The 144,179-nt window shown below is 34.1% G+C and overlaps 1 protein-coding gene across 2 annotated transcripts; it reads left to right on the top strand.

The window, feature by feature from the left end:
- Positions 1–24,255: 24,255 nt before the first annotated feature.
- On the top strand, positions 24,256–102,114 carry LOC149575517 (Rho GTPase activation protein (RhoGAP) with PH domain-containing protein). Of its 2 annotated transcripts, none has more exons than XM_089815275.1 (23): positions 24,256–25,102; positions 25,415–25,483; positions 27,632–27,668; positions 32,987–33,063; positions 43,829–43,899; positions 44,023–44,101; positions 44,257–44,401; positions 44,771–44,890; positions 46,358–46,435; positions 46,647–46,702; positions 46,889–46,958; positions 56,813–56,900; positions 67,965–68,208; positions 69,504–69,731; positions 72,495–72,827; positions 72,944–72,993; positions 78,954–79,014; positions 79,157–79,240; positions 80,242–80,355; positions 80,444–80,610; positions 90,912–90,981; positions 91,633–91,842; positions 101,493–102,114. In XM_089815275.1, the coding sequence occupies exons 1-23, from the start codon at positions 25,082–25,084 to the stop codon at positions 101,685–101,687; spliced, it is 2,667 nt and encodes an 888-aa protein (XP_089671401.1). In that variant the 5' UTR covers positions 24,256–25,081; the 3' UTR covers positions 101,688–102,114. The 2 variants fall into 2 exon arrangements, with proteins under 2 accessions (XP_089671401.1, XP_089671402.1); XM_089815276.1 differs by having other exon boundaries at positions 24,307–25,102; positions 25,196–25,483.
- Positions 102,115–144,179: the final 42,065 nt, after the last annotated feature.

The raw sequence follows: 144,179 nt of genomic DNA, 5'->3' as shown, positions 1-144,179 counted from the left end.
GGAGAGAGAGAGAGTAGAGAGGGAGAGAGAGAACGAGAGAGAGAGAGATAGTAGGTGGTGGGAGAGGGAGTGGGAGAGGAGGAGAGAGAGGGATGGGAGTGCGTGTGAGCGATCTTGAGAGTAAGGGATGGGAGAGGGGAGAGAGAGAGGGGGATGGGAGTGTGTATCTGCAAAAGAGAGAGTTTAGGGGATGGGAGAGGGGAGAGAGAGAGTAGCCCGAGAGAGAGAGAGAGTAGCAGATGGGAGAGAGGGGCAGATGGGAGTGTGTGTAAGAGAGAGTAGGGGATGGGGGAGAGTGTGAGAGAGAGAGTAGGGGATGGGAGAGAGTGTGAGAGAGTAGGGAGAGGGAGATAGAGAGAGGGGGATAGGAGTGCATGTGACAAATCTAGAGAGTAGGGGATGGGAGAGAAGAGAGAGGGGGGATGGGAGTGTGTGTGTGTGTCTATGAAAGAGAGAGAGTAGGGGATGGGAGAGAGTGTGAGAGTGTGAGAGAGAGTAGGGGGTGGCAAAGAGAGAGTACGAGATGGGAGAGACAGAGTGAAAGGATGGGAAAGAGTGTGAGAGAGAGTAGGAGGTGGCAGAGAGAGAGAGAGTACGAGATGAGAGAGACAGAGTGAAAGGATGAGAGAGAGTGTGAGAGAGAGTTGGGGATGGGAGAGAGTGTGAGAGAGAGTTGGGGATTGGAGAGAGAGAGAGTAAGAGTAGGGGATGGGAGAGAGAGAGATAGTAGGTGGTGGGAGAGGGGAGAGAGAGAGAGAGAGAGAGAGCAGCCCAAGAGAGGAGAGAGAGAGAGAGAGAGAGAGAGAGAGAGAGAGAGAGTAGCGGATGGGAGAGAGGGGCAGATGGGAGTGTGTGTAAGAGAGAGTAGGGGATGGGAGAGAGTGTGAGAGAGAGTAGGAGGTGGTAGAGAGAGAGAATGGGATGGGAGAGAGAGAGAGAGAGAGAGAGAGAGAGAGAGAGAGAGAGAGTAGGGGATGGGAGAGAGTGTGTGAGAGAGAGTAGGGGATGGGAGAGAGAGAGTAGAGAGTAGGGGATGGGAGAGGAGAGAGAGAGGGGGATGGGAGTGTGTATCTATAAAAGAGAGAGTTTAGGGGATGGGAGAGAGAGAGAGTAGCAGATGTGAGAGTGTGAGAGAGAGTAGGGAGATGGGGGAGAGAGAGAGAGAGAGTAAGAAGTGGGAGAGGGAGGATGGGAGTGTGTGTTAGAGATCTAAAGAGTAGGGGATGGGAGAGGAGAGAGGGTGAGAGAGATAAAGAGAGTAGGCGGTGGGAGAGGGAGAGTGAGAGAGAGTAAAGGATGGGAGAGGGGAGAGAGAGAGAGTGTATGGGATGGGAGAGGGGAGAGAGAGTAGGAAGAGAGAGAGAGTAGGGGGAGAGAGAGAGAGAGTAGGGAGGGTGGAGAGTGATGTGTTCTCACATAGTGCGTATGCGCTATAGTGCGTACGCGCTATAGCGTGTACGCACTATGTGAAATCACCTAAAAACGGTCAAAAAGCAACTTTGGGGCCCGTTTCATTCATTCTCTGCTTTTGTTCTGTTTTGCACTCTGTTATCCCGACAAAAATTGCGGGTTTCAACACAGCAAACACTCTTTCAAGGTGGCAAACACTATTTCAAGCTAACAAACACTATTTCAAGGTGGCAAACACTTTTGGAAGCTAGCAAACACCAAATTCAATCATTGGATACACGATTTGAAGACTTTTTGAATATTCCTTGTATAGAAAAGGTTAGTGCAATCTATTTTAAATATTGTTTGTTGATATATAGATACAAATTTGATTATAATTTGACATGTTGTTTAATATATAGTGAATTCATTGAAATTTGTATGTTTCAATGAAATGTTATTTCGAAATGGTTAGAAATTTGACAAGTCATTTTATATATATATTGTGTATTCATTCAAATAATTATAATTTTTATATGTATTTGAATAATTTGTAATTTACACATTTTAAGTAATTCAAATGTTTGAATAATTTGACATGTAGAAATCATCATCATGCCAAGGAAGAAACCAAAAAATCAAACAAATGAAGATAGGGAGAGAGATTTGGCAATTAAAAGAGATAAAATGAAATTACTACGTGAGCAAAGAAAATTGCAAAGCAATAATGAAGAATTGACTTTCGAAGAGGATCAAGAACCACCGGTACCAAGAAACAAAGAGGAAGAATTGGAAAGACAAAGAGAACGAATGAGACTGTTACGCTCAAGAAGACAATTGAATTGTGAAGCTACACCATCTTCTAATGTTGGAGTCATATCGTCCGCTACACCATCTTCCAATGTTGAAGTCATATCATCTTCTCATGAGACACCGATTTGTAGATCCGACGATATACACACTCCATCATGTCATGTTGAAGGCACAACATCAACACATCAAGTAGGTGATATTCCATCTTTTACATCTTATTGCCAAGGCACATCATCTTCGGTTCAAGGTACGCAATACACTCAAGCTTATGTTGATGTTCAAAATGTTGAGAGAATTGAAGAGATTATAACACCTTCTAGAATTCGTTTTAGAAGACCAAAATATTTGATTGATATTGATAGTAACATTTTGAAATCAATGCTTGACAAGATTAGCAAGCGTACTTGTCAAAGAAAAGTTAATCGTATGTGGAGATTTTTTTTGATGAATTAAATATTACAGGTCAATGCCAATTATTTGTTGAAATGATGAGGAATTTAAAATTTAGGCCTATCATGAAGATTCTTGGGCTAAGAACGATGGATGATTCAAATGAAAAAAAAATTGTAAAGAATCTAATGAATGCTTATGACAAAGTGGGTTCTAAATCACACACCAAAGATAGTAATATCGCAAGACGAGTACTTACATCGACAATAGTAAGTAGCCAAATGAAGAAAGCTCGACTCGTGAGAAAGACAAGCAAAACATTAAAAATTGGTAGAGGTACTCTAAGGAGAGCCATGCTAAGGCGTGAGAGATTGGAAGATCCAACAAAAAATGAGTTATGGACATTTAGCAGTAGACTATCGCGAAAGGATAAAGAAATTAGTGAAGCCTTGAAATCATTGATTGAAGATTTTTGGAAAAATAACACACGTGTTTCCCCTAATCAAAGATATGTTGTAAGAAGGAGGATTGGTAGCCAAAATCGCGAGCCACATGCGAAACATTTTTTGGACACAACTCAGACACAATTTTTTGCAAAATTTATTGGTATGTATCCTCAAATTCGAATAAGTCAAAGATTTTTTGAGATGGGTAAACCTTTTTATGTGAAGATAAATCACACACGCACAACTTGTTGTTGTAGGATACATATTGAATTTTTTAACCATTTTGATGTTTTAAGGCATATATGCATAATTTTGCATTCTCAGTTTGTTTTGCAGGATTGTGACATAAATGAGCCACCAAGATCTTCAAGGGAATTCATATCCAACATTTTATGTGAAATAAGGGACAACTAACAATTTTACAAGACATCATGCTTGGATGGTACGTGCTTATTTTGTGGTTCTTTGCAACTTTTATCAACTTGTCAACATATGGATAGTACACATGCAATTGGAAATGAAATAGTAGATTACGAAAAATTTAAGACAATGACATATGCTCTAAAAGATGGGAAACATGGTAAAAGATGTGATTTAGTCATTGAAAAGATTCAAGTGTATGAGTTCATGAAGATTTTTCGTGAAAACATTATTTACGAGTATGCAAGGCATACCCATAGAGCTCGATGGCTGGATTTGCAATTCAAGTTGTGCAAGGATACCTTTCCGCAGGATACCATTGTTTCGGTTGTAGATTTTGCAAAGAACTACACACTACAACCACAAAATGAGGTGCAAGAAAAGTATTATACTTCTCAACAGGTTTCCATATTTGTTCACATAACATTCATGCATTCACCTACAAGTACAGAGGATGACAGGAAGATTTTGAGGGAGTACCATTTTTACATCACCGATGATCGATCACATTCTACGGAGTTCGTATATGGTTGTTTTCAACTATTTTATAGAGATTTGGCTAACAGGGGCATCACATATCGTCAGCACATTATTTGGTTAGACAATTGTGCATCTCAATTCAAGAATGCACGGATGTTCTATTGGTTGAGCAGGATGCACAAGTTGTGTAAAATTCAATACATGTGGAATTTCACAGAGGTTGGTCATGGAAAGGGAGAGCACGATGGTGCAAGCGCATGCATCAAAAGAGCCTTAGCTTGTGAAGAACTAAATTACGAAGATGGAGCAATATTGACAGATGCAAAATCCATCGTCCAGTGGTGTAACGCTACAATGGGTCCAGGTAAGGAAGGTGAGTCTACGGTTCGTAGATTTTTTTGGTTGATAGATAATACTAACATTGCACCATATCAGGATTGTTGCACACTAATAGGATCTAGTGAGTTGCACTCTTTTAGAAGCTCTGATGCAGGTTCATGGAGTATTCACACACGAAAAATGGCATGCTATTGTCCATCATGTGCAGAGGAAAATTAGGATGACTGTGAGTCGACTGAATGGGTGGACAAATGGGATATACAGGTTTTGGACCCAATTGACACCTATCGTTCCCCACAAGCGTTGGAAATGGTACAGATGGAATCGTCTATTGACTTTGACCGCTTGTCTGATCTAGTGCAACCTGGTAATATATATATATTTATATATCTTTGTAATTTCAATATGTAACTTTATAACTTTTACGCAAGTATTTTATGAATTAATGACCACATTTTGTACATTTGTCATTGCAGGCCATGTTTTTGCTGTTATTGCACCTGAAGACAATGAAGAAGGGACAGATTATTATTTGTGTCATTGTGTTCAAGCCAAACAAAAATTGGATCACTCGGTTATAGATGGTGAAGGTTTAGAGTACCATGTCAGTGTGGGGGTTGTAACCGGCACATGGCTTAGACGATATTCTATGAAGAACCCTAACTTGTGGTTATTCGAGAATTGGCAAACAAAGAGGAAGATTCTTCATTATTCAAATCTTGTTGTCGCATCAAATGTCAACTTGATAAAATATGGTGGAAAACCACATAATAAGAATCTTTGGAAAGTTCGCGAGTCAGACCACGAGGCAATACTTGAGACATTAAAATGTCGAGCAGATCCAGTTGGCTCATTAGATTGAATACAGAGAGAGGGAGAGAGAGAAAGAGTGATCAACTGGATCCAAATACATTGTTGCAACCTCTTCCCCAAGACTGTCCACATGACTAAGGTGGACCGTATTGTTATGATGCGTAAGTGATGAGATTTAGTTTAAATCATAGATTTTATGTTTTGATTCGTTTAGAATCTAGATTTTATGTTTTGATGTCTCCAATTTTTTTAAAGCTAGAACAATATTTTTCATATTTTCTTATTGTGACGATTTTTTTCTTTCATTGCATGTTCTCTTGGATGACAGGAGGGAGAGAAGAAAAATAAGTAGATTTCCAAACAGCCAGCCACCCTTCTTCATGTAATTTATTCATTTAAGGTAAAAGTCTCATTTCCTTTGTTTGGCTTTGGTATTTGGTTATTTAAAGTCATTATTCTAGTTGGACCTTCGTATGTTTGAATTTGGGATTGTTTAGTGTCTATTTGTTATGATTATACTGAATTATTAATTCTATGATGTTTCTATTATTTAATTATTTAAAATAAATTAAAACTTTTTGTATAAAATTATTATTTTTTATTTCTATCTATTTGTTATGATTATTTCTATTATTTAAAATAAATTAATTCTATAATATCTCTATGATGAACTATTTATATTTCTAAACTTTACATATTTTAAATTAGATATCTCTCGACTTAATTTACCAAAAAAATTAATTAAAATTTTAGGTATGCTAGTAGTACACCATGACCAACAATCAAACTATTATAACAATACAAATACATTTAAATAGTAATGTAAGAATGGTTTAGTTCACATAAAAAATAAGTCTATTTTAGATATTCTAAATACATCACAAAACTTTATCGCTTCAAAAAAATTGGAATTTCTCCCATCTACTTGAGTTCCCATCAATTGTCCATAAAACTGGGAAAGGGAATAGGTGTTATGCTCCCAATCCCAACATCCTCCTATCCACTACTAGGAGATGTGTGTAATGTAGGATTCAGCTCCATCAACTTAGTCATTTTTTTCACTAGTTGATTGGGACTCTCACCATTTGTTGCCAACTATGGTGACAATGCTTGGGGTTACACTTATTAAGTAAGAATATTTCCTAATCTAGGGATTAGAGCATTGAACATATCAGAATGTGATTTATGCTATGGGAGAAGAGGTATGTTGGGCATACTAATTGATTCTAGGGCTAGTGCAATTACATCTCCTTCCACTAGTGTTGTAAATATAATTTCTATAGTTGTTGAAGGTGCACCTCCAATATTTGGTCTATATCTCTTTCAAACATTTAGATTATCCTCTCTTTCTTTCCTCTTCTATTCCTTTAGTGCAACCTTCTCCGCAACTCATTTTCCCCTCTCTATAGCATCTAAGATCTCATTTCTTGCAATCTTTTCCTCTCTCCCATCTTTCCTATCCCTGATCTTCTCCTTCATGTAAAGTGCATTAGCCTCAAATAACTTCTTAGTCTCTCTTGTTCCTTAGAATTTTGTATCCTTTTCTTTGGTAGCTATAGGAATCTATTGGGTAAACCACTATGTTGTTTTCTGTCTAGTGGCATGTAACGTATACAATCAACATCTCCATCATAGTCATTTTGGGCTTGGGTATCAAAAAATTGTTAACTATTTATTTCATCATGGTTGCCACCATTTCCAAAGCATTAGATGACGTCCTTGGGTTCAACATGTGGTGGGGATGGAATTAAAAGGGAAACATTTTCATCCCCACAAGTATTTGGTTACCCAAGGTTTGTGACAACCTCCTACAACCAATCTGGTTGTGAATCTTGCATTAGCAAGCTTAATATAATATCAATGTTTGTTGTATGCTCAAGGTTTTATCTCCTATAATAGTCCACTGGCTGGTTCAGGTTTTCTGGTTGGGTATTTTTAGGTGCAATTGTACCTAGTCCCTTCATATTTTGTCCATAACTCCTCAACAAAGTGTTAATTGGTTCATCTAATAAGCCATTGATTTTTAGGAAGGATTCAATAGTGATTTCCTCCCCCTCACTTTACAACTCATCAATATTTGCATCATCTACAGTAGTTGTTTCTTCTGATCCACTACTTTGAAAGGGCTTGGAGAGGTTTTGAAAGTCATTTTCAATATTTGCACTTACTACTAGGACAATTTCTAGTTTTAACGGTCAAACTCCCAAACCATACAAAGGACCCCCCACTATTTTTGCATTTTTAAACACTCTTTTTGGAGACCTACAATAACCTCTCTCACTTTTTGGAGATCACACTCCATTTTCATTTTACGACGCCATCTCGGGTGATGCTGAAACTTGCAATGTTGGCTAGTACAAAGTTGCCAACTGCCAAATCTCTCTCACCTTTCCTCGTGGGATTGAACTGTCTGCTCCATTAGCTTTGCATGGCCGGGTAAACCCTATCCCCAACCTTGTCCTATCCCCTTCAGTGCTCGAACGTTCTCAAGCACGCCAATCTAGAATGTCCCCAAGGGTCACTAAATGCCATAGGGTTGCGATCTTTGACGGGGCATATCTCGGAGCTCGTGCGAGGTATGGATGCGATTCTAGTTCCTACAGGACCATGTTGCAGAGACCTACAATAATGTCTCTCACTTTTTGGAGATCACACTCCATTTTTGTTTTACAATGCCATCTTAGGTGATGCTGAAACTTGCAGTGTGGGCCAGTACAAAGTTGCCAACTGCCAAATCTCTCTCACCTTTCGTCGTGGGATCAAACTGTCTGCTCTATTAGCTCTAGGTGGCCGGGTAAACCCTATCCCCAACCTCATCCTATCCCCTTTAGTGCTCAAACATTCTCAGGCACGCCAATCCGGAATGTCCCCAAGGGTCACTAAATGCCATAGGGCTACGATCTTTGATGGGGCATATCTCGGAGCTCGTGCAAGGTATGGCTGCGATCTTTGATGGGGCATATCTCAGAGATCGTGCAAGGTATGGATGCGATTCCAGATCCTATAGGACCGTGTTGCAGAGACCTACAATAACCTCTCTCACTTTTTGGATATCACATTTTGTTTTCATTTTACAATGCCATCTCGGGTGATGTTGAAACTTGTAGTGTTGGCCAGTACAAAGTTGCCAACTGCCAAATCTCTCTCATTTTTCGTCGTGGGATCAAACTGTCCGCTCCATTAGCTTCGGGTGGCCGGGTAAACCCTATCTCCAACCTTTTCTTGTCCCCTTCAATGCTTGAACGTTCTCAGGCATGCCGAACCCGAATGTCCCTAAGGGTCACTAAATGCCACAGGGTTGCGATCTTTGACGGGGCATATCTCAAAGCTCGTGCAAGATATGGATGAGATTCCAATTCCTACAGGACCGTGTTGTAGAGACCTACAATAACCTCTCTCACTTTTTGGAGATCACATTCCTTTTTCATTCTACAATGCCATCTCAGGTGATGCTGAAACTTGTAGTGTTGGCTAGTACAAAGTTGCCAACTGCCAAATCTCTCTCATCTTTCATCGTGGGATCAAACTATCTGCTCCATTAGCTCTGGGTGGCCGGGTAAACCCTATCCCCAACCTCTTCCTATCCCCTTCAGTGCTCGAACGTTCTCAGGCACGCTGAACCAAAATGTCCCTAAGGGTCACTAAATGCCATAGGGCTGCGATCTTTGATGGGGCATATCTCGGAGCTCGTGCGAGGTATGGATGCGATTCCAGTTCCTATAGGACCATGTTGCAAAGACCTACAATAAACTCTCTCTCTTTTTGGAGATCACATTCCGTTTTCATTTTACAACGCCATCTTGGGTGATGCTGAAACTTGTAGTGTTGGCCAGTACAAAGTTGCCAACTGCCAAATCTCTCTCATCTTTCGTCATGGGATCAAACTGTCTGCTCCATTAGCTCCGGGTGGATGGGTAAACCCTATCCCCAACCTTGTCTTATCCCCTTCAGTGCTCAAACGTTCTCAGGCACGCTGAACTAGAATGTCCCTAAGGGTCACTAAATGCCACAGGGCTACGATCTTTGACGGGGCATATCTTGGAGCTCGTGCAAGATATGGATGAGATTCCAATTCCTACAGGACTGTGTTGCAGAGACCTACAATAACCTCTCTCACTTTTTAGAGATCACATTCTATTTTCATTCTACAATGCCATCTCAGGTGATGCTGAAACTTATAGTGTTGGCCAGTACAAAGTTGCCAACTGCCAAATCTCTCTCATCTTTCATCGTGGGATCAAACTGTCTGCTCCATTAGCTCCGAGTGGTCGGGTAAACCCTATCCCCAACCTCTTCCTGTCCCCTTCATTGCTCAAACGTTCTCAGGCACGCTGAACCAGAATGTCCCTAAGGGTCACTAAATGCCACAGGGCTGCGATCTTTGACAGGGCATATCTATGGGCTGTCAATACTTCAACTATACTTTAAGTCAATGATTATCAATATGTGAAAAAATGGAACTCGTTGTATTTTGAAGTACTGAGAAGATGGCCTTGCCCTTCCCCAAGAGTTTCAGAAATGGGAGACATTAGGTAAGAGAGTGAAAATGTTACTATTGCTTCAACGCACATGACGCAATTGGAAATGCAAATTTTGATGGTAATCATTTTGTGATAAGGGAGAGTAGGGATGATCATTGTTACTATATGTTTAGTAGTGGAATTTTGTTTTCTCTTGAATTTGGTGGTGGGGGATCAGTGGTAAGTCTCCTTGGATATTCCTTCTTATGATGTTAGTGACAAGTGTTGCTCTTTGAAAACACTTGTACAATCTTTTTTAAATTATTAGATAAAAATAGAGAATTGTAAGTATTGAACATGATTAGCCTTTAGTTCGTAGAAGATCTTTATTTCCCCATCAATGCATTTAGAAAGTTAAGTTTTAAGAAGATCATAAATAGAAAAAATTAGAGATGCAATTTAAACATTTATATTGATTGGAAACACGTGACTCTTGAGTTTCCTCTAACTTTTAAAGAACGTTCCTTAGCTAGCAGACCTAATTCCACATTCCATAAGACTGTCATTGCGCTAAAGATTTAGGAAACCAACTACTCTAAGATAAAGCTTCCCGATCAATAACAATCTAGCCTATTGAGGTACATAATACTTCTCAATTAAACTTGTGTTAATTCAGTATTAATTTTGTAATTAACTACAATTTCAGTATCTGTGTACAGGGGGTGACTGAGAAAACTATTTGAGGTCCAATTTGAAAATATATTTGTAAGGATCTTGACCAAGGTTCACAACTTCGATGATTAATACATTCATTCAGGCCAGAACCTCACTACAAAAAAATAATATATAAAAAAGGTAGTGAATAACGTCATGTCTAGACCCAAATCAACCAATGAAAGTCAAATTAGCATAATGTGGAACAACAATATATGCATTGAGTGGGTTGTCATAAAAAAGCTTCATAATAAAATTCATGTCTAGAATTAAAAGACCTTAAAGAACATTTATGCTTGTAACACAAATGGCCATTCAAAACTGAATATGATTACAATATGTGAAATAGCATTACAAGAACTTGTAATGCTCTTGTGAACATCGTGTTAATTCTTGTAAGAATCCCTAAGATGCTTGTTATACTCAAAATTTTGTTGAAATTGAATTAATTTTTATCTTGTCGGTTAATTAGCTTAGGGTGATATATGCTTCTTGGATGGAATAATGAGTTCGTGATTAACTCTGTATTAAGATTCATAGCATCTTCTAGTTATTTGCAAAGGAAATTTATAAATTACTTGCTAATGTCATATGGCTTGCTTGAGAAAGATGTTTGTGTTCTTATTGATGGGTACTAATGACTATCCACATTTAGTTCTTCAATATCCTATTTGACAAGCTTTCCATAGACATTTCTTTGCCATACTAAGTATTTTTGAAAACATATTTGAGTAGAAGGACTACAGTAGATACTACATGATGTTTTAACAAATAAAGTAATGGATTAAAGACTATTATTTCCAAGGTATTATGTCATAGTATTTTAATTGTAATGATCTTAGACTAATGATATTCTTGAAGGTAACTTCGACATACAACAAGAAAGACAACCTACAGCCAAGGCTATATTGTGCCTACAACCAAAGCCATAAATGCTCACAGCCAAAGCCACTAGTGCACATAGCCAAAGCCATGGATGCTTATAGCCAAAGTTACAAGTGTTCGTAGCCAAATCCATGAGTAAATGAAGTCGATGATCACAATTGTTTACAACTATTCACCAAAACAACTTCTTTGCAGTTTTTGAGAAATACTAATAAAGCAAAAAAGAACATCTACTAGTTGGTAGACATAATGGCAACTCTCTAGCAATTGAATTTAATTTCATACATGCACATATCTAATTTAATGTCATACACGAACATATCTAATTTAACGTCATACATGAACAAACATATAATATAAAATGATAACCAATAATGTCATATACATTAACAAACACATAATATATTATGATAACCAATAATGTCGTATATGAACAAACATATCATATATTAACCAATAATGTCATACATCTAATATGTCATACATCAAATATGTCATACATCAAATATAGAATGTCATATGTACATCAAATGTGTATCGAATATGTCTCTCAGATGCCTATATATATACATGGGGAAGGAAACAAGTCTCTCTATATATGTATCAAATATCTCAACTACATCTTTTCCTTCCCACGAGGGGAAGGAAACAAGTCTCTCAACGTCCTCTACCGTCGTGTGGAGGGAGACAGTGGAGATGACGGGCCCTCCTGACACGCTCACTTGACCTCTTGTTGAGGCTCTTCTCCAGGTCCAACTGATACAAAGAAAGTAGATATGAATCAATATTTATTATACATTGAAATCAAATATATGTATTCACAAAATCAATTATTTTCTTACCACCAACAAATAGTCACTCTGTAAGTCCACCTCAAATGCTCGTGGACGATCAAGCGTGACAAGACCCTACAACAATTCAATAAATATAATCACTTATAAATAACATTAGAAATTTTGAGATTAACTATTATAAACAACAACTAAAACGAAGAAAATTCTTTCATACCTCCGTCAGTGGCTGTGAGCTAGCCACAGCTGCGGCCACTCCACTATCAACAAACTATCGCAGATGAGGAGGTGTGTCCGACATCATGAGCTGCATGTCATACAATACACGTTATATCTAACATGAAACATGGAATAAATATAATCAAATGAATTAAATTAACATGAAACAACTGTACCTATGTGAAGCTCGTATGATGTCTCTGCTCTGCGTCTGTGGTAAAGGTTGAGGCTCTTGTGGAGAACTGATGCACATGCATATTTTTTTTGGTCAATCCTTAATATGATTGCGTAATAAATATATGTATTAATTAAAATGATTAAATTGATACATACCTCAGGACTCATCGAAGGGACAAAAAATGGGCCTGGAGGATCGCTGCTAGGCCCAGGAACACTTTGACCCTAAATTTTGAACAATGTCAATAAATCCTAATTAATTAATCATTCACTATACGTATGAAATGTGATAAAATTACTAATTTACCTGTGTGTCAATGCCAAATGTTTCATTCAGGAACTGATCGATGACAAGCCCATCATCTGCACCATCTCCGACATGAGTGCCAAATGTGCATAAGGATCCGCATGAAGTGCACATGTGACTACGACGTATAGAAGGCTCCCCCTCAACTAATGGGCTTGTGGAATGGATGAGGGTCTGCGTCAAAGCATTAATGGTCCCTAGAGTGCTGGCCTCTACATGTTCCTTCACAACTGAAAGAATAATCACATGCTCGCGCTGTGGATGGACCACGGCTGCCCTAACTACATTAGGGTCATGACGTGCTCCTGGCCTCTCAAATGATGACCCCCCACCTCTACCTTGGGAGTCTAACATATCAAAATAATTGGGGATCTCCCCAAGGACAAACTCACAATATAATTTCTTCAAAAAATACATGGGGACCTCGTGATTGTTGCAAGGAGGGGCATCAAAAACCATCCACCATCTATCCCAAAAATTATTTCTAATAGCATCATGTATGCACCAATGGATGGGGAATCATTTAGTACCCTCTCTAACAGTATTTTGCTCACCGAGTTTTCTAAATAATGCACATATACTACCTTTTGGTATTTCCTTTTTTCTAACATCTTCATATGATAATTTATTTGCATAAAATCTTTTTTGTACATCCCTCTTAGCCTGCCAAATATCTAACTGACCACTAACTGAGGCTATCTAAGTGTTAATGGATTCGAGGGATGATGCCAATTGAGCCCTCATTGGATTGGTTTGTCCGGATTCTTTCAACCGAGCAATGATTCCTTCTAATTCAGTTTTGCCTCTCTCTATTTCATTTCTTATATTTTCTTGTGTGTCTGGTGGAGGTCTTGCAATTGGTTCAGGTTGTGGAATTTGTTCTTCTTCTTGAGGAGGGTTTTGGTTTTGGGGTTCTTGAGGGTTTTGATGTTCTTGTGGATTTTCTGGTTGATTATGAACATTTCCTGATAAAAAAATCAATTGAAATTCAAATAAATAAACAAATCTAAATGAAATTTGTAAAAACCCTACAAAAGAATATAAAAAACTTACAAAACAATATGAAAAATATATCAAACAATGCAAAGTTAGGTTTATATCACTTACGGCGTCGTCGTGGGTACGCTTGTGGTCTTGGATTTCGTCGACGAGGAGGCATTTTGGCAAATGGTGGTGCAAATGTTGAGTCTTCAACTCGCGTGCGCGCTACTCGCTGTAGGAGTAGAACAAAATGCTGATGAAAATGATGGGCTGCGGGTTTGCAGCCCATCATTTATACTTTTTATTTTTTTAAAGCGCGCACACGCTATAGTGCGTACGCGCTTTTTAAAATTTAAAAAAAAAATTGCTTGTCACCTTTTTGGCACCACAACTCGATGCGTATGCCCATATACATATAAATATATATGTGTGTGTGTGTGTGTGTGTGTGTGTGTGTACATATATATATATATATATATATATATATATATATATATATATATATATATATATATATATATATATATATGTACATATATATATATATATATATATATATATATGTACATATATATATATATATATATATATATATATATATATATATATATATATATATGTACATACATATATATATGTATATGTACATTAATAGCAAAGGTGATTATTCTGAAATAAAATGAATTTATAAAAGGGTAGTAGAAATTTTTAATTAAATCCAATTCACAATTGTAAAATCTATTTATCTAAACTTTGCCACCACCCTTATTTCATGATTTTTATAATAAAAATATAAAGGCATTCATATGAAATTCTATAAATGTAATTTATTAAAAGTGAGTCAACAACTTACCTTTCTCAAATTATAAAATTAATTTACCTACTTATAATATATTAAATCAAATTAGTTAAAAATAATAATGTACTTATCTACTTATAACACATTAACCAAGTTTATAACCACATTAAAAATAATAAAATAATCTAATTCATCTATTATTTATATAATACTATAGTATTAAGTATAATAGTCTATTCTTCCTACATATAATAAAATGTATATGTTATTAACTATAATTATATAATAAATATTGTTGAGCTATTAATTATAACTATATATTACATATTTATTTTATTAACTATAGTTATAACGACAAGTACACATCACTATGTGGCACTTGCTGTACTTCGCATAGGGCTCTCCATATCGAATTTTCCTTCGCTACAAACATACAAAAGAACTTAATCTTATTTACATATTACACATTATTCTTTATTCAATCAAAAATATAAATAATCAAGATTAGTTTGATTTAAATATATGAATAAAACATATAATACTATATTGCTTTCATCAACTATTTTAATTTTCTTGTTAAGATTAACTATTTTTTATCGTGTATTTTTATTATAAAAAAATTATAAAGAGAATTACATATCATTTTGGAAATCACATATTCCCCCTAAAATCTTACATTTTAAATGGCAGCTCCTTCTCGAATAAAAATCATACACACACACACACACACACAGATAGACTTCCTGTTAAAAATCATGTTGGTGATGCTGAACTTTGTACTATTTGCAGGGTTCCTGAAAATTTAAGGCATATATTCTTTACTTGTCAATTTGCTAGGATTATATGGAAGTTTTTTGGAATTTCTATAGTTGATCATGTTCCTATTTTAGATACCATTCTTTGCAACTTATTTGGTCTTAAAAAGGATGCTAATTTTTTCTGGAACATTCTATCCTCTCACATTCTTTGGTTTATTTGGAAATGTAGAAATGAGGACAAATTTCAAGATATTGGTAGATCCCTTACTTTTTTTCATTTGAAACTCATCCGTTTTAAGATTGTCTTGCAGATTTGTTGCATTATGAAGCTCGAGATGGACAAGCTAAAAAGATTCCTCCATGATGGGCTCGCTATGATATTCATTTATGAGATGAAGCATGGGATGGAATTGGCCAGCATTCTTGATAACTAGACTGCTTTTGGAAAAGCTCTTAAGGACCTGCTCAAGGAAATACATGAGAACAGAGGCCCCTTTTCTGATGAACGTGACTTCTTTGCTCACACTCTCGAGCGAAAGAAAGTCGTGTGGATGGAAGGAGAGCTGGGATGGACAACTTGGTTCGATGATCATGATGATGTTTTGGAATAGCTTTTCTATCTCCTCTTTTTGTAATCTCGCTAGAACTGCTACTTAATGTGTTAGTTGGCTATTTCTAGCTAATTGTTGGACTTTGATCTGGGTGGTTGAGGCTTGCCTCCTCCCCTCTTTTGATACTGTACCTCTTTTTTGTCCTCTCAATTTTTAATTTAAAAAATAAAATTGATTGATCTAAAATTAGAGACTAAATTTAAACATCTTGTCTGGGTTTTCAAAATATAAAACTTGATCATTTCAATTATTTTTTATAAATTTACTCTTAAATATGTGTAATAACTCTTCAACAGTATAAGATTTTATTTCTATTACAATTTGCTATAAAGACAAGACACACTAGGTGGCACTTGTTAAAATACTATTACCATTTTATTAATTATATATATTATATATCAAAATGCAATTTTTTATATAACTCATATATTTATTTATTTTATCGGTAAATGACCAAAGCATTTTAATTATATTTTATTGATAGTAAAAAATATACATTTTGTTTTAGCTCTGTTCAAACAGGCACTGGTAGGAAAGAACAAAGAAAGAAAACATCCGGTCTAGCCGAGGACAAAGTCCAATATTTTATATATTTTAAAAAGGGGCATGCACCAGCTAGTTAAATTGCAACTCTGTAGACTTCAAACATAATACATAGTTCTGTCACTGTAATATTTTAGTATAGTGATAGATTACATTTGCAATTTTAGGAGAAATTCCAATATTTGAAGATGATCTGGTATAGGAACGCAATTTTTCTTCCAATAATGTATCACTAGTACACATATGCTTTGTTTCATCACAAACAAAGTCCACATAAAACAAGATACTACCTTCTATATAAACCTTAATCTATTGATAATGGGTTAGAAAGAAATATTAAGAAACATGGTTATTTATAAAAGAATCTAATAAACTAATTAGAAAACTAGAGGTGCTAAAGCAGGATTAGTAACCACAACAGTGAGAAAAGATAAGATAAATATCTAATACATAGCCAAGGAAAAGGGAACCAGTCCCATAATACCATTGATGGAGTAAATGGTTTCGATGGATGATGCAGATGCTCGTTCAATTTTTTGACTTCTGATTGGTGGTTTGGTTTGGGCTAGGCGGTTTGCGATTTTGAGTTTCCTAGATCGATATTGTATTGTGGTTCTATTCTCGTAATTTCTAAAAGCTAAGCATTCTTAGATAGTGAGAAGGTTGTCCATTAGGGATTACCCCCAGCATGATAGATCAAAGTGTTAGAGCCATCTACTCCTTTGTTGGCTAGGTTGTCCGTAGTGGAATTACCTTCTCTATTTATATGATTAATAGTGACATTTTCAAGTCTAGAGATGAGATCTAAACCTTGGTTAAGAAGGCTAGTCAACTTCCAATTAGGGGTGAATCGACTTCATAAGGCATTAATAATGATAGCCAAGTCACCTTCAATGGCGACATTTTGGAATTTTAGTTGGGAGCAAAGCCATAGGCCCTCAAGTAAAACTTTAAGTTCATCCATGTTGTTGGTTGTTGGTTCAATTTTCATTGATCTTTCTACTAGAATCCTTCCTTTACTATCTCTAATGCAACAACCAACTCCTATTGAGCCAGGGTTACCTCTCGAGGCTCCATCAAAATTAAGTTTAACCTATCCAGTATCTAGGGGGGACCGCACACAAATTTTCTATAATGACAAACTATAAATCCCTCCTATTCCATTAAATGGAGGGATCCTAAGCCCAATCCACTTATTTCAAATAGATCTATCCCAAAGGGCCATAACATCATTCGTATGAGTTAATTTACTATTTAAAGTCTCAATAATCAAAGTTTCAATTTTAAGGATAGCTTTCTCTGTTAGCATATCTATATTCTTAAAGATGCATTTGTTTCTTTCCTTTCACAATTCCCATATTATGATAGACGAAGCAATGATCCATAATCCTCTGAACAAATTCTTGTAATGGAATTTGGGCCATGACATGAAGTGTTTTAGGATAGATTCATGCAAAACCATGGATAAATTCATTTTCTTGTAAAACCAGGTCCATATCTTATGGGAAAAATTACAATGAAGGAGTAGGTGGTTGGGATCTTCTTCCACCTGTTTACACAACATAAATCTTGTTGGCCCTTCATAGCCCAGCTTTATAAATCCATTTGCAGCAAGGATCTTGTTTTGTATCACTAGCTAGGAAAAGGTTCTTGCTTTTGGAAGACATAATGAGTTCCAACAAAGGTCAATTGGAAGGGATTTGAGTGTGTTAGACCTAAGATTGGCTAAATACTTATAACCTTCTTTAGACTTGTATTCTCTTATTTGGGAGCTAGTCCAAACAAGTTTGTCCTTAGTAGAAGAGACTGTGAATGATCTTGCTGATAGTGAGGCTCTAAGGATGGATAGTTCACTATTTGGAATGTTGTATCTATCCAGGTTTTTCCATTTCAATCCTCTACTCTTGGATGGATCCTCTTCCCACTAATCGACTAAAAAGATCCCTAGTTTGTTTGAAAGAATTATTTGAGCTTGAGAAAAAATTCCTGTTTTATTTAGGGGTGGGAATTCTTCCTAGGAATCTGTCCAAAATCTAACACTTTTGCCATTTGCTACTTGCCAAGATACTCTGTTGAAAATGATGTGTCGGCATTTTAACATAAAATTCCAAACTATCAACCCTTGAGGGGGGACTTGGTTCTAAGCATACTAAGAGGGTCATCTGAATCTAAATATTTTTTAGAGAGGGCATGTACCCAAGACAATTTAGCATTGCGGATCATCCTCCATATCAGCTTTGCCCCTAAAGCCAAGGCTTGGAGTTTTATATTTTGGATTCCAAAGCCACCTTCCTCCCTGGCTTGACAAATTTTGTTCGAAGCCATAAGGTTAAATTTTCTCTTATTATCAGTGCCTTGCTAGAAAAAATCTGTAAAGGTTTTATTCGAGGCATTTTCTATATAGGCAGTAGGATTATATAGTGATAATTGGTAGATAGGTATACTAGATAGGGCTGATTTGAGCATTGTTGTTCTTCCTGCCAGGGATAGCCATGTTCCTTTCCAGGATTGAATTTTCTTTCTGATTTTGTTTACTAGGGGATCCCATAATCTGGCTTGCTTAGAAGATTCATTTAGTTGGAAACCTAGGTATTTACAAGGAAAGGATCTTATTGAAATGTTAAGAATGGATCTGATTTTATATTATAATGCTACCTCGATGTTGAAAAAGAAAATTTTGGATTTTGCCCTATTAATTTCTTGTCTTGAGGCCAGGGAATAATCAATAAGTGTTGACTTTGTAATTTAAGCTTCTATTTCTTTTGCTTCTCCATAGATAAGGGTATCATCTACAGATTATTGATGAGTTTCAGGTTTGATATTATTCACAATCTTAAGCCCTTTGAGGGAAGACTCCACTCTTTTTTGTGTGAGAGATCTACCTAGTGCCTCTGAAAGTAGGATAAAAAGAAACAGGGATATAGGATCACCTTGTCTAATGCCTCTTGAAGGAGAGAAGAATCCTTCAGGTGAGCAGTTAATAACGATTGAGAATTTAGGTGTAGAAATACAGTTATAAATTAAATTAATCCAAGCTTTTGTAAATCTAAAGGCTTGAAGGCTTTTACATAAAAATCTCCAATTGACTTTATCATAGGCCTTGTTGATATCAAGTTTGATAAGCATCCCCAGGTACTTGCTAAGCTTTAATGAGTGAATTGTTTCTTGAGCTATTACCATACCATCATAAATTGATCTACCTTTGATGAATCCAGATTGCTCCTTGCTTATGAGTCTAGGGAGGATAGTTTGGAGCCTTGAAGCTAATCTTTTAACAAACAACTTGTAGAGTGTATTGCAGAGGGCAATAAGTCAAAAATCCCCAAAATTGTTGCAATGATCTGATTTTGGGATGAGTACTAAGAAGGTGTTATTAATTTCTTTGAGTAAATTACTAGAATTCCTCATACTTTCTAAAGCCTCAGTAATTTCCTCTCCTGTGAAATGCCAACATTTCTGATAAAAGAATGTCAGAAAACCATCAGGTCCTAGGGCATTGTCAGGGTTCATCTGAAAAAGGACTTTAGCTACTTCTTCCTTTGTAAATTTGTTCATTAGAAATTTGTTTTCCTCATCATTGATTATCTTGGGGAGAACTGCTAAAAAATTGGACTTATCCAAAATTGATGATTCATCACTAAGAATGGATTTAAAGTAATCCAGGGCTTCTTTCGATATTTCTTCTTTATTCTCTAAGCATTGTCCATCCTTTGAATTGATTTTAGTAATATAGTTAATTGATCTCTTAATTTTAGTACAATTGTGAAAGAATTTGGTGTTCTTATCCCCTTCTCTAAGCCAATCCTCTCTTGATTTTTTTTTCTAGTAAACTTCCTCCTTTGCTACGATATCTTCTAATTTTAATCTAAGGTTTTTTTCCTGGGTATAAGTTTCTTCATTCATCCCCTTTCTCATTACTATTTGGTTGACTCTATCTAAAGCTTCCTTAATACCCCTTTTGGTATCAAGGATATTTCCAAAATGGGTTTTGTTCCATTGAATCGAGTTTGCTTTAATTATTTTAAGTTTTTGGACAACTTTGAACATTTTTTAGCCTTCAATTTTGGCATTGTTCCACCAAAGTGCTAGTTGTTCCATAAGGTGGTTATCTTTGAACCACATTTTCTCTACTCTAAAAGGGACTCTTTTAGCTTTCGCTTCCCCTTCCATTTTTAAGAAAATGGGAAAGTGATATGATCTAGAATAAGGGATGGTCTTCGTAGTTAGTTTGGATATACTAGTGGGGAGATTACCACTGTAAAAAAATTGATCTAGTCGTTCAAAATTAGGTCACTTCCTTGTCTCTTATTGGACCAAGTGAATGCATTGTCTTTTGATGGGATTTCAGTTAGTGCATTAGATTGAATCCAGTGGTTCAAGTTAGTTATAGTCTATGATAATTTCCATAACCCTCATAATTTCTCTTTTAGGGATGTTATAGCATTAAAGTCTCCTCCTAAAATGGAGAAAGTCTTGTCTTGTTGAATATGCATGCTTATATCCTTGATTTTATTTTTATTTTTCTGAGTTTTCATTTGGTCTATAGAGATTGATAAGTCTAAAGGAGAGAGAGTTGTTCTAATCTACTACTTTCAAGCTAAGTCGATACTTTTCAACCCTTAAGGTTTCTACTTAGAAATGTCTTGGGTTCCAGATAATGATCAATCCACCAAAAGCCCCTTTGGAAGGGACTCCAATTAGTTTCCTCTAGCCCATTGTTGTTCTAAGCTTATCTAGTTCTAGGTTACCTAATTTAGTTTCTTGAATAAAAGAAAAATCTGGATGAAATTTATTAATACAATTTTTAAAAAGTTGTTGCTTGCTAGGGGCATTTAGGCCCCTAACATTCCAGGAAAGGATCTTCATACTTCTCTAGGAAGGATCTTCCCCTTCCTAGTGTTGAGAATGTCAGTTAGCTTTGTTTGCCTTTTTGTTGTGACAGCTTTGTTTCATAGTTCCTGTTGAGATTTCCTCCCTCTCTTTTTGTAATTCTGTGTGACTTGTGGGACTTCAAAGGCTGGTTCTAACTATTACATGCCCCCAATATCCAAATCCATCTCAAAAGCTTCAACATCTCTCTTAAGGTCTTCAAAAGCATAGTTCTCTCCCCCCTGTTCAAGAAGTTTTTTTAACCAACTCTTCTTTGTATTCATCTAAGCCTCATCCAATTCTTCACAGAATGCATCATTGAGGTCTGTTGTAAATTGATCTAGGTAGTCGATCTGATCTCTTTTCTCTTCTAATATCTCCTTAACCTATAGACTGCCCTTCTTTATCTATTCATACTTCTTTAGGTCATTAGTAATTTCCTGCTCAGTTATTTTTGGTCAGGTGTTTGCCAGAATTTCAACAGTCTTTTCCCTCTAGTGATTATTCTTGAATTGGTCTCAAATGTTCTTGTTTCTTCTTGGTCCTTAATCATACTGTCCTCAAGCCTTTCCACTGTCATTGATGGAGCTATTGTTGAAAAGAGGCACTCATTCTCCATTTCTTCAATGGTGGCTCCATTTGTTATTTACCCTTCCTGCTTGTCGACACTTGGCGTTTGAGTATTTCTCTTCTGACTCTTCTTTTTCTTGTTACATTTTCTTGGTTGACTACTTCTTTTGGGATCCTTATCACTCTTCTTGTCTGGAGTGCATTGTTGAGCTAATATTTAATTTGATCAATAGTATCATTTATTTTCAGTACAATCTCTGCCTCTAGAGATTTAATGTGTGCCAAGCTCTTTGTTATCTTAGATATCTCTGCTGATATATCATTCTTATCTACTCTCAGGAGTGAAACTTATTGCTCCAGATGCTTCATAAGTTTTGAATCTTCTTTGTGCCTCTCCCAAGCCATTTGGTTAACTTCATCTAGGTTCATAATCATTGGCTCCTTGTTTTCCTCTTTTTGATTGTTCTGCAGAATGGGTTCTATAACTTTTTCATATTCTAGTGCATCCTTGATAATGATTGAACTAAGAACTTTTGTAATTTCCTTTGTAGGGTTCTCTGTAGGTCTCCTATGGGGTGGAATATATGCTCCTTCTGTTGTCTCTGGATATTGTTTTGCCATATTTGTATCCAAATCATCTTCTTTGAAATCTGAGGTGTTGATTGCCTCTTTTTGTTTATCTTTGAGGATCTCAATGTTATCAATTGAACCTTTGTAGAGTGAGTAATTGATCCTATATATGGATATATTAGAAATGATTTTGAAAAATTTTTGGCCATAGAATTTTGGTTTTAGACACACCAATAGTTTAATTGAATTTGTATTAACATCATGGGCTTCATATCCCCATAAGTCACCAAGAGCTTCCCCAATTTTGATGAATAAATTTATATCAATAAGCTTTGCTGGGGTATTTTTGAATGTGATCTAGACTAGAAACTTGCAGGGGGTCAATGAATCTGCATTGCACTTTTGGGAACCACTTTATAAAATTCAAGCTACACCCTTTATGAAAACAGAGGGATTTTTTAGTAGAGACCTACTATATTTTGCATCCTTGCTCTCTAGATAAAGTAGATTATTTGAGAGAGGTTATACTTACTTGTTTGCTGAAGAGGGACTTTAGTTTCTTCAATAAATTCATGTTATCAAATTTAGGGCCTGTCCAAGAAGTGTAAACCCCTTTTTGCTCACAATAAGCTCACAACCGTTCACTTATCTTGTTGCTAAATATGACCGTTGGTGCTTTGACTGTGTCATTTTGTCTTTGAGAGCCCTGGTTACTTTAATTTTGTCTAGGAAAACTTCCAAATTGGAAACTAGGTTTTGATAATGCTTCTAAACTTGGATGTGGCACTTGGCAGGGAATTATGTTAATAGGGTTGGAAAGGATATATTGGGAAGATTTAGGGCACACATCCTTGCCTTTTTTTGACTGTGTTTGATGACATTGCATCTCTCCAAGGGTCTTGTCTTTATTTTAAAAATATTTTCCTTGAGGATTGAGACCTAGAGGTATGTTATTTGCATCATAAATTATATCAAGCTTTAGGTTGTTGGTAGCCTTACTAATTTTCGGTTGTTTTTTCGACGATAGAGAGATCCCCCTTGCATATTTATTTTGAGCATATCGTGTTTTGTTGAAGAAAATCTCCTGTCTGTGGATTATCTCCTCGGAGGTGCTTTCCATGGGCCTCGCTCTAGTTCTTTGTGGGGGTTTCTGCTCTTTCTTCCTTCTTGTTACAAGCTCTTAATTCTTGCCATCTTGTTTAAAACTTCCTATGTTTGTAATGTGCTGGGCAATTGCTGTTTCTTTCATTTCATGCGCCTGAAGGAATGATTCGAAATTGTTCTATGATTCACCTCCTTGTAACACTTCAAACTGATTTATGGTCTGCAAGGGAAGGAGACCTAATTGCTTGCCCTTGGTGGGGATGCTTGGCATTGATTGTTTGGCAAGAAATTTTGTCCGGGCCTTTAAATGTTCGATGTTTAAATTTTTTGGTCTTTTTCATTTTGTCTAATTTTTTGCGTTATTCGCATTTCCTTCCATTTTTCGCTTGCTATATAATTCATATATATATTTAAATAATATTTAACAATTAATAATAAATCTTTAACTTTATATTAAAAGTATTCAAACATAAGAATATACCTCCTAGTAAAAATCTTAAAATCTTAAAATTTAATTAAACTTTTAATTTCATATTAAAAAACTAAACATAATTTTATTATAAAAATAAAAATATAAAAAATTAAATATATATTTATATTTGAAAATATTCAAAACAATGAATATCAGTTTATCTTCCAAAATGAACTGTCAATACATTGATATAATAGAAACCTGACAAACCACTCTCCTAGTATATATTTAAAAACAACAATATATTTAATGTTTGGAAATATTCAAAACAATAAATATCATTTTATTCTATATAATGAACTGTCATATATATTGTTACGAAAACCCGACAATCCATATTTTAGCAAACATATATTTAAAAAATCATGGGTTACAACAGAAAATTCGACAAAGATGAGAGACCATTAAATTCCAAATCACACGCCAGAGTAGATCAATTTCCAATGGCGGATGAATCTGCTTGGAGAATTTGAAGTTTCTTGAGCTGTGTGGAAACAACAGAAAAAGCAAAGATGTGTGAAGAAGAAAGGGACGGAATAACTGCAAATTTGTCTAAGTTGGTAATGGAAAACCTTTGAAAAGGAAGGAGTAGAGGATTTCAATGCAGGTCCAAATCGATTCCACCATTGATCCACCGTAAATTTCTTGAGGAAGGAGTAGAGGAGAATTCAAGTGCAAATCGAGTCCACCTTTGATCCAGAATAAGATTCCCGAGAGGAAGGAGTAGAGGAGAATGCAAGTCCACCATTGATCCACAGTAAGATTCCCGAGGAAGCTTGCCAACAAGCCTTTTCCAACAAGACATGGACGTCATGTGCCGCGGCCCCACCAACTAAAAACACAGAACTTTATTTCGCATTCGTAATAAATTCTTAAAATTTCGCGCAGATCTTGGTTTCACGGAGAGCCGCAGTGTTTTGTTTTTGTTTTACACCCTGCTGGCTCGGTCATCGATGAAATACTCAATACGGATTAGGGCGTGTAGTACATACGTATGGTGAGGGCTTGCTTTTAACCAGAGCTGTTTGGTTTTAACTCAACGGGGTAACAAAAATAGCACTTTCGCCAACTCGACTTTGACGCTGGGGTTGACCTGCGGACGTGGCGGACAAATTGTTTACTATTTCCATCTCTGCAATCACCGGGAGACATTCTCGTATAATGACCCAGGCAGTTAAGCAGGTACTTGTATTTAAGAACACCCAAAGAAAAAATCATTTTTCGTTTTTATATTTTTATCAGTTTGGATGAGTAGTAACTTGCTGCGCACCCAAGCTGTTGGAAACCCTACCTGTAAGAGTTTGGCAGTAAAAATCTTGCTCTGCACGTCCAACCCGATCTAAGGATCCAGAGGGGTGTAATGCATTTGCTGGATACGTAGTTGTAATGGTGGTGTGTTTGCGGGATGGGGGGATTCAAACCGGAGACGTGTTTGAGGGCGGGGTTTTTGAAGAAGCGGAGGATTTGAATGTGGATGATTACGTGTGCTTGTAGGCGGAGGGAGATACAATGTCTGCGCCGGTTACGCCTTATGACCGTCCGCGCAACAGGGTTTCGAATACGGTAAGGATAAAATAAATTTAATCGAGGTATTTGATTTTTGAATTTTTTTCCTGGCTTGTTACATTCATGGATAAATTTTTGGCGTGATAGTTTTTAGTAATGGATGTAGTGAAATGTAGTAGCTGATTAATTGGCGATTTGGCTATGTTAGTAAATTTGGGTGTGGTTTCGGGATGTTTTCTTTTTGCTTTTTGTTAAATTGTATGCATTTTGAATTTGGGCACGATGAAATGTAGTAGTCTATCAATTGGAGATTTGGTCAAATTAGATAATGTGGACGCTTCAGAAGATTGTTTTTCTTTTTATGATGTTTGTTTATTTAACTTTTAAAACCGTATGCATTTCGAATTTATGGGCAACGAACCATTCTAGTCTATCGAATAGCTGGTTAAATTAATAACTTCGACTAGGTTTTAGAGACCTCTTTATTTTTAGTTGTTTGATTATTTACTGAATACCTTACAAATCCGGAACACTGAAATGCTGTAATTCATCATTTGGAGATTTTTCTACATTACCTAGATTAATTGGGTTTCGGAGTCTGTGCCTCTAAATTTGTTTGTTTGTCTGTTTATATATTTTATTGCAGGCAATGCGAATTGTAGGCCAATGAAACGAGCTGTTTAATAATTGAGGCTTGTTGAAATTAGTGAAGTTAGATGGGGCTTTAGAGTTACTAAACGTTTTTCGTTTGTTTGATTGTTAATTGATTTATGAATCGTATGCACTGTGATTTCAAGGACGTGAAATGTATTAGTTTACCAGTTGGTGATTTGGTCGAATTGATTTATTTTTCCTTTTTTTAAGCAGTTTACTGTATGCATTGTAAATTTACGATGCTGCAATTTAGTAATTTAACAATAGATGATTTTGTTAAATTAATTATTGTAGGAGGGGTTTTTATATGTTCTGAAATTTTTGCATAATATAAATTTTATTGCTGTTTTTATCTGTGCATTGTGGGGACGGGGATATCGTAACATAGTAAAATGTGAATTGTGTTTAGTGAATTCTGATGGGATTTTGGAGAGTTCTTTATTTTTTTCGTTTGATAATCTTTTTTTTTAATGTATGCACTGCAAATTCGAGGATGCTTTTGTAGTAGTTAATCAATTGGTGATTTGGTTGAATCTAGATAGAGTTTCAGAGCTCTTAAATGTCTTGGTTTGAATTTCTGAAGTATTTTTGACTCTGCACTGTGCAATTTTGGGGATATTGAAATGTAGATGATAATAAATTGATAATCTATTTAATAAAATGCATTTAGACACATTTTAAAAGGGCTCTAAATTTTTTAATATTTTTTTTCTAGTTTATTATTTTAGTGTGTTCATTGCGTCATTTGCGGACTCTCAAAGCTACTAAGTTTCCAGTTGGTGATTTGGTTAAATTATTGAATTTCAAACCATGTTGTGGGCTTTGTTTGTTTGTAAAATTTGAGCATGTGAACATTTTATTGCTGTTACAATGTGTGCATTTTGATTTGATGAATCAAATTACACGCCTTTAAAAAAGTATTGAATTCGAGTTTATTAAAAATAGTTTTTTGTATCTTTACAGATGCTTTTTTTTCATATTCCATCTGTATCCTATATATATATGGAGAGAAATTTAGATGCTAGTTTTTTTTAACAGATTGTCTTTACTGCAAGATGAGTTATTGCTACTCATCTGATGCTTTTCTTCAACTATTAGGCTGTGAATAGGGATAAATTTCACAAGATAAAATGCAGTATTTTTGTATTGAGCTTCTGTAAGTTGAATATAAGAAAGCTCAGACTGTATTGGGTAATCTTGCTACTGTGTTGCATTGAAAATTGAAAGCTTTTGCCTTTAACTGAATAAAATTATATGTATGCAACCGTTTTCCTGTGCTCAATGGTTTCATTTGACAAGATCAACTGTGTTCTTTTGTCAAATAATTCAGCAACTAAAACTGGGCTGTAGTGTCAGATGTGTGGATCAATGTGTTAATGCTATTGTAGATGGTGAAAATGGTTGGATATCTTTTTGAATAAATATTTTTGCAATAAGCTGAAGTCTGTATTATATGGATTTTTGACTTATGTTTAATTCTTTTTCCCTGAATAGGTGGCAATGATTTAGTTGAATCTGAGTTATTTAAGCATTATGTTGTCTTGAATGCAGGTTTATAAGAGTGGACCACTTTTTATATCATCCAAAGGTATGCTGTCACTTCCATAGTTGTGTTAACATCCCTATATTATTTTTAGCAAAATGCTTCAATAGCTCGGAAACAAATAAAAATAAATTTAATACAACTGGGTTTCATTGGAGAAGACTTCTTATAGAGGAGCTAACCTAAATATTTTTTACATGAAAAGCTCTGTTGTCAATTCCACAGTTCAGTTTTGGTTTCTCAGTTCCTTAAATTTTTTTAGTAACTGGGAAACAAACAAAAATAAATGTAGCATCGATCACTTTCAATTTGGAACTACTGCTTATATAGGAGCTAAGCTAAATATATTTTTCCATACAGATCACCTGAAACTAGTAGAATAAAGAGCTGTTATTTTTTTATTGAATAGTTTCTCCTCTTTTTCAGATATTTATGATTGACGCATCATGCCTAAGAGTAACAAGAGGCTGGAGTGAAGCCATATTGTTTAACTTGAATTTCTTCAGCAATCTTAAAGCTAAAGATAAAATTTGAAATTTCCCTATGTAAAGGATGGTGTGCATCAATATTTCTCTCCAAAGAAATATGTTTCATTGGAATGATACACATACATGTAATAAGCTTGACAACATAGTTTAAAGACATGATATTTCTGGGGTACATTAGTGTAATAGTAGAGACCTTCAACTTTTCTTTCCCAATTTGAATACAGTTTACATGATTACCGGCAATAAATAAATCATCCACATAAAGAACAAGATAGAAACAATGCCATCAACCTTTAAAACAAAAATAGTTTGCATCAACAATTTCAAAATGCTTGAAATACAACTTCAATAGATGCTTGATGATTTTCTTTTCCGTACCAGGCTTGTTTTAAACTATATAATGATTTTACAAGCTTGCTACTTGGTATTCTTTACTATTGACTGCATAGCTTTCCAGCTGTTTCATACACATCAATTCTTTCCCTTGAGATCACCATTCAAAATAGATGCTTGATAATTTTCCATACCAGGCTTGTTTTAAACTATATAATGATTTTACAAGCTTGCTACTTGGTATTCTTTACTATTGACTGCATAGCTTTCCAGCTGTTTCATACACATTAATTCTTTCCCTTGAGATTACCATTCAATAATGTAGTTTTGACATCCATTTGACAAACTTTCCACCCATTTTGTGTTGCAAGGGCTAACAAAGCACAAATGCTAGTCCATTTCACTGTAGGTGCAAAAGTTCACCTAGTATATGCCCTCTTTTTGAGCCTAAGTTTTGTAACAATTAGGGCTTTATGTTTGCCAAGTGAACCGTTTGTTTTATATCTGTCTCTAAAGATCCACTTGCAACCAACAGGTTTACAACCAAGTGGCGGCTCAACCAATTTCCATGTGCCATTTTTCAAAAGCGCAATAACTCATTTTGCATATCTTGCCTCCATGCTGCAATATCCTTAGGCTTCCTTATAGGAAGCTGGTTTGTAGGCCAAAATGGTAATGAGCTCATCAATAGACTTAAAGTTACCTTCAATATTGAGTTGAGCTTGTTGCCTTGCTTTGTAAGAACTTCTTGTTCCTGTTTTACCTATTTCATCGGGTCTTAAATCTTTCAAAATTTGCTGGACTTGTTTGGCTTACTAGCGGAAAGACTCTGGTTGGACCAAAGGTGCTTCCATTTTTTGACTAGAAGCTTCATTATTGGCTAATTGTTATGAAATTTCAGACTTATCAAAAGTGCAAAGATCATTATGAGAGGGGGCTTCTTCTTACAAATCTAGAGTTGGAGCATCTTGAGTTGGGACAGCTTGGAATATAGATTGAACATGGAAATCCATTAAAGGAGATTTAAATGAGTTGGCTTTTCTCCAAAGTGAAAAAGCTCTTAAGGATTTTTCAGCCAACAAGAAAAATTGGCAAATCTATCAAGTTGTTTTAATTGACAGTCAACATTTGCTTCATTTTTGTAAGACTCAATAAATACATCACTTGCAATAAAGCATTTCATTGAAAGTTTATCACACAACCTATTGGCTTTTGAAGATTCAGAATATCCAAGGAAAATGCACTTATGACTTTGATGATGCAACTTTTATTTTTTCCTTGGAAATCAAAGCATAACAAGAGGAGCCAAATATCTGAAGATGGCAAATAGCTGAAGGATAACCAAACCAAATTTCATATGGAGTGGCTTGGTGAAGAGCATGTGATGGGGATCTATTGCAAAAATTAACTGTCGTTCTGGCTGCTTCTGCCTAAAAATGTAACTTGATGCCTTCGAAATATTACATTGCTCAAGCCATAGTCATGATATTTTTCTTTATTCTTTTTACACCACCGTTTTGTTGAGGAGTACTTGGAATAGTGAGCTTTTTCTAGAATTCCATTTTGGTGAGGAAAGTGCTAAAAATCAGAGAAGTTATTCTCCAATTTTGTCTCTTTGAAGAGTACCAATTTGAGATTGTGGTTGATTTTCAATTATAACATGAAACATTTTAAAAGTTTTGAAAGCTTCCAATTTTTTGTGCAAAATATAAATCGAAATCATGCTGCTGTAATTATCAATGAACAAAATGAAATGCTTATATCCTCCAGCAGAAGTCACTGGTATAGGCCCACATAAATCAAAACGAATAGGCTGCAATTTTCTGCGTGTTCACCAATGATGGAAAGAACGCTCTGCTGTTTTGCTAGAGTACAAGCTTCACACTTTGAAAGTTTATTAGGCAAAATGGAAAAACCTGCAACATCATTTTTTTGCATGATATGAATGCATATCATAATTAATATGCCCAAATCTTGCATGCCATAAAAGACTAGGAGATAAATTATGAAGTTTTGTACAATATGCAAAACTTCTAGAAAGGGTTGAAGTGCCATAAAGTTTTAATAATTTGTCATGTTCAGAACCAATTAATGCAACTTGATTATAATTTTTTCCCTAACAACTTGTCAATCTTCAAACAAAATATAGCGGCCTTGTTGTCAAACTAATGCTAATGACAACAAACTATGTTGCAATTGAGGAAAGTATAATACATCTTGAAGTAAAATATGTAGAAGACTATTCAATTTTAGTTGAATGGTTCCTTTTCCAGCAGGCTTGAGGTTTGATTTATCTGCCAAATAAATTGTACAACAAACCTTCATAAAGTGCTTCAAAATAATGCTGAAATGTCATATGTTGTGTTGCTCCAGAATTTAAGACCCAAGCATCATACGATGAAGAAATAAATGAATTATAATAGGCAAAATAGGAAACAAAAGTACTTATTCATCATTATCACTTCCACAAGCAAATTGGGCTGGTCCTCAAAATTTATCCTCAGAATGAAGAATTTTTTTCTATGTTATACCATAAGAATTTGTGTTCATGTTAAGATACAAATGTTGCCTATCATTTTAATTGTCAAATTTGGGGTGGTTTTCACCATGTGCATCTCCTCTCCCTCTGTTTGTCCATTGGTCTCTAACTTTTCCTTGTCACTATGACCACCTCTAGAAGAGCTCTTATTTGGAGGTGCCTTTTTGACGAGTAAGACAAACGTTTTACCAATAATCAAATTTTCTTCCACAAGCTTTTTCAGGTTCTGCTAACTTTTCAACCAATCAATAAAAAATGATGGTCTTGAATTGATTGCTTGGAGAGGCTCTAAATAAGTGGAATGTGTTGGAATGAGTACCCTTATGAGGGCTGTGAGATATATATACCAACTTTCCTGTCGGCAGCATCAACATCTTGATTTAAGGCTCTAATTTCAGAAGCCAAACTCATCAATTCTCCATTCTTCAAATAGAGAATAAATAACTTCAACTGTAACTGAACGAATTCTAGTTCAGAGTGATAATCATACAGATCTCTCACATTATGAAGGCCTTACCAAGCAAATTTGCATCCCTGTGTGTGTCTTAACACATCATCATTGACAGACAGCTCTTATCCAGGCAGAGGATTTTTTGAATTTTGTATTGCCATATTTCTTTCTCATTAACAGCAGTTGGTGCTGTAGGTTGGATAATCTCCATGACAAATATCACACCATAGGTCATTGAAAATGAGTGTACTTTCTATTTTCTGTGCCATTCTGTTCAAGTAAATTTTTGAGTTAATGTTTCGCCAGAAACTGCGTTGTCAATTATAAAAACTGTACACAGTTTGCAGATTCAAAATTACTGCTCAATCTCTCTTATTTAAATTTATAATAAAAAAGCAAGATGAATTGTTTTTATGACAAAATTAAATTGATATCCCCTGAATCATTTTTTGCCTTGTCTTCCTAACATGTCTCAGACTGCTTTTGTGAAGGGATCCAACATCTTCAGAAGCTTCATAGAATTGAACCTGTGCTCTAATAACATAGAATTGAACCTGTGCTCTAATAACACTGCCAGGCCAGGATCATTGATTGAATAGAAAATGGCAAAAGCAAACTGTGTATTGCATTATTTGATTACACAAAAGAAGAATATTTGTATTATTTGCTTTCAGAGGGACTCATCCCAGATTCACATGTTATAATATATTGGCTACTCATCCTCTGATGCTCGTGGTGATATGAATCAGACTGCTACCATGTGTGATATATAGGTTTCATTATAAATAAGTGTTGGCTGTGTCCTGACAGCCAGATGGCATACAAGATCTGTATATTTATCTTAAGTTGATTGCAATAAGTCTGTTATTACTTGTTTGAGGGGAACTTTGGAGTTGGGTACTGCTTACTCTCTACTTTCTACAGATGGAAGTTCCTTATGCAAGTTGGTTTAGATAAGGAAGATAATTCTTGGTGTCAACTTTACTCAGCTAGCACAGAGCAAGGAACATAAAGTTTGGTCCAACGAGACGGTGGCACCTTGATCTGATGTTGGCACTTCTACTGACAGTGTTGGCTGATGGGGGTTGTTAACATATTAATCGTTATCGTGGCCTCCTTTTATTTGAGAATGCCTCCTACTTTATGTTTTGGCCAGGCAAATGCTTGTCTTCTTTTTGGCCCTTCTGAATAAAATGGAACAATTGTTTTCTGGAACTCCATTTGAGTTCTCACATAAGAATGTTACTGAATTTTAAAAGTAGAAAGGTGTCTCCTGTCGCTAATCAATTATACCTGTTAACAAGTGCTTTCAGTCAGGAAATGTCTTATGATTGGAATCTTGCACGTGTATTCATTGTAGGAACTTTGCATTTTACAATGCAATTGTATTGCTTTGATTTGTTTTTGAAATTTCATTTGAATTTCGTTTGTTTTGATGTAATAAGTATAAATGTTGCTTTTACCAAGGCTCCTTGATCACAATCTGATATCTGTTATTTGTCAAGAATGTGATTGATAGGAACATTAACCAAGTTAACTTTTATATATGCAGGATTAGGCTGGAAATCGTGGAAAAAGCGGTGGTTTATTCTTACACGAACGTCTTTGGTCTTTTTTAAGAATGACCCCGTAAGTTGAAAGGAAAGGTTTTTAGTTGAATTGTTAAGGAATACTTTTGTTCACTGTTTTATAATTTCTAAAGTCAAAACGAATATTTCGTCTATTCTTTAATAGATGATTTATATAGGGTGACTGCCATCTAGAAACAATCTTTTTGTCATGTTTAGAAGTCCTTATTATGGTTAGAGAGGGAAAATAAACATGTAGATCTTTTTAATGTGTGAAGTAAAAGTCAAATTCAATGAGAGGAGGATTCTTATGCTGTCTTGGAAGGCCTGGATACAGTGTAAGATGTGTTTTTCAGTTTATCAATGAGATCATCTGTCATTAAATATTCAGGTTACCAAATCAGACTGTCACCTGCTTTTTATTAATGGTCACAACTTTGTTTGAGTCTTTATTAGATTGATATCATTGCTCATTAAATCTAACCATTTTTCTAACCAACCAGATGAGGATGACTTTAGTAGGAATGTCTCATTCTGCAAAACCATGAAATCTATTTTGTGGTGCATTCTATATCAGCACAAGATCAAGTGAAATATAACACCTTTGGTTATCATGAGAGGCAGTGGCCTGACAAGATAGCAAATATATAATTTTTTGTTTTTTCTGTAGGGTAAGTTGCTTTCATGTGCAGCATGAACAGCCAACGCCTTCAGGCGAGCTATGGCTAATAAGTCAAAATGTTGAAACTCATGAAAGGATTTCTACTAGAACTTAAGCAATCTGATTTTTGTTAGTTGACACTTCCAGAAAATTTTCTAGCAGTCACAGAGAAATGTAATCAGAATTAGAAGTCTTTTGATGCCTCTACATTAAACTGCCACTGGAAACCAGTCTGTTTCCCATTGCTTCTGGCAAGTTGCAATCAATCCACAAATAAATTTATGGATAGTAATCTTAGATAAGATGGAAGGGACATCTAAGGGAATCTAACCACTGCAGAAGACCTTACGAGCTAGAAGTAAGTAATCCCAATGGGAAGACAATGGAGCACAATTTTCTGAGATATACAGGGCAACATTTACTTGCATTTTGCAGAGCTACTTAAAATGACTTACAGATGAAATTCCCAAATGAGATGTGCTGAACCCTTATTAGGATGGGTAACAATGTAAGAATTAGTGTCTCTGGCAAGCAGCAGCAAGTATATTTAAGAAATGTGCATGTGGGTCCATGTGGTATGTGGAGACAATGAAAGAGCTTTTGCTTAGTTGATCTGGCATTCAATGTTCGCTGTATAATTAATATGACTCACACCTAGCTTGTTCAAATCTTTAAGATTTTAACTTCTAGGCTTTATTCTCTTGGTACTATGATACTCAAATGTCAGTTCAATGACTCTTAAAGTACTTCATTTAATGTTATAAATGTTGGTCATCAAAGTCCTAATTGCTGGTATGATTAGGCAGGTTCGTGGTGTTGTCCCCTCCTTTTGTAGAGAGTATTATGTCATCTGTGAGATTGGAATTGGGATTTCCTTATGTCTAGACAATGCAACCTCTTGGATGCTCTTCATAAATCAGTATTTTGTATTTTAATTTGTTGGTGATTCGCCTAACAAGAAAGCCTAGTTGCCCGGCATTGAACTTGAAGCCCAGGTCCATTTTTTGAATATTCTGTATGATGGTCTGGAATGGTTTGTCTTAAATTTTTTTAAAGGATTCCATAAAGCCTATTCAAATTTTAATTGACAAAGTAGTGGGCAACTAATCACTTGTCTTTCCCATCGAAGATTTTTTTTGATAAGGTTGGCTATGAACTTCTCTCTTATAGTATCTCACCTAAAAGTATTAACACCTAAAAGTAGTACAGTGTTTGGAAAATATTCGCAAGTATGCTTATGGCAATGCATCTGGAACCAGTAAATTGGGCATCTTTAAAAGGGTGACTTCTGTGAGAGCAAATCTCTATTGTAAAGACTCCAAAAGGAGAGATTTATGAGGTCTAGCCAATGTGGGATAAATCTACCCACTTGATGCAAACAAGTTGCATTTTTGTAACTTCATGTGATGTCTCTGTCATGATCTGCACCGCACCTATGCTCTTGCACAGGGTTTCCGGTTTTCCTTTCTAATGGTCATTGTAGTGTTTCTAATATGTGTCATTATCGTCTTGACATGTTTAGAGTTTATTTAACCTGGGTTCATCCTGCATGTGAGATAGATTCATTTACCATTATGCTTCTGATTTCAGTTCCATGAGTTCCCTCCAGTTAGAACTTCTCATTGCCTTCTCATGTTATTTTTACATGTACCTTAAAATTTTATTGACATATTTTGTATGTTTGTGGACATTAATAGACTCTCTGTTTCTGTCGTATGAGGTTTTGGGGCTGTCTAGACGTGTGCCTGGGATATGGGCATTTGTTAAATATTAGGGGGTTTCAAGGGAACGTGTTAAAATTACATTTTTTATTGTTGTTGCAGTAGTGACTGAACATAAAGGAATAATTAATTGATCATGGAAGAATAATAGTACCCTGTAGCATCATACAATGTAATAGTAAATACATAACATTTTTTTGTCAAAAAATTAATTATTTGACATAACTGATTTTCCAAAAAAAGAATAGAAGTGAGGACTAATATCATTCAACAATGGGAAGTATTAGAAGCTCGTGTCACTTAATATCAGTCAATCAATTCTATGTTAGTTTTAATCAATACCCTTCTCCACACCCCATTTTTAAATGTGAATTTAAAATTAATTTTCTTTCATTCCATTTTTTAATTGGGTTTTAGGACTTTTTAATTGGCACAATTTATATTTTCCTTCTATGAATTGTGTAATGGTTATTAACTTATTTGATATGTTCTACTTGTGTTTAGAAGAATGCTGCACACAAAACTGGAATATTATATATCTTTTTTCTTGGTATCTCTAACTATTGTTGTCTATTAGTGTCAAACACTTAGTCATTTACAAGGCAAAGTCAAACGGTCATCATTGCGACCGAGCTATATAGGCTGAGTCATATACATAAGTATGTACGTGCCGAGCTCTATAGGAGCCGAGTAAGTGTATGGTCACTGAGTATTTTCTATACAAGCCGAGCTTAACATCGACCGAGCATTTCAAAGCATACAAGTGTCGAGTTACATAGTATGTGCCAAGCACAATACAAACCGAGTAACAGTAATGTTGAGTATCATAAAACAATAAAGACCGAGCAATGCAAAGTTTACATAAAAGTCAAGAATGATATAGATTTTGAGCTAAATCGTTTTCGAGCCGACATGGAAGGAACATTTAATATGTACAGAAGTTGTTAAAGAGTGTTTTACGCGTTAATAACGTAGATCACAGATCCCTATGTTTTGTGATCAATGATTCATATGAAGAGGTTAATTATGGAAGCATCTAGAAAACTCTTTATGAAATTCTTTAAATATAGATCTTAACCTAGTTCGTGTGTGTGATGTGGCGATGAGATGAAAAGAGAAGAGTGTGCATGCGAACAAGAAGAAATATGCAAATGATGGAGTGAAAGATCGAGATCTAATCAAAAGTCAGTGAAAGTGTTCCGATTATCTCTTAACAGAGCAAGTGACCTATTTAGAGCGATGAAGGGGAAAGAAAAGTATCATCAAATCAGAGGAGAGGATCAGTTAGCAAGTAGAAGACTTGAAATCAGCTTACAGAGCATACTGAGAGTCAGGTACTGAATCAGTTTTAACCAACTTGAATCAGGGTAAATCTCTTAATGGAGTGGTCAAAACAGATCTTTGTAAATCTCCTAATAGAGTCCTTACTTTATTGTAAGTGTTAAATCCTCTGACAAGGTGAGACCTAGCAGTCTCAAACGCTTTTAACAATGCAGTTCCCTCACAACGTAGATCATATATTGTGATCAAATATTGTAACCCTAGTTGGTTAACTTTATTACTACAATAGTTACAATTTGTGGTGTCATCCCCAACCCAGTTTTACCTTCACCTTGGAGGGTTTTTGGGTAACAAATATTGTGTTATATGTTTATTTTCATGCATGTGATAGATTAGATTTACATGTTACAACAAGTTTATTATTACAAGTTTTACATGCACAAGTTAACTGAGGAATGTGAATGAATTGGTGAAAAGTGCTTAAATTTCTGATTCACCACCCCTCCCTCTCAGTATCTTGTTATCATGTATATACTTCCATCAATCAACAATTGGTATCAGAGCATTGATTCTCTTAGAGAAGCTTATTCTCTTGGAGATTAGATCTTGGAGATGGAAGCTTTTAAACTGGACAAGGTTATTGACAATCAAGTGATTGACATCCAACTCATACTGCAGAAACTTGAGAAAGCAAGACAAGATTTGAAGAAATCCTTAAAAAGAAGAAAGGAATTGGCTATCGTGGATAAATAATTTTCCTATGAAGAAGTTGATAATGAAGGACTATTTGAATCAATCAATCCAAATGACAAGGTATCCGCAGATCTACTTGAAAAGAACAAACTCTCGAATGAAGAAATAAGAGGATTGAAAGAGAACATGAAATCTAATTAGTAAGATTATGTGAAGTGACTGAACAAAAAAAGAAAGTTGAAGAAGACAGGACCATGGCTGAAGAAGACAAAAGGGTAATGGCTACCAGATTTGAAGAAAGGATATCAGATGTGTGGAAGCTCACAAACACTCAACTGGACATGATGAATCAAGTGATGCTTGCAAATTAGGAATTAGATCATAAGGATGTGGAAATTGCAAATCTCAAATCACAGAAGGACATACTGAAGAATGAATTGAAAACTGAGAAAGAATCTATGGAGAGATTCAACAAACCAAAAGAAGCAATGAAATACAATGAAGAACCCATGAAGTCATCTAGTGAAGAATGAATTGAAAATTGAGAAGGAATCTATAGAGAGATTCAACAAACCAAAAGAAGCAATGAAGTACTTTGAAGAACTCATGAAGTCATCTAGTAGCATTGATGGATCAGGACATTCATACATTGAGCAAAGAGAATCATCCAGGAATGGAAAGCTAAGGAATGCAAAGTCAAAGGACAAACCAACATGCTTTCACTATTGAAAACTTGTTTATACTACAAACATTTGTCAAAGCAAACATGGTATGCAAAATCCTGAACCTAAGTTTACTGGTTATTGTTTTTACCGCAAGAAACAAGAACACCAAATACATGAATGTAGGTCAAGAATGAGGAATGCATCTACTACACCTAGATTTGAAGGATATTGCTATAATTGTCAAAGGTATGGGTATAGAGCATATGAATGCAGAGCTTAGAGAAAACCTTATTGGACAAAGCAAAGGCAAAATTATGCACGTAACAATGAATGTTCCAAATGTCACAAGTTTGGACATATAAGCAAGAATTACAGGATTCAAGTGCATTCAACAGATCAAGCAAAAGACAAAGGTAAAGACAAAGTAGACATTGGGCAAATAAAGGAGATGAATAAAAAATGGAAGAAGAAAGTAGCAGATTGAAATATTGGAGTGAATTGAGAAAAGGTCACCTAATCCAATAGAGAAGGTGATCATGTTATTTCAAACAAAGCAAGAAAGGTATGTATGGAACTATATATTTAATCGATATATGATACATTAGTTCCTTACATAAAATGTGCCAAAGTTCATATTTGCATATATAAAGATGCATAAGAACAGGATGCCGAACCCCAATTTATGTTGACCAAGCAATTCAGAAGTGAAATGGTAGAGACTAAGACCAAATGAAATGGTAGAGACCGAGTGATATGGAAGAGACTGAGCTGTAAAGTAAAGACCTAATTCAAAAACACCAAAGTCGACCAAGACAGCTGGCTTCCACCTACCTAAGGACACAACATTAATGGAGACCCTAAATCGATCAAAAGAAGGTATATATTGAATTTTGAAGACATTATCTTATATCTTGCATACAAATTTCAAGAGTACAAAGAAATTTGGTGATTTGAGCAACTATCAAAAGATTTCAAGAGCGATTTGGATGTGAAGCTTGAATGAGTGGAGATCTGAATTGTGCTGAGTAATCCAAAAGATAAAGAAGAAACTTCAAACCCTAATAAAGAACATGGCAGCTTCATCTGCCGTTGGAATGAGCCAAGTGGTTGGTAAAATTCAACTGGTGAAGAGTGACACTTGTCCTCCACCAAAGTTTCGTGCTATTCCAGAAATTGCAATAAAAAGAGATTCAATTGGTGTGCAATCCTCGATACCGCCCAAAGTTATTATGATCAATGATGTAAGGAGCCGTTATGTGTAGATTGGAGAAGGAGACTATGAGATCAGAGAAGCATATGAGAAGTTATGTAATGAAGGAATCTTGAAGGATGAATTTAAATTTGTTGAAAGGAAAGGGTTTAACTCGTGCCTAGAGTTTCCAAGAAATTTCAAGATTGAATGGATTAAATTTTTTTTGAGCAGAATCCATGATATGAAGTACTGGTTACAGAGTGGACCCATGGAGATCACAAAGAAATTGATTCACAGAGTTACAGGCTATCCCACCCTAGATAAGAAGAAAACTATGCGATGCTTGAGTTGAGAGGAAATTGAGGCAAACGCAGGTGCCGAGTGGAATGGACGAGGTCTATTCATTACAAACATTTCTGATCCACCAATCGAATTTGCTAAGGGTTACTGCTCACAAATTTTACCAGTGATCCAGATTGAACAGTGTGCTGTGTGTGGCAGTGGATCAAGCATGGAAAATAGTGATGAAAATCATGAATATGATCTTGCCAAGTTGCAAAGACTGCACTAGCAAAGAATCTGTCATCTATTAGAAAAGCAAAGAATTCAATGTGTAAGTTTGGATCCCTCATTGTATGTATTTTCTTTTATATCAAAAAATATATTCTTGGTGTTGGTGATGTTGGTTGGGAACAAAACAAACTAGTGACTAGACAGATAAGCGGATACATTACTCAATTAGGAGCAAATTTTGAGAATGTCATGGATGCTTACTTTGAGGAATTCAAGCAAAGAATGAAGATGAGGATGAGGATACTTGAAGAATTGGTCACAAGGTATTACAATGACATGTTTTCTTATAGATTCAAACAATACAATTGTGTAGGCAGTAAAGCTGAGGAAGGCTTGGTTACAAAGTTTTGATTATGAAATCGATAGTGGTTTAGCAAGTGCAAACATTGTTGCACTATTGAAAGAAGAAATAAACACTGAGGCTGAACTTTTGGAAGATATGAGGAAGCTAAGGCTAGAATAACTGTAAGTATCAAGATTTCTTCTAAGGAGAAGAAAAGGAAAAGAATGATTGAAGACCTAGAAGCAAATTTGGGCACGCTAGGCAAGGGAAAGGAAGCATTGCAGATAACACAAGGTCTTGGAGGATGAAGAAAAAGGCAGTGGTGATGAGAGGAGGAAGAAGAAGAAGGTGACAAGGGTAAAGCCAGAGTTGTTGTCACTCCACTGAGTAAGAAGGCTCAAGGAACTAAGAAGAAGCCAGTAGTGACACCCCTCTGCCCACCACCATCTAAGCCAAGAACTAGGGCAACTGGTAGTGCCGAGCAGATTGCAAAACAAAGAGTAGTGGAGACTACAGAGCCTAGTGCCCCTAAACCTAAGAGAAGGAGATTGGTTAGAGGACCACCTATAAGGGAAACCAAGTCCATAGAAGAGGTATGTGCAGATCTTAGAAGATCTATAGGATTATCTAGCTTTAGATTTGTAAAATATGATACACTGGATCATACTGACAGAACCAAAGTTGAGGAGGCTATGATAGACATGATTGCAAATCAGAATCTAGCTCCTAGTGAAATTGAGAAAAAGATATCTAAGGACTTATATGCGAGACTAGAAAGAAGATGGCAACAGGTAGAGGAAGAAGAGAAAAAGCTAAGAACTAAAACTTCAGTCAGAGTTATGCCATCTGTCCCAGGATCAACAGGAAACATTTTTGGCAAAGCACAAGAGCAGATTTGTTCCTAAGTATAGAATGTTTTTGATTTTATAGAATCAAATTGAAGCTGTAGCACAACAGGATGAATTGCTTTGGAAAAGCATTTTGGGCTATCAACCAAGGAAGTAGAGACAATGAAAGGAATTGAAATTGTGACCATTGAAGATGACCACAATAGTGGAGAAAGTTCAGGTGTGCCAAGTCTTCAAGGTAGCATGTCACCAATGTATGCTGACATCCTTGACACTTCGGAGGTCGAGCAATCAAGGCTCACAGGTATAGAGGCATAAACTGAGGTGAAAGATACAATTATAGTTAGTCAGATGGTTTCAAGACCTCATATTGAGGAAAAAGTTGAGCTGAATCAAGTGCGACCATTGTTGTCTCGAGCACCGATGTACAAACACGACCGAGTGGTGAAGCTCCCTCACAAACTCCCAAAGCAGTGCCGAGCAACAACACTCCTTTGCCAAGTAAAAGAGGAAAGGCAATAAAGGACACTTCACTAGATATTGGAGTTAGTCTGGATGAAATAATTGAGATGCCATGATTGGATTTGGCAAATATCACCTTGGAACAAACAATTTTGTTACAAGAGATTTTGGCGAAAAAGAAATTGCATTAAGAGTTAAGGAGAGAGCATAAACAAAAGTAGATACTTTATGATGTGAAAAACATTTTTGTTGATGCTTTTGATATTCAAAATTTTGATGAAGCCCCAATTATTACCCAGCTTGTATATATTGTTGAACAAGTGAATGCTAGTAATATGGAATCAAATGAAAAGTTGATGGATTGGTCATCCAGAAGATTCAAGAATAAGGTTGTGGATAAAGTGTCCATAACCATTGCCGAGTAGAAAGTGCAATTGCAAGAGTGTGTACAAGTTATACAAGAACTTATATAGAAATTACAACATTTTGTCAGATGTGCCAAGATTCACAAATGACATTCAGGCACAAGTACACTAGATTCAAGCTGAGATAAAGAGATCCAACAACATTATTTCATAGTCAACAAGATCTAGTATTGATCATTACAATAATTTATTGAATGCTCAAGGCACATTTGTAACGATGTAAATATGACAAAGTGTTTTTTTTCCACTAATGTCAAAGGGGGAGATTGTTGGTATCTCTAACTATTGCTGCCTATTAGTGTCAAACACTTAGTCATTTACAAGGCAAAGTCAAATGGTCATCACTGCGACCGAGCTACTCTATATAAGCCGAGTCATATACATAAGCATGTATGTACTGGGCTCTATATGAGCCGAGTAAGTGTATGGTCGCCAAGTATTTTCTATACAAGCTGAGCTTAACATCGACCGAGCATTTCAAAGCATACAAGTGCTGAGTTATAGAGTACGTGCCAAACACAATACAAACCGAGTAACATTAATGCCGAGTATTAGAAAACAGTAAAGGCCGAGCAATGCAGAGTTTACATAAAAGTCAGGAATGGTACAAATTTTGAGGTAAATTGTTTTTGAGCTGACATGGAAGGAACATTTAATATGTGTAGAGGTTTTTATAGAGAGTTTTACGTGTTTATGATGTGGATCATAGATCTCTATGTTTTGTGATCAACGATTCAGATGAAGAGGCTAATTATGGAAGCATCTAGAAAACTCTTTATGAAACTGTTTAAATAGAGAATATCTTAACCTAGATCGTGTGTGTGATGTGGCGAAGAGATGAAAGGAGCAGAGTGTGCATGTGAACAAGGAGAAATATGCGAATGATGAAGTGAAAGATTGAGATCAGATCAGAAGTCGGTGAAAGTGTTCCAGTTGTCTCTTAATAGAGCAAGTGACCTATTTAGAGCAATGAAGGGGAAAGAAAAGTATCATTAGATCAAAGGAGAGGATCAGTTAGCAAGGAGAAGACACAAAATCAGCTTACAGAGCATACAAGTCAAGTACTGAATCAGTTTTAACCAACTTGTATCAGGGTAAATCTCTTAACAGATCTTTGTAAATCTCCTAATAGAGATCTTACTTTATTGTAAGTGTTAAATCCTCTAATAAGGTTAGACCTAGCAGTCTCAAATGCTTTTATCAGGGCAGACCCCTCACAGGGTAGATTATATATTATGATCAAACATTGTAACCCTAGCAGGTTAACTTTATTACTGCAGTAATGAATATTTGTGGGTGTCATCCCCACCCCAGTTTTACCTTCACCTTGGAGGGTTTATGGGTAACAAATATTGTGTTATGTGTTCATTTTCATGCAAGTGATAGATCAGATTTACATGTTACAGCAAGTTTATTATTACAAGTTTTACATGCACAAGTTGCCCTGTTTTGCAGAACTGGCACAATAGGTGGGGGGCGGGGGTAGTGGCCCTCTGCATTGAAGAGCCTTGGACCTCTTGCTTCAGTAGAGGCAAAGCTAGTAGATCCTTTACTATCTATATGTATTTAGGCACTTAAAATTCTGATTCACCCCCTCCTTGTATCTTGTTATCTTGTTTATACTTCCATTAATCAACACTTTTTGACCATTGTGGGGGTCTCTGTTGTCAATGCAGATGCTTCCAATGATATAGGGAATGCGTCTTCCTGAAATGGTGATGTAAAAAATCAATCTAGAGCCCATGTTATAGAAAACATATGATAGATGGCAGGATATGCCTATCCCTGAAATGCCTATCCATTCTTCCTTGCTTAGTTCAAGACATTAATACTTATTTGGTGTAATCATATATGTTGAGAATTCCAGTCCAAATTAAGATCATCAAGCACTTTCCCATTTGTTTTCAGTTTAGGTGCAATATAGCTTTCTTATTTAATGGCTGGCTGTGCCAAATGTTTGTGATATATTTGAATTAATAACTGACAGTTTTGTGGTCTGTTTCCATTTTGTACATTGTTCAGAGTGCTCTTCCTCAGAAAGGTGGAGAAGTCAATTTAACTCTGGGGGGGATTGACCTTAATAACTCAGGAAGGTAGAATACCAGCCAATTGTTGTTTTGATAATATCTTGCAGTGTATCTTCTATTTTAATTTTGTTCATAATTTTATATTTTAAAGAAATTGTTTGTCCATGTTTGTGTGCATAAAACTTGCAGTGTGATTGTTCGAGAAGATAAGAAGTTATTGACTGTACTTTTTCCAGATGGACGTGATGGGCGAGCCTTCACACTCAAGGTTTTTTGTTTGGGTCCCCTGTTTATTACCAGGGGTTAATTTGAACTTTAGATATAATGGCCCTATTGATACTATAATTCATCATGCTTTTAGGTTGTGTTAACATTTTACTTTAGACTCATTGAAAGATGCATTTCTTGTTCATAACCATTCAGGCAGAGACTTTAGAGGATTTGTTTGAATGGAAGACAGCACTAGAACAGGCTTTAGCTCAGGCGCCCAATGCAGCCCTTGTTATGGGGCAGAATGCTATATTTCGAAATGACTCAGCTGATGCAACAGAAGGATCTGGAGAACATTGTAAGTTATTGGGACAGCTTTTAAGTTTAGAAATTCTTAAGCTTCAGCTTTTGTTCTGTCTAGTGTGTCTAAAATAAAATATAATTGTAGAAGAGGCCTGCCATCTTTTTGTGTTGTATATAATTTGATTTAACATAGTAAGCTGCCACATTTTTCTGCAGTAACTCAAAATTAAACAGATGTGTTGTTCTGCATTCCCAAGGACATTCTATATGTAATTTAACAGTTCTTATTAGTTTTAATTATTTCAGGATTAAAATATCATGCCTCCATCTTTGCTATTCCTACATATCTATTGACTTGATTTTCACCGATTAAAGAAAGTGGTGATAGAGTCAACCCTTTTCATTGTTTTTTTGTTCTCTGCAGGGAGGGACAGGCGGCCTGTGAAGTCTTTAGTTGTGGGCAGGCCAATTCTTCTTGCATTGGAGGATATCGATGGAAGTCCTTCTTTCTTGGAGAAAGCTTTATGCTTCATTGAGCAATATGGTAAAATGTTTCAACTGTTCTATGTTTCTTTTTTTAATATATGCGAAGTTGTGTCGTCATTGTTGCAGCATTTTGTATACACTAGTATACAATCAGTCATTTGAAAGGGAATTTAGTAGTTTAAGATGTCAGCTTTTGATTTCAAATATTTTAGCTGTTGGTATTTTTAACAAACATTACTTGAATTCTGTTATGGCAAATTTTCTGTAATGTCATGGTATTATCAATTATGAATTCTCCCTCTTACCCAGTTATTTCAATATTAATGACGCACATTTAGTTGTAAAACATATTCTTGTACTATTTCTAAACTTGTATTTCAAATTTCTTGCTTGTGCCATTGGAGTCAGATTTAATGTTCTATAAATGTTTATTTCTTTTTTTGTCTATTATTTTTGGTAAGGTTTACAAATATGTCTCAAATGAGAAATTGACGTACACAGTGTGACAAAACAGAAGCTTACTTGAACAGCAATTTGCAAACACCATCAAAATGGATTTCAGGATCACAGAAACAAGATTAAAAACTTGTAGTAGCTAACCAGGGGCAAAAGTTCTACATCAAAATCAATAGAACATATAGAAAAAGCATATTAAGGAACATATCTATACGAAAATGTACCATTAAATCTTCAAAATTGAGAACACTATTTATCTGTTTTGATACATGTCTTGACATAAGTTTTCAGTTTATATTTAGAAGTATTAATGAAGAAACAGCTTCTCTTTGTATTTGTTGAAGTGACAGTGTGGTGTGATATACTTTTGTTCTTTAGTTGTCATTTTCTACATTATGTTCACTAATTCTGGTTGGAATTTGACATTGGCTTTGATGTATAATTGATTTTCTGCTGAAAAGTTGTATTTTCTAATTTTAAGGTTTTGTTTAGAGGTTCTGTGTTAGAAATGAAGAATAAAATGATATGTCAATATGCTTATATCTTTATATGTAAAAGCTCTTGGACAGGGGACCATATTTAATGACTACAATGTTCGAATTTCATGATGGAAATGATAAGAACGTTTCTGAGGAGTACTCTCTCTTTTTTATTGGCCAAAAATGGTTTCTGAATGATAATATGAGAAGTAAATCCATATTCATATATTAATATTTACAATTCATTTGACATGATGAGTGTAGTTAGTAGGGTGTCTAAACTAACTTTAATAGGAAAATCATAAGAATGTTCCATCTGAAGATTCTTTGTTTCACTGAGAAAGATTGATGATTGTTAATAAATTTATTTCTAGAAGAGTATTTTTTACATCTTATACGTTTTAGCTTGAAATGACAGTATTTCCATCTATTGGGTTAATTGTGGATCAACCATTGGAAAATTATCATATTATTTTGTCAATAAAACTTATATTTGGTTTTTTATTTTTGTTTATTTTGTTAAATGCAACTACTCATTGTTGTATGCAACTGATACTAGTGCTGAAACTGCCCTTTCACCTTTTTAACAGGAGTTAAAGTAGAAGGTATTTTGCGTCAGTCTGCAGATGTTGATGAGGTGGATCATCGGGTCCATGAATATGAGCAAGGTAGGTCTGTCAAATGCTCCTGTACCGTTTTTAACACTTTATGATACACTAACTACTATATCAAAATTAATATTTGTAATCACTAGTTGCATGTAATAAGTTACTATTGGGATATATTTATACGTGACTTGCTCTTATATTCATATTTTCCTTTTCTCTTTACAAATCTGTTTACCAATTTAGTCACTAAATGACAATGACACCATTTCAGGAAAGAATGAATTCTCACCAGAAGAAGATGCTCATGTTGTGGGTGATTGCATCAAGGTGGCTAATTTTTTGTTAAATTTTTTGGGTGGCTCTTTGTAAGATAGTTCCGCATCATCATTTATAGCATGATCTGTTATTAACTTATTATTGGAATATTATATTTTTGTTTCAGCTGGTGGGTTAGTTTATTTATTTTTTACTCATAATAATGGATTACATTTATTTCTCTCACCATTTTCACAGCATGTGCTGAGGGAGCTACCATCATCACCAGTACCAGCCCCATGCTGTACTGCACTACTTGAAGCACATAGTAAGGCTATGCTAGATATATCTTGCCATAATTTTTCCATATTTGAATCTTTATTAGTTTATAATGAAAACAATGTCAAATGATTTTCTACTGGAATCACAAAATGTGGAAACCATATGTTAAACGGAGTACAGTAAGATGAGTTAAGTTCTCTACTCATGTGACACAAATTTTGGGTGCTCTAACTCATTTTAAAATATACAATTAATTTTGAAAAATTGTAGATTTGTTTTCAAAACAGATAGTGATCTAATTTGAATGTCCTATGACCAAATTAGGTCAGTGAGATTGGAAAGTACATCCACTTATGACGAAAAATTGTTGTAGTGGAAACCTTGGGACATAAGAAATGTAACTATGTACAAAAGCTCTAGAAAAATGCAAACGTTACTGGTGAGAGTAAGCCCAAAGCAAGAAAACCTAGTATATAAATTCATGTGAGGAGAATCCCCTTAAAGATAACAAACACTGAGGAATGTTAGTTGTGTTCGGTGGATTATCACATCTTGCTGATGCAAGAATCCATTCTCTTTTCAATCATCATTTTGATTGAAGATAAATTATTGATTTCTAATTGTTGATTTGGCTTTGATAGCTGTACAAGTATTCAGCCATATTTAAATATTGAACCTCGACATGGACGCTAGATGCAGGTGGAGCTCTAAAATATCATTAGACATCTCCTGTAGACTTCTATTGAGACATTTGTTCACGGCATTGATCTCTTCTGTGTAGGGACTATTAGATACTCATGCATAATGTAAATATATGCTACTGTAATTATTGGATGGCATTTAGAAAAAAAAATAGAGCTCAACTCTTGCAAAAGCATTACTAGAGACATTCAAAATCATTTATCTTGGTCTTAGGAAGCCTTAATTAGTAGCTGCTCATAGAATCTGGAAGCCACATCCGGTTGTCTTTAAACTATTAGGAGAGAGACAGAAGGAACATTTTATTGGAGAAATGTAGTATAATGATTGAAAAATGTTACAATAAAAAATACTAGATTTCCACTGTCCATAATCAATATGCATCTACTTCTGGATTCAACTGTGTCTAATTTTTTAACATCAACGTTTTGGATCATAATCTGTGATTTTTCATCTGAAAGAGCTGTAAGAGAGAAACATGGGTAATTGAAGACCAAGACAGGCTCAAAAAATGGGTAGAGGAAGGGGACACCGAGGAATAAAATAACTTAAATAAGAATATTAAAACCCAAAAAAAGGACAAAAGAGGAGAGGGACAAAGATGTGAAAAAAACAAACAAACTAAGAATGACGAAAGAAAACCCCCGACAAAGACAATGAAACACTAAATATGTATATTAGAGAAAATGCATGTATGTAAACACAAAAAAATAAAAAAAATAATTATGTGAAGATGCAAATGAATAAGTGTATGTAATGCACATTAATATGTGTGCGTGAGAGAGGGAGTGGACATAAATCCATACACGTGTAAGAATTAAATATAAGTATATTTATGTATGTATATCAATACCTATATATTTTTATGTATCTATGTGTGTGTCTAAGGACTCGGAAAAACATAATATACATAAGGAAACAAAAGAACACATGAACAATGTAAAAATATTATAATATCAGGCTATCATCATGAGTATGCTTCAGAAGAAATCGACGCAATTGAAATCTAGAAATTCACAAGTCAACACAAATAACTTGATTGATGGAGGATGTTTGCTACTGTCCAGCACCCTTGAGTTATATATATTTTGGTTTAGTAATACTAATTGCTAAATACCCATTAAAGTCTTTGTTATAATCACTTGTTTGAAGCTGAAGTATTCTTTAAGATTAGAAATGTTTAGTTTCTTGCCTGTATGTTATTTTGGTTGTTTGAAACATTCTCTGGATAATGTGTAATGTCCCTTTTTGGGACTGGTCTTGATTTGTTCTAAAACCCCCAACTAGGGTTTAACTTGTACTTGGACGTGAAAATCTAACTTGTCTTTCTAATGCTCCTTAGTAAGAGATTGCCAATTTCCCAATGATTAACATACATCATCATATATGTAAATTGGATAAAATTAAGAAACATTGAAAGATTCATTATTTAATATTACATTTGAGAGTTAACATACTTAAGCTCCGATTCCTTACTTCTCTCTTAAACGTCAACCCTAAGGAGTATAGGGAATACTTGCCACAATAGTGCTTGGAAACCATCTATAAATAGGCTTCCTCAAAGTTTTTGGGACACATGTTCATACCCATCTTAGATTTGTTGCTCAAGGCATTGGTTATACATGTCCTTTATCATCTTGGGAATCACCCATCTTGTGAGGATTTACACCCGCTTCTCCCTATAAACCAACTGACCCTCTTAATAGGCTATGAATATACCTATCTTTCATTATGCAAATCTTTATATTTTTAATATATTCTCCTTATATTTAATTGATGATATACATCCATCCACGTATTAACTATTCTTGATGATGAACCTTTTGACTAGTCAGTAATAGTCTTTGTTATTATTATTAACAATTTCTCTTAGTCATTGATATAATCATCATCATGCTTTATCATACTTTATCATAATAGATTGTTTCTTCATGGGTTGATAACACAAATCATTTATGGAAGACAATAATTTTTTAAATGGCTATGGTTCATACTCAAACCATATTATGGGGAGATCATGTAACGCCCCACCGAGGGATCCAAAAGAATTAACCTAAAGTTTTACTAAGTTTGCCAAACAATTTGTTTAAATCATGAAAGATAAACCATTCACTTCAAACACATAGTAACGGAAGCAATAACGTACATTCAACTGAAGCATACATAACAGGTTACATTCCTTAAGGATCCCAAGGCGTTGAGTCACATTTAATCTAATTAAAACTAAGTCTAATCAACTACCACATCCACATGAAAGAATAATTAAAAAGTCCAATGTCCATAATATACATGATACATCCATCATCAATAAAACATAACTAAGTGCGCGGTTCCTCCCAATCGCCAATAGCATCATTAGACCATCGTGGGCCCTAGCCATCCCTTGCGCGCCCTAGCCATCCCTCGCGTGTAACATCCCAAGCCACCGAAGAGATCATCAGTATTATCATAGTAGGGATGTCACTCCTAAAACATACTACAACATATGCAGAAGGAAATCTAACATGCTAAACCTAACATGCATGAATATAACATAAGATGATCTTTCAAAGCAAATAACATCATCTATCACATGCTAATCATCAATATAAAGAAACATACCAGTGAATAACATCCATCATAATGATCCATGAACAGAATGAAGATAAATACCAACAAAGAATGCTCTAGCCACGGTGAGTAGGGACGGATCTCAAATGGTAAGAGTGAAAAAGCACTACCACCCGACCGCGTGGAACCTAAATAGCCCACTTCCATCGTGCTGAGGAGATAATCTCAAGTCCCAAACATGATATCAAATCACATAACACAAGATAACAAATCACATAACACAAGTACTCTCTAAGTCCAGGAATCCTAGAAGTATGCTAACTCAAAGGTTCCAATACATAGATTGACATCTACTTCCCAGAGGCACAACAAAGACATATAGGAAACCTACTATGTAAGCGGGAAAGTGTCATCGCACGAATCACGCTAGAGTTACCTTGGTAGTCTCTCAATAGACCCCGGCCCCCTAGTGATCCCTATGCGGTCACTAGTATCCTCTCGTACTGACGAGGCATACTACGGAATGCAAGGTCGCAACCAAGCGTTCTCTCTACTCCCATCCTAGTTTGTCGAGGCATGGGCAAGAACATACAATTATCTTATTAGGTTCATTTTAATACCCATTTAGTGTAATGTTTTCACTTATTAAATAACTTACAATGAGTTACCCTGGCAGCCACTTAGGGCCCCGACCCCCATTGCAAGCCACTTCCCGACACTACAAGTAGATAACCTACCCTAGGCTCATGGAATCATAAATCACAAAATCACCTCAGTCCTAAACAAGCGACTGGAAAAATACAAAAGATAATCCACAATAAGAACATCAAATCTCCTTGAGCAATTGAAAAGCATCCATTGATAATCATGAACGCAATAGTTCTCTATTGGCAACTGAAGGTATCAATGATAATCACAATATCCATCGGTCCTCATCGAGCAATTGTATAGTATTCCAAAATAAATCTCAATATCCATATCAATGATAAATCACAACATCCATCGGTTCTCAACAAGCAACCATAAGGAATCTCAAAATAAATCACAATATCCATTGGTTCTCAACAAGCAACCAAAAAGACTTCTCAAAGCAAATAATACTAATCGAAGACTCCAAAATAGTCAAGTCAAACATGCCACAACATGACAACATCAACACTTCAGTCCCATCAAGGCGACTGGAAAGTAATCCAAGTACGATTGATCGATGACTCAACAATGGTTAAGTCAAGTATCTCATAATCATACACCTTAGCTTCACAGAAGAAGATTGATGAGCATCAATGAACAATAAATACAACATAGAGCATATGATCACATTACCATGGTTGGGTCTTAAAAAGATCGAGATCAAATAACATCAACATGCCATCACATTTGCATGACTCCCAAGCCTTTGGTAGACGTCCTAATTGGTCAACACTCTGGGACCACTCAAACCCCAAACATGGATAGCATAATGAACAAGATACAAACACCTATTTTAGTTTGTTTTCGCAATCACATGGTTAAGCAAAATATGCGGTTTCAGTTTTCGCTATAAGATTCTTCGTTTGACCTCCAAGTCAACATAGAATTATCCCTCTATTATTTAAAAACAATTTTCCAAAATAATCAAAAGATAATTATTTACCTATTTAAATCATTAAACTAATTCCCATTGACTTTTAATAAAATCATTGCATTATTTTACTAAAATCAATGTTACTAATAATTAAATGAAATTCCCTTAATTCCAAGAGCATCTCCCATTATTCAAATCATAAGAATAATACTTATCAACTTTCAAATAATTAGTTTACAATTTCTTTAAAACACTTCAAGGACAATCATTTATTTAAAATAATCTTCATTGATTTTAAGTAAAATCAATCTCATTAATAGTTCAATTATTTAATTCCACTAAACACTTATTAATATCTCTTTTCTTTTAATTTGCCCTCATTAAAAAATCCATTTACTTAAATTGACTAATAATTAATTACACTTCTTCTACTATTAACTAATCTTAATTAAATTAAATTAAATTAGATTAGTTAATAAATCATATAAAACTAATGCATAATAATAAGATTCTATTTAATTTCGAACCCAAACCCGAATCAATTTCCAAATTTTGATTTCACTAGGGGAAGGTTGCAATGATATTTTTAATTCCCATAACTGGATGAAACAATATGCATGCCCGAATTACAAAATTGAAGATTCATTTATAAAGAATTATTCAGACACACATAACAGACATGATGAAGACAGGAAAAGAAAGAGCGTAATAAAATATGCGAAATAATCACGAGTGCCTACCTGGACACTGATGCTAATTCACTACGCCTTAGAAAATTGTAGAGAAGCTCCTCCTCTCAGAACCTTATCTTTTTCGAAAATTCCTTCCTTCTCCAACATTCACAATTCCTCCAAGAATTGAACCCCCCCAAGTGACTAGGAGTGCTTGTAGAAGCATATGAGCTTTTAGAAGCACATGAGGATGTAGAAGCATACTAGGAGAGCCTGTATATAAAGGCCTCTAAGATGCATCTAGAATGTGTCTAGAAAGAACTAGGAGATAAGCATGACAACTAAGCACATAACTTCCACGATAAGAAGATAAACATGATGAGGTGTCTAGAATGTTGTAGACACCATGTGCTCAAATAATGTGCTAACTCCTAGGTGTAGACAACACATGCATAATTAGAGTGCAAACTCCTGTGTTGTCAACATGACAATTTAAAAGAGTTCGCATACTCCTATGTGAATAAGTATTAAAATAATGCACATTGATTTATTTAATATTCACTTTAACCTTTTCAATTTAATTTATTAATTTTAAATCTCACATACTTATCATGAAATTATTAATAAATTAATTTCTTTTCGACTTTTAAGTTTATTTTTGAAACTTAATTGATAAAATATTTATTAGCTTAAATAATATTATTTAGCATTTATTATAAAAATGAACTCTAAATATATTATTATTAAATTAAATAAATATTATAACATTCCAAATTTAAATTTATAACTTTCATCTCCAAATTTAATTCTTTTATTTAATTAATTTCTCAATTAATTAAATAAAATAAATATTAAAATATTATATTATTTTTTATTAAATTAAATCATTAATTAAATCTTTTAATTAGACTTAATTAATAGAAAATTCACCAAGAAGGAGTTTGACAACAATAGCAAAATGCAAACTAGGGCACGCACTATAGATCACTTCATCGATATCTTACTTCTTTTTAACAGCACTTATGGAACTAATTCACTGCACATGAGATAATCACCTTCATTTGAGTTTCTATGCTGTTGACATTAGACTCAATGTCTACGTGGTAACCCTTTCATACATTTATCACCATTTAGTGTATTCTGAGAGAAGACTATTATGGTAAATCTCGGTAGTGCGCATGCTGCCTATTTAATTTTACCTGTTGCATGCCAATTGGACAATCACTGAAAATAAATATCTTCCAATGGATTATGTGTAAACTTTCAGTCTCTAATTATCTCCATAATCACACTGACTAGTTATATCTCCGATGACTCAATCAATTTTCATAACAGATGCTGGTTATTATTTGTTGTTTTTGATCATTGGACAAATAACCATATGTTTAGTTTCCTATTGATAATCATATTTGTCAATATGGCTGTTATTCTTCATTAGCCGATTACTGACCCCTATGCTGATACCTCTATGAATGTTAATCCATACTTGTCATCATCCCATGCGAGTCTGTTTTATATTTGCTTGTCCTCTTGATTCTAACCTTGTTTCATACTTGATAGTTGATATATATTATTGTCTATCTATAATTGACAACACATCAAACTTCTAACTTCTTCATGTATGATCCTTAGATTTATATTGTGATTTTGTCGCTCCATAGACTTCACAAAATTGAAGAACTTGGTTGCCCTGATGTAAAAAGGATGGAGATATGACAAATAGGGTTTCAAATGTAATGACTAGAAATGGCAATTAAAGTTGTTTGAGGAAATAAAACCCATGTGTTGAGCAAATAAGATTACTTCATCGATATCTTCTTTTTAACAGCATTGTGGAACTGATTCACTGTACATGAGATAATCACCTTCATTTGAGTTTCTATGTTATTGAATTTAGACTCAATATCCATGTGGTCACCCTTTCATACATTTATCACCATTTAGTATATTCTGAGAGAAGACTATTATGCCGAATCTCGTTAGTGCACATGCGGCCCATTTAATGTTTTACCTGTTGCATGCCAGTTGAACAATCACTGAATTAATATCTTCCAACGGATTATGTGTAAACTTTCATAGTCTCTAATTATCTCCATAATTACACTGATGAATTATATCACTAATGACTCAATCAATTTTCATAACAGATGCTGGTTTTTATTTGTTGCTTTTGATCGTTGGATAAATAACCATATGTTTAGTTTCCTATTGATAATCATGTTTGTCAATATGGCTGTCCTTCTTCATTAGCGGATTACTGACCCAGGACCCCTCTGCTGATGCCACTATGAATGTTCATCCATACTTGCCATCATCCCATGCGAATCTGTTTTATATTTGCTTGTCCTCTTGATTGTAAGCTTGTTTCATACTTAATAGTTGATATATATTATTGTCTATCTATAATTGATGGCACATCAAACTTCGAACTTATACATATATGATCCTTAGATTTATATTGTGATTTTGTCTCTCCATAGACTTCACAAAATTGAAGAACTTGGTTGCCCTGATGTAAAAAGGATGGATATATTTCAAATAGTGTTTCAAACGTAATGACTAGGAATGGCAATTAAAGTTGTTGATCAAATAAAACACGTGTTGAGAGAGTTGGAACGAGTTAGAAAGTGGATAAATGAATGATAGTCACAAATTCCGTGTAAGTCTAATTTCTGCACATTATTGCAAAATGATAATACAGATGGGTTTGGTATGTCTGCAAACAGTTTTGTGCGGTGCAAAGGCAAAACAATTTCAAGCATTATAATGCTAAACAAAAGGTGATTTATTTTACAGACAAGTATACTATCTGGTATAGAACATGGTATTTTTGAAATTCTGATTGCAGATGAAGTATTATTGTATCTTTTAATGTAATGATATCTTTGCTGAGGTCTTCTAGTCTAGCTCTATTATGTCAAGTTGCTGTGATCCTTGATGCTAGACACAAATATATTTGCTCCTCCACCACAAATTTAGCCTTCTAGTCTAGCTCTATTATGTTAAGTTGTTGTGATCCTTGATGCTAGACACAAATATATTTGCTCCTCCACCACAAATTTAGCCTTGTTATTTAACAACAGCAGTTAAATTTTTAATCAGTTTTATAAATTATTAATAGGGAGGTTTTCTCTGTTGTGTACATGGTTATACTGAGGACGGGGATGGGTGTGAATCAGTATTAACAATTACAACCACTGTTGAAGAGTAAAGAACATAATAACACAATTTCTCTAACAGTATGTTTTCTTTATATGAGTAATAGTTATTTTACAATGTTGGAGGCACCAACCCCTCATTTGATTCGTGAGCACAAAATCACTAGAGGCACCAACTGCTCATTCAGAAGTATTTTCACAAAAAAATGCAACTCCTTTCTTAACTTCTAATAATTTTCCCTTAAATCTGCTATAGATCTGACCACCAAATTGCCACAAAGAGATTAAAATCTCCCCTTTATATCAGCACATCAACTGCTCCTTGAGCCTACAATAAAACTGGTCACAAGTCTACAAGACTAGAAATCTTCTACTCCTTATCTTATTATGAATCCTTCACAAAAAGATCAGAATCACTTCTGCAATCAGCCTTTAATCTTCTCACCTCATTTCAAAAGTGATTTTCACACAATTCCTCTCTCCAATCTGGTGTATGTATTTATTTGTTCCCTTTTTATTCACACAACGCAAACACTTCACTTTCATTTCCAATCTTTATTGAAATACATGTATTAAGATATGCTTCTTTCAAAGGTCATGCCTTCTCAAATTTGTCACCCGTCTTCCATTTCATGTATCACACCCTTTGTGCAAACTAAGTCTTTTATTATTTTTTTGCATAAATTATTTCTATGACCAATTATAGTAATTTCCATAAAGTGAATCTCTGTCCTTCATAATTCGTTGCCTTATTATCATGATTATGGCCTTTTCATAAAACATAACTCCACACCAAAATAGATTGCACCTTTTCACTTCATTAATCACTGCACTTTTGCGAATATGACAAGTGAATAATACAAATTTGTCTTATTAAGGAAGTGCAGATTTGTACTTGGAAGGTGTCGCCCAAAATACACATTTCTTAATGTAGATGCTGCTTTGTAATTTTAAAATATAATTACTTTTTTAACAAATTCAGATCTTTGCAATAATGAGATCACTTCCTGCTTGTTAGTTTGTTCTTTCTAATAGTGCTTGCTGCTGTTTATGAGTGGTAATCAGTTGTCCTATATTCATCACTGGTTCTCATAACTAATTCTCAGCCTTAGGAATATTAGTTGATCTTCTTTTAAAATATTGTCATAATTTCTTTCATCAATTGATCTGGTTTCTTTGATATCAAATGACAATATTTCAACATTCTAATCGAATTTTCAAATTAATTTTTTCTAAGCATATGTTGGATCATTCGCAGGAATGGAAGGCAAGGAGGCTCGGATTGCAGCGATGCGGTTGGCTGTTGCTGAGACATTTCCTGAGCCAAATCGCCGATTACTGCAGAGGTAAATGTTTGGCTAGGTTAAGATGTTGTGGTAATTGAGATATTGTAGACAGTACAGTTATAATTTATTTGAATCGTCATAATTATATATTGTCAACAGTATCGTTATAATTTTAGTGAATGCTTGAGCAGGATAAATTAGTTTGAATTGTGCTTCTAGGCACATATTTTAAGAGACTGTTTAGTTTTATAGTGATACATGGTAATTCGCTTGTGCATTCCTTTTGATTACTTCAGGAATCTTTGCTTTATTAGTCTTTTCTGTTTTTATGGGGAAAGGTGTCCCTACCAGATAGGGCAAATTGCAACTATAGCTTTTCAATAAAGAAGTTAAAAACGCTAGTAGCCTGCTTGTTGCTCCAAAGGACAGACATGGGTTTAGTTTTCTTCAAATTATACCATTATTCATGAGTACATAAAACATAAACTCCTTTAAAATAAATAAAATGGATGTCTAATGAAAAGACAAGACAATAATCATGCTGCTGATACAATCATACAAGGTCAGATTGGGCTCAAATTCATACAGAGCACGATTGCACAAGAAAAGAGAAATTCTTGCTTTATTTTTAGAGGTGGAATTCAATGTAATGTAACCAGAATGCAGAGGATCATGTTATACATTTGACCTTGTCCAATGATATCTGATTTGAGAAATGTCTAGTTGGGTCTATTTAAATTGTCCATTCAAAGTGTTCTTACCAAATATCCTTAGTGAAATTTGTTAAAAGGTCCTTTTTGGGTCAATGTCTAGTATTTTGGCATTTCTTTAGGTGGTTTCAACTCCCTTTCTCACTCTAAGTACTTTCTCCTTCAATTTCAGGATTCTGAACTTGGTCATCTTAGCAAGCCTTTTGTTTGTAGTGTCCTTTTTTTACAATTTTTACAATTTATAATTTGTCCTTTTGGCATCTTGGCTAGATTTGTGCTCCATGGCATGCCTTTTCTTTGTATTCCCCCTTTTCCACAATCCCCCGAAGATTGTTCTTTCAAAGTTTTGTTAATAAATATCCTTAGTGAAATTTGTTAAAAGGTCCATTTTTCGTCAATCCCTAGTATTTTGGTATTTCCATAGGTAGTTTTACACTAGTTTAGGATTTTGGACTTGGACATCCCAACATCCTCTTCAAAGTTGTCCTTTATGACATACCTTTCCTCTAAACTCCCTTTCTCACTCGAAGTATGTTCCATTTCAATTTTAGGATTTTGAACTTGCTCATCGTAGCATGCCTTTTGTTTGAAATTTGAAGCATAGTTCTAGGACTCTCTGCAAGTTGGGCGAGTATCTCAAGTCGGCAAGTTGGGTCAGCCTTGTCAGTTTCAATATATAATAACAAAAGGGTGAAGGCAAGGGTAAATCTTCATAAAAATTTCAAGGGTTTTGTCACTTTGTCGAGTCATTGCCGAGCCATGATCGAGTCCGAGTTGGTCCACGAGTTGACTTACCCTTGCCGAGTCAAGGCCAGGTCTGAGTATGGGAACTTTGGTTTGAAGTGTCCTATTTTTACAATTTTGGGAATACGTTATATGTCATTTTGGCATCTTGTTTAGATTTTCCCTCCTTGGCATGCGTTTTCTTTGAACTCCCCCTTTTCCACAATCCCTTTTCTTCAAATCAAGATATTGGACTTTCTCATCCCAATATATCCTTCCTCTATAGTCCCCCTTTTCCCTCTAAGTCTTATTTCTTTTAAATTTTGGATTTTAGATTTGGTCATCCTAACATTGTTGTTAGAGCTCCTTGGCATATCTTCCCTTTGAACTTCCCTTTTCCTTTTCCTTCATTTTCAAATTTTCGAACTTTCTCATCATTACATGCCTTTTCTCCAAAGTCTTTTTATTCGAGTTGACCCCCATTTCCTTTAATTTCAGAATTTTGGACTTGCTGCTCTTAGCATTCCAAAATTAGGAATTTTGGACTTTTCTATCTAGCATCCCAAATTCCAAGATTTTGATCCTGCCAATCTTGAGATCCCAAATTTTGGAATTTTAGACTTGTTATTCTTGGCATCTCAAATTTTTGGATTTTGAAATATACTTTAACCTCTTCCCCTTTTCATGCAAAGTTTCATAACTTTGTCATTCTAATTGAAAATTCTATCGAACTCCTAGCACATTCCACAATGCTATTATTGACATGATATGACCTTGCAACCAACTATCAATTTCTTCTCATGTTGTTGTCTATTCATCATAAGGGCATTGATTTTCATATGTTTTTGGTGATTGAAAAAGGGTAAATGGCCATAGTATGTGTATGAAGTGGATAAGTTTGGTTATTGCTGCAATGTCTTCATGAATTTGCTGACTCCTGTGAGGGTCACCTAAGGTATCCCTACCTCGCCTACTGCTCCTCGGAGTCCCTTGTTCTTTCAACTACTCGCTCTAGTCAATCTTGTGGTTGGTTGGCTGGAGCCACAACACTTTTGAGTACTATTGGGATTGAGATTGACTACCTTCCCTCGTTCTAGTTCTCTTTGTATGTCCTTATCCACCTCCCTCCCACCCAAGAAGAAGCTGAACATATGCATCGGAGATGAAATTTACAGGTAGTATATTCATATCTCCTGGGTCAACAGCTACGAGGGGGCTTCCCTCAAAGATGGCTTTTTATACTGAGCCCTTTTTGGAGATTTGGGATGGCATCATTGTCTACCATTTCTTCACTTCTTGACACTAACCACATTCCCTAAGGATTTCGCTTGGGTCGTTCAAACTTCAAAGTGGGTTCCCACCATCTTCGTGCTGAGATTGATCACTTGTTGGATAGGTGTGATAGGATTTGTCAGCTTTGTACTCTTAAGGAGATGGAGTCTGAGGAGCACTTTACCTTTGGTTGTCCTATCTACTACACGATTAGAGGTAGGTTCTATTGTCTTTTGGTCATTCTCTCTTCTCCTTCAAGTACACGGATTGGTTGGTGACGTGTTTCTCTCTATCATTTGGAGGCCATTCACTTGCAAGATCACTCTTTTTAGTGCTTCTTGCGCCCTTTATTCGATCAGCTCATCACCTCTTTCTTTCTTGGGATGGTGCGCGACATCAAAAGGCACTTAGCTTCGCCTTCTCATCCCAGGTTTGTGAGTCCCTGTAGATCCTACTTGTAGAGATCCATTCCTCCAAGCCATGTGGCTCACCTCGAGACGCAACATCATGGACATTGCCCCCTATCAAATCTATGTAGTATCCTTCGGTTTTGTGGCTTTCTCTGTTTCCTTGGTTCCCTAGCTTTGTTTGGTGGCTTTGGGTTGCACTTTCTCCCCGTCCACTGTCCTCAGGGTTCTCTAGGTCATGGTTTCTCTTTCATTCTTTCTACTCCTCTTTATTTTCTCTTTGCTGTTTGGTGTTCTTGTTGTTGGTCGTTCTCTTATTAGGCGCTTCAATCCATTTGTTCCAGTTGTGGTCAGTTGTTGGACATTAATAAAATTTATTGTTATCTTTATCTAAGGCAAATGTTTTGGGCTGTTTCTCAGTTTGTACATCAGTTCCAACTGTACTATATATACTTGGTACATTTTTTAGGGCAGGGAAGAATATTATCTGATGCTTCAATGCTACAATCATGGCATGATATTAGGAAAATAATGCTGGATAGATATGGGCGATCTTGGCACTGTGCTATCCTATCCATGGGTATGTCATATTTATTGTAGAACTGACATTCTTCATGGTTAGGTGTTGAGAATCAAAAAGCAATTCATATTTGGAGGAGAATGGAAAAAGAGAATGATTAACTAGTAGTAGAAATATAACATGGGAACCGTAGGGTTTAAATTTCTAGATGTGGGTATTTATTGTATTTTGGAGATTGTATTGATGCTTATTTGTCTAAACTTTGTAATAAACTTTTGTAACCTTGAAGAACAACTAGTAGATCAAACATTGTTTGAATGTCTGTAAGAATATCTTGTATATCTTTTGGGCAAGCTCTTGATCACAGTTAACATAATTGCCAAAAAATCGGCGAGTTTCAAGTAATCATTGAGTTTTTAGGACTGGCGAGTTTTTCCCAGATTTACTCGCAACTCGGCAAGTGGAATTATTGCTGACTGGCTAGTTTAAATTTTTTTTATTTTTAAAATAATAGTTTTTTGAATCTTTGGTTTGTTAAAAACAAGCAGCAAAAAGCCTATATATATTATATAAAATAGAGAATTACAGTATGCTTGTAGAGCTGGGAAGAGGAAGTTGTGATTGTAATGATTTATTTACTTCTAGCTTGACACAAACTATTTACTATTTTGCTTCCTGCCTAAGTCACAAGGTTCGAATTCGAATTTGAGTTCGACGACTATAAAATTCGAATGAAGTTCGACAAGAGAAAAAATTCGGAAAAAAATTCGAATTAAATTCGTCTTATATAATTTTAATTATTTCTTAAATATATTTAATATATCCCATAGATTATCAAAATAATTAAAATTGCCTAATAGATTTAAAAACTTTATAAACATGATGACACATTTATAGAGTATAAAACATAGTATATATTAAGTATAAAATAAAAATTTCATTTCACATTAATTTAATAGATTGATTAAATACATTTCTAATGACCTATTTACTCAAACATTTTAAAATTTAAAGAATCAACTGTATTACTTCAAAAATAATATATTTTTAAAACATTTCATTTATACTTAACAAATTTAATAAAACAAAAATTAATTTGAAATGAATAAATATAATATATGCATTATTACATTATAACGAAATAAACCTAAGATTAGTGAATATTATTTCATTTGTACTTAATAAATTTAATAAAACAAACAATACATTTATACATTACAATGAAATCAACCTAATAAATACTTTATTACATAACATTATTAAATAAATTTAACCAAGACTTTTACATTAAAATAAATTTAGCAAAGACTTACTTTATATTATTACATGAAATAAACTTAACTATATAATTACATGAAATAAATTTAAGAAGACATTCGAGGAATTTGCAGACGCGGGAGCCGGAAAATTGCAGGCAAAAGGAAAATTGTTGTCGTCTGTAGGAGCCTATGCACAATCGTCTACAAGAGCTGGAAATTTCGCATGTGCACACTCCATCCCTACATGACTGTACAAACCATTGTTAAAACGTTTGTTGAATCCTTTGTTTTCAGAATTCTGTGCGTTTTAGGGCTGAAAAAAATGGTTCCAAAACCCTAAAATATGTTACCAAATGCCTGGAATAGTAGTTTTTAAATGTTTATAACAATTAAAAAAAAATCCCAATTTTTGTCCGCGAACACTGACGATTTTCATCGAATATTTTGGGAAAAATTAATATTCGGCAAAATCCGAATCTCATGCTTGGGATTCGCCGAATCCTGTGACTTAGCTTCCTGCCATCAACATTCTGCATGAGAATGCAATTTTGTACCCACTATGCATTATATATCTAAACTCTGCTTGTTTCTTTTGTGTTATCTTTAATTAACTCATTACATGCATCTTCTCATTGAATTTTGCAAAAAAAATTCGCTGACTTTTTACCGAATTATTTTTTTGGGGCTTGGCGAGTTGTTGCCAAGTGAGAGTTTTCCAACTTTGCTCTTGATTAGATGGTTAGCTAGAAGGTCATAAAATCATTCCAAAGCTTTTGTAATCTATCTTATTATTTAAGTAATATTGTTATATTTAGGATAAGGTCATAAAATCATTACAAAGCTTTTGTAATGCATCTAATTATTAAAGCAATATTGTTATATTTAGTATAATGGACATTTAAGTCGTTTAGTTACTTTTTGGCCTTCTTCTATTCTATAAGTAAGTATTTAGAAATATTCATTTTTGTCTTTAGTTCTTTGTAATGATCCCATCTTTTGGCCTTCATGTTCTTTTAGTAGTTGACCAAGTGTGTGTGCGTTAGCCTTGTTCTACATGGTCTCGAGGGCTAACGAAGGGTTTAATGGGATCTTGGAGTGTTTTGGCCTAGTCATTTCCAGTTTGGGCCAAAACGAAGTTGATTTACTCAGTTTCAGGCATACTTACTATTTTTAGTAAGTCGGCAAGACACAATGCAGGTCAATTTTGGTGATTGGATTCGATACTCCTCGGTGAGAGCTTTCCGATGAGCTACCATTCGCATTATTCGGAGTTCGATTGCTAATACATTTTAATGCCTAAAGTTTTATTAAAGTAACGTCTAATTTAATTGTAAAATATTAAAGTGTTACTTTAATATTTATTTTATGGTGATGTGTACCCAAGGGAGACATAAGGGGTATTTTAATATATATTTTATATGTTACACATCTTTTATCCCACATTGCCCATATGAGTTGAGTGGACCCTTGGGAATAGAATAAAAAGAAGCATTTGTGGCTTCATTAGACAGGTTGAATATGAGAAGAAATTGGTGTGAGTTGCAGCTCCGTTCTTGGCATTTGAGGATGTCTATCCTCTCTTGTAACATTCTAGACGTCATTCCCTTGGGGTTTGGCCTTTGGAATTCTTTGTTATTGGCTTCATTATCAGGCAATTTAGTTGCATTTCCGACTACAGGCAGATTTGGTATTTTGCTCATATCTTCTTCACTACTTGTCCGACGCTTATGCTGCTTTGAGGGAATGGTATTATAAAGGTAGTGGACTGATTGAAGGACAAAGTATTGTAGCAGCAAGTTCGAAAGCATGGGCTGGAGTATTATGTCAATACTGCTGAAGTAATTAGTGAGTTGATAAATCTGCCATGTATTTGGTTTTATGAATTCTGAAAATAACATTTTATTAGCAGTAGTTCATTTCCACTTTGCATATCATTGTAGTTTCTTTCTTGCTTATGTTGTATGATACCAATTCCATGCATGAAACACAACAAACAAATAAACGTTTGATTTCCGGAGTTATAAGGGGTTTAAAACATTAAACGGAGAAATAAGAAGTTGAATGCAAACTGTTTGACATAATTCCTTTCAGCAATTTGGTTTAGTTTTTGGGACATCCAGGGGTGCCCATTACATTCTTGATCATTTCAGTTATGGAAAAATCTTTTTGTAATCGATTTTACAAGGAGTTTTCCTCACTTTTGTTTAATGCAACAATTAAGTATCGATTCATGATATGAAAGCATAGGTTAGTTTTTTGCCAATATCTTTAATTAACTCATTACATGCATCTTCTCATTGAATTTTGCAAAAAAATATGGCCAATTTTTTACCGAATAATTTTTTTTGGGGCTTGGCGAGTTGTTGCCAAGTGAGAGTTTTCCAACTTTGCTCTTGATTAGATGGTCAGCTAGAAGGTCATAAAATCATTCCAAAGCTTTTGTGATCTATCTTATTATCTAAGTAATATTGTTATATTTAGGATAAGATCATAAAATCATTACAAAGCTTTTGTAATGCATCTCATTATTAAAGTAATATTGTTATATTTAGTATAATGGACATTTAAGTCGTTTAGTTACTTTTTGGCCTCTTTCTATTCTATAAGTAAGTATTTAGAAATATTCATTTTTGTCTTTAGTTCTTGATCATTTCAGTTATGGTCGATTATACAAGGAGTTTTCCTCTCTTTTGTTTAATACAACAATTAAGTATCAATTCATTATATGAGAGCATAGGTTAGTTTTTGGCTAATTTTCTCTATAAATTTATGGTCAACTAGAAACTTTGGGGTAAAAAAATTTAGAAGTTCTTTAAGCAATTTTTTGTTTTGAACATTTCAGGAGAATGTTTTTGGAAGAGTGAAAAAATTTGTCCCATCACAGCAAAATGCTGAGGGGTTTTTTGATTGGCTTTTTGCTTCAACAAAAATCAAGTTTTTGTAGAGGAGTGCTTGGTTGAGAGTTTCCTAAAGCATCAGGGGAATTTTTGTCCCTGTTCGTGGCAGTTTATTCCTGACAATTTTGTTGAGGGTTTTTCCTTTAGACTGCAGACTACACACATGAGCCTTCTCATCTTTCTTTGCAGGGTGTTCTAACTGTTGCAACAATGCCTGATTGTGTTTGTGGCATGTTTTGGTTACGCCCAAGTGTTTACTTTGTGTCTGGATTAAATTTCTGCCATGAATCTGATTTCCTACAAGAGCGACGTCTAGAGTTTGTGGACATTTTGGCCACGTTTTTTACCACAAAATCTTTGTAAGTGGTCTGTGTTTTCTCGAGCGTTACTCGGGGACACGTTTCCTGCATAATTTAACCCATCACGAAAACTCGGAAACATTTGGAAACCTGTCTCTTGGCTGTCTCATAAAATTGATGTTTGAGTATTGATAATTTGTTTGAATTCTGCTCTCATGTGAACTCTTAATCTTCAATTATTTATCACAAATGTTATATGTTAAGGGTCTACTAAGTATGTAAGCATGCTTTATCCATGTTTTCATACAAATATTTAGAATGTCCCTATGTATTTTTAGTTTTTCCCTATGTTTTATATAGCTGTCCACACTCCTGTACCCTACTACATGGGAAAAAAAAAATCTGTCTTGAAAACCTGTTTCCATGTCTCCCCGTGCCTCTACCCTGGAACCCAGGGTAACATAGGCTTCCTCTACTCATGCAAAGGTTTTTTGATGATTACAGAAATCATTTTCTCAGATCTGTGACCTGCTTATTCCATTTTTTGGTGATGAATTTTTGAAAAATATTGTGAAGTTTCTTTAAATCTGCAGGTTTTATCTGTTCCTGTGATTGAGGGTTGCTGTTTTTTGGCAAATTGTTTTTACCTTTTTTTTGGTTCTGAAATGAGGATTAAAATTTTTTTCCCACACAATCGGGTGTTATTTTCACTAATTTTTTTCTGTCACATCTAAAATTTGTTGATTTTTTTGTTGCGTCTAACATTTGATAATTTTTCCACAAAGTCTTGGCGCTGTTTTCCACTGATTCTTTTTCACATTTTTTAAAACCATGGTTTCTTGTAGCAGTCTTTGGGTTGTGCGTATGGTTTCTAGGGTGGTGTTCTTCTGCAAACTTTTGTTTTTAGAAATTTACGGGTATTTCTGTTTTTTCTAAAGCAGTGAAAGGTTTTTAACCTGTTTTTTTGGGCAAAGTTTTGCTAAATTGTGGATGTTTCAGGACTGTGAAGGTTGAGGGAGATTTTCCTGAAAATCGTGAAAGATTATTTGCACCTTTTATACAATAAAACTTGGGCTACAGTTTTTTGCCAATATTTTTATCAACAACAATAGAAAGTATTTGAGAGGGTGATTTTTATCTTGTTATAGTTGGAGTGATGGCTTCATTACCCAAAATCGCGTTGGAAGCCAACCAGCACATACTCATCATTTTTTTTTGAGTCTTATGATCTTGCATTGGCTGCAAAGAATTCATCAATTAACATTTTTTGCGCAAGTGTGTCCAATTTCAGGACAAACTTGGTGTAGTTATTAGAATGACCATTGAGGGAGGATGTTAATGGTTGTTTGAGTCGTTTAGTCAGTTTTAAGTGTCTTTTAGTTTTGTAAGTTAGGTAGTCATCATCAAGAAACATTCATTTTTGTCATTAGTTCTTAATTGTTTCCAAAGTGGAAGAATCTTCTGTAATTGCTTATATAGCCTTACAGGGAGCATTTCTTTCATTTGTTTAATACAACAACCAATAGTCATCTCACTTCTCAGGATGAATAAATAAATTTATTATTAAGTATACTTGCATAAAGCTCTGCATTTACCGTTAATAATTATTGTGTGCATATGAGTAAAGATAGTCTTGATTGTATCTTGATTAAGGTATTCTATGTGATTTCAGCTGTTGCATGTTTTGTATATATCCAATACACTTTGCACATTGGATATAGGTGTAGGTTTGTAATTTGTTCCTATTCTGTTGTATGAACATATTCAAACAAGCTAATCGGTATAGTTGTTTTTAATTTTTTTGTTCTTCCCAGCTTCCATGTGTGTATAGCAGCAGTAGGGGTTGTTTCCACGTTTTTAAAAACACTTTACTTGGTAAGCTCTTTTTAGTTGTATAAAGGTGTAACCTTGCATATACAAACTAGCACATAGATATGTTTTGGTCACATGTATTGGGGTATAATGTATAGTTGGTATGGCTTATAGCAAGGGCAATTTTTATTCATTATAAATTCATGTAACTCCTTTAGGCAAACACTCCATTGTTCGTGTAGAGCTAGAAATGAATAAGGTCTTACCCACTTCCATAATTGGTCCTTGGTTTCCTAATAGTTTCCCAACTTGAATAATAAGTTTTACAATTTTTCATCTTGGATTAATACCCTTCATGCTTGGAAGACTATCCAACCTTTAGGGAGTTGGGACACACAAATCAGATCACCAACAAGACTAATAATTATTGGTTAAGGAGGTTTGTCTACTTGTTGATAGCAGCTATATAAGTTACATGTTATAAGCCAACAACACACCATAATTGAGTGAGACACATTTAGTTTGTTATATGCTGGTTTAGTTCTAATATAAAAGACTACAAGATACATGTTTTAATTTGTTTTTAACAAATCAATAAAAAATTAAGTTGTATTGGCCTTTAGATGTCTTACCATTTTCTTCAATTTAGTTGTAAAATGATAAATAAGGTGGATGCCCTAAAATGATTGGGATTCAACTGTTTAAATTTTTTATTTGGGCTGTCTGTCAAAGATTAAATACTTACAAATGCTTAGAGAAAGTTCACGTGATACAAAAATAGGGAGTGATTGAGTGGCTATTCAATCAGAATACTAATGCACAATCGATTGGTTTTCTTGGCATTAATACTTATTGTATTATATAATTGCCTTTCTGGGTTAAACTGTGTATGATGGATCATTTAGTTGTGTTAAACTGTGTATGATGGATCATTTAGTATGATCCAAACATTGGTGATGAAAAATTTATACACAGTTTAATCCAGAAAGGAAATGATATAACTAATGGACTGGAAATTACATGAGTCTTACCTATTATATTATTTAGTGTACGTTAGACTAGTTCAGTTTGAGAGCTAACTTTGTTTGTGAATGTAAGTTTTATGAAAGTTTTACTCATGGTACTGTTTCACTTCAGGGTTTTGAAGATGATGCATGCTGTGGCATCACATACTTCACAGTGTAAGTTTTATGAAAGTTTTACTCATGGTACTGTTTGACTTTAGGGTTTTGAAGATGATGCATGCTGTGGCATCACATACTTCACAGAACCGGATGACAGCATCTGCAGTTGCAGCTTGTATGGCACCTTTGCTTCTAAGGCCTCTTTTGGCAGGAGAATGTGAACTCGAGGAGGAATCAGATCGGAGTGGGGACAATGCAGCTCAGCTACTTGCTGCAGCTGCAGCAGCAAATAATGCTCAAGCAATTGTGACTACTCTTTTGGAGGAGTATGACAGCATATTTGTGGTAAGCTTCTGTTACACTATGGCCGACACTTATAAGTAATGAATATGTGGTGTACATAATGTGTTATAAATAGAGAAAGGATTTTGCCATTTAGTTAAAGAGCATAGTTGTTATGAAGGAGACTGTGTATGCCGCATTGGAAGAAATTTCATTTTGTATCTATAAGATCAGAACTGTAACCTGATGTCAATGGTTTTGATTTTCTTCACAATGTAATCGAAAATCCTTTGAAATTTAAAACCTTTGAAACTTTAATATTCACCTGCTTAAATTGAAATCTATACTTTCTTCCATCTATTCACAGCTGGTCATGCATGAGATTTTAGTTTCCTTTCTAAATAAATTTATGTTACATAGTTATATATTTCAGTAGCTGCTGCATTAGAATGGAACAAGATTTTAAGCATCATTTATAGATAAATAAGTGGACATAATTTTTGTAATCTATAGGTCCTTCCTATTCATTTGAGTAACTTACTGTTATGATAATACAGCGGAAAATTTGCTCTCTGAATCTAACTTTGTACTGTGCACAAACCTTATTAATATGACAATAATAGATCTGGTTATTTGAGATTCGTTTTCACCACTCCCTCATGGAATGTTTGTGTTTTTTTTATAATGGAGTTCACATCTGCAATCCAGGTGGGGCCAGGATTTCAGACATCATAAGAATTTAATTGAATAAGAAAAATATGAACCTCTTCCTAAATTATTGTATGAGGGTTCTTATAGCCATATTTGTATCTCATCTGCCTCCATTTTTCATGCTTCACATAGTGTCTCTGCTGTTTGGTTGTACAATGAAAGGCACAATTTTATTTAATTACAATATGTTCTTCAACAGAAACAATGTTGGAAATGCCAGTATATTATGGTAATTACGTCTAAAAATCTTCTTCTAGGGCTGTATAACATCAAATAGATTAATATTGAGAATGTTTTTTGAAATACGTTAGATAATTAATAAAAACATATATTACAAGAGGAAATAACTTGTGCAGTCAAAGATTGATTGAGGTTATAGCTGATGCTCCTTTTAGAAATGTTCGAGAATTATGATTAACTTGATTGCTTATTGTAAACAAGCTTTCACAATCAGTGCTAAATAGTTTTATTTTAAAAAACTTATTATAGTTGGCAGTGCAGAACCTACATATGCTATGCTTCCTAATTTGGCTTGGACTAGTTTAAAGCAAGCCAGAAGTTTTTGGGTTGAAACCAAGCAAGTCTATGTTGTGAATTTCATGTCATGCACTAGATTTTATGCTAATTAGTTTACAACCTCTGTGCAGGATGATCAAACACAGCAAAGCCCCGCCTCACCTGAAATGTTTCCTCAAATGGAAGACAGTGGCAGTGAGGGCTCAACTGATGATGAAGTACTGCAGATACGAGAAGATGGATTTCATGATGCACAGAATGACCTTGAGGCTGAGCTTGAGGATGACCCTGAACGTGTGCTTAGTGGTACCCTCAGTGAAAGTAGTGGGAATGCAGGCAGTGACTTGTATGATTACAAGGTATGTTGGGATTGAATTATTGTTAAACTTGTTTCTAACTTGTTGGAACTTACTGACAATGAATAATGTGTTTATAAGTAATCAATGATTCAGCTGTGTTAGCAACTAGCATTAAATTTTAAATAATTTTGAAATGATTACATGTTTAGCATTCTCTACTGAAGTGTCTTTTCTAACTATTAACATGATCTTAGTGTCCAACATGTAGATGCAAAGAAGCAAACATTTTGTTTTTTATTAGTCATTCTTAATGAGGAATAATATATAATACAAATACTTAAGGTTTTGCCTTCATCATGAAGATTGGTTTTGTAATCCCGTTCTTGAGTAATATAAATTTTATTGTAATGTAACTTTGCATCTCTTACATGTTTTTGGGTTCACAGAAATTTGTTGTTTTCATTTCAGTGTGAAAATAGCAACGTTCAATTAAATGTGGATAGAATGCATTGCTTTGCAGCATCTTGATATTAAAGAAAAAAGGGATTTCAGTTCATCTTTCTTAAAATATCAAGGAGAATGTCACTTTTGACCTCTTACTCAGGTGTTTTTTTGTTTCTGCTTGTTCGAGGGATCAAATTTTAATGGCTGATGGAAAATTTGAATTCGCTTTTGTTTCTAGAAATTAATTTTCTAAAAACCATTTACCTCTGTTGCAATTGATTTTTTTAGTTTTGAAGCTACCACAAGTCATCTAGTTAAGATGGATTTTTATTTAAGTAAAACAAATATAGGAGAGATTTTGGAAGGTTCCTCACTGCAGAAAAATAAACATAGATATTGTGATTTTTATGAAGAAGAAAATTTGAATTATTTTGTTGTTGTTTCTTGCTCACTATGAAATTTTTTTGATATTTTTTATTTGGGATTTTAGAAGATAATTAACAAGTAGATGGTAGTTTCAAGTGGGTTTCCATTAATGTCTTTAACACAATCTATTGCTGTAGCTTGCTTGATTCTCTCTTTTTGTTTCTCTATATTATGTTCAATATCTGAATTTTAAATTTTAATGAATTAATCCCAGAATTTGGATGATAAATTAATTGCAATTTTATTGAACTTCTGTAATAACTAGTGAACAATCAATGCAATATATTATATTAGCAAAAATCTTTCTTTCCACATATAGGTAGGTGAAATTCCTAGGAAGGGCTCAAAATGTGTTCAATGTTCTGTCTATTAACCTCCATAATTCTAAATTTACGACATATATGGAATCATTTGAGGTCATACAATATCCATCAGAGGAAAATGTTTTGATTAATACATGTGGATCGGCTACTTCATGAGTTTCTGGAGCTTAATGGCCTGCAAAAAAAGTTGTTGAATAAACAGATAATGCTTTTGAACCTTGGAGCTTACAGAGCATAATGGCCATAGTAAACACGGTTAAATAAAAAGAGAGTGGTGTCAAAATCTATGCTTCCCAAATTTTTGGGAATGGAGACAGTAGGAGATGTGTTTGTAGTACAGGGGTACTTCTTGGCACTTTGTAGAATCTTATTGCATAATGTTAGTCTTGAATTGAGACTCATGTGGGAGTTGACAAACAAATTAGTGTAATTAGATGCTTTCGATGTCAGTGTGTCTCCATATAATATAGGAATAATAACAAAATGCTACCACTTCTAGTTAACTTTTTAAATTGGTTGCTTTAAAATCCCCTTGGATACCTACTACTTTGGGCATAATGGAAGATAGTACTATGAGATGGTGTTTCTCCCAATATACCAATACTACTAACATGCACTTGCACATTCTTCATTGACAGTGTAGGTCTACCCCTTGATGTTAATGTCAGGGCTTTGCACTTTTTTGACCATAGTTATAGATGTATATAACAAGTTTGTTCAATACTGCAGGGTTTAAAATAGCTTTGGATGTTAGGAGAGATTCCAGAGGGTGTGCTATCCTTCATCTTTGTACCATCATGCCTAAGCCCCTTGGCCTTGCATACTCATCAACGAGCATTACTAGATTGTTTATTGATCCTTTCATGGTGATTGATGATGGCATGGATGAATCCTCCCTTCTTTCGCTCTGACAAATTTTTAAATGAAATCCTCCTACTCATTATCAGTTCTTGGTCTTGTTGATTTTGATTTGCACAAATTGCTATTTATATTGTTTGCTGAAATGCTTGTGTCGGTGTTGTATTGCTTCATTTTGTTCTTTCCTCTCATTCATCTATTTTGCTATTCTGGTATGCTTGTATTCAATAACTTACTTATTCTATTGTCAAGTGCCATAGATGTACTTTGTGTCACTTGCGTTGGTGTTGCATTGCTTCATTTTGTTCTTTTCTTTCATCCATCTATTTTGCTATTCTGGTATGCTTGTATTCAATAACCTACTTATTCTATTGTCAAGTGCCATATATGTACTTTTGGTTACTTGTGGACATTAATATGCATATCTTATCTGGTGAAGGTATCATTACTTTGTTTTACATGGATATACACTCTTTTTCAGGCTTTAAAGTTTTTACAGAGGTGTTTTATTGCTTCTTGCTGATAAATTCAAAGGAGGGCAATGTGTTGTTTTTCATAAATGGTCTGATATTGCTTGGTGTGTTGGGGCTTTTGCCTTGTCCCTTTGGTTGTACAAATTAGGATGCAGTTTGCAATTCTATATATTGTTTGACATATATTAAAAATGATCAGTTCTTACTACTTAGGCTTCAGAATATTGAACTTTCGAACTTTCCTTCACGACTCTGGAAATATGACGATGGAAATTTTTCTTGATAAATATTTTCTTCAGGTTTTTGAAGGTGGTGACTCTGATGTTGAGTACCCAGGAGACATGGAACATTCTGTCTCTAAACCAAAAGCATCTAAAGATTCATATTCTCAGCCCGAGCAATTATCTGGGGAACAAGGAGGCATTTATGTTGAAGGTGGAAATGATGAAAATCAAGGAAGTTCACCTACTGGAAGTAGAATACCACCCTGGGGAAATGGTGCTTCGCCTTTGTCAAGTCCTAAACATGTTTTGTCCATTACTGCTCCTGGAATAAGCAATGGGAAAATTGTAAATAAATCCAATGGATCTGTGTCTGCTATAAAGCGTCCATCAATTTGGAACCGGAATACTGTATATTCTCTTGAACTGATATTTAGGTTTTATGATATATTTGTTAGTAGCCTGTTTATTTATTAATGTCATAATTGGTTACAACTCTGGCATATCATTTGATTGCTGTGTCACAGGTGAACAAGAGGAATCAATCTTCAGAACCAACAGACTCTTCAGAAGAAGAGTAGGTTTATTTCTCCTGATGTTGTTTAGTATCGATGCTAATTTTATTTGTCAATTTAGAACTTGCTTATGCCTTTTTGCAGAACATGCATCATCCGTTGTAGATTAGTATATCTCCAAATTGTTATTTTACATAACTTTTGTCTCTTACTCATAAACTTGTTTGTAACAAATGCTCGGAATATCAGAATTAGTTTCTTACTTCGTAAGAGGATTTGGTAACAAATTTTGATTTTTTACATGCATTCATTTTTCTGCTTGTGAGTGCTTTCCAGAAATTTACAAAACTGTGTCTGGAAATAATTTTATGTGCTCTTTTAATACAAAAGTTAGAACACACTCCTGGAATCTTCAGGTACATTCTAAATAACGTATTCCTTTATGTGATTGTTTAAGGCATATATTAAAATCTCTCCGAGAAGTTGCAGTTATCTCTGTTTCTCACGAAAACTTTTGCAAAATGAGAAAACTTAAGGTTTTCTCCTGAGAAATTGATGTCGAGAAGACCTTAAATTCTCAGCAAGAAGTTGGACACTTTTCTGCGATAAATCATGAACTTCTCGCGATAACTTATCTACTTCTTGCGGGCGTCACCAGTAAAACTGGGATGCCCAATGACTTCTCCAGTTGTTTATTTTGCAATTTTGAGTCTTTGGAGGAGAAGGATTTTGGTGGAAAGGAAAGGAAAGGGGTTTAACAGTCCACAACACCATTCATAGTTTTTGGGTTGACATATGGTGACAGTGATATGGGACTACCTCATACTCCTTTTCGGGAGGTACCTAACTGCACTACAGATGAGGCGTACATACCCTAGCCCCCAGTGGAGAGAAAGTCTTTGGCGGCCTTGTAGATCGATTGCAAGTGCATTTGAAGTTGACTAGTTTTTACTAGAGCTATTGGGAAGGGGAAGAAGAAGATGTAGAGTAGTTTCATATTGTACTTGACATTTGTATTTGCTTATTTTTCTACAAAGACATTTTGCTAATTTTAGTTTGCTTCAGAGTTTAGAGTCTCTGACTATGGCTGCCAACCTTTGGCATTCCACATGAGGATGCAATTGTGTTACATATTGCATTTACATATATCTAGATCAGCTTGTTTCGTTTGTTACACATTTACTGACTCATTAGATGCATCTCCTTATTGAATTTACAAAAAAAATGCATTTCTAATTAATTTAAGTCATTTTTGAAATTCCTAATATTTTTGTGAGAAGTTACCAATTTATCTCCGATGTTTGCTGAGAACTTTTTTTTTTTGCCTTGCTGATAAGTGGCAGAGAATGAGATTTTGAACTATGGTTTAAGGTATGCTTTTTCACAGTACATAAAGGCCGTAATGCTCATTTTACAAGTGTGTAATTTTATAATGGAAACTTGACATGGAGCTGGCTTCAGTGGTCAGGATGAAGAGATCTGGGGATTTGTATTTTTTAAGTCTATATTAGTAGATGTCAAAATGGATGCAGAAATAAGCTGTGCTTATATTGTTTGAAAGTTTGGAACAACACGAAACGACATTTCTGTATTATGTGAAGAAATGCTTCTGTTTTTTTGATTGTGTGAGTTTTTAACATAAACAAACCAAAAGCATTTGTTTGCATAGATCAAATGGATTGTGGAAATCTAATTAAATAAAATTTCCGCATTTCTTTCTAAACAAATTGTTCTCTTTGTCTTTTCTAGGCTAGAGCCTAGAATTCATTAGTTGAAATGGATGGGCACTATGTAGGTGACCTAAGTCACAGGATTCGCCAAATTTATCTTATGAAGTTCGATTTCCAGCAATTTTTTTCCCTTTCCGAAGTTCATTCGAATTTAATGATATTTAATATAATATTGTTATTTATAATAAGATTATTTTATCTTAACATAATATTGAGTTATTTAGTTTAATTATCTAGCAATGTCAAACTATTTTGACAATTTTGTGGATATATTACAATATTACTTATATTTGAAAATAAATAAATATATATAAGTTCAATTTAATGTCGATTTTTCCCCTTTATTTTTAACCTTGCTAAATTTCATCCCAATTTTATGACTGATGAATTCGAATTCGAATTTGAACCTTATGACTTAGCAGGTGACCAATAAATAATATATTCTTTCACAAGTTGGATATTTGCTCTGAATAGCTTATATGACTTGCATCCAATGGTTACATCTTATAGTGCATTGCATATTTATTGTTTTCCCTTATTGTAATATTCATTTTTCTAGGAGTTACGAGTCTTCATCTTTTGTCTACCTTAGTAGCTACTAGCAACTTAGCAAAGGCTGTATCAAAGCATTGTGATTTATTTGGTACTAAATTGTGCTCACATCAGATTTGAAGGAAGTAACATTTTGCGTGACATACTTAAGAAATTAGAACATCCAAAAATTCTAATAACATAATTAAATAAAAATAAAATATTAATTATCAAACATGAAAAATGAATGTACAACTAACTTTCAATATCATATCATAAGAACTTGACAAAAAACAATTAAAATCCAATTGCAATTACTAACCACTTCACATGAAACTGGAAATTAACTAAGTAATTTTGTTATATAATACATGAAAAATAATAAATGGTGATTCAGCAGTTAACAATAACAGAACAAAAGCTGCTCATGCTGATCATATCATTTTATCTGCTCTGGGAGCTTGAAACATCAATGGCAAAAGAGTATTATCAGGTGCTTTTGCCATCTGAGAGTTGGTGTAGAACTCACAACAGTTATAGCCTGTCAACCTCAAGACATCCTTGCCTACTAGGCCACCTTCCTAACTAAACGTCGCGATCTTGGTCCTAGTGATTGATGTATACTACCATACCATAGCACCACTTTTGCCAAGGTTTTTGGTAAATACAAACACATATGCTGTGCAGTCAGTGCCACCACCAATCTTGTTCCATGGACCTCCTGGTCTGTTTCATCAGTTATTACTATCCTAATGGTATAAACCTCTATGCTGGTGAGTTTCTTGGAAGTCTATATATTTTATCCATCCCAAGGTTGGTCTTAGATCATATAAGAATAAAAGTTTAAGGTTCATTCCAACTCAAGTAGCAGGTTCTCACAGCATTCAGATATGACTCAGAGAAGCAACACAAAATGGAGACCAATCAAACAGACCTCAGCTAGAACTGTATGCATGTTGATTTAAAGACTCTGTCCTATCTCAGATTTCATTTCTTTTTTCCAAGCCATTATATACATATTGTGTACTGCTTGCTTCTAGGTTCAATATGTTTACAAAATCAAGAAGAAATACATGCAAAAACTCTGTTTAAAACTTTAATCCCGATAGAGATATTGACTTGAAACTGTGATACATCACTGCTTAACAGTAAAATTTATCACTGTTCAAGTCAGAAGTGTTTAAAGTCTGCCTTCTATGTTATGCATCTAAATATTTCTCTTATATTATCATTACAAACGTATTGCAAATCTGAAACTGAAAACAATACAATACATTCGTAAACATTATTAGCTATCACAACTCATAATTTCGGATTTTCCATAATATTAATTTATATTAAAAAAGTTTGATGTACCAAAGTACTACCCCCTGTTCCCGTGCAGCATATATATATAAACTTTAAAGATATGTATGTATGTATGTATGCATGCATATTTGTACATGCGTATGTATGGTTTTATATGCACATATATTCATTTAAGCTTGTGTCTGTGTATTCGCTTGTATCTAATACACACACACACACACACACACACACACAGACACAGACACACAAGCCAAAAGTAAAATTATTAAATATAAAGTGCAAGGATATTTAATTAATGAATTACTAAGGTTGTTTCTTAAATTGATAAGGTAACCAAATACCAAACACCGAGGACCACTTAACCTCCTAGACACTCAGCTATCACTACCCCTTCCTAAGGAATTGGCTAGTGTTGTGCTTCTTGCTTGGTTGGCACTCCTAAATTTTACTGCTTTCATATTCTGATAATTCAAATATTAAAAGTCGAGAGCGTAACTTGCTGAAATTTTAGTAAGTTGGAAAGATGCAGATGAAGAAGAATCACAGTTCGCTGATAAAGGTTCCTTTATATGAGTCATGTAATGAATACAGAAGAGGAGTATTAGAGAGCAAATTTTCATTTATTTAGTTATTTCATATTTGTCTACAATATGAAACATAATTGAATTTATGAATAAAAACTAAGGTGCACTTAATCTTTTTATAAAGTGCAAAGATTCAATTTGCTGTAATTTTGTTTAACAATTTGGAAGTGGAATGACATGGGTGAAGAAGTATTCCACATGCTATTTTAAGACATAGGTTGCATTATGTTTCTCCTACTTGGAAGACCACCTTTTCCGTGAAGTCATGTAATGGACATTGAAAAGGGACATTAATGTTGGAGAATATTGTGCTTTTGAATTTATTCTTGCCACTCTACATTATTGAAGTAAATTTTAGTTCATTAAACAAAATTGAGGGGCCATTAGACATGGCTATAAAGTAAACACTATATATCATTGATTTTGTGGTTATATGCCGCTTGTTGATAATAACTAAGACATTACAAATAAACATGCCTTGTTCTTATGACAATTATTAATGTCATATGTCATGCTCTCCTTGTTTGCTGATGATAATTTTTTATGTTATTTGGCACACTATTCTTGTTGTGGACAATAATATTAAATTTATGAAGCACACCTTCCTAACAAAAAATCTTTGTGACATACATAAAACAAATGCATGCTATATTGACATCTATTTCAAGAGTGCAGTGAAGGATAAGAGGCCTCTCCAGTCTTGGACAGAAAGCTTCCCTGTGTAGCTTCCTCTAGTCGATATTTTTGTTTTTCTAATATGAACATACATTAAGCATGTATGGTATTAGCCAAATGTCACCCTACAAAAGTAGGGCCTTTTGTCTATTGACAACCTTATCAGTATTTATCAATTGATGTACGGAGTATTTTCAGTGTTTGTTTTCAACTTTTTGGTGATGAGGAACTTGCTTCTTTCGTTAGTGTATATTGCTTGGAGTAAATAGTTAAAAATGCAGTTCTTTGGTCCATTCTAGAATCAGGTGTGCCTGCTGCACTTTCATAAATTTGTATAAGCCAATAACATTTTTCCCAGTAACTTTTTAATGCTATGATTTTGGGCTGTGTATCTGTTGAACTTACCAGTATTTATCAATTGATATACAGATGATTTTCAGTGATTTTTTTTTGGTAATGAGGAACTTGGTTCTTACTATAGTAAATGTTGCTAGTAATAATTAGTTAAAAAGGCAGTTCTTTGGTGCATTCTAGAAATAGGTGTGCCTGCTGTGCTTTCATAAAGTTGTATGGCCAATAACATGTTCTCTACTAACTTGTTAAAGCTGCAATCTTTGGATATGTTGTATTCGCTACTGTGAAATATTTTTGAAAGAATCTTCTTGGCTCCACTGCAGTAAATCAGTCAGTTAATCAGAGTCCTTTCTGCTTGAGAAGTAGCGCGTTCAAAATATTTGAATGAACTTCTGCATGGAGCTTTCATGCATGTCATGTCATTTGGGGCTTTCCATTTCAAGAATTTCTTTGATTTTGATATTTCATTTTGTTCTACTTGAGAAATATAACGAATGTATCTTTGTGTTTTCTTTCATTTAGTGAATTATAGTACTGTTGCTTTCTTCCGTTTTAGGACTTTCATGCACTAAGGCTTGTTTTCTTTCAGTTAGGGAATTATGCAATCCTACTGCTACACAGCCATGCATAACTATCATTATGTACATTGTGACATCATTATATATTTGTTTGGTGATGAATTGCATAATGGTTTTATGTTGCAACTTCTGTCATTGTTTTATTCAGATTCCTTTCAATTTTTTGTCAAAATCCCATCCCTTTTAAGAGTTAGTCTTTTAAAGAAATGATTGGTCAGTATAGACATGAAATTAAAATTAGATTTTTTTTTTGTTCCTGCAGACGCGTTATTCAGAGGCTTGAGATGACCAAAAATGAGTTACGAAATAAGATTGCTAAAGAGGTAAAATATTATTATAGAGGGTTCTCAGCAAGTCTTGTTCACAAATACTTTAGGGCATTTTATTCCGTAACAAGTAGTTTCTAATTTTTACATTCTCAGTCCTTATACTACTAATAATTGGATACAATATTTTGCTTTTCAGGCCAAGGGAAATGCAATTCTGCAAGCTAGTTTGGAGAGAAGGAAGCAAGCTTTGCATGAACGCCGCCTGGCACTTGAGCAAGATGTATTGACTGTTACTTTTTGCTTTTAGGATGTAATTGTGTATCAGTGCTTCTAGGTTGGTCTTATCTGAAATGCATTCACAGGAGGACATTGATAGTTAGAAATAGAGAATGATTAGGTGACTGATTGCATTGCTTAGTTAGTTAGTTTCATCTTAGACAACAAATTTAAAGCAATGAATCTGTTTTGAAAGTAATTAAAAACTATAATATTGTTGAGGCTGAATCATATCGAATCTATTAGTTACATTTTTAGGTTTTGAAAATAGCACACAGATCTGTTATATTCATTTCACATGCTAAACTACCCAGTTTTTATGAAGGAAATATGGGGAACAGCTTCTTGTGGACGATGTAGTCCACTGGTCATTTGGGGCAGATGGCTACAACCACATTTAAATAGTAATTTCAAAGTAATAATATACAAGGGGGAGTAATAATTTTAAAATTGAGCAGTGGTTATGCTTAATGCACCTATGATCTTTAGAAGAGACAAATTTGGTATTTTACATGCAATGCAATAAATTTGCATTCTGAATATGATTGTATTGTTGTAGAAATGTGCATTAATACATGCAAAGTTTTACGGCTTTTTACTAATCATTTTTTTGTAATTTGCTGGGACTGTTTTTGTTTTCAATTGCCATTTTTCATGGCATATTCAGTGTATTTGTTTAATAATCTTCAAATTTGGAAGAGTTGATGTTTTTATCATCTTTACATTATACTATTTCTGTTTGACTTTTGTAGAAGATGTAATATTTAACTTCTCAGGATTATTTTTTGACATAACCGTTTGGACACATGCTTTAATATTTGACATTTTAAGCTTTGGTATTTTGTTGAATATTTTCATTGATTTTTTACTGACCTTTTGGTCTTCTGTCTTCAAATTGAATTCCTAATTTTCTTTTGTGCTTTGACTTACTTTCTTTGTTGGAACATTAAATTGCATTGTGACACATGATAATGATTCTGACTAGCCAAATTTATATTTTTGTAGGTTTCAAGGCTCCAAGAACAGCTACAAGCTGAGAGGGATCTTAGAGCAGCATTAGAGATTGGACTGAGTATTTCTTCAGGACATTTCACTAGTTCTCGTACAATGGATTCTAAGGTCTGATATTTTGATTTCATTGTAATAGATATTTGTAACATGTATGGTAGAGGATATGTCATTAAAAATTCTTTCTGGGACTAAACAGACACGGGCAGAGCTAGAGGAAATAGCACATGCAGAAGCAGACGTTGCAAGGCTAAAGCAAAAGGTTGCTGAACTACATGTTCAACTGAATCAGCAACGCCAACACTATGGCTCACTGATTGAAACAGGCGACCGTTGTCAGCATGTAAAGAGTCTTCAAGCACAGCAGTAAGATTATTCATATATTCAGTTAGCAAACAACCTTTAGATGTCAGCTTTTCACATTATCATTCTGAATATGACATTCTATCTTGCTTATAGTTGTTTGTGGTGTTAATTATTTGTTATCTGGTAGATTTGGGGTCTTATAATAGTTAACTTGCCAAAAGTGAGAACTTGCCTAGTCTCGGAAAAAAAACTCAGCATTTTAAAAAATTGTTTAAATTAAATTAGAAATGCACTTTTTTTTCAAAATTCAATGAGGAGATGCATCCAATGATTCAATAAATGAGTAGGTAAAAGAAAAAAAGCTGAATCCAGATGTATTTGGTTTATTTAAATGCAATTTCGTTACAAATTGCCATCCTCATGTGGCATGCCGATGGTTGGTATCTAAAGCGAAATTGAAATAGCAAATTGCTTTTGTAATACTAAAAGTAAATACAAGTTACAACATCAAAACATTTTAATCTTCCTTTTCCCAGATCTAGTAAAAACTAAGGGAGAGGTAGAACTAGAGGGTCTAGCCTCCTTGCTGAACATGATTGGCTGTGGCTTGACCTCCATCTTGGATGTTGATGATGCTGTCAGTGGCGATAACTCCTCATCATCTTCAATGCGGAAGCAAGATACACATATACATCAACTACACATGCAATACAAATATAGATTCCATTCCTCAAGAGGTCCTCCATGTTGAGTCATATTTAAAAACTTTAATTAACTAGTTTTAATCCTAAGTACAACTCCATAATCATAAGTGAATAACAGATATATAATCTCATAAGTAAATACAATAGTACAAGTGGTGTGATAAAGTACATCCAATGAACCACATCCATTGCACATGTCATAGGGTATGTAAAAATAAATACAAGAACATCAGATACAATACATCATCCTGTAGGGTCTCAAAATACAAGATACATGATACATGGATACAACATTTGAATAGGAAGTCTCCAAGATAAGAATAAGGATGGTACAACTACAATACTTAATCATCCAACATTGGTGCAAATCTGAGGGGGACCCAAATGGTAAGAAGTCACTACCTCACGACCTTGTGGTGACCTAGTTAGGCATCACTCCCACTGTGCAAGGGAGATAATGTATGATGCACACATGGATATCAAATCTCAAAATCAATCCTAGGCAAGGAATCCTGACAGCTCATTCTACCTCAAGGGTAACAAAACTACCAATAAAGGAAAGATAACCAAAGTTGAAATAACAATAATCAACAAATACTAAAACGACATACCAAAGTCAACAACTAGATACCAAGTCCTAATCAAGTATCAAAACCAAAGAGATACGAACACTGAAAGAATATCCACTTCCAAATCAAATGTCGAATGTCAAATTTCAAAATGATAATAATCAAGGAATAATCAACAATCATCAATAAATGCCAACTACCAACAATAAAGAACTCCAACAATAAATAACCACTCACCAATAAGAAACACACACCAAGGGCAAATACAAAATCTACAGAGGAGATTCGGGCTACATACTAGGAAGTGTCATTACATGGTCAAGCTACTTGAGTTACCTTGGACTGGTCTCTCACTAGACCCCAAACCCTCAAGCATTGAGTTACCTTAGTTTGGTTAGTTTGGATCCTAGATCCTCAACATGAGCCATGCGGAACTAGAATAGCCTGTCATGAAGACAAGGAATACTAGTAATACCTCTCACTAGGTATCATTCCATTCCCATCCTTATCCTATACAAACACTCATGACATGGGTGAGGCAACACAATTATCTTATTAATGTTTAAACCCATTCTCAAAAGTTCATTTAGTTATCACTTATTAAGTCAACTTACTAGGAGTTACTTTAGCATCCACTTTAAAGCTTTGACTCCCATTGGAAACCACTTCCATAGGTAGTACCTAGACAACCTCCCCTAAACTCATAAACCACAAATGTGTCCAATGCCACAAAAGAAATAATAATCGATCTCGATTCCATGATAGGCAACCATAACTTGCACTGGTTCTCAAATCCAATATATCATAAATTCTCTCAAAGCATATACCAAAAACACGAGCCCTCAAATTATCCAATGCATAAAGTAACAATAGAAATATACGTCACAAATTTCTGGTAAATCTAACCAATAGCCGACTAAGTACTTTCCACAGTGACAAATAACATAGACGATAAATATCAACACAAACACATTGTCACCATACCATCATTTCCAACTTATAAATAAATCAATATTTAAATCCACTATAACACCAAAAAATTAATATTAATCAAATCATTAACTATATTTCTCATCCCATCTCTCTTTCTCTCTCCATATTTTTAAAGTTTAAAATTAAAATATAAATAATAATTAATTATAATCCCTAATATGACTAATGATTAATTTGTAATTTAGTTATAACTAAACCAACTAATATCTAAACTAAAACAAATTATAAATTTATTAAACTTATTCTAAGCTACACTCAGACCCCAAATAATTACTATTTATAATTTAAGTATAAATGTGAATACATCCAATGACTAATTAATTAAAACAAAAAATATAATATCATAAAAAATCAAGCAACTAAAACACTGGTGTAGAGCATACATAAATAAATAAATAAATAAACTTTATAACATACATAAATAAATAAAAACTCATTAAACTAAAAATATCAGCCCCCACTAAATCTGGGCCCCAACTCAATAACCAGCAGCAAATGAATGAAAAGTAATACTGAGTGAGGGATCCTTTTCCTTGCATGCCCCCCACCAAAATACATGCTTTTTAATAAATAAGGGAGCCCCGCAAAAAGTGACAATAAAGTAGGGAGTAATAAAATTTTAAAATAAAGTCAAATCCAATATATATAAAAAAAGACACAATGGGACTGCAAAATATTTTATTAAAAGATAATAAAACTCAAGAATTTAGGAGTTGCCTACAATATATCTATATATTAATATATATTTATTTTCTTTCAAATACATCTATACATACTAAAAGCAACATGCATAATTTTTTACATATATTTTTTAAAGAAAGAATAAGCATGATTTTATCCATATATGTCCATGTAAATAGTGCCTTTTTTTTTCTATTAGATATAATATATAAGTCCGATACATCAATGATTACCCAATTACTACAAAATCCTTAAGCTTATCGATCAGTATCATAAAGTAACGTGATCTGTGGCCCGTTCAGATCTACCAGAATAACATTGGGCCATTCAAAAAATCAAACAGAACAAAGTTCAAATTGCATATAGTTTACTCCTTGAACCATTTTGCCCAAGGTAGGGGCCCATCTGTCCACCTGAGTCTAAGATTACCATCTCTGATTTGATTGGAACGGTTGTTCATCAACACTTCCCAAGGTAAAGCAGGTGCCTGAGGTATAACAATGATCATGAAACAGGGGGTCTTCCAGCATTGATTTCTGCCTCATTCTGTGTGACAAGCAGCATATTTAACAGTTCATTGTCCAAGACCAATCTGTTGAGAATGTCTCCAATCCTTGATCTGCATGCATTAGTGCTGGCTGCTCCAACATCCACTTGATGGGTCTGCATGGCCTGGTTGTTCAACTCATTTAGCTCCTTCATGCACCTGATCTGTTCCAACATCTCTGTCAGAGTAAAATCAAAGTTGAACTGCACACCTTCTTTGGTTTTAATCTCATTTTGAACACCTTCTCCTCTAAGCACATTAGTACAAACTTTAGTAACTTGTATTCTTTGACTTTGTAGTTCAAGCTAACCTGCACACAGATATGATGTTTGATGAGTCTCCGCAAAAACTTAGTAAGGATCCTATGCCTACCGTTGAATATGTCATCATTTCTAAGAATCCAAATGAACCAAAGCAGATGAGAGGAAAAAGTAACCCAGAAAAAGGTTAAGTAATTTAGGGCAGTTAGGAAGGAAGCCAGAGATAGCATGAAAGACAGGGATGTCATGACCCATAGGGATATCAAACAAGTTCCAAACCGCCTTGGCAAAGCTACAGTCTAAAAAGATATGGGGTATAGATTTTGGCTGATGACACACAATACATGCAAAAGGATCTCTGTCGTTTCTGGTAATGGGCAGCATATGCAACATAGTTTCCAAAGGAAGCAATGAATCTTAGGTTCAACATCTCTATGCCAAAGGGAGAAAAGGCATTTAGACTATAATTTAGCATCAAAATCAAGGGACAACTTAGCATTGAGGTGGTTAAACACATCCTCATTATCAAAGAGAGGACTGCAGATATACTTGGCTTTGGTTGTGGATGGTGGGGACCCATTCAACCATCTTAGCATAGGTAGTCTTTCGACATACTCACATTCAAATGGAAATCTGGCCAGACATCAAGCCTCTTTGAGCATAGATAAGGTCTTTCTTTGTATAGGAGGGAGACTATATCTAGTAGCCAGTTCTTCCCATTCAATCGTCTTGCCATTAGAGATCAGATTACTAAATTTGGTAATACCCAACATAAACCAGGATTTAGTAGAACACCCTTGGGTCCGTTTGGTTCGTGGAATTTTAGAAATTGAGATTTCTACAATTCTTGATTTAGCCAAATCAAGGTTTTGCAAATCTTCATTCCTATTTTTGAGATTTTACTTGAATTGTTTGTTTCACTCAAAAGATGAGTGAGAAGACACATTTTTATGTGTAAGCTTAGAGTTGCAGGTAGACTTCAAAAAGTATTCCAATCGATTGTTTTTACACTTCTCAAAAAGCATAACCCAGTTTTGATTTTCAATTCCTGCTTGCTAGTAGGAAGTCTGAAAACCTGGTTTTGAGACAAAATCAGAAGTCTAGTATTCTAATTCCATTTTGCCAATTTTGAAACAAACGCAAAATTTATCAAATCCAGATTCTGAAAAAGCCAATTCCTGTCATCTTCCACGAACCAAACGGACCCTTGATGAACTGAAAGAGGCTTCCCATTCATTTCTAGATTCCACCGTGGAGACTTTTCTCCACGAACCTTAAATTTATTGTCAGTGTCCCTTGCTCTAGAGACCCGATGTCGAACATACTCCCATCCCTTCCAAATGGCTTTAAATACAACAAATCCTTCTACCTTTACTCTCCATCTTCTCAAGAGATCATGAATGTGCAGATTATTCCAAGACTTACCTAATTGTGGAATTCCTCTGGCAATGTTATTCTGAACTAATACCTTCCAGGTTCATCTCCCTCTGTGGACTTAGCTACCCATTTAATAGCTAGAGCAATACCCTGCCATGTTAATCCTTCAACCCTAGGCCACCCATTTCTTTCCTTTTGACACTCCACACCATCTTCACAATACTTATTCTAACATGCAAAATTATCTATAAATTTATTTTAAAACATGCAAATTTACATAAGTATTTTTTATTTTAATTTTATTTGAAAAAATACAATTTCTTTTGAATAATGATTTCTTTAATCTATTTGTCTAAAATGCCCAAATTTTCTTTTAATTTGACAAAATTGAATATATATTATTTACAATATAAATGCATAAATCTGTTTTTTTTTCCCTTAAATGAAGTATTCTAATAAATTTTCAATTTCTAATTGGTATAATCCTAAGAATTCTCTATAAAGAATTTCAACCAAACTTTAATGAAGTAATTCATATTTTTCCATAATGCTCTCAAACGAGTCTGAGGGTCTAACAAACTTGAATTCAACATGATTTCTTTTCAAACAAATCAACTCAAAAGCCTTTTCTCTTCAATTTCCAAAGCAAGAAGAGAATCTCAAACAACCAAAAACTAAAATGATCAACAACTAGCAAAACACAAAGAAAAACTTTTTGAAAGGATTGATTTGCAAGGTCTTCAAAACCCTAACTCAGATCCACCATCTGAAATTTGAGACAACACAAGGGGAAACCACGCGATCCAAAATACTCCTAAGCTTTGAAGGTATTCTTTAACTTTAATTCACCAATTTTGTTCTCTGAAAACTTGTGTGTGCTCAAATGACCACAAAACCTCTAATAAAGAGCCCTAACCCTACTTAGGATTTGGACCTGCAATTTAACAAAAAGCAACTCATTTTAATAAAAAATTAAGTAACTTAATTTATTAAAAATTTTCCATGCACAATTAATGCACTTTTAACTTAAAATATTATTTTCCTTTCTTTTGTTCCCTTGATTAATTAGTGCAAGTACTTTGTAAAGCATAGTTTATTAGTTTAATTGATTATTATTATTAATGTCTACTATTTAAGTGCAACTCTAATTTTATCATTATTAAATAAATAATTATAATAAATTAATATTAAAATTTTAATATGTGAGTTTCTCTTCTATCTAATTTAGCAAATTAGACTTTTAAATTAAATCACATATTTAATTAATTAAATGTCATTCATATTTTAATATTTTTTTTTTGATTTCAATAATATTTAATAATTCTAACATCATAAAATTAATCCAGAAGTCACAATTAAATCATTTACTAATTATATCACATAGTCAAATCCACATGAAAGCAACATAAACAAAACCAACCAAAACCAAAATGAAACTACACACTCAAAGATAACCTCACAGGGTTAAAAGGGTAGGCAGTTAGATACATGTTCTTCATAGGACAAGTAATTAAGCCATGGCTGGGATTGAACCAGAACATTATCTCCCCATTCTTACCATTGAGTTATTGTGACAGGGCATGCTCAATCCTGACAATTTAGGGAAGTCGATGCCTGGTACTTGCAAACTTGTATAAAAGACGAGCATATATATATATATATATATATATATATATATATATATATATATATATATATATATATATATATATATATATATATATATATATATATATATATATATATATATATATATATATATATATATATATACAGACAATGGCGGGGAGCAATGCATTGTGTAAATTCTGACTAGTAGGTGCCTACGACTCCCTCCCTCAACCAAATCAAGACAAACATGCACACCATAGACATGCAAGTATGGAGTAAGTACCATAAGTAAATCAGGAGGATAAATAACATCATATTCTAATATGGACAACTCATCATCATGAGTATACAGTAACTATCAATTGAAAGCCTATCAATTGACATCATCATGATAGTAATTACATTTGCTAACTAGAAGCAATCAAAACTTCGTTGTTACGAAAGAAATCATAATCACCAAATGCACACATGAAAGTATCATCATTGCACGTAAGTAACCATTACTATATCATATAATCAATTGCCCTACATATCAAAATAATTGCATTTCAAGTATCAGTTAAGGGCTAACATGTCCAGAAAAGAGACAGATATGACTTATCAACGAAGTCTATAATGACAATAAAGAAGGCGTATTACGTTCAACCTCTTCATCCTTCTCAATGTCATCCAATGTGAATCCAAATCGACCCCACTCCTCCATAACCCGCATCTTTACATTATAGATGCCATACTTGGTAAACAATGGAGATTGTCCAATCACTAAAGATTTATATCATCCAAATTGATAGGACTTGCTTATGTTTCCTGTACCTTGTGTAAGATCAAAGTCTATATTTCACTATGATAAGGTCCCACTTCTGAGTTGACTTATTCCACTTATTTGTGAGAATGGCCTCGAAGAAGCTCTTATTGTGGGCATGGCTAGAAGAACTACAAGGTTGGCATAAGATTCAAAGGACGTACTTGTGGAGATTTGTGATATTTCTACCCCAATGTTTCCACAAAGAATTTGAAAAGTAACATAGTGAAGGGTTAGCAAGAAAAGTGAAAACATATTTAAAATTGTTAATAGTTGTAAATTCGTAAATTTGAAATTTTTAGCTTACAAGATGTATGTTTAAGGCTCCAGATATTATACCTTTTGTTTGAATGGTTCTTCTTCTCTTGGCCATCTTCGAAGAGAATGGCCTACCGCTTGACTCCCTATAATTTTTCAATTCAGCCACAAAAAGGTTTCTTTGCTCTATCTTGGGTGTCGTCCTTTGAATGCATGCCATGAGGCTCTCTGTGACCTCTCCATTAGGATTTAAGTAGGAATCCTTGAGGAAAAAATGAGGCTTGAGGTAGTATCCCATTGCACGAACGGGTTTGGTGGCGATTCATCCATGTCCAAGCATTAATTTCTCATATGAGATCATATTTGAGGTAGTCACTCTTGTAGAATTCTTTTATAAACTCTTGTAGATTTTGGTCCTTCAAAGGCATCCTTTAAAGCCTTGTCCCTAGCACCTTTAGGATGAGCGCTTCCATATCTAGATGGGCATGCATCTACTGATGGAGCAGGCAGGCCCTAAAGCTGAACCAGTTGTAGAACCTTTTCAATTTCGCATTATAAATAAACATACACATACATATTGAAAACTCAAGTAATATTCTATTCAAAAAATTGCAAACAAACTAATCTAGTTTAAATAATTTTAGATAGTTTAAACTTGAATTAAAAGATGATTCAAATTAAAACATAGTGTCAGGTTTAAATTTTTTAAAAAAGATTTTAGATACTTGAGAAAACATTGAAAAAATCAAATAAAATATAAAAAATGTAAAAAAATGGTGTTAAAAACTTGGTCTTTGGTCTCTAAATTAATTTAGAATACTTAGCAAAGGCCACTGTTGATTTTCTATGAGGCAAGATGCAACAGAAAAGAAATAAAATCTATATAAAAAACAAAACAAAAAAATCAGAAAAATTACATGGGAATCCAATTTTCCTTTGGAGTCTACTCAAATTCCTCTTAAAAAATGCTTGAAATCCACTCAAATTGTTGCAATGATCTTATAGAAGTTTGGAAGTTTTGTCTTTTTCTCTTGAGCAACAAAAGAGAGCAAACAAAAATGAAGTGAAAAACACTTTTTGCCATCCCAGCTCTTATTCGCTGTTGTGACCATGTCTTTTTGCTTGGACACACTGAATTTTTGCCAAAAATTCACCAAAATGTTAGAAGCATAAATTGTGAGTATTCTACCCAACCTACGAAATTTGCGAATGTTTTGGCAAGTAGTTCATCTATGATCATTATGGAACATGAATATGGACTTTTAATTCCACAATGTTAAATATATACTTCTAATCATCAACATAATGTACATGATGGGTGATTGCAGAGTAGCTTGGATAGGTATAGTTTATTTCTGTTCTTTTGATCATTTTTCTCTCCCCTCTTTAGGATAGAGTGCTTTAGATGCTTCTGGCAAATGGCTGATAATTCCAGGTCTGTCTTGAAAACCTGGGAAATGCTTCCAGGATGTTTGTGAGATGGCTGTTTGATGAACATGTGATGTTTCCCAGAGGAGCCAGATGTGGGGTCCATACTTGAACTGGTTCAGGTATGTGGGCCTCTTGAAGAATCTGGAAATATAGCATATGATAGGGCATTAGAAGCCATTCTTCTATAATGGGTCTTATTGTCAATTTTATCCTATATACAAATTATTTGATTATAGTTAGAGAACTCATCTAGATGTGAATATGTCTTGTTCTTTACTACCTCTCCTAGAATGGATCATAGAATGTGTATCTAGTCATTTCAGAAAAGATGGGAAGGATATACGTTTGCTAGTCCTGTTTGTCAGTTGTAAATAGTAATCACTAACTATTGATTATAAAATATGCCAATTATTTATTAATGACTATGATTCCTCCAAGCTCTTCTGTAGCTAGAGTGATAGTAAATGTATTTTACAGTAAACACAGCCCCTGCTTTGGTACTCCCTTCTGGGTCCCAGAAATGTTTCAGGGCCTCAGGGATTTGGGTTTCCAATGCATCCCTGAAATTGTTGTATAATGTGCATGCACATTGATGATGAAAGCATTTGAATTTCGTTAGTTGTTTGTCAGTTCTCATTTGACATCTCAATTCAAGTCTGATCTTATTTGGTAAGCTTCCACAATGTCTATGATGAAAACTGTATCAATGATATGAATATTTGAGATTTCTCTATATTTTAATTTTTTTTTCTATTTTTTAATAGCCATCTCCTGTCGTCCCCTAAGAAATGGCCCAAAAGCACCCCTGTGCCGGAACATGTGTTGTCCCCGTGCCTGAAATTTGGGAGAGCATAGGTATTTTACTATTTTATGATGACAGAGAATGTGTTTTGGGATGACAGTAATAATAATTTATCGGGAGTTTCTAGTTTCAGGATTATGAAGGGATTACTATATAATATGTTGTCTGCATAATGCATCATAGATTACTATGATACCATGCAAAATTTATTGTTTAAAATTTGAGAGCTGTGTAGTATAGGTTTTGAAGCTAATGTCTAATTTTTTGCTTTCACATGATTTCAAGTGTATCATAATGAATGTTCATTTTTCAACTTTTTGAAACAGGAAAATTTTGCAGCAGGATGTTGATTTGACACTTGCTATGTGCCATCATGAAAGGCAAAAGAACAACGAGGTGCAACCCTAAACTTTTTGTTCTAATGAATTTGCACATTTTGTAATATCATAAAAGCTAGGTGCCGAATTGCTTCATTGAATGCTTCGTATGCCCCATTGTTATTTTCTCAGCAAGGGAAATTGAATTCTTATCAGATTTTTTCTAACATATTATTACCAACAAGCCCTCTTTTATTTGGCAGCTCTGAAAATATAACTATTTTTACCACTTTTTCCTCTGCGTTAATGGATTTTTATGGGTGTTTTCTCAGCTTCTCATCAGAATTCCATTAATGCTAAGATTGCAAGAAAGATCATGCAGCTAATTTTCAATTTTTCGTTTTATTGTGGATAATCTCAATGGTTCATGTGTTATGCTCGTATCACTAAAGGACTAAGATCATTTTCTCAAGATGACTCGAACTATATTCGTTTTAGGAGCTTTCGAATGAAATGCCAATGGAAGTACTCTTTTGGGTTTTTTTACGGAATATGCAAAAAATAAATGAGATAAATAGTAAATAGTTAATACAGTCAATATTGTGATCTTCAAATTTAATTTTTATAGACATTACCTTGGAACCCATTTAATTTTTCTTGGAAGTAGTTACACTCAGTGAAATTACATATTAATTTATATTGCAATTTCCCTTGTGCTATTATCTTGCAGGATAGTGTTATGGGAAGTGACTGGCGCACCTCAAGGCCACCTAGTTTACCTTTTGTGAAGAATAGACAACTCCCATGGAGGCACCGGCCTGATTCGACGAGTCCTGTTGATTCTAAAAGCACAGAACCATCAACAAGCCTTTCTACAGAAGAGATAACAAATGAGACAGATATCCATAGTGTTGTAAAACCAAATCCTGCAGAAGCTGAGGTAAGAATAATCTAATGGAGTAATCTTTTTCTATTTAGATTTCCTAACAAGCTTTGTAAATTGGAATACCTTAATCTGATTAAATGTATGAGAAGTTCTAGAATAACAGATGAGTACACACAGCATGTGGCTGAGTTTTAATGGTAGGAATTGTGATAGTTAGTTTGATGGAGTTGAACATAAGGTTACAAGAGAGTGGGAATATAGTGTGGAAAATTGACATTGAGATTTATTTGTTTCTAGGGGAAAGATCATGGCTAGCTTTAGGCTGGGCAAGGAATTGCTGTTTGGGGATGGGTTTGCTGGCACAGAGTGTTCAAATGTAAGGTCCAATTTTGTATGGCTGGATGGCTGCCCAGGAAGCCTTATAGGTATAAATGTTGATTAGTTTGTGGATACAATCAAAAAAAGGTTTGCGGTTGAGATTGTCTATACCAGTGTTGCAGGGGACCTGGGATACTTGGGTACTTAGGGTGCGAGTACGAGATTTTTCAAAATGGAGGACGGGGGTATTTGGGTACCTCAATTTTTTTAATATAATTTTATATATATAGAAAATCTGATAACATGAGTCTTGACAATGGTGCAGTATGTTTTTAATAATAATAATAATATATGTTAAATGTTTAGATGCATAGCAGAAAAGACAGACTTTAAACATGAACAAGAAGATCATAAATCAGATAATAGTGACATATTGCAAATGATAAACTCATGACTTGAACAGTGAGACTTCACTGTTAATCAGTATTGTATCAAAATTTCAAACTGATGACGTATTGAATTAAGCTTGATAAACAATAAGGTGACACGTAAACAAAAAACTGAAACGAAGATCAGAAATCTTTATCAAGGTCCTTACCTGATGCTCTCCACTTTGTAGCCGGTACTTGGGTATGTGTTCCCAATACTTGGGTACGCGTCCCAGTGGTGTGGGTACACATACCCATCCAACATAGGTCTATATCAAAGCATATAAAAATCACACGCACACAACTGTCTCTTTTCACCTTCATTCAATCTAAATTCCGGTTATGTTCTCAAATTTTTTGTATTTATACTTTTAAACCATGATAATTCTTTCATAAATAAGCTTAAACAATATGCAGTCTAATAGTTTAAAAATGGCAAAGCTCCAAATTTCCATTATATAATATATAATAAATTAAAATTGATGCTCCATTTTATAGTTTTATAGTTTAATTTACCAAGAGATTAAGGGACTGTGATTACAATAATATAAGTTTAAATCAATGCATCCTTCTAGAAATGATATAGTGATAGTCTTTAAGCATGGACATATTATAAATTAAAATGCACGCATTCCATGGAGGTCTGATTGCATACACATTACTTCATACAATATTTCTTATAGTAAAATCTGCATAGATTTAAACCATTAAAATACTCTACCCCAAAAATACCAAACTTAAAATTAAATATGCATATTAACCCTTGTTTCCATTTGACACTGAAAAAGTGGGCTGATATGGCTAATCAAAATGGTCAACCAAGGCTAGGAATTGTGTAAGCATGATTTGTTAGGTGAGACACAGAAGGATTAGGGATCAATTTAAAAAAAAAAAATCACGGCCAAATTCTGTAGGTTCTTTGCAAAATCTATCAAATTTATTTTTGAAGTGGGTTGTCTTGGGTTTGATTAGCATGAACTTGAGGGTGAAAACAACACCCTGATTGTATTGCTCATCATACCACACACATTTCAACTGGAAGTGTTTAGGGATGGCTTCCACGTGCTTGGTTCAAACTTGATTCAGAACTACAGGCTATTGTATATTAAGTTATAATATTGATGAAAACAAAAACAATGTTTAAATAAATACAACATATGTACTGGCTGAGCTAAGGTGGTGAAAGCCCACAGGCAGAAAAACCCAAGGTTACACCAAGTTTCTGGGATGGGGATGACCGGGGATTGGGGGATGAGGTTTTGGGACAACAATTTTTTTGCCAAGTTTGGAGATGACAAGGGGACAGATACATAAAATATATAGGGAAATTTGCATAATATACATTACGTTCATACGAAAACATGGATAAAGCATGCCATTTAAGCATTGTAGAATTTTAACTTACAACATTTCAATAGTTAATATTTGTTTATAATTTGAAATTCATTGTCAATATGTATGTGATACTAAAAAAACAACATAGAAAATGTCCAAAGCCTTAACTGCTGCCATATAGTTTCATGTTCAATGTAAAAATCAAAATACAGAAAAACAAAGTAAACTGCTGCTCCTGTTGTCATCTCTCATCATTGCATCAAAATCAGAGTTACTCCTCGAAGTCACTGCCTTTGTCATGCTCCACCGCATCCAATGGAACCCCAACCAATCCCAGTGTTGTCTCTTCAACTTGGCCCACATTTTCAGTATCAACATTCAATCGTGAAGTTGGAGTTTGCAATTGTAAAGTCTAGGAACATTATGCATGACCGCTAGATTTTGCGCTCATCTAGAGGTATGTATATTACTCTTGATTGGGTGAATAAAAAGTCATATGTAGACCGATTCCTCTCTCCATCAGAGGAACTAGGCTCCTATCCAAGGAAGCAAGAGGCAAGCACCTTGAACTATGGAGCATTGCTCCATGCCATGTCCACCATCTAGTAGGATCTCTTTGACCCTAATATGACTATCCAACCTTGCCTATGGTTTACTGAATGTTTGTCCACAAAGTTTCGTAAAATCAAGGAATTGTGTAAACCCATCTAATACCTTTGGGTCATTGCATAGAGGCACCCTTCCATCCATTTTTGCATGCCATCTGGGATTTAGAGCATAGTTTGCCATATGGAGTGGGATATACACTATGGTCCACCTATGTTGCTCATATAACCCCAAAGTAGAATCCCTAGCCAAAATTATTTTGTTTATCTTTGCAAACATATTGTCACATGTCGCATATCTCTCTCCAAGACTAGGAGAATCTATACTAGCATATCTAATAAAATCTACGATAGGTGAGATGCCAAAGCAAAGATTTTTGCAAAATGCAAACAAAAAGATATTTAAAATGAAAATCAATAATCTAATATTTAATTTTAAATAAAGTGATCAACATATTACCTCATCGTGGTCCTCTAATTGTCATTGAGGAATTTTCGTTTGGCTTATTTTTTCTTTGAGGATAGCTTGAATTAGATTTCTAGGTCCACTTTGGACTCGCCACCATCAATTATAGAGGCTTATGCATCTTAAGCATCCTCTCCAACAATATGAAGTTTTTTTATGATTAGAAATAAGAGTACACAAAAATAACAAAAAAATGCACAATAAGGCACAACAAATACAAGGACACAATGTATTATCCTGGGAAAACCCTCCAACTTGAGGGAGAAAAGCCCAACAACAAGTATATTACTTACATATTTAATGAAAGAGTAGAAGTCTGAATTACAACTTAGCAAAACACATAGTTACACTGCCTTGGGGGACAACAAAACAAGGGGACAAGTTTCCGGGACGTGGGGACAGAGGGGCCTTAATTTGGGGGCGGCAGGGGGGTGGTGGCACAGGATAGGGGGGTTGTGTATACTTTACATATAGTACTTAAAATGCTCATTATGAAAATATGTATTACAATATAAGATATGAAGATGTAAAAGAGTAAATACTTGAACATTACATTGAATTGGAATATTGAAAATTGAACATAGATAGTTGAATCAACAACTAGTCAACACTGAGACGTTCCCCCATCCTCGACAAAGGTGGTGGACTTTGGTGGTGCCACTAAGGACAGGGGGATAGAGTCCTCGAGTCCTCAATGTGTCCTCGTGTTGATGTTTGGTAGCTTCAGTTGGATAAAACTATGGCTATATATAATTATATATGAGATATAAGGTTATTATATGAGAGATTAATATAATAATATATATAATACTATGTGTGTGTGTGTGTGTATGATTAATTTTTTGTTATATTAATTATCTAATTAATAAATAGACACGTTCCATACATGGGACATGTCTCTTCATGACTTATTCTCAATTTAAATAAGAGGTCACTGCCATTTGGAACACGTACCAAGTGGGTAGTGCTTAGTACATTTCCAGCGATCCTTAGAAAAGCAACATGGTATCAAAGCAAGGCTGCAAATGTAAGATAAGGAATAAAGGATGATAGAACAAAACAGATTTTAAGGTGATGACTTAGGAAATGAGGCTATTGTGACAGACCTCTATCCGTATATCCTCTTGACAGTTCACCATAAATGTATGAACATCAAATGAGTCACTTCAAATTTTGTTAAACGATAGTGCCAAGTATGGTGGGATTAAGAATCTTATTTTAATCTCACAAAAAATTTGTCATGACCATACCATTAAAAAAATGATTTGGTAACACACCAGTGAATGCATAAGCAGATTACTGTCAAGAATATGGGCAGGATGAAACCCAATCATCTATTAATGGTAAACAAATGAATTTTGTTGGTAACACAAATAGTGGAGGACTACATTCTTTAAAGAGGAAGCACTGAACATTGAGGACATTCATCATTTTTGTCTGAGTCAGATCTACGTGCTCGTAATGATTGTCTCTCATGATTAAAGAGACCGTTGAATGGTAGGGCAGGCTCGTGTGTGAAGTGAATGCATCAAAAATATGTTGTTGGAGATGTTTTCTATTGTGCCTTCAACTCCAGGAAGTAGTTGCAAAGATTGGATCGGTTTGGTGTTGAAATGTAGTAAGATACACATGACACTTGATAACCAAGGCACTTGTGGACAAATGTCTTTCGAGAACAATCTCCATTCAATAATACATCCTTACGTGGCCACTACATATATGTGGGCATTATAATATTTGTACCTACCTTTCCATATGATATATCCACGCGGATACCTCCCAATGCAAATTATATAAATATTATACCATGTTATAGACCACAACTCATTATCGAATACATCGAAAACTTGGTATTGCATAGTTTGAGATAATAAATGGAATGAATATTAAATGAAGAATATAACGACGAACTGGGCAAAAACAAACATAGTGATAAGGAGTAAGATTGAATGGAAATCAGGAACCTCTATCCACGTGTACACTAAAACATTGACTTTCTCGCTGGCCAAAATCCTACCATAAATAACGCATATGGGGAATAAATAAGGTATAAGTACATGCAGGTCAATCATACCACGTTATCAAGGTACAACTGATTTCTATGGCTTGTTGGAATAAGGAACTTAGGTACGAGTCAGATGCCATCTATGGGCCCAGTATTATTAATTGCAAGTTATACATATACCTTAGACCTAAGCAATATCTTCTAAGTGATAATGACAAATGAGGAATTATTATCGTGAGAAGTCTAAGTTACTTCCATAAAATTCTAAGTTTATAACGTCTAAGTTTGTGATCGTGAGAAGTTTATGATCGTGAGAAGTCTAAGTTACTTCCATAAAAAAGACAACAATTGTAAGGGAGATGTATATATCTTGAAGTATATTTACAAACAAATAATGTTGGAGGTAAGCATAAATTGTTTATTTCCTTATGGATATATTATAATATTTTGATTAAGAACATTAATAATTAATAATGAGGATTTATAATTATAAAAATGATAAATTATATTGGAATATTGGAGATCATTTTGATAATTATATATATTCTATTGGAAAAGATCTTATATTGACTCAATACATACTATAAGAGCAAGTTGCCTTGATCTTTTCCGAGAATGTTCTTGCAGGTAAAAAGAGGGACGTTGACATTTCATTAGAGGCAACCTTGATAGAGAGGGAGCAGATAGAGTATATGATTCAATCAACTTTTGGTGATCCCTATCATATTGATTCAGAGGGAGTGAAACATGTTGAGATGGATTATCTAGTGATCAATAAATTGCAGCAATTAAGAGGACTGTTATTCATATATATACTTCGTGACTATGTGATTTTAACGAGCCTACCCCCTGTGTACATCATGAAGAAGTGACAACTTTCAAATGATGTCACTTGTATTTGCAGAAGTTATTGAAAGGTGACAATCTTACAAGAACTTAATGTAAGCATTATGAAAATGCGTGGGCACATACCTTATAAACATCTTTTTGAGTACATGGTGAATGTTATGCAAATTGATGCTCCAGAGGCTATTATACATAGAGTACGCGTTGAGTATCATAGACTTGATGTTTTGGAGGCCATTACTCACAATACTTGGTGAATATCTTGGAGGCCATTACTCAGAGTATTTGGTGAATATCATATGTTGATATTTTGTAGACCAATACTCAAATTTGATATCAAAATGGTGAATATCATATGTTGAAATTCTGCAGACCATTACCTTATTGAGTACATGGTGAATATTGTGTTGATATTATGGAGACCATTACTCAGAGTATTTGGTGAATATCATATGTTAATATTTTGAAGGCCAATACTCATGATATCAAAATAGTGGAAATCTCCTGATCAAAGATTTCCTTAATGTTTCATTCCTAAAATTGCCAATGGTGTAATCTTTGTCGTATGTTTATCCTCCCTAGCTAAGAGGGAGTGTTGATGTTTGGTAGCTTCAGTCGGATAAAACTATGACTCTATAATTATATATGAGATATAAGGTTATTATATGAGAGAAATTAATATAATAATATATATAATATTATGTGTGTGTGTGTCTATATATATATATATATATATATATAAATTTATATTATATTAATTATACAAGTAATGAATAGACATGGGACATGCCTCTTCATGGCTTATTCTTAATTTAAATAAGAGGTTGCTGCCATTTGGAACACACATACCAAGTAGGCAGTGCTTAGTACATTTGCAGTGATTCTTAGAAAACCAACACCTCGTCTCCGGGATGTGGGGCTAAAAGGGGGGACACGTCTCCGTGTTACTATCTCAAAACACTAGGCTGAATTGAAGCAATAATAGTAAAAACCTCTCTTGATGTGAATAAGCACACCATAATCATTTCTCCTTAGTAACCATGTCCTTGAAGCAAAAATTCAATCTATATGTTCACGCTAATACCTTCTTGAAGAATATTAAACTTGTCTTGACCCTTCATTGTCCTAACAATGAAATGTCAACCTCTTACATGCAAAGATTGGTACAAAAACTGAAGCATAACACCACTTGAGGTGGTCCTATAATTTATTTATTTTGAGTTTAGGAGGGAAAGCGAATTTTGGCTCCTGTAATGTCAAAACTCCCTCTTAGCTAGAGAATTATCTTTCTAGATATCGATGTCATGGAGTCCATCAACATGACAGTTACAGTGGCTGCACCTATTTGTGGAAATAATTTATCACAAAATGTCATATCGATGTCATGGAGTCTCTCAACATGATAATGTCATGGAGTCACTAGTCATGATGTCCACTTTGGCTACTCCCATGTGTAAATTGAAGCATGTGGGCAAGTGCTCATCACAGAGTCACTCAATGTGATGTCATCAGAGAGTCTCACAAAATGACATATACCATGGCTACTCCCCTGAGTGAAAAGAAGCATGTGCATAAGTGCTCATCACAAAGTCACTCATCATGATGTTGTCATGGAGTCTGTCAACATGACATTAACCATGGCTACTCCCATGAGTGAATAGAAGCATCGTGTCCATTTTAGAGATGGAAGAGGGTTTTCACCTCATATTTCTCCATCTCAGAAATATGCATTTTAGTAAGTAGCAAGGATTGCTGATGTTGAATCTCCTCTCAACAAGGGCATCATTTTCAACAACACCAAGCTTTTGTGCAAATTTTACAATGGATCAAAGTTGGCTCAAATGTTTGACTAAACTATCCTGGAAGGAGCTTTGGAAGTCGCACTGCTTCTTGAGCTGCTACACTTATCACAATGTTTTGGGTTTTGTAGTGCTTTGGGCCACATAATTCTGTTTCCTGCTACACCAAGAAATCAAAGAACTGTCTCTTGATACCTGCCTTGATGCAGAAGTTATGAAATACTCCTAAGATGCACTCCCCCGTGTTCCACAGGGACGCATCCCCTGGCCTGGAATCCCCATTCCCAGCCTTGTACCATACCGGGGATGCTTTTTCGACCTCCCCAAACTGTGCCAATTCCATTGCCAAAAAGGAGAGGTTTATTATAGCCAAAAAACAAAGTTTCAGAAATTTGGGGATGGATCTAGGTACCATCCCTGGTACCTGGATACGTCCCTTAATTCTGGGAAAATAAAATGTCTGCTGATACTAGGCCCATCAACCCCCTTCCCCTGGCAAGGCCTCTGTCACCCCTACCCCTTACAATGAAACCCCTGCCATCTCTTACCCTTGGAATGTCTCCCCTCCTTACTCTCATAATCCCACTCCTGAGGATGAATTACTTGATTATCCTCACATCATGGAGAAAATTGATAGCTTGTGTCCTTTATAATATATAAAATACAATAATAATGTTCATTTTGATGTTTTTCAAGATTGCAGTGTTCAAAACCATTGAGTTTTTTACATGATGAGGAAAACAATCTACAGCCTTCATGAACATTGATAAAGTTTGTTTATGAGCTCTAGTAATAAAAAAATTACATTTAACTTCAATAAAATTAGCTTCTATTTCTCAATGATTACCAATATTTTGGAATATTTTGCCAACCCAAGCTCTTGCAGAGTAACCTGTTGTGAGAACTAAAAGTTTATTGTTATGGTAGTTCCACTGGATGGACTGAAAACTTTGTATAAGTTTATCCTTCTTAGACATATGCTTGCCTGATTCTCATGCTCTCCAAATATTCTAAAATATTGTTGAGCTCGCTTTCAACTTTTTAAAGTTCACTCCAGTCACAGGAATTCAGCGTTTACTTCACTGCTTAAGCAATAAATGGTTTTCTTAGGTTTGTGATCCCCAAACCTCAAATTTGTTTGGAAAACAAACCTAATTTCAAGCAGCTGCATGTCTTTTCTATTTCCTTTTCCATCTGACATGATAAAGTATCTCTTATCATTTTATGCAAGTTTCGAAGTTGTCATTTCACAATGTGCTATGCAGATGTATTATAGATACTGGAGAATGAGAATACATTTCGACTGATTTGAATTCTATGGAGAGAGGAGGTTATACTGCCATATAGATAACGATTTTTCAAAACTTTAAATTGCCCAATTCCCTGTCATAAAGTGAGAAAAAAAATTGAATTTTGAAATAATTTGGCAATTAATAGGCTGACCCAATCCCATACAAGTTTGCCAGTGGTTAGGTGGCCATTTTGTATCTTCTTATTTCTGAGTCAAAAGTAGAGAGAAGCAAAATAGAGGTGTCTTTATGAATGTCACGGTGTCACAGGCATAGGAATGACATCTGCCATATGCAACCAGAATGTTTTTATTTCCTCTAGAAACAATCAGGCATCTCTAACTGAAATCAGGAGAAGTTTTCTAATTTTTGGCCAGACGTAATGAAAAATGGGGATATGTGCTTGTGCAACATAGAGCATCTCAAGTATGGATAGGTTTGACAGTAGCATCGCTTTTTATTTGCATTTGCAGCATTAAACCATTTTGAATAAATATTAGATAAATCAATTGAGATTGATAAAAAATTTCTACAAAGCAAGGTGAAATTTGGTATGTTTACAAGTACAATGTTTTTTGAGCTATTTTTATTTTTTTCCCTTTTCTTTGATCAGGGGACAGATTCTGCTGCATATCAACGCCAACCAATTGCTTCTTCTGCCTTAGTTGAATTAACTACACGGCTGGACTTCTTCAAGGAGAGAAGATCCCAACTTATGGAACAACTTCACAATCTTGATCTTACATTTACTCCAGCTTCTCACGGTTTCATGTACACTACATCTCCTCCTTGGACTAGCCCACAATGAGAAGTTTTTCATAATAGAGGCAGATTCGATTTTAGTAAATTGTGGGTTTGTTTCCTTGTGTATATTGGGACATTTTTTTTTAATCATATACAGATTCATGTGAATCTCCCGTCCATTGGGTATGTCACTGGATTGCATCATGTATATTCTTGGAGCAGCATAACAGAGTCTGCCAAATTTGAGTTTTCTTCTGTAGCAGTTGAAAGGTGACCATGTTAATACAATGTTGTCTTGTATTCATAAGCTTCTGCTTTTGGGAATGAGTGCTTTGTTTGGTCGATGTCAACATGTATCAAAAAGTTGTACAATAAGATTGATTTTTGTGCAACAATCATTAGCCTGTTAGTGGTTACTTTGTCCCAATTTAAGCAATTATGTTATCTAGACGCCAGTTTTAATATAATGAAGGTTGAAGGTACAGTTCAAATCTGTTTCAAACTCCTTGATGGCTTAATCGTCAGAATTCTTAAAATGGCGTGTATGGATATGATTTAATTTATTACAAATTTTTCCATTAAAGTGCTGGTATTTATTGTGGCATTTCATGATACCGGCCAACTATTTGTTGCAGTTTTGTAATTGACCTTTTGGGCCTCTTCAATGCTGTTCAATATACTGCCATCAGTTTTTTCAATTGTGCAATCAAGAATAGGGGAGAAAGTTTAGCTACTAACAACTAAATTTAGAAGTTTTAATTCGACATTGTTGTTTAGCAGCGCAATTTGGCCATCGTTTTCCTACAGGCGTTATTTTGTCAATTTGACTTTGGTAGGTGCATTTGAAATTGATTGCAACCACATTGACCTTTTAAAGACTACATGCATTTCTTTTCATCTTTCCAGCAGTATCGTAGTGCAAAATTTTTGAGGTTTCTTCTTTTTTCCTTTGTAAATTAAGGTCTTCGTGATCACTTCCTTTATAATATAAAATATCCATAAATATCCATATATCTAAAAAACTGTATAATATAGAACAGTTCATGAGCAAGCATAAATATTTCTTCATTTAAAAACATTCTTTATCGGAGCTTGAACAATTATAAGTGAACAGTTGGGTTACACTTCCGTAATGACAATATCTTGGTTGCCTATGATTTGGCTTTTTAATTAAGTTGATTTTCTTTGTAGAGCACATATTAGAATTTCCTGTGTAATGGTAATCTGTATCCATGAATTCATTTTCCAACAGACGGTGCAATGAAGGACTAACCAATTGTTGCGTTTCGAAAACATGTCTTATCGTTTTTGCTTGATATTCCATGGAGGAAAAACCTTGGTCTGAGCTTATCCACTAATTTCATTGGCATATGCATCGAAGGTTTTAGAAAAAGGAGAGTTGGTATCTGTACGGCAAGATACTCCAAATTTGCGAGAGAAAACCTCTCCATTGCTATTTATTCTTAATTTGGGTTATCTAAGCTTTATTTGAAAAAATCAGGGTGTCGTATTTTTTTGGCATGAAAAGATTTCATAATATCTGCACGTAATAAATCATGATTAACAACTTCAAAGTACAGAGATTAATTTTAACATCCAGGACTATAGACAGCCCATGTGACGGACCGCCTCACACATTGATTATTACTTTTTAGTTTTTTCCTTGTGCAATTTGATAATGAGTGCTTCCAATTCTTCAATTGCCTCTTGAATAAATCAACCCAAAAAAAAGCTGTCAATAAATACCAGTCAAAATATTAAGATATATGTGTCCATTATTCTTGAAGGCAACACACTTAACACTAGAAATATTTTTTGTTTCTACTTTTTAACAAGCTGAGAAAATACATTATTTTTTTTTTCTACTTTTTAACAAGCTGAGAAAATACATTCTTTCTAGCTTTTCAAAAGATATTGACCTCTATGTACACTATTTGATTCACATTAGAAATATTTTTGGTTTCTACTTTTTTATAAGCTGAGAAAATACATCCTTACCAGCTTTTCAAAACATATTGATCTCTATGTATACTATTTGATTGAAGGCATCCCACTTTACATTAGAAATAATTTTTGTTTCTACTTTTTTATAAGCTGAGAAAATACGTTCTTTCTAAACTTTTTAGAAGATATTGACCTCTATGTACACATTCTAGACAGTACAAAGGCGGGCGACTAGAGTTTGAGGCCAACTGAAATCTCTGAAATAGTTAAGCAGTTTAATGATATCAAAGGTAAAGGGAAGACAAATAATTTTCAGGCAATGGACACACTGGAGGATGGGTTGTCAAATAATTACAACCCCATGAGGACACCCATGATGTGTTACTCAGACATCTTTGTGAACGACTTGGTAGCTATGAATGAGATGGTGTGGGCACTTGAAGAGAGGAGCCAAATAGAAAGTATCACAATGAAAAGAGTCATCGAAGATAACTGGAAACTAGCAATGGAGGGCTAGTCACTTAGAGAACAAATTCAAAAATTGCAATTTAATATGGTAAAAGGAGAGTATGAATTAATAATGTTAAGGAAAGAAGTAGGGGAAAAGAGGACAACGACAAGTATCACAAGACAAGGAGAGGCTAAGGAGACAAAAACCCACAAATGAAAAATATACAAGATGCGATGGCCAATATGAAAATAAAAGAGAATCAACTCAAAGAACAAATCAAAGAAGTTAGATCATGGGCTAACATAGTAAAGGGGCCAACAAACACTTATATTGACAACATACAAAAACAAGTACAGAGGCAGATTAGAGAGGAAAAAGAAGTGAGAAAGCAACAAATATCGTCATCAAAGGGCTACGAGACTATGGAGAATAGGAAAACACAACAAATATAGTTGAACTTTTTTAAAGACCAATTAGACTGACATGGAACAACCATACAAGCACAGAGAATTGGAAAATGGATAAGAGGAGGCAAGGATAGACATGTTAGAGTGACAATGAGGTGTACAGGGGACAAAAACATCTTAATTAATAGGAAATTTTTTAGAGGCACACATATATATATCTTGACGATGACCTCACCTTAACGCAATAGGAAGAAAGAAGGAAGGAATGGAAAAAGGTGAAAACAAGAGAAAACGGCAAATGGACGTGGCTACAAAAGGGCAGAACCCAAATTAGCAACAAAATCAGATATAATAAATAGGAACTTGGGCCTACCCAGGAACATATAACTATAGTTAGCGAGAATGTAGAGGTTATCCTTGGAGAAGAGGACCTCGGTTAGGGTTGATAGCTAAAGATAATGACATCATTATGCTTACTGAGACCCACGAACATGATGGATGTAGGGTTCCAAATTTTGAGGGGTATAAGAAGGTATCACTGTAGAATGAGAAGATAGAAAACGGTAGGGGGCATGGAGGCATCACTATTTTAATTAATGAAACTTGGAATAGATTTATAAACTTGGAGAAAGAAGATATAAACAAGCAGTATATATGGATAAAAATAACAGAGAATCAGATTTCTACAATGGTGGTTGTCTACTACTTCACCCCAAAAGGCTCAAAAACGTATGAAACACGGATTGGATCGAGAAGACCCGTTCCCTGCACTCAAAAAAGACATAGTAGTCTTTAACTCTCTAGGGGAAATAATGATAATAGGCGATTTCAATGCTAGAACAACAAACAACCAAACTCTCAATCTCAAGGAGAATTACAAAGAAAGTAGAGACCTAGTTTGGCTAGAAGAAGAAGGGAGACAAAAATGGGAAAGATTATCATAAGATAGCACGGGAAAGGTTAATCATTTTGGGGCTGAATTACTAGGCTTATACTGCCTATATAACATGGTCATATGCAACGGTATGGAAAAGTGGCCTAAATTAGGTGGAATCACATGCAAAAGGCACAATGGGCAAAGTGTTGTAGATTATGTCATATGATTGCAAGACTATGTTGCAAAGATAATTAACTTTGAGATAGAGGATTAGCCCATGGAGCTAAAATCCAACCATAACCCCATCTTGATGAGGAGTGCAATCCGTGGTTTGATGAGGAGTGCAAAATGGCAAAAAAGAATTGGAAAAAGAACATGAACAGAGAAAGTAGAAAGGAATATGATCAGCTGATTAAAAATAAGAAAGAGGAGTATGTAAACATGAGAAGAATTGAGTTGATTAATCTTGGTAAAAGCAGCCCCAAAAAGTTTTGGAAAGAGCTTCAACAGAGAAAAACATAGATAGAGAACATCATTGGGACCAAATGGTTGGAATATGCCAAGAACCTCTACGAGTGTGATTTAGGAGAACATAGAACCATGGTAACTGAGACTACAGGGGAGTTATACAACCAGAAGGATATTATTCAAGGCATAAGGAGGTTAGCTGCTGGTAAAGCACATGATATAGATGGGCTACAAGCTGAATACTTAAAATGGGGTGTTGAAATCCTCACACCACACATCACTACAAAAGCAGAGATATAAACAACCCTTCTAATTACTGAACCATCATGATCAATCCACTCTTCGGAAAGTTATTTAGCAGCATGGTAGAACAAAAAATCAGCAAATGGGCTGAAATAGAAGGCAAAAGAGCAAAAGGGCAAGCAGGCTTTAGACTGAAACACTCTACTATAGATCACAACATCACTCTCAGAGACTTGATAGAGAAAGCTTGGGACACTCAGGGGGTCGAAGCTTTCTGTTGTTTTGTGGACTTAAAAAAAGCATTTGACATAGTGCCACGTAACAAACTTTGGACAAAATGGAAGAATTGGAAGTTCCTAAAGAACTTAGGTCTATTGCTCATAGATTGTATGAGTAGGTCAAAGCTAAAATCAAAACGATGGAAGGGCTATCATAGGATTTTGGCAGCAACATCGGTGTTAAGAAAGGGTGTCAGCTATCTCCAACTTTATTTAGGCTCTATATTGACAAGTTAGAAGAATATATAAACAAGACCAATGAGGAGGGGGTACAACTAGCCCACTTTGTGATAAGATTGCTCTTATATGCAGACGATATCATAATACTTGCTAGAACGACTAAAAGTTTGAAAGAACACTTGAGAGCACTAGAAAGTTTTTGCCATGAAGTGGGAATTTAAGTGAACACTAGCAAAACCAAAGTTATGATCTTCTCGCTAAAGAAGAATAGGGGTATACAAGATGAGTTTCTATTTGAGGGTTACCCTCTTGAGATTGTGGAGGAGTACAAATACTTGGGCATAGATTTTCATAACAAACTCAATTGGGATACATGCAGATTAAAAAGGATTCAAGGGGGTTGGAAGGTGTTATATTCTTTACAAAACAGTTGCAAAAACACAAAATTATGGGATTGGACAACCATGAAAACTCTTTTTGGTTTGCTGGTCACTCCAGTTATTCTATACGGATGTGAAGTGTGGGGTGGTAGTATGTTCGAACATAAATGGCGATAGGTAGAAAGAATTCAAAAACACTTCATCACATGCAATCTTAAAGTCAAGACCATGGTGTTGTATGAGATCTTATTGGTGGAGGTGGGTTCCTTTCTATTAGAAGCCGTCACAATGCTAAGCTATTTAAAGAAAACCCAAGCTCTAGAAACACATCGCTGGCCCAAGCTAGTTGTAGAGGAAAAACTTGTTAGGCAAAAAAGCACATGGATGAAGAAAAATGACAAATGGATGTGAAAATGGAATATCAACATCCATACTTGCCCGAATAACATCAAAGAAATAAAGAAGTTTGTTATGGAAAAATTTCGCAATATTTTATGGACAAGACATAGGGTGAAAAAAATCTTATTACATTAAAGAATTTAACTCGACTTCTAGTCATGATGAAAAGGCCTATATAAGATGCACCTATTAATTGGAAAGCGAAAATGTTGATGGCATAGCTCAGAACTAGTTCACACCGGCTGCAATGTGAAACTGGTAGATGGCAAGTTCCAAAGGAAGAGTGGGCAAACAGAACATGTTTATTCTATAATATGGGAGTAGTAGAGACAAAGCATCACTTTGTCAAAGATTGCTTGGCATACAACTACATTAGATCTAGTTATATAGAGATATTGCAGAACAAGGACTTCAACTACTTATTCGAGGAAGATCAAGTGAAGAGAATAGCGGCTCTGATTATCAAACTTCAGAACAGGAGAGACAAGTTAACCAAAACTTTGCAGCTAGATTAGTTCTGCTCCTATTTTGGGGGGTGATTGTGTAGGTCCCATAGGCTACTTTAGCCTCGTGGATGTCATTAAAATCTATCATATCATATCATATCACCATTTGATGATAATTACGAGTAAAGATCAAACACTTTAATATAATGCCACTCCTTTCTTGTTAGCATTTATTCCAAGATCGCTTGTGGTACTTAATTTATGTGAAAAGCCTTTATCTCTTAATTAAATACATATAAGTTTTTTCTTTGTAATTTTGAATTGAAAGTAATTGTGATTCTGTCTTTCTGTTTATAAAGATTGAAATCTTTTTATTATAGAAACAATGTTTTTTTGTTTGCATTGTATAATTAACAATAATATCAACTTCAATGTTGATTTTCATGCATATGTGATTAATGATGGGAATCCTTGAGGATGTTTTTTTTTTTTTATGATTAATGATGGGAATCCTTGACAACTTTTTTTTAAATTTTAAAGAAGAGGCCAAATTTAGTTGTTGATTTTCTAAAGATGATTTTTAGTGACTTCCAATCTCCCATTGAGAGGTCTTTGGTGAAGGATTTACTTCTCAACAATGACATTTGTTTGATGCTTCAACTTTTACTTTGTTTTTGGGGAGAGCATTAATTAGGTTTCCTTCAAATGTTTTTCACAGTCTTCTTCATTGTCTTTGTTCTACAATTGTAATGACCTTGTAAGCACTTGATCTTGATCATTTTGGTTGCTTCTTACCTTTATTTGGATATAATGACATAAATCACTCAAATTTGGCCAAACTTTTAAGGTAATGATCTTAATTGATAAATTAGATACACATTAATAACAAAGATAATGCATATGCAATGCACGAGTATAATATGTTTTTATTAACAATGGAATTATTACTGAAGAAGACAGGATGATCAACTAAGGATCAAAGTTGATTTGACTACATCCTCCTATATTCCTCAATTTAAAATACATTATTTATTTAGAGGACCTAAAATTTGATTAGAGGATCACATTTATCCTTAACCCAAAATGATAAACAAATGAATAATAAATACTTTGTTAAAATGACAACTTTGGTTAGATAAACGTAAATGATAATTATCAATAGAACGATCTATGATTCTATGGATGCATGTATATCAATATTCTTGAGTATATTGATATACATACATAATTAAATATTAAACCATAAATTATTATATTGATGATTTGTAAAGTAAATTATTTTAAGTATATATTTGTATTGATAAATCTGCATTAAGATGATATTTACATTGGCCATTATCATTGAGCAACAAATATGATCAATATTGAGCGTCTCCTTAATATTATTGATAATGTGTAATGATACATATAATTGTAATTGGTCATCAAATTGACAATAAGGAGTTAACATTGATGGCTCTAGGTGGACTAACAATTCGAGGATTAAGTGAATGTTCAAAACTTCCTAAGTTAGATCAATTAAAAATAGATTGCATGCAAGAAGAATCTAGATTGATCAGTAGATGGATCAACCAAAATACCATCAATGAAGATATTCATGTATTGAACACTAACACAAGTGAAAAAAGAAAAAAAGAAAGAAAAACAACTATGATGCCTTGCACTGTACCTCAGAGAGACTATGTAGCTCCACAACCACAACTTACAACTTTTATTCCCCCAGAGAGCGACCCCGGTTCAACTTATCACCGCTCTCTTCTCTCCCTCATTGATCTCCAACATGTGGGACAAAGTAGCCTTCTAGTGCTATCATTGCTAGTCACTCTAGATTTGTGAGACCTCATAGTTGTTAAACTCGTCAACGACACCCTCCTAGCTTTTCTCAGCAACGGTTTAGGGCACCTGCTCACCGTAGTCTGCACCCTTCAGTGCTTGGCTTCTTTTTACCGAGGAAGGACCCTTAGTCCTTGCCTCGTTCTTGTGCTCCTTGCTTCTTCTTGTATCTCTTATTTTTTCTGTTTGCTTTCTTTCCTTGGCACCATTTGGTGCTCTAACAACTAGCCGTTTTTGAAAAAAAATTTAAATTTTTATCTTGTACTCTTTTCAATCCCATAAACCCTTGTGGTCTCTTGTTGGACATTAATAAATTTATCTTATCTTATCTTATCTTATGGAAAAGGCTCTTCCAAGAAGAGGAAAGACATCTCACATACAATATTTTAGATGTGATAAATATGGACATTATGACACAATTGAAGAGGAAGTCTATTTAGAGAAACTTGAAGGTTTTGTCATACATAATGTTGAATTATATGTTTGCAGATTAAAGGAGGCTTTATATGGACTTAAATGTGCCTCTAGAGCTTTGTATGAAAGGATTGATAATGAGTGGCCCCAATTGCTTAATTGTCCCCTCTTGAATAAATCAATGCAAAAATTAGTTGTCAAGATATTAAGATAGTTTTTCTTGAAGGCATCACACCCAAATGAAATGTTTCTTGTTTCCACTTTTCTAGTTGAGAAAATGTATTCCTCCTAGTTTTCCGAGATATTGACCTCCATGTACATTTTTTGATGATTATTGTGAGTGAAATCAAACACTAATATAATGCCACTCCTTTCTTGTTTGACATTTATCCCAAGATCACTTGTGGTACTTAATTCATGACAAAATATTTTATCTCTTAGTTAAATACATACAAGTTTTTTTCCTTGTAAGTTTGAATTGAATGTAATTGTGATTTTATCTTTCAAAGTTGGTTTATAAAGATTCAAATTTGTTTATTATACAAATAATTTTTTACTTGCATTGCATAATTAACAATCATATCAATGTCAATGTTGATTTCCATGCATATGTGATTAATGATGGGATTTCTTGACTTTTCTAGAAGAGGCCAAATATCTAGATACAAAGTTGTAGATTTCTTGAAGGATGATTTTTAGGGAGCAATTCTTTTGTAGATTTATTTGGTTAAGGAGTTCCTTCTCAACAATGACATTCGTTTAATGTTTTAACTTTTACTTTGTTTTTTGTACGAGCTTTGATTGGGTTTTATTCAAAAATTTTATTCAATTTGGGTCAAAGCCTTTAGGACAACTGTCTACATCCAAAATAGATGTTTTCATTCACCCCTAGACAATAAAACCCTTAAAGAAGCATTCATCGACATCAAACTTGATATAAGTCATCTAAGAATTTTTGGGTGCCCAATCTAAACTCATTTGCCTAAAGAAAATAAGTCTAAGTTAGAATCCCCAGTAAGGAAATGTTTTTTTGTAGGTTATATTGAAATGTCTATAGCCTACAAGATACACATACCTGAACAATTATTAATTAAACTTAACAAAGATTTCATATTTGAGGAAGACATTTCTTTCAAGAGATTCAAGAGCTCTCATGAGAAAGAGGATCAAGGTCCTCCTATGGATGTGGAAGAGGATCATATTCCTGAGGCTCAGAGGGAGTCTCCTGAAGAGATAGAAAATATAAACTAGATTTCTCCATTAGATGAGCTCAACAATAATAAAAAGAGACTACTTTGGGCTACAAAGATGATTCATGAAGAAAAAAAGTATGCAACATGATAGGGAACTTTCAGGATGAGCAAGAGACCCTATACATTTTATAGTTATGTTCCTTTGATGAGTGAGATCATAAAATTAGAATCATATTGTGTTGACAAAGCTCTCAATCATCAAGTATGGAAAGATGTTATGTCAAAAGTGTATCAATCCATTGTAAAAAATGATTTATGGGACACAGTAGCAAGATCTAAAGGAAAATAAAAGGTATCTTCAAAATGACTCTTCAAGACCAATCATGATGCAAAAATTTAGTTTGTTGCAAAAGGCTTCTCTAAGAAAAGGGCATTGATTATGAAGAAAATTTCTCCCTATTGCCCGATACACTTAAATTAAATTCGTAATTTCTATTACAACATCAAAAGGTTGGGAGATCTATCAAATAGATGTGAAGATTTCATTCTGAATGACACGATTGAAGATGAAGTCTATTTAGAGTAACTTGAAGGCTTTGTCATATAGAATGTTGAATCCCATGTTTGCAAATTATAGAAGGCTTTGTATGGACTTAAACATGCCTCTAGAGAGCTTTGTATAAAAGGATTGATAACTACCTTATGGGATTAGGGTTTTCAAAGTATATTGATGTAGATCCAAACTTCTATTTAAAGGTGATTGATGGTGATATTCTAATTCTTATTTAATATTGATGACATGTTAATCATAGGAGAAGATCGCCTAATCACCCAATGTAAAAGGGATTTAGCTTTAGAATTTTACATGAAGAACTAGGGCATTCTACATTACTTCCTTGGATTAGAAGTTTGGTAACAATCATATGGAATTCCTCTTAATCAAGGGAAGTGTACTATTGACACTCTAAAGAGGTTTGGAATGTTAGAGTCTAAACTTGTCTACACCCATGGAAACTAATTTGCACAAATTAAAGGAAGCAACAATAAACACATAATTTTCATATCCCACCATATGTAGATAGATATCAAATCCATAATGTATTTGGTTAACACAAGATCAAATATTTTTTATGCAATGAATGCACTTACCCAATTTATGTGTGAACCAAAATAGATACATCTTGTTGTTGCAAAATATATCTCGAGATATCTTCGAGATACAATTGGATATGGTCTTAGATACAAACATGTAGACCTACATCTACATGGATACACTGACTCATATTGGGTTGGAAGTGTGGTTGGTCGAAAGAGCACATTGAGATATTGTTTCAATTTGATATCAACAATGATCTCATGGATTAGTAGAAAATAGTCATCAATTGCACAAAGCTCTAAAAAATTTGAGTATATTGCAACCTCTATGGTAGTAAGAGAAGTAGTGTGGGTTAAGGAATTGCTTGTGAGACTATTGGAGAGCCCTTGAATTCTGTTATTATTGATTGTGATAATCAAAGTTATATCAAGCATACAATGAATCCAAAATTCAATGATAGGTTAAAACACATTGAGATTCCTTATGACTATATTATAGACATGGTAGGAAGGAATGTGATGCAATAGGAGTATATTAGTACAAGTGATCAGACAATAAATATTCTCTCCAAACCTCTCTCTAGGGTAAAAGTTGAACACTTTTGGGATAAACTTGTTATGGTTGAAAATGTAAGTCAATTCTGAGATGGAGTCTCAATTATTCTTTAGTTGTACTAATATCAAAAGATGTAAAATGTGTAAACTCTTCTGTTGTCATGTGTGCAACTCCATGACTTTATGAGCCCTTGTGGACTTTATTGAAAGGTGACGAGTTTTCTCCACGGTAAAAGTTGAACACTTTTGGGATAAACTTGGTATGGTTGAAAATGTAAGTCAAATTTGAGACCGACTCTCAATTGTTCTTTATTTGTACTAATATCAAAAGATGTTTAATGTGTAAACTCTTTTGTTACCATATATGCAACTCCATGATTTTATGAGCTCTTGTGGACTTTATTGAAAGGTGACGAGTTTTCAATAATGAACACCTCTATTTGATTGAAATTCTAAGGTGATGTTTTTATAATGATCTATTTCACTATCACGACGGATATCATATGAAAAGATATATATGGACATCATGATAATCAATATCTCTTAGACATTTTGATAGATATCATGAGACTTGATATCATTTGGTAGCTCATGATGGTCTTAAGAGATAGTTGTGGTGGATAATGCATCATTTGATATACCATGATCAAATAATGTTATGGTAGACATCATGAGACTTGATGTAAGTGCACATACAATAATAAGGATATTTTGAGTTATGAAGAATATCATGTGACTTGATATTTTTCATATCTGATATCACAATGAGGTGATAACTCTCTCTCACAAAATGGACCTATTATGTCGAATACCAGTATATATTTTGTCTTCTCGAGCTAAGAGGGAGTATTAAAATGATAGCTTTAGTTAGCTAAATACGAATGGTAATTATCAATAGAATGATATATGATTATATGCATGTATGTATATCAATATACTTATAGTATATTGATATAACAATATACATAATTGAATACTAAACCATAAATCATTATATTTATTATTTGTAAAGTAAACTATCATTCACGATAACCTGATTATCATTATTTATTTTCAAGTATATATCTATATTGATAAATTTTTATTAAGTCAATATTTATATCGAACATTATCATTGAGCATCACCTTAAATATTATTTATATAGCAATAGTTATAAATCATTTCATATATGATGACTATACTTATGAATTTACAAATTATACCAATTGTGAAGCAGTTTATGTTTAGTTATCTTGATTTTATTATAGATCTCCATTAGTTTGTTAAGACATTGTTCATAAAATGATGCTTATGGATTAAGCATGTTAGTGGAGAGATATGTCTCCAAATATGTAAAAACAAGTCTATTCATTGTGATGTCTCTTAAATCTTGTATATATAATCCAAACAAGATCGAATAGAGACAAGTAAAAAATTCATAATTGCAAGTCAATTGGAATTCATTCTATCTCTCTAATACTTTGAAATTTGTGATCCATATTCTAAAATAATTGAAGTATTATCAAAATAAAAACTATTCACATTTGTGGAATATCATTGCATCATTATTCTAATCTAAAAATAAATCTAATCTACATTAACATACTTTATCATTAATATTATCAAAAAATAATAATAGATATGAAGAGATTTTGCTAATTCCTTATCTCCGAATCAGACTTTTAATCCTGTCTTTAAATGCTGAGAATGGTCTTCTAAGAATTCTGAATATTGATGGAGTTAATGCCTAATTTTATGCAGATCCACTAATGAATATTCGACTTTTGATTGTGAGGGAGTATCTCTTATATAATTTTCAGGATATAGATGCTTAGAGGAGTAGACTTTGTTGTAGCTATGTGTCCTTGATCTGCATCTATAACCTCCCTATATATCCTTCCTAAAGGGTATGTCCCTCAAAGGGACATAACCCTTCCTAAACTAGCACTAACTAAACTCCCTCTAAGTCGGCAATTAGGGAAGACAAATTAATAACACCTAACTAACTATGTGTTAGTTTAGTTAAGCATCATACTATTGCTTCATGAGAAGTCGCTGGCTCCTAGGAAGAGTTATACATATAATATACTGCTAGTTTAGAGATATATAATAATAGGAAGCGAAAGTACAGTCTGTACTATCAGACCTGTAGATTATCTGGTTAATATTCTTAAGAAGATATTGTATTCTGATTGTTGAAAATATTATGAGCCTGTCATGGAGTTGCAAGATTGAATGGACCGAACTAGGAAATTATCAACCAAAAGAAAGCAATGAAGAACAAGAAGATAAAATTCTCTACAAGAGCTTTCATTGAATGAAATGAATTAATATTGAATTGATTGAGATGTTCAAACAAGAGAAATGAGTGAGCATATAAAGCACTTACTAATGCAGGATAAAGTGATGAGACAGTAGGTATAATTGACCAACAACAAATATGAAATACATGATATACACATTAAATGATGATATCAAGATAAATGTGACCAAATGTTCATAGCATGTGTTATTAAGTTATTTTAGGTAAACTTAATTATATCAAATTATATTTACTCCAATAACCCCCTTGTTAAATTTAGGATAATTGTAAATGTAATAAAACTGCATGTAATCTATGTGTTTCGAAAGGCAACAATCTCTCTGAATTTATATTGTGGAAAAGACAAGGAGATTCATATCCCTTTATGGGACATATCTATTCATTAACACATATTATTTATGATTAGTAATTAACATATAATTTTCAAGTATATTTGACTATACGTGTGTGTGTGTGTAATGTTTAATGATTACTAATCAGAGTAATTTAACTAGTAATCATAACAATGTATCTCATGTTTAAATAACATACCTTATAGAAATAACATACCTTACCCTCAAGCAATACAAAGAGATATCATATCAATATGATATTTTTAGAAATGTCATATTTAAATATATTAGGAGTTATCCAACATAAGGATACCATCTAATGATATCGAGAGTAATGGCCTGAGAATATCAAGTTACATTATTTTCACCAAGTACTCCTAGTAAATGGCCTCCACAATATCAAGTCACATAATAGTCACCAACTATTGTAAAATGTCCATAAGGTATGTGGACATGTATCCTCAATAATACTTACCATGGGTATATTATATTCATGGTTTGTTTGAGGAAATTAGTCCACAATGCAAGATATAATCTATCATGATCTTCTTAGACATCATAAGATATCCTTCATAATAGAAGATTAAGTTATTGTATGATCGTCACCTTCCAATAACTTAAACAAATACAAGTGATGATGATTTGGAAGTTGTCACTTCTTCGTGATGTACACAGACCCCAAATAGTCATAAAAAACCATTCATGATTAACAACATAGTCTCGTTAGTACAATAATCAAATATGTTGATACTTCCTCTCACTAAAGGCTCCGTTCCATTACTTTGAGCTTATCTTCAATATTGTACAAAGTTCACTTTGGAATAGGACTTGGAGAAAATATCAGTTATTAGATGGGTAAGTGCACCAAGTGTTGGAAATCTTAATGGGAAACAAGATACTAAGGGGGGTGAATCAGGATCTTGATACCTTTTCTAAAAATAAAATTCACACCTAATCCATCTCATATCTTAGATCTTATACCATATAAACATAAACATGTAATGCTGAAATAAAATCTATCTAAGCATAACATCCATGAAAATCATCAACACATGGCACAATGTTTTTGGTTACCCATAAATGCTTCAATGTGAAGGTAAAACTGGGGTGGGGATGAAACCCATAAATCTTCACCGTTGCAACAAAAAAGTTAAACCTATTAGGCTTACAATTTGATCATATCATATGATCTACCTTGTGAGGGGTCTGCTCTGATAAAAGCATTTAATACTATTAGGACTTACTCTTTTAAAGGATTTTTCACTTACCTACAGTAAAGTAAGGATTATGTTAGGAAATTTGAAGTAGGTATGTTAGAACCACTATGTTAAGAGATTTTACCTCACTCAATCTGTAAAACTAATTCAATACATAACCCTTCAATTTTCTCTAAAATCTTATTACGGATCTCCTCTGTTCAATGTGATCTCCTTATCTAATATCTTCATTTTTTCTTTCACTACTGTGGTTGCATTGTCTAAACTCCTTTAAGACTTATCCTTCATTTGCTCTACACTTAGCTTGTTCCTCCTTCATTTCTCCTTGTTAAGTATATCGCTTCATCCTGATTGAAGCATTTGTATTTATTATGGTTATGAACATATATATATATATGATTGTGATATTGATATAATAATATATTCAAATACACACACACACACACACACACACACACACACACACACACACACACACACACACACACACACACACACACACACACACACACACACACACACACACACACACACACACATGCACTTGTATATATTATTATCATCTATACATATTCATATTATTAAATTAGTTTCATATCATTATAAGTCAAACCATATTAAATATTGTTATTTTCTACCATGAATTGGTAAAGGCAAATAAATGTTTTAAAAGCATTGATATTAGTTATCAAGAGTCAAGATCTCATGAGAGGTTGTGACAACCGTGGAAATTGCCACGAGAAAGTCACACCCTCTCATGATAATGTGACCTCTTACAAGATATATATTAATGTATTAGTTAACTATTCTTATGAGCAAATCAATAATTGTGGCATTCAAGATAAACTACAATCATCAAATTATTACTAATAGTCTTTGCATACTGCAATATTGAGATCAAAAATTATCATTATACTTCAACTTGTATTCAAGGGTTTGAAACTGTTTATTGGTTACTGACATTACTGAACTTAGTTTTTCTCTAGAACAACTCCATATTCTTTGCATGGTATCAGAGCCTAACTAGAGAAAAATTCTAAAGACAAACTTACAATATTGTTTTCCTTATACAAGGCTATTTTTACCTCATTCAAAATGGTGAACAAAATCAAAGTAGAAGATAGATTGGAAGGGCCAGTAAAATTTCCTTCTTGGAAAATTTGAATAATAGCATTACTTGAAGAACTCAAACTAGATTATTTCATAGAAAAAGATATTAAAATACCTAAAGAAGAATAATAAAAAACTACTTGGAAAAGATGAAACAATAAAGCTAAGAAAATTATAATTGATGCTATCAGGGATCATATACTTCCTTCCATAGCAAGTTTGAAACTAGTGTATGAAGTATTTTAAAACTATAAAAGATACATTTGAAATAAATAATGCTAGTAGAAAACTAACATTAAAACATTAGCTTCTAAATATATAAACAAATAAAGGAGAGTCGATGACAACTTATTTCTTAAGAATCTTTGAAAGAAGAGATCAACTTGCCACCATTGGAAACAATGCAAATGAAAAAGAAATTACACTAATTTCTCTAAGAGGCTTACCTATATCACGGGAACCCTTCATTTAATATGTAAGTCTGTTGGAAATATAAGGTAGGCAAGGTTATTGAGAGGGAAGGGGTGAATCAAGAACCAATAAAACTTTATCTTCACCAATTAATCCTTCATATAATATTATGATCTAACTGCATGCATGAAATAATGAACGTAAATAAACATTCATAACACTTTGATACAAGATATGATAACCTAGAAACTTTCCAATTAGAAAGTAAAACTGGGGTAGAAATGATACCCACAAGCTTTAGTAGTGCAGTATAAACTTAACCTGTTAAGGGTTACAATTGACCACTTCTAGTGATCTGCCCTGTTAGGAGCAATAAGGACTATGAGTTCCACCTTGTTAAAGGATTTACAAACATACAAAGTATGCACTCAGTTAGGAGATTTAGAAAATATTGTTAAGTCTACCCTGTTAAAGGATTTGATTGATGCAATTGTTAGGATGAACTAGCGGTTGATCTCTAATTTGTAACTTTGATTTACTGGTTGAGATTCCTTGTATTACAATGATCACCTGACTGTGATAGATAAATCTTTATTGTCCCTTACACTACTCGTAGCCTTCTCTAATTCACGCTTCTAATGATCATATGCTCTTCACATCCTTACTTGGATATGATACAATGTATTACATATATACCAATCCAAATCATAACATACTAGAGTCCGCTACAATACCAGTTTTATCATAATTCATAAAGTTGGCCCAACTACCGTAACTCAAGTTCTGAAGACAAACTCGATGATGTTCTGATACATGACAAAAATTGTCAACGCTCGACAATCTTTGGCACTCAGTTGAACTTGAAGCTCAGTCCATACTAATCACTTCCAAGTAGTTTGAACTCAGTCAGCACTGTGTGACTTAATGAATATTGAGAAACTCAATATCATCTGGATCACTTGCTTGACACTCCATGACTCGGTCAACACTAGATCCACTTCGTTAACCCTGTGAGCTTGGTAGACACTGTTGGACTTGGTTAAAACTATAGAGCTTGATTAACACTATGATCTTCTTCACTTCCACTGACTAGCTCGATAGCCTTTGCTATGCTTAGTTTGCATTGAAATTTGTCTCTGAAGCTCATTAAACACTATGTAGCTCGACAAACATTGCAAACTGACTCAGGTGCGTGGTAGACACTGTATTTTGACTTCTTAAATCGAGAACAACTGCATCACTTGGTTAACATTGCAAACTGGATGATAAGCTCAGCATTGTAACCAATTGACTAAGTGTTGAATCACTGATAGAAAAATTAACCTTAATGTCAAAAAAGTCATCCCTGTCTTCCAAAGTTTAATCAACTCAAGAATGAGTGCATTCAAGAGGAATCCCAATTAATCTCTAGAGGAATCTACACAAATCAAGAAGGGGAGATTCAAGTCCTACATACCAACAACAAAAGAAAAGGGAAGAAGAGGAAATTCAAACCAAAAAGATAAAATAATCCTAAATATAAAAAGGAAAGGGGTCTATCCAAATTTCAAAGCTATCAATGTGATAAAATTGGTTACATCCAAAAATTCTGCCCTGAAAGAAAGAAAAATCAAGCAAACATATCTGAATCTTTTGAAGTTGAAAATCCTTTATTCTTTCTAGCTTTGTCAAGTGAATCATACACAAGAAATAGTATTTTGGATAATAGATAGTAGAGTATCAAGACATATAACTGCATTTAGAAGTTAGTTTGAAACATTCGAGAAGTATTGCATAAAAGAAGTCACAATTGGAGCCAACTCTACTTATCCAGTAAAGGAAATTGTGAGTTGCTCTTTACAAATACAAACTAGATAAACTCTGCAATTAAAAGAGGAACTATTTGTACTAGGAATAAAAAGAAACCTAATTTCCATTTTGGGTCTAGCTGATCAAGGATATCAAGTCACCTTCATTGAGGATAACGTATTACTATTGCCTAGAAACTCCAACATAAAGAATGCCATCAATATAGGATCAAGAGATGGAAGCCAGTACAAATTAAAATTTAAAGCAAAACAACAAGCTCTAAATCATGAAGTTCATAATTCTAATGAACTTTGGCATAGAAGATTAGGGTACCTTGGCTTTAGTGATCTTCCCATCATAGGGAAAATCATAACAGGTTTGCCTAACCTCAAATCTGATCACATCAGTATTTGCAAAGGGTGTGCTCTAGGAAAAAATAAGAAAGGATATTTTCCTTTAAGAAAACACAAGTCTAAAATTGCACTAGAACTTATACACACCAATTTATGTGGGCTCATGTCAACACCCTCTCTAGGGGGGCTATTGTACTATGTAACCTTCATTGATGATTACTCCAAGAAAACTTGGATATATTTTCTAGAACTTAAAGAATCTAATGAAGTTTTACAAAAATTCAAAGAGTTCAAAGCTCTTGTGGAAAATCACACTGGAAAGAAAATAAAAGCATTAACATCTAATAATGGAGGTGAATACACATATGACATTTTCAAAGAATTATGCATTTATGTTGGGATTAAGAGGGAGACTACAATACCATATAATCCTCAATAAAATGGGGTTTCATAAAGGAAAAATAAGACTATTGTAGAAGCCAAAAAAGTCATGATTCATGATCAAAGCCTATTTGTCTTTTTGGGTTGAAGTAGCAAATATAGTAGTCTATATTCAAAACATAAGTCCTTATGCAACACTAGAAAATATAACTCCCAAAGAATCTTAGTCATCAAACCAAATCTTAGTCATCTAAGGATTTTCAGTTGTCCTATCTGCATTCAGATTCCCAAAGAGAAAAGGTCTAAACTAGAACCTTCCGAAAAGAAAGGCATATTTGTTGGCTACAATGAAACAAATAAGGGATTCAAAGTATACATCCCAGGGAAAAAGTCTTATGAAATCAATAGGGATGTTCAATTTGATGAAGAGATTGCGTTGAAAATGTCTTTAAACAAAGAAGAGGAGGAAATTGAGAATCAGAGGGAGAACACTATAGAAGATAATTCAACCAGAAATCTGTGGGAGAGTGTCCCCGAAGACAGAGACACACTTCCATCCAACATTGAAAATGATGAATTTTTAAATCACAAGAAAATACCACTATGGGCAAGAAAAATGATTGAAGGGAACAATGTGGAACCAGATAAGTTTCTAGAGAAAATAAGAAAACTAGAAATAAAAAATGCTATGTTTCCTTACAAATCGAACTCACTAAAAAAGAACCAACTAATGTTGAGGAGGCCTTAAAATGTCAAGCACAAAGAGATGCAATGGTAGAGGAATATTAATCCATTCTAAGGAACGCTGTTTGGGATATTGTTCCTAGACTTAAAGACAAATCTATGGTATCTTCAAAATGGTTGTTTAAGATCAACTATGCACCAGAAGGAAGTATTGAAAAACATAAAGAAAGTTTATTGCAAGGGGTTTTTGTCAAAAAGCCAAAATTGATTATGAAGAAATATTTGCTCCTGTCGCATGATACACTTCAGTACAGACGATAATTGACATTCCTACATCCAAAGGTTGGAAAATACATCAAATGGATGCAAAGAAAACCTTCTTGAATGACATCATTGAAGAAGAAGTTTACATAGAACAACTTGAAGGATTCATGACACATGACTAGAAACTATACATATGTAAACTTAAAAAAGCACTCTATAGGTTGAAACAAGCTCCCAGGGCTTGGCATGAGCGGATAGACAACTATCTTCTCAAATTGGGATATTCCAAAAATGAAGTTGATCTGAATAAATGTCTCAAAATATCTAATGATGACATGTTTATACTCATTCTTTATGTTGATTATTTATTGATAACAGGTGCAGATAATCTTATAGCCAAATGAAAACAAGATCTTATAGCTAAATTTGAAATGAAGGATTTAGGTCTTCTACATTATTTTTTGGATCTAGAAGTACAACAAAAGAAAATTTACATTTTCCTAAATTAGGAAAAATGTACTATAAATATATTGACTAGATTTGGAATGGATTGTAAACCATTATCTACTCCAATGGAAACTAATCTTCATAAAATTAAAATTGAAGCAGTAGATTCAGAACCAGTAGATCCTACTCACTATCGATAAATTGTTGGATCTCTTATGAACTTAGTGAACACTCGACCAAATATCTACTTTGAGAAAATGTGTTAAGTTACTTCATGTGTGAACCCAAGAAGATTCATCTTATGATAGCCAAGCATATTCTAAGGTATCTTCGAGGAACAATTGGACTAGGGCTGAAGTATGAACATTTTGAACTGCAACTTCAAGGGTATACTAATTCAGATTGGGTAGTTAATTCTATTGATCACAAGAGTACAACTGGATGTTGCTTTAGCATTGGATTAGCTATGATATCTTGGTTAAGAAGAAAATTGTCAACAATTGCTTAGAGTTCTATGGAAGTAGAATATGTGGTAGCTTCTATAGTGTTAGGATAAACCACGGACAGAAAATAAAAACTACATGCAAATATAACCAATAACAGAAAATAATAGAACACACAAAAATGAACACAAGGCACCAAGATTTAACGTGGTTCACCCAATCCCTGGGCTACGTCCACCAAACAACAAGTCCGATCTTATTACAATCCAGTGATTACAACTTGATTACAATCCGTAATCCCTTACAACTCAATACCGCCACAAGAACCAATTTCGTATCACAATATTATGAAAAATACCCAACCCTAAGCCCTTTTATACAAGTATTAAACCGCTTTAGGGTTATAACATGTCGGCCATAATATGTCGGCTATTGCCCAAATTTTTTTTTTTCGGGGCGATGCCCCGAACCCCACTATTTATGAAGTATGTACAGTACTTTCCTGATTAGTCACCACAATCTAACATATAGGAGCACAGGAAGTAGTGTGGTTAAGGAAAATTTTATATGGACTATCTAGAAAACTATTGGAATCTAGTACAATTCATTGTGACAATCAAAGTTGTATTAAATTATCAGTTAACCTAGTATTTCATAACAAGTCCAAGCATATAGAAATGTCTTACCATTATATAAGGGATATGGTAGAAAGAAATGTTATCAAATTGAGGTACATCAATATTGAAGAATAAAAGGCTAACATCTTCACGAAACCTCTTGCTAAGTTGAAATTTGAGTATTTTAGGAATAAACTTGGTATATCTAAACTGTAATACAATATTATGTAAACTTTTATTGAATATATAATAAAATCAATATTGCAATATTATGGATGTGTTGTGGCAAGAAAGATGATGATCTTTCCTGCGGTTAAGGTCACTATTGTAAGATGATGATCTTATCAATAGGTTGACTTGTTGTCATACGTTTATAAATTGGTTGGAACACATGATGAAAAATGTATCTAGATTCTCTACGTTTGGGTTGAAATTATGAAATATGTTGAATATCTTGATACTATGTTATCACAAGGATTAGTGATAACGATTGTGTCATAAATAGTGAAAATAAATGAAATTCATTTCCTCAGATTGATTCAAGTGCCTTGGATGCATTCAATCCTCTTTTCACTAAGAGGGAGTGTTAAGAATATGGCTTCATTTGGATTGAAGCATTTGTATTTATTATGGTTATGAATACACACACATGCACGCGCGCGCGCACACACACACACACACACTTGTATATATTATTATTGTTTACATCTATATATATGTTCATATTGTTAAATTACTTTAATATCATTATAAGTCAAACCATATTAAATATTGTTATATTCTAGCATCAATCGGTAAAGGAACATTAATGTTTTAAAAGAATTGGTATCATTTATGAAGAGTCACAATCTCATGAGAGGTTGTGACTCCTGTGGCAATTGCCATGGGAAAGTGACACTCTCTCATGATATCGTGACCTCTTACAAGATATATGTTATTGTATCGGGTAACTATTCTTATGACCGAATCAATAACTGTGGCATTCAAGATAAACTATAGTCATCAGATTATTACTAATAGTCTCTGCATGCTACAATACTAAGATCATAAATTATCATTATACTTCAACTTGTATTCAAGGGTTTGAAGCCGTTCATTGGTTACTGAAATTATTGAACTTAGTTTTTCTCTATAACTGATCCATATTATTTACACTCTTCCATTCACATGCACACTCTTCTCACTCTAATACGAGGTTAGGAAACCTTCTTAAAAAGATAAACCTAGAAAGTTCTAGATTAGGACCAATGATCCATATTTCATCTTATTGTTGTTTTCCCTTCTGATTTTTTGATTGGTTAATCTTATTGTCTAGGGATTAATTCCATCTGACAAAATGCATAACTTCCTCCTTAATTGTCTCTTCAATCTTTAAATGTCATGTAAAATTCGACTAGAATGAGAAACATAAGTTTTTGTGCAATTATGAACTCATATGTTAATATTGGTTTAGTTGGCATTTGAATGTTCTAACGCTCTGTCTTAACTAACATTCATGCTGCCACTTAGCTTCTACTCACTCAATATATTATGTTCATGCAACAATAGCTAACTTTTTGCTTGGTTGATCTCAACTGTGTTACTTGGCTTATATGCTTGCTCAATCTCAACTGGGGTGCTCGGGAACCTTTGACTTGCTCAGCATGTGATGATAAATAAACACATCCTTTGTAGCTCGACCTTCTCTGGATGGCTCGATTGCGGTGATGATCATCCAATGGTGCCTTGGAAATGACTAAGTGTTAGACACTAATAGAAAACTTAGGCTTAGAGATCAACAATATTCCCCTTTGACATTAGTGGCAAAAACACTTTGTCATAACTTAGCATTTCATGCAAAAATAATACTCCACTTGAGACTATAACTCAGTCTGAGAAAATTTAATATTTGCTATACAGTGTATGCATGTTTGAAATCTCTCTGATGTTGTTCCACCTGATAATGTTTCCCCTTGTTATCTCTAGATATTTTTACCTTTAATATATTTCTCCCTTGTATATTCCCCTTTGTATATTTCCCCCTTGTTTTTGTCACTTATGGCTTGGGGTTTGTTGGGGCTATCTTGTACTTATAAAAAATATTTGATGAGTAGCCAAAATTGCTTCAAGACCTTTATTCCATCTGCCGCTTGTAGATTCCATGACTTGAATATGAATCTCTAGCTTGGTAGTTAGATCAACTAAGTTCTAAAAACTTGAAAAATGTGTGTCTTTCTTCAACAATAGACTCCGAGCTATATATAATTCATTTTGAATGATCCAAATGTGGTAGTAGCATAAATTTAATAGCAATCAATTTGTTCCTTATGCCATTGTCTCTAGCTAGTAACTCGATTGTCCTTTGTTGACCAAATGTCAACTTATTGTATGAAGGTGAGCTTGAACTTGCGTCCTTGCTCAATGAATGTGAACATGCCTTCATATCTGCTCGAATTATGTCAATTAATCATTGATTCTCCAATGTAAAGAACTCAACATCACAAATCTTTGTATATAAAGAATGAATAATCTTAGAAATTTCTTCCATCTATTTGACTAGATTAGAAAGCTCTATTTGTCTATGTACAAGTTCCCTAGAGACTTTCTCCAAAACTTTGTGCTCAAACTTTCTCTCAAACCATTGCATCAATTTATCATTGGTCTCAATATCATCTATTTGAATTTTGTCAATTATGTACACCAACTGATCCAAGATTGGATGTTGACTATTAACACCAGTGATTCCAAATGTATCAATAAAAATGTCTTTAATGTTTTGTAATACCTACTTCTTTGTGTGCTCTCTTTGTAGCTATTCTTGCTTTTACTTACGACTCAACAAAATTTGCAACTCTTTCATTTGTTCCAATGTCAAATTATTTAAGTCATACATGGGTAAAGTGATTACCTCATCTAGACATATCAACTCTTCTATCATCACATCTGATTGTGCCACTATCTAAGATTGAGGGGTTGTGTCACTGGGTACTGATAATTGCAATTGTTTACCCTTTTCAATCAATCTAGATACCTGTTTATGCTCCTGTTGAGTAGACATAACTTGTTATTTAGGTGTGATAGTTAGTATCTCAACTAACTTAGCACTCGATGGTTATATAAGTGCTTGTGTAAGCTCTTGTTCTTGGGGGTCTCAACTTCTTCTATTATTTCTATTTCTTTCTCTTCTTTAACCTTCTCAACTGTATGACCCATTGGGATACAAGTAAATTGTGGAAACAAAATTATGGCATTGCCTTGTTGCTCAACACTTGTATCAATAGTAACTTATGTAACATGAAAATTATCAGTTTTGGCACTTTCAATCCTTTGATAATCTTCAATTTTTAGTAGTACTAGATTGGTGCTTGGTATAGATGTATTTGATTCAATAATTTTTAGTTCTTCTTTAGCCAACACATTTTGATCCTATGGAGATGAATTAGGAATGTCCTCAATTTTGACATCTTGTTGTTCACACCCCTCTACCAATTGTCTGATTTCCTTTGCAAGTTTTTTAACCTCTATTGCATCATCCTCTTCTTCCTTAACTTCTTCGCCTCTTTCCTATACTTCCTCATCTTCTTTATTAGTTGATGGAATAAGAAACCCAAATGCTTCCTTCCATATATTTATGTTCTCTTGCTCAACTTCTTGAGCTTTATTCATCATAATTTTATAAGCCCTCTTCTTAGGCATAAATTTCTTCACAAAATCTTTCAAGGCTATAGACATATGTGTCTTCCCTAAATATGGAATTGTTTGTGCTAACATGGTCTCCCTGATATGTCTTTTAGTGGATAATACCCATTTCCACTTAGCATCAAATTTATTATACAACTTTTCTAGAATTCTTTGACCTAACTCTATAGGTGTAGATTTAAATTGTATCATCATATCTATCAATGATTTTTCTAGCTTCTCTTGATCTTCTTTATTTAAAGAATCAAAATTGATTATCTGTAATGCTTCTATACTTGTTGACTCTTTCATTGTCACATATACTTGGTCAACAATTATTGGAGGCGGTCTCAACACAATCTGAATTTTCTTAGATTGTATGACTCAGTTTCTTCATCATCATCTTTCTCTTGTGTTACATTTAGTTTTCTATTCAGCCTCTTTGGTAGGTTCTGCTTTGGTGAATTGTTGGTCTATTTTCTCTTTGCTGGACTTTCTTTTGGACTAGTAGTCAGGCAGTAAGATGTCTTGGATCTTGTTAGTATGCTACTTTTTGGTTCTTGGTGTGTGACAACCTTTTGCACACCTTTCTTGACATCTTCTTTAACCTTTGGATCAACAATTATTATTTTCTTGTGCTTTTTTGCCTTGGGCTTGACAACAACTAGCTCTTTTGCTTTAAATTCCTTGGCTTTAGTTGTATGTTCAGATTCTTCCCCTTCATCATCTTTGCCCTCAAGACCTTTGATTGTATTTTCTCTTTTCTTATCTAGCTTGGGCTCACTTGACTCTATATTCATTTGATCCTTTATTATGTCATATGTGCTAAATGGCTTGACATTCACATCAACATCTTCTAACAAAAGTGCAACCACTGTTGCTACGACTTTGTCAAAATTTACCTCATAAGGCATTGGCCTTAACCATACAACTCCAGGTAGTATATCCTGGGCATACACAAAATCCATGTCTACCATGAAACATATATCATCAAAATAATTATCTATAGTGGATTTAGGAATCCTCATACAATTTTTCATTTTATTCTTGGACTCCGAAAAATAGTTATCCATAATTTCCTCAAATTTTCCTCCTACTTGACTTATCATGTCATTTATTTCCTCCATAGCCGACTTTCTCCTATCCCATGCTACTATGTTGATGATAGGAAATAAATTTTGTACATAGAAAATTATACAAACTAATAAAAAGCCAAACTTACACGATGTATTCTTTGCTTTACTTATAGCTCCAAAATTATTTGTCACTTGTTGCAATTGCAACTCGACAAGATCATAACTATGATCCTCTTTAACAATTTTGTAGCCTAGGTCCACGACAACATATGAAAACACTATTCAGTTGGCTCGATTGATAAAACTTATGTGCAATCACTCATACTACAAATTTGACAATAGGGTCTTCAATCCCATCGATTGACATACCTTGACCATTCCATCTAGCTTTTGTCATTTTCTCAACTTCATTTCTTGTTGTGCATCTTATTGACTTTGGCCTATCCATGGTAGGGTATCTTGTTATTCAACGCATGATGGCCTTGTTGATCTTAATTGGCCCTCCTTCTAACCATACCTTCATGTTATGAATATAGATCGATTCAATCTTTATCCATTCCACTTTGAAAACTTTTAGAAAACCTAGGGCACAAGTAAGCCCTTTCTTGGCAACAATCTTATACTCCTTTAATACTCTATTATCAAAAAAACTTCTCATAAGCTTCTCTCAGCTCAAAATCTTTGACTTCTCTGATTTTTCACATATAACAAGTTCATACATCTTGAATTGTTAGAACCTTTAGTAGAATTGATGACGGAGCACCAATTTTGTCTTATGTTGCTTCAAAATTTAAACGATTCCTAAAATTAGGTGGGGGACACTAATTGTTCCTTAAAATTTGTGCGTTGCTCTCCTTCAACATTTCGCTCACAATTACAAATGTTGCCATTTCAAACTAGGGTTTTGAAACAAACTTTTCTTTGAAAACTTCATAAAATAACTAGCTCGATAATAAAAAATTGTACTTACTAAATTTTATCAAATTGCCAACGACACACAATGATTCACTCGCTTTGTCACTAAATTTTCCTTTATCACATCTAAATCTCTTGTGCGCTAGAATTTGCTTGATAAAGTAGAAATAATTTCCCAAATTTGATATATACCTTCAATTTTGCCAATTAGGTCTATAATAAATGCATTTGTACTCTGGTAGGTGCACAATAGTTGTCTTGGCCTTTCGTGCCTCTTTTTAAATACTCAGTCACTATCACCTTGCTCAGTTAATACCAATTTTCTTGAGCAATACATCAACTTGGTCAAATTAAGTTCTCAATCTATATTGCAATGCTCCGTCAATATAGACTGAACTATTGATGCTTGACACTTGATAGCAATACATATTTCATTGCCCAACACTTCTCTCAGATTTTTCCTAATGCATCTTGATTCATGTTAATATGGACTTTTAACCATTTTCCTTGTTAGGAATTGATGTATGATATTTCATTAAGTATGAAATCCCTTACATATTTTCTTTTCCTTAGTTGAGGTGTGATCACCCTATCCATTGGATTTTGTGATCTCATCTTTGCTTTCTCCAATGCTTCTAGCATCCACTATCTCTTTCCATGTTTTCTTTACCTCAACTTTCCCTTTCCCTTTATTGTTTCCATTATTTGGTGACGATTCTTGGGTCCTGCAATTCTTACTAACATTTCCAACTTTGAGACAACCGAAACAATCTAGGTTTCCATTCAACCCTTTCTTATAGTTACCTCTGAAATGTGTCTTTATGCAATTCTCTAGAATGTGCCTGTACTCTCCACAATAATGACAATTATACCATGTGTTGTAATCCCAATTGTAAGAATTACCTTGCTTAGGTGCATGTGTTTTATTTTCAGATGTCCATTTAGATTTTACCTTAGATCTGCATTCATGAGCTCTATGTCCATATTTCTGACAGTTATAACAATGTTCTTCAAATCTAGGTGTAGTGGGTGTATCACTTTTCTTTGTTCTTCATTCGCTTGGTGTCCTTGCTTCATTAGATTAAAACAATTATTGGTAAATATAGGTTTAGGGTTTTGCATACCAGTTTTTCTCCTACATATGTTAGTAGTGTGTCCAAGTTTACCACAATGATGACAAGTAGGTTTTCCTTTGGATTTTGCATTTCTTTGTTCTCCATTCTTTGATGAATATCCTACCTCAGTAGATGAAGAGTGCTTGTCATGTCCTAAAGAAGAAGTATCATTGGATGACCTTAGTGATCTCATCAGTTCTTACAAGTATATGATAGCTTAACTTGGTTTGTTCATTTTTTTTCAGTATTTCCTTCTTAGATCTCAACTCATTTCTTAGTTGGTCATTTTGTAATCTCAGATTTGTGATCTCCACATCCTTTATGTTCAACTCCTAATTTGTAAGTAACAACCATTTCATCATGTCCAAATATTTTTTTGTGAGCTTCTCTACTTCAAACCATCTTTCTTCAAGTCTAGTAGCCATTTTTCTTTTGTCTTCCTCAGCCATGGCTTTGTCTTCTTCTACTTTCTTCTTGTGTTCAATCACTTAACATAATCTTATTGATTTGATTTCTTGTTCTCTCTTGAGTTCTTTGACCTCTTTGTTCATAATGTTCTTCTTCTCTAGTTGATCTTCTATTGCTGCATCATTGTCATTAGTATTCCCATTGTTAAGAAATCCTTGTGCATCGACTTCCTTGTATTGCACATCATTTTTCTGAATGACCATTTATTTCCTCTTCTTTAAGGATTTCCTTAACTCTTCTTTTGCTCCTTCAAGTTGTTGCAATATGATATGGATTTCAATCATCTAGTTCTCAATGATTTTTCCCATTTTGTATTCCTCCATCTTCAAGATCTGATCCTCTTAAGCTATTAGATTTTTTCAAGAAAAATGAGCTTTTATACCAATTGTTGGAAATCTTAATGGGAAACAAGATAATGAGAGGGGGGTCAAGGGGGTGCAGGGTGCGCCACGATCTATAATACCTTTTTCGATAAGATAATTCAGACTTGATCCATATCATATCTTAGATCTTATACCATATAAACATAAACATGAAATGCTGAAATGAAATCCATCTAAGCATAACATCCATGAAAATCATCAACACATAACACCATAATCTTGGTTACCTAGAAATACTTCAATATGAAGGTAAAAATGTGGTGGGGATGAAACCCAGAAATCTTCACTTTTGCAACAAAAAAGTTAACCTGTTAGGGTTACAATTTGATCATATCAGATGATCTACCCTATGATGGGTCTTCTTTATTAAAAGTGTTTAAGATTGTTAGGTCTTACCTTGTTAAAGGATTTTCACTTATAATAAAGTAAGGACTCTATTAGGAGATTTGAAATAGGTTTATTATAACCACTCTGTTAAGAGATTTACCCTAAATCAATCTATAAAAAATAATTCAGTACTCGACCCTTTAGTTTTCTCTGAAAACTTATTACATATCTCCTCTCTTCAATATGATCTTCTTATTTGATACCTATGTTCTGTCCTTCACTGCTATGGTTACACTGTTTGAACTCCTTTCAGACTTGGCCTTCCTTCGCTCTATGCGTAGCTTGTTTGCTCCTTCATTTCTCTTCCATTCACATGCACACTCTTCTCACTCTGATCCTAGGGTAGGAAATCTTAAATAGATAAACTTAGAAAGTTCTAGATTAGGATCAATGATCCATATTTCATCTTTTTTCCATTTTCCCTTCTAATTTTCTAATTAGTTAATTTTCTTGTCTAGGGATTAATGCCATCTGAAAAAATGCATAACTTCCTCTTTAATTGTCTCTTCGATCTTTAAATGTCATGTAGAGGTTAGTTAGAATGATTTACATAAGTGTTTGTTCAATTACAAAATCACATGTCAATACTGGTTTACTTGACACTTGAATATTTTGACACTTGGTCATAACTAACATTCATGTTGTCACTCGGCTTCTAATCACTCAATATATTCTGTTCACTTGACAATAACTAACTTTTTCCTTGCTCGGTATCAACTGCATTACTTGACTTATATGCTTTCTCATTCTCAACTGGGGTGCTTGACAACCTTTGACTTGATCGACATGTGATGATAAATAAACACATCCTTTGTAGCTCGACCTTCTCTGGATGGCTCGGTTGCAGTGATGACCATCCAATGCTACCTTGGAAATGACTAAGTGTTAGACACTAACAAGAAACTTAGGCTTAGAGATCAACACCAAGATGGTGCGAAAAAATGAGGGGGGGAGGTTTCTATATAATGAAATTAGGTAAACCTGATCTTGAAAGACCCATTTGAGGGTCATGCACTCAAAATGAGAAAATGTTTAAAAGACAAAAATTGTAGTACTCTGAATCTAGTTTCTAAAATACTAAGTTTTTTTTATAAAAATGGATAAGATTAAGAGGGTCAAACTCTGCGCGCATGAAAAATTGTTCTTGGTTTTTGCTGAAAAACATAACATACTTGTTTTTGTGCACTCAACCAAACATATAGTTATATTTGGTGGTTTGAAAAACCCTTTGGTAGGATGACAGGTAAGAGCGAGATCTAGAAATTATGGTAATTTTTGATAATTTTGTGACAAGTATTTATTTTTCTATGATTTTTAAGTGACCCCATACTGAATTCAAGTTTCTATTCATGCATTGAGCATAACTTGTATCAAAATAATCTAAAACCAATATTTTTTTTAGAAAGTGTATAGAATCAAGTGTAGAAAAATGATAATTTATTTCCCACTTGGTTAAGTAGATCAAAAGTTATTAAAACAATGGTAGACATATGTTTGAGAGGATTGTGCAGACACTAATATAGAAAAGTTAACTTCACAATGCTAATGTTGTCCAAATTTTTTAAAAATTATATGGTTAGAAATGTAAGAATACATATGAGATTATGGTGGTAATTTTAGAGATACCTACTTCACTATTTGCAAACCTGATGAATTCAAAGACAATAATTGATCTTAGAAGATGAAAAACATCTAAATCAATCAAAAATGAAGGGAAAACATCAACCCAAGCCTTTGGGTAGGTTCACAGGCCTCTTACCAAGCCTAAATGCGGTAGCTATTTAATATTAAAATAACGTGATCATGTTATATGTCGATAAACCTAAAGTCAATTACTACTTCCCATATATATATATATATATATATATATATATATATATATATATATATATATATATATATATATATATATATATATATATATATATATATATATATATATACTGACATATTTATATTTTGTTTATCTATAATTATATATGTAATGTGTCTCTAGATATATACATATAAAAATATGTTTGTATCTATCTACATTTTTTCTTTCTCCTTCCTTACCCTTATCATTCCTCTCTCTTTCTCTCCCCTCCTCTCTCTTCCTATCCCCTACTCTCTCTCTCTCTCATACCTACTCTTTCTCTTTCTATCCCCTTCTCTCCATCACTCTCTCCCACTCCCTCACTTTGTCTCTCCATGATATCCCCTCTTTCTTCATATGCTCTTCACTCCATCACTCCCTCTCACTATCTCTCTCTCCTCATCATATCCCCTTCTCTTCATATCTCCATCATGAGGTCTCTATATATACTATCCTCCCCCGCCTCTCTCTCTCTCTCTCTCTCTCTCTCTCTCTCTCTCTCTCTCTCTCTCTCTCTCTCTCCCCCCCCCCTCTCTATCTCCATCTGGAGGTCTCTCACTCTCTATCACTTTCTTTCTTGCTCACAATCTTTGTCATTGCTTTTGGTTCTACATAACCTAATGAGGTTATGGAGAAGTAGTTGTAATGACTTATCTCTTTATAAAACAATCACATTAATAATATGATCGTGGTTTGTACATTATAGAAAATTAGAATGTTATGTTTAGGTATTAATAAAATGATCATGTTTTGCACATTATGCAAATATTAACTTCTTAACAACCACAAACAACCATTACAAGTTGTTGAAATGTCCCACTGTTGTGTCATAGGGTGGTTTGTTATAGGTACACATTTTTATGTCTTCTTGTTTTGAAATGATCAACATTTCATGTTTCTAGGTGTCTTGTTAATGCTTAGAATGTTTCTAGATTCATTTGTGTTACTATTTTTTGCATCAACATTTCAGATCACACTCTGTGATCCATCATCAAGATGAAGAAAGAGAACATGAATGATGAAACATAACAAAGTTAGCAATAAAGCGGGGGTGGGGTGTTGAGAGAAATATTGTCAAAAATAATAATAAAATAAAATAAAGTAAAACAATAAAAACAAAACATCAAAACAAATAAACCCAATAAGAAGAAAGAGAACTAATAAACCTAAACCAAGGTAAGAAGGAAAACTCCAAATGCCCAAGGCACAACAATATAATTAGAGATATTTTCATAATCACTGTAACTTCACCTTTATAGAAAATGATTGAATTGAATTTTTTTCGAGATTATATTCATGCTATTATACCAATTTCAGTTGGTATTATAACAAAATGTTGTAATTTTGTAGTTTATCAACAATGGGAAATAACAAGAGAAGATTAATCGAGGGATAAGAGGAAATGAAGGAAAAACAAAGGGAGTGCATGAGGAGATTACGTCAAACTAGAGCATCAAACACATATGATGTGACTAGTGAGAATGCACTTAATGCAGTGAATAAATTTCAAGAGAACACACCAATTCAAATTAATGCACTTAATGTAGCAAATGGGATTCAAGAGCATACACCAATTGAAATTCAAGAGCACATGCCTATTTCACCTCTTGCACCTAATTTTCATAATGAATCATATTCACATTATGCACTTGATTCATGTAATGCACGTAATTCACCTAATGTTGAAAACTCACTTAAATCACCCAATGTATGCAATGAACCATTGTCTACACTTCCTAGAATAATTCATAGAAAGCCAAAGTTTCTAATTGACATTGATGAAAATATTATGAGGCCAATGCATGACAAAATGTTGGAAAGAAATTGTAGAGGAATTGTTAATAAGATATGGAATTGCTAATTTGAAAAATTAAGTGTAAGTGGAAGATGTCAAGTAGTTTTTGAAATGATTAAAAATCTGAAATTCAGAGAGGATGAGGATTTTGGGGTTAAGAACATCTGAAAATAGTAGTAAAAGATCCATTGTGAGAAACCTTTTTGAAGCATATCAAGCCATTGGTTCAAAATCACGTACTAAAGACGTTAATGTTAATTGATGTGTCCTCACATCAACTAGTGCAAAAGGAAATGAAAAAATATCACATAATAAGCAAGGCAAGCAAGACATTAAAGAGAAGTAGAGCAACATTACACATAACCTTGGAAAGGCAAGATAAAATTGAGGATACTAATAGTAATGATCATCTTTGGTCATTCTCGGGTAGACTACTACACAAGGACAAGGTTGTTGTTGATGCACTGAGAACATTAATTAAATTTTTTTGGTTTGACGACACAAGGGTTTCACTAATCCAAAAAGATGTTGTGAAAAGGCGAATTGGGAGCACAAACTATGACCCACATCCGAAACACTTTTTAGATATGACTCAAACCGAATTTTATGAATATTTTCTTCAAAGGTATCCTCAAATTAGAATCAACCAAAGGTTTTTTGAGATGAAAATATAATTTTATGTTAAGATTAATGATACATGCACCACATTTTGTTGTAAGGTCCATGTTGGATTTCCATGCATTATGATTTTATCATTCTATATGTTGTACTTTGTACATTAACAATGTTTTGTATGAATGTGGTCTAAAGGAACCTCCAAAGTCACTGAGAGAGTTTATTATAAGTACTCTATGTACACGAGATGATGAAAACATTTATTATAAGGCTATGTGTTTGAAAGGTTCTCGTCATATTTGGTGGTTTATAAAAGTTGCAAACATGTCCACATGTAGATAACACACATGAAATTGGTCAAAAAATAGTTTCACTTGGAAAGTACAAGTCAGTTACATATGATGCTAAAGATGGAAACAAATTCAAGAGGTGTGAGTTAGTGAAAAATGATAGGTGTAGCTAATTTTATGAAATTGTTTCAAGAGAGACTAGTATATGAGTACATAGGCCATACACATAGAAATATATGGTTAGATGAGAAATTTAAGATATGTAAGGACACTTTTCACTTGGGCACAATCATCTCTGTAATTGAATTTGCTAAAAATTATACAATGAAGCCTCAAAATGAAGTACAACAAATGTACTACCACTCAACACAAGTCTCAATTTTTGTGCACATAGCATTCATTCATGCACATGATATCACATAGAAGGATAGAAATGTTATAAGAGATTATTACTTCTACATTAACAATGATCATACTCATTCATCAGAGGTTGGGTAAATTTGTTTTAGAAAATTCTATAAAAGTTTAAGAGAAAGAGATATTAGCTACGATCAACACATAATGAACAAATAGTATCAAATATCAAGTTTCATGTCCAATCAACTATGATCAAATATTGAGAGCACATGTCCACATAGAGCATATATGCCAAATTCAAAGTACAATTGTAAACTTTGGCATCAACTATATGAAGATCGATATGCACACTATGAATGCTGAATATGTACAAAAATTGGTCATTCAATTACCACAATGATGTATCTACATAACATGCATCTATAAAAACCTATGATGAAGCAGGATCATCAAAATGAAGCTTCTTCGCAACACTGTGTGGCTCGCTAGTCTACGTTTATGCAAGAATAATTCAAATGCTAAGTCATATGTGTTATCCAAAAATAATATCTAATTAACGAAATATAGGATTACAATTTACATTGATTATTGAATTGTTGATTACCTCATCTTGTTCTTCTATGCTAGTGCTAAATGATGAGGGTAATGAGTTCCAAACTGAGCGAGTGGGGCTATTAGCAAAGAGGATAGGAAGAGAATCCAACATTTGTAATGGGGATTCTAATAGGTTAATAAAATTAATTCACAATCAGTTCTAATTAAGATATACTAAAAATGCAAGAGGCATGGAATAAAGAACAAATGCATACCAAAGATGGAGTTGGGACTATTGTGATGTTTACCTATATGGTAAAACACTATAAATGTTATATACTTAAATGAAACAATAAAACAAAATAATTCACTTTCAAGTAAACAATAATAGTCAATATCCTGTCATGCCCTAAACTTACTAGCTAAAACACAATTTAAAGAAAAAAGTGCACTATTGGTTTTGTGTATAGACCTAGGTTATTAATGAACGTTCTTAGTGTATGGTGACTTACTCAGGAGACCATGAATCATTTCCACTAAGTTGGGATGAAGTAAAGTTGGTTGACAGAACACAATACTCATCCATTTCCAATTATGTGCATAAACTTATATATATCCCCTGAACTTCTTGCATTCTACCTAGCTTCCAAATTTGTTCCCTAGGATATACTTCTATTTTGTATTTAATTTATTTATTTTCTCATTAATTTATCTGGTTTTGAATATGAGAATTATTTATGGATAATTTAATTATTTTTATTTCAATTAATACCTAATTTATTTATTTTTTAATTATCTAGTGGGAGAGGAACTCAGTGGATTTAATTAAATTTCAACTTAATATGTCATGTCACAAAGGAAATCAAATTTGGAATCCTACTTTACTAGCCTAACCAATTTTATTTGTCTGTATAATTAATTTCCTAGCAATATTCCACTTGTAAAGTACTTTTCTAATCCATTCATTTGACAACATACTAAAACATTTGATTAAACCCCTAATAATGCTATTATTTCTTATTATCAAAACTTATGTAACCTTTATTATCTTTTCTTGGCTAAGGTTAAAATAGCACCAAAATAATTAACTATAATATCAATCACCAACCTTAACTCATTTGCTAACCATTTCTACACCTAATCAAATTCTAATGTAAGCACAAACTTTTCAACATACTTAATTAACTAAAAAAAATGACTTAAGCTTCTTATATCCACTACTAATAATTTTTCAAATTCTAACTTCTACCCCTTAAGCCTAACTACACATGCCCCACCCCTCTAATGACAAGCCCCCTTTTTCCCAAAACTTAAATGATTGGACATGGGTCATGTGTCCACCTAAACTCCCTTAAAAAACCATGTTGCTAAGACTACATTTTGCAAAAAAAAATTATGGCAGCAAGTTTTATGATAATCAACCTTACCTTGGGACAAACCCACCAATGCTTGCCTAGCCTCCACTTTTTAAATATTTTTTATTGAAATAATGCATATATTACAGAAGAATAATACAAGGAGAAGAAAAATACAAGGAGGGCAGCAAGGACTACTGTACAAATATAAACAGATGACACATGCTCAAACACAAAGGATGGCAACTTGCAGACAATGCCTGAAGCAACAACCTATACCAAGCACTACCCAGAAAGACCAAACATTGATTACAACTTATACTATCCAACAACATGTAGTATATGTTCTAGCCTCCACTTTTTCCAAATGCATGTGATCTTTTTCTAGGCATGAGGGGAGGGAAGGTGGTTGTTTATACATGTGAAAGGGACATTTCCTTCCTACCTTCATACACATGACACTTGTTACAAGGTGTGGTGGGGATATGAAAGTTTTTTTGTTTTGTCATAATTTGCAAGGTCCAGGCTAGGTGCCTAGGTAGGATGTACACTCAAACCAAGCTTGGGCATCATCGTTGAACTTTTTTTTTTCCCCATGCTACAAGGCAAGTCGCCTAGTCAACAACCCCTTGTCCATTTTAAAATTTTATTGGTCTTTCTGCCCAAAAAATAACGTATGGGGTCTAGCAAGATTGAAATTTTTTTAATAAATATTTTTGCATTTTGTATTGGTAAAAAGGTTTTAAAATTTATATTTAATAGTTTATACTTGGAGGGGTTTTCTATTGAGTACTTTCGAGTTGTAATCTTAGGTTTCTAGGCTTAGCTTATTAAAATAAAAATAAAAATTTGACATAATCTCAGTTAGATAAGAATATGTGTGTGTGTGTGTGTGTGTGTGTGTGTGTGTGTGTGTGTGTGTGTGTTGTTTCAAGAGAAGGTGACCTCAGGGTAACATGAACTATGTATAATGATTTTAGCTTAAGGACACTTTTTTTTTGTTTTGTTCTAGGAATCTCCTCTTGAATATTTCAAGGGACTGTAATAGGAAAAGTTATTTTGCCAATCCTCATACATTTTCTAGAGAGGAAAATGTAGACCTACAACAAATTTAATTTAGATTTGGTCTAAGTGTTTACTCTTCTTAAGCTATTTTTTTTTTGTGCTTGTCTATTCCATCATAAAATTTTAAGTGAATATATTGGTTAATAGAATGGTATTGTCTTCTAACAAATTTGTTCAAACTTAGAAAACCAAATGAATAAATGAATATACATATACAATGAACCATCAAGCATCATGATTTTCTCCAAGTTATGAAATGCACAACATATAATTTTTCATTGCAACATACATACATACATACATACATACATTGATACATATATATTTAATTTGATCAACTCTACTCATGATATTCCTCCACACATCATTTAAGAAATATATATATCTACCAATCATCTACAAATATACCCAAGGGAAGGATCTCATACAAATTTTTTTTCTTAACATATCAAATTTAACATGGAAGATTGCATTACAAACAAAATATATGTTTACAACTTTTTTTCACTTGTTCCTTCCACAATTCCAGATGATAAACCATGATGCAAATCTCTCTCCCAACTCATACTAATCTTTTCACAACCCATCAATTTTCAAATGATCATTTCCTTCAAGTAACACACACACACACACACACAACTTCTTAATCCTTTCTTCCACAATTTTTCAATGATAACAATGACACAATCTCCTTTCATCACTATGAAATAACAATAGCGACTTTCAAATTCACAAGCCCCTTAAGGTGTCATAAACAATGATCTATCTTTACACACTTGGATCTTTGCCATGCAACATGGGTGAAACCCTAATACCTTCAAAGGTTGCATCTTCTCAAAACCTGCACATAACACACACACACACACACAAGGAACCATGGAGGCTCACCTCCCAACCTAGGCTTCTATGAAGCCACCCACCGAGCAGGGGAAAAAAGAACCAAATGGGCTACATACATACATCACTTGCCATTGCATGAAAAACTACACAAAACACAAAACAACTCCTTCCCATGGCTTGCACAATGATTCACCATTGGAATCATCTCACATTGGGTGAAGGTGGGCTCTTCAAAGAGGAGATGCCATAACCAAACATAAACAACACATTTCCATTGCATTTTTTCTCTCAAGGCCATCATAAACATCTCCTCCTTATTCACACAAAACCCCTTGTACCTCCCAAAATAACAAAGGTATGTGACTGCAATGGAGCCCATACTCCATGAAATAAAACAAATCCTCATCATGAGGTAACTCTCTCAACTGCAATGATGAGCCCAACTATGCCCTTCACCCAAGGCTTCTCTTCCCTCCCAAGGGTGAATGAAGCCTTCACACCCATATTTTGAGATAATGGGTGTTGCACACATTGCATAATGTTGTTTAAATTTTATTATGTAATGGTGTATCTAGATGGACGTGCAACATGTAAAGATTCCCATAGGATATACTTGATGAGTTGTATTGTAACATTGTGATAATATTTAATGCAATTATTTAATATTGGGGAAAAGAATTAAATGCCCAATATTAAATGTGGGGTCAGTAGGTTAGGTAGCACATGGTTTATGTAATACCACTTGGTGGTTTTGTGGAACTTGCTACTATATAAGTAGCCACAAGGGTAGTTGTTGATGTGACAAGGAGGAGACAAAAAAAGGCAAGAGTCGAGTGGGACAAGGCTTGATAGGTTAGCCAAGGGAGTATTTGTGAAGGTTGGAAGCATGGCATGGGATGTGTGGATTCATGCTTGTTCACATAGTTTGCTCGGTTGTGGCTATGGCCATGAAGGCTTCCATGGTTGTATTGCAATGGTGTTTTTGCTGAATAATACATGGTGATGGATGCTTTTGGAGGCTGGGTTTTTCCCTCAATGAGGGTTTCCTAGGGTTGTTAGATTGTGGTGACTGATTAGGAAAGTACTGTACATACTTCATAAATTATTTGGGGTTTAGGGCATCGCCCCAAATTTTTTTTTGGGGTCATAGCCGATGTTGTAGCCAACATATGGCCGACATGTTGTAACCCTAAAAAGACATAAAATACTTGTATAAAAGGGTTTAGGGTTAGGTATTTTTCATTATGTTGTGATGCGAAATTGCTTCTTGTGGCATTATTGAGCTGTAAGGGATTACAGATTGTAATCATTGGATTGTAATAATATCGAACTTTCAGTTTGGTGGATGTAGCCCAGAGATTGGGTAAACCACGTTAAATCTTGGTGCCTTGCGTTCATTTATGTGTGATCTATTATTTTCTGTTATTGGTTATATTTGCATGTAGTTTTTTATTTTTGTCCGTGGTTTTATCCTAACACCATAAACACATTCAACGCTCACATTCAAAACAAGGAAATCAAGAGGGCAACAAAACCCAAAAGGAAATCTTCAATAACACATAACAAATTCACATTTACACAACAAAATACCAAAGCCCAAAATGCAAGATTCAAAGCACAATGCATGCTCCAACAAAACCTTCACACTTGCAAATTTATTTGCCATACTAAAAGAAAGAAGAAAAGAAAGTGAAGCATAGTTTGAAAAACACCAACCTTGGTCCAAGCTAGGGTAATGATAGTTGTAGTAGAGCTCCCTTAATCTCCCTCCAAACCGAACTATCTCTAAAATTAGAGAGTGGGTGAATGACCCACCAATTTATTACCCCTCCACTAAAAAGACTCTCCACTAATCCTTTTTTAATAGGAACATCAAGCCTCCCCTTTTTTACATTGTTGCTCCTCCAAAATAAGAAAGTTGACCAAGTGGGATGGTGAGGGTACTCTCATGGGGAAACTCAAAATTTCGAATTGGTTCAAGAGGCCTTTGTTTAAGGGGTCCCATAAGTTAGGTAATCACTAAAATAGTTGAATTTAGGCCCCTAACATGTTATACTACCATTAGGGTGGATTTTTATCAATAAAATGACACTTTAGGATCCCATTTAGGCCCCCTAAAATCCCTAACAAGTTTGAATTCGAAAATCAACATGATGGTGACCCATCCTAACACTCTCTCCTAAGTGGGTGTACTTAAACATTGATTGGAAGAAAAGAAAAGGACTAAGATTAAGTGACCTTGTGACCAACACTCTAGGTGACATGTTATCAACACATAGACAAATACAAGTGTCAAGTGACACATTAAAATACATTCCAATTCACTATGACATGCCCTTAATGCATCTAAATTATGATTAAGCATTTTTTCATACAAACAAACTTACATTACGAAAAAAAATACTTTCACAACAAGGTTTTTGAATCATTCAAAGATTCGCCTTAGTTAAACTGTGTTTACAAGGTTGGGAACTTGTTTCCCCCAAGAATTTCCATGGTTCCTCTTCTTGCACATTAAACTCGAGCATCAGTAGTCCAAGGGGATCAAATAAACATATACAACATAAATGAAAATAATAATAATATCCATACTAACATAATTTGAATTAGATTTCCTTTCCTAGTCTTTTTCAATTATTCTATTCAAAATGTTAAGATATCAAAATCTGCATGTCATAAGTCATCATTATCAAATTAACATCTATCTGCATATCATAACCATTCATCTACATGTCCTAAAGCATCATAATCAAATTAACATTTATCTATAAGTTAGAAATCATCATAATCAAATTAACATTTCGTATTGCATCATAATCTGATAATATCATGTCATAAAGCTACATCCATATGTGTTCGAACTTTTCTTACACAATAATAGGTTCTTAGTGCATATAACAATGTAAAACACTACTAAAGTATCAATATCAATAGATAAAGCAATCCAATGTCCATCTAAGTCTCAAATAACTATCAAAGTATCAAGGTCTCGAATATCAAAATGTAAATAAAAAATATCCATGCTATGACGAGTTGGGGTGAGACCTCACATATCCATACCTCCTTCCTATGTTGTCTTTGACCTCCTGCTTTAGACGAGTAAGACTCCTAAAAAAAGAACATGGAAAAGGGGGTTGTGATACATAAAAGACAATGAGCACAAGTTAATAGCACAAACAAGTGTTGACAATCAGTCTTAAGCTGTAAATTCATGTAATTGAATATTTAAATGCATATGTTTAAAGTGTGTCTATAGATTTCCAACACATACTGATGATGGTGATCCTATAGTATCAGGAGAAACCACTAATGATGATGCATCTATGATCATTTCCTATGTGAAAATTCATAACATATGACATCCATTCAAAAAGGAACCCATTTGTTTCAATGACATATGGTGCATTCATTAGTTCTGTGGAACCCATTTATTTCTACATGTAATTAAAATAAACAAGTTAGGTGCATTAATCAATATAGAATAGAAATTGCATTGTCTTCAATCATAATCTATTTTAACAAATACAATACAATTGAACTTATTTACCTTTTTATGTTTAGGTGTCCTCAATGATGTCTTCATCTTTCCTGATGACTTTGAGGTATGTAAGGTATCCTAACAAAAGCATAAGTAACATAAGAGAAATAAATATGATACAATATTATTTATATTAAGATTGTAAACAAGAAGAGTGCAACATATGATATTGCAAAACTCTATAAGAAAAAGCCAATGGCTGACAACATCACATCATCAGTTTGGGATGCCTGACTCATAAACAAGCCCTATAAAATACCAATTAAATATATATATTTTTAAGAGTTAATATTTTCAAAGCAACAAGTATTATTTTATTCTAGTGAATATTTGTTTGCTTAACCTTAGGTGTTCGAGCTACTTGTGTATGTCTACTTGGATGAGTACTACGAGGTGTGCTCCTATCACCCAATGCACCTTGCAACTTGCATAAATCATGTATCAATATCTATTCTTATTTAAATGCAAATCTATCTCATTTTATCAATTTTAGCTGAGATTAATTAATAACATGTCAAAACACAAATAAATAAACCTTTGTCAACCCTCTAAAAAAAATCATCATCATCAAATCATCAATAAGGGCTACATACTCATCAATCAATGCATGACATATTCTCCTGCAATGTATACATGAATGGGATGTCGATCCATCCTCAATCACATCAGTATCTAGCCCATCACACAAGACATGGCAATTGAGGCACATATGTTGAACGGGTTGGGTGGCTTTTCCAAATAGAATATTTGATGATGGGGGAGGTGACATGGTATGGGATGACATTGGTGGAGCATCTG

This window comes from Cupressus sempervirens, chromosome 2, assembly GCF_028749045.1.
Source record: "Cupressus sempervirens isolate cs-2001-9-10 chromosome 2, ASM2874904v1, whole genome shotgun sequence".
In the NCBI taxonomy this organism is placed as follows: Eukaryota; Viridiplantae; Streptophyta; class Pinopsida; order Cupressales; family Cupressaceae; genus Cupressus; species Cupressus sempervirens.
The sequence above is the reverse complement of the archived record's forward strand: the minus strand, read 5'-3'. Positions and strand labels throughout refer to the sequence as shown.

Excerpts from the sequence above, each read along its gene's own strand:
- LOC149575517 (XM_089815275.1), top strand. The coding sequence starts at position 25,082 with ATGACCCAGGCAGTTAAGCAG. Across the intron at positions 46,959-56,812 it reads TGCACTACTTGAAGCACATA|GAATGGAAGGCAAGGAGGCT; the intron begins GTAAGGCTATGC and ends GATCATTCGCAG. Across the intron at positions 72,994-78,953 it reads ACAGACTCTTCAGAAGAAGA|ACGCGTTATTCAGAGGCTTG; the intron begins GTAGGTTTATTT and ends TTGTTCCTGCAG.